Below are 127,036 nucleotides of genomic sequence, written 5' to 3' on the forward strand. Positions count from 1 at the left end.
ATAGGAGCCTTATTCTGATGAAGCCCTTTTAGAGGGAAGTTGATGATTAGACACTCCCCAAAGCTCTCTGAAGGGACCCCACAGCTCCCAGATGGGGAAACTCCAGGGCAGACCGAAGAGAACAAGGTTTCCTGTTTGTTCTGAAAGGCTCCTAGCCAAACTCATTGCCAGTTTGGTTTTAAAGATACACAGGAACATGATGCATTTTGCTTCCCAACCCAACATGCTTGCGAAGGGCAAGATTCTGCTGCTGGGAATTCAGTGCCATTGATTTCCGTGGAACCAGGATTAAGTCAGATTTTAGAGATATGCCACAAGCTCTTTCTTTATCTCTTGGGCCTCTTGAACCCAGTCTGACCAGTCTAGATACTTCTCCAGAGTTGTTTACCTGCCCTGCAGTAATCACCCCCCCCCACCCCACATTTTGGTCCCTGGGAGGTTAGTACAAAGATACACATAACATTGATAGATACAAAAGCAGGAGAGTCTGCTAGGTTCTTCTTAATGTCTTTATTAGTTTTTGACACAGTAATCCTTTCTACATCAACCATTTTTTGTTCCAGTTTACATTTTTGTAGTCATCTGTAAATACCATGGCATCAATGCAACTTTCTGAGCATCAACCATCTTAATGCACAAAAATATAAGGATTCACCTCATACAGAAGTCTGAAATTCAGTAAATTCCACCTTAACCAGGAAAAAAAACAAAACCTTAAAAACAAACCCAGAACAAAATTACAGCCAGAACACCTTAAATGTTAAAACCACACATTTGTTACCAGTTGCTACAAGAACGAAAGAAAGAGGGGGGAAAAATCCAATATATATATTATGTATAGGTATTTATATATATTATCTGAAAGGACACACTAAAAAAATCAAGAAAAATTGCAGCAGTATCTACAGGAAAAAGAATTCCTACTAGCTGTCAAACATTCACATTTAATGTTCAGAAGGAAGCACACAGAAAAACAGAGTCCGGGACAAACTAATACACAACAGAGAGTTTCTAGAATGCTTGTGGTGATGTCCTACCATTTAAATGCACTATGTGTGTGTGGTGTGTGTGTTCTGTATTTATCCATACGGTAAGCAGAGGTCAGAGACGCACACTCTCCTAGATAGCATATGCATGAAAGAGACAGTGTGTCTGGAACATCACGGGATGTTTAATGCTGTCTCTCTTTTTTATCTCTAACAGAATTTCTTCTTGCTGCTAGTATGATCAGCTTTGGATCTGTTCCCTCCAGCTCCTAGTGTGGCAAGCCAGGCAGCTGAGGCGTCCTGTAGGGGCTGTGTGGTCACAAAGGACCAGAATGGAAGTTGGGTGGGTCAAAGGGACTGGAGACCCAGCATCTGAGATGGTGCATGCTCGGTACCTTCTTAACTGGCTCTGCAGCCTTCCAGTGCAGTGAGCTGGCATTCACTGGCTGAAATGGCACAGAATGCCACTAGATGTGTTCCTCATGGGCTTCTGTAGTCCGCTGGATTTCCCCCCTCCTCTGGCCCAGGGGCAATGCTACAGGAAGGGAAGGGTTCTCGTCCTGACATAGAAAATATGGTACTCCCATGCGGGCATGGCGCACGCCTGGGCCCACTGGATTGTGGCCTCCCTTGGCGACTCACTTCTGCCTGGGACCTGGTGGAAGGAGACGGTGGCTGATCCTGGGAATGTGTAAGGTCAGCTCTTGTTTCTCTCCCTGCCCCCCAGGGCTGGTTCTAGAGCCAGGCAGAGGAACTGCACGCGGGCTGATGCTGGGACGGCGTTTTGGCCCCACAGCCAGGTGACCCTGCGGGGCTAACATGAAGTTTAGGCAGCCCTTACATACAAAGTACATGATAACGTAGCTCCCCTTACCCCAGACGCCCGCCCAAGCACTCCTCACCCTCCGCATACAAGCCGCTGACAACCAAGGGAATCCCATCGACAGGTGAGACTAGGGAAATTTCCACTCCCAACACACCAACTAGTAAACCCTGGAACAAACTGGCTAAAAGCCATTTACTGGATGGAATAAAAAATGCTCAGCTGCATGTCATGGGCCCTGTACTGCTAACAGCTCACAGAGATTCTCCTTTAGCTCGAGTGGGTAGGGCTGGGCTTTTGGAACAAGAGGATCTGTGTTCAGTTCCCCACTGTCTCCATGACATTCTGAGCCGCCATACAGCACAGAGACCTGGATTTGTTACAATGCAATTTGCATTCACATCCTGTGCACCAGACCCAAACCACACTCAGCCCCAGCCCCTCGTGACAGATCACAGACACGTAGGAACTTCACCAACTCGGAACGGATCGAGCCACAACACTGAGGGAGAACCAAGCCCTGGACAGCCGCTCAGCGTGGAACGCCGAGCGACAAATGAGTCCGACACAATGAGAATGGGGCGTGTGGGAAGAGGTGTTGGCTCTGGGGGTTTCCAATGGGATTCCCACCAGAATCTGGGGAGCAAAACACTGACTGACGCAGACTCAAATATCCCCGGGAAAGCTGGTACCCACTTGCCCTGAGTCCACTGTGCCAACCACAACAACACTGGCACAACGCCGAGAAACAAGGCGTCACGCCTGCCTAGCAGTGGGCACAGGAGGCCAAGTTCAAAGCCCAATTCACCTAGACTAACAGTAAACAGAACGAGCCGGGACAAATTACTGACTTAATTCAGCTAGTAAAAGACACACGGTCAGCGGGAGAGGCGCATTTCTGGAGGCCATGCCGCCTGCTTGTGGTATGCACACAACACCCAATGAAGTCATGGCCCAGGCACATAAAGATGCATCACCCGTTGGCTAGAACTTAGCCCAGTTGTGGCAGGTGCTGTACAAACACCCTGGAAGATGCTTTTGTCCAGAGCTCAGTTTGTGACGAAAGAGGTTCCAGGGCTCAAGCAATGTTTTCGTAAGTGCCGGGGCTCTGAACTGCCAAAGCTAGAGGTGCCGGGAATCAGCCCTGGCGAGCCCTGGCCCTGCTTTTGTCCCTTGGGCAGGCTGTCCCCAGCACGTGGCCTGTAAATACTACAGTCGCCCACCAACAGAACAATAGCAGCTGCCCCTGAGCCTTTGCACTCTTCCTACAGGTTTCTGGAGCGTCTGCTTCTAACAGCCTTTCTGGAGAGCATGAACAGGCCTCACAAAGCGAGGGAGAAAGGAACCTGCACAGCCACAGCCCTGGCATGGAAATCGCCACCAACCGCCCCCCGCGTTAGTTTCCTCCATTCTCTAGCCCCTGGCAGCACTGCCGGGAGCCGGGCCGGAGCTTTACCCTTCTGAACCTTGGATCGGCATGGGAGGGAGGGGGAGGCGCAGAGACTGCTGAGGAGTTTAGTCTGTTTTTGGTTACGGTCGTTGATTGTCCTTCCTGCAAAAAACAATTGTAAAGGGGACGTGTGTGTGCACGAGTCACAAGCGCACGCACGGGCAGCCCTGGGCTCCGTCCTGCCATGGAGCACCAGGGAGCTTAGTTTATAGCACTGGCCCATGCGCAACTATTCATTGTTTCTAAATGCGTCTGGGGCAAATTTAAGATCCTGTGACTTGCGCCCTTTTTGGGAACCAGAAAGGGCAGAGATCGCTAGGTCTCATTTAGTGCAGGTATTTCTTGGGGCATTGTTATTTTTATTATATGTTTTTACAGATCTCACCCCAGCAGCATTTGGGTGTTGGTGTCTTGTAGGGGAGGGGCTAATGCCCAGTCCTCATGACATGTCACTTCCTGCCTTAAAACAATTCTACTTCCTGTTTTGGATGGACAGGCCAGAGGGCTAGGAAGGAAGGGCCCAGGGAGCCATTCTGCAGAGCAGCTACCTTTCACATTGCTCTTTCCATGGCTTGGCAAATGCTTAGTTTTCAGCATGACCAAGATTAAATCCCCGTGGGCAGCGACATTTTAAAACCAGGATTTCTCAAGCCCTTTTTGTTTCTTCCTCCCCATCTCCCACATTAACCCAATGATGCATGGACCCCACCCTGGGTACCGCTACCCAATGACACTCAGCAACATAGAGTGTTTAACCCCATGTAAATACTGTGTGGGTCTTTGTCCCCCTCTAGTGGCTGAACCATTTATAGCACTTTAGGAGTGTACTATGGCTAATTGAGGCGGTCTTTTTAGCTCAAGTGGTAGGGACTCTTGCTTTTAGCTCTTGGGATCCTAGGTTCAATTCTCCCAGGGGCAGGTCAATCGGAGAAGAAAAAAAAAGACTGTGGTGATCACTGGAAGGGGGGCCATGCTACATTTAACTCTTAGCAGTTTATTTAAACAAACCAACCCAGATTGTTATGAACACCCCACCTCATGCGAAAGAATTGTGATGAGCCTTTCGGTTACTATGGACACGTACGGGATTACGTGCTTGCTTGAGCTTTCCTGCCGTTGGCCAATTCGCTGACACTTCCCATTGGTGACCTTAGGAAACCGAGCCTTTGGCTAACAAGCTACGTAAGCGGCTGGGCGGAGCCAACACCCATTGCCTCTGCCAAGGGCTCCTCTCAGGAGCCGCTCCCAACCAACTGCATGGAAGAACCCTACGGGCCTGACCGGTGGAGAGATTTGTTACTGCTTGACTGACAACAGGACAACGTCACTAATTCAAAGTTGCAGCTACAGCTAGAGGTGGACTGAACCGTCGGTCTTACAATGATGCTTCCCCTCTCCCCTTTTTATGCAATATTAAAAGGGGGGAAAAAAAACCCGACGAGAAAGAAAAAGAAACCCCAACACGGTAACTGTTGGGAGCCGAACAGGATGGCCGTTTGGATGGTGACTCGATGCAGAACGATGCTAAATGTCTCCGGTGGAGGAGGAAGAGGAGGAGGAGGAGACGGCGGAGGGACCAGAGACCTCAGCACGATACCTCCATGGTGTGGTTGATCTGCCCCATGGCCTCGCTGCTTTCCGAGTGGGTGCAGGCCCGGGGGCGGCTGCCATCCACCGAGCTGGCGCTGGTGAGGGAGGCAGTGCGGGAGCGGGCCAGCCGGGTCATGCTGGCCGAGGGCACTGGCGGGGAGGGGAGGGATGGGGAGAGAGGGAGAAAGAGACGGTTAGGGATTTCACCCGGGGCCTGCAAGGACTCGAGCAGACACGACACACAAGCGAAGCCGACGCTGGTGAAGTGACGGGCTCTCCAGCCCATCGAGTGAAGTGCCATTCTCTCAGCCTCCGCGTACTGAGATGCCAGCTTCCAACTGCTCAAGCCTGAAGCATGCGGTGCTACAAGAGATGAGCTGCTACCGGCCTATGATGGAGGGCAGCGGGGGTCCATTAATCCATCTGTCACTGGGATGGTGTTGGGGGGGGCAACTCCTGCTGCTAAGCCCAGATACCTTTGGAGCTGAGCACTCTAGACTGTGTGGGGACAGACTATTAGAGGGGCTGCACCCCAGCCTCCAACAATTCCCGGTAGGAGATTGCACGAGAGGTTTTAACACGTGATATTTTGCCCCTTTGGGCAGCCAGGTGATCTAAAGACTGAGGATCTGGGCCTTAACACCCAGCTGGTACGCTAGCCGGGCTGTGCGCACAGAGCCTCTGAGATGGCCGTGAAAATCCCCACGCACAAGAACACCGGCATGCCACCGTGCAGTCACGATGATCGGGGCTTCGGTGAAACATACCCCTCCTAGTGCAACGCACAAGGGGTGGTGACTTGTCTTGTGCCTTAAATGCAGGGGCAGGGAGGTTTCAGCCTTCTGCACTGCTCCACCCAGCTTTTCAGTCACTGTGCGGTGCAATTATACCCTATAGGGCGTATTATCCACAAAGGAGATCCTGGGGGTTCTGCCTGGCACTGGGGGAGGGGAACACTGACCTGGAGCTGCTCCCTACAGAGAGGGTATAATAGGAGAAACCGTTCTGTGCTAAATGGACATGGGAGATGGGATCCTTCCTGTCCCCATCCTGTCAGACTGGGACCCCCCCAGAGCATATGCCAGGAAGGAGACACCCCCGCAGCAATGAACTAGTCCAGCTACATTTTGTGAATGCGGCTTATTCCCAATGGATGTGGGAGTAAGAGCCAAAGTGGGATGGAAGCCACATTAGCCCACCTGTGCCATTTGTCTACATCCGGGGGGGCATGAAAGCAGGCTGGTCTCTCTCTGGCTCGCATGCACTAGCCCACTGCTGGATTTCAGAGTCACAACCCCCTGGGCAAAGCTGTAAGCCCACCACTCCCCCAACACCCGGCAGACACTCATGCCGTGATGCTGTTCTGAGAGTCCCATTTGCTCAGGTTTGGAAAGACCCTACATGTGCGGCCAAGAAAAGCAGCTAATTATTCTCCTGGTGGTGTTTCCGCAGTCCCCAGCGCACCATCAGGTGGGCTCTGAATGCACTTTACCAGGACAGGACATCCCTAAATCTTCCCTGAAATAGGAGGCATGTTCGCCAGGACCCCCTGCTTCAGCTGAGCTGGCGCCCTGGGCTGCAGAGCAGCCAGGAGGCAGAAGATCCAGTTCGGTGCAGCAGAGCCAGGGGAGGAGATCATCAGAGAACTGATTTGCTGCTCCAGTCCTGGCCTTTAGAGCAGCGAAGGGGTCTCCCCCCTGGTTTGGGGTCCCCGGTTAAGCAGCCTTCTCCTGCCTCCCTTGGAGGGGATGGAGAAGTGGCACAGGAATCACCCCTCCCCTCCCCACTAACACCTCTCCAGCCTTTGCAAGCAGCTCCGGGCGGGCGTCAGGGAGGCAAGCAAGGGGCTCTTGGAAGCGAGGGGCAGTAGCCCTGGGACCCCTCGAGCCAGCCCACCTGCCAGGCTGCTTCTCCAGTGCAGGTGGGGGCAGCAGCCTATACCCAGCCAGGGAAACATGGAGCAGCCCTGAGCTTCCCAGCCGTGCTCCCACCCTTACCACCAACGCACAAGCAAACTCCACAGCGGGCTGCTAGCCCCGGCGAACGGAGCACCCGGCGGCACCAGGTGCCACAGCAGCACCAGCCACTGCCAGCAGCAGGAGGGGAGGGTGCTGCCACGACCAGGTGCCCCTTAGTGCCTATTCCCGGCTGCGGGTAGAGATCCCAAGGGGTCGGATTCCAAGCAGGGAGGCTGCTCCCCACCCTGCCTGCCCCAAGCAGCTATTCCCCCACCCCCAAAGCCTCGTCCCGTCCCCTGAGCCTCTCCCACTCCGGGAAGCCTCTCCCACTCTCTGCCACCGCTCCTCCCCTGGAGAGGGCGGGACTGCAGGGCGGCTGGGGGTGGGCCCGCAGCGATGCACATGGAGTCGGGGGACGGGGGCGCATGCAGCGGATGGGGAGGAGGGTGAGCAGCAGTGACGGGGGTACCTGCTCCTCCACTCAGCCTCCGATCCTTCAAGTACGCAACTAAGGGAGAGACAGAGAGCGGGGGGGGGAGGGGAGACAAGAGACGTTGGGAGAGAAAGAGAGCGTCAGCATTCGACCTGCCCCAAACCCAAACCAACGGGACGGCAACCACAACACGGAGAGAGCGGGAGGGAGAGAGACAGACGGCAAAAGGATTACGCGCACACACACCCCATCTCCACACACACCCCATCTCCACGCATCCACACACCCCATCTTCACACACGCACACACGCACCCCCCCCATCTCTACGCATCCACACACCCCATCTTCACACACGCACACACGCACACCCCCCCATCTCTACGCATCCACACACCCCATCTTCACACACACACACACACACACACACACACACACCCACACACACACACACACACACACACACACACACACACACACACACACACACGGCTGGCTCCAGGCACCAGCTAAAGAGGCAGGTGCTTGGGGCGGCCAATACCAAGGGGCGGCCCTCCGGCCGCTACTGGGGCGGCAGGTCCGGGTCTTCAGCGGCAAGTCTCTCACTCCCTCTGGGAGCGAAGGACCAGCTGCCGAATTGCTGCTGAAGGGTGGAGCGGCGCGATCGTGCGGCCGCAGCTTTTTTTTTTTTTTTTTTGGCGCCGCTTGGAGCCGGCCCTGCACGCGCGCGCGCACCCCCCCCATCTCTACGCATCCACACACCCCATCTACACACACACACACACACACACACCCTATCTCTAGACACCCACCCACACCCCGTCTACACCCACACACCCCATCTACACACACATGGACATACTCACCCTATCTCTATACCCACCCACACACCCCGTCTACACACACACACCCCGTGTACACCCCCCCCACGCACCCTGTCTATACCTCCCCACATACACACCCATCCCCCATCTATACACCCCCCCAGCTATACTCACACCCACTCGCTCTCTCCTGGGGGCTAGCTCAGAGATGTGCACAAGGCAGGGAAAGTCGCAATCTGACTGGACAACGCTCACCCCCACGTCTCTGCCTGTCTCCCAGGACCATCCAAGGCACCGCACGGGTCTCCGCTAGGGGCAGCCAGAATGAAGCGATGCTGGTTCCTGGCCACCCCGAGACCCCAGAGCGCCTGAGAGAGCAGATGGGTCAGGGGAATCTCAGCTCAGTCCCACCCCCGTCCATTCCCCCACTGTGGAATCAGAACTGGCTCTGACACCCCCAGTGCCAGCCCGGGTCCTGCCCTTCCCCTGGGTACAGGCCCCTTTGTCCTGCTCGAAGGTGGCAGCAGTGTTGGTGGCAAGGGGGCTGCTGGGCAGCCGGCAGGGTAGTGCTGGGCCTGGGACGCCCCCTCCCCGCATTCCCCCGCTACGTGAGCTGCTTCGCAAGGAAGTTCTGATGCCCTTTGCTGTAGGGCCGGATCCTGAGGTGCCCACAGCTCCCACCAGTCAGTGGGTGCTCAGCACCCAGGGAGACCAGGCCCCTTGGGCTGGGACTGGCTTTTTAAGGGCTCTCTGCCTGCCTGCCTCCAAGGGGCTGCCTGCCGCCCCTGTCCCCGGAGAGCAGAACAACGCTAATTAATCTGCAAAGAGCAGGGACCAAGCGTGGAGCCCAGAGAGCCCATGGGGAGGCAGCCATGTTGTCTCACTGATCTGTGCTTTTCACCCCCGCCCCCTGAGTGCCGAAAACCAGCTCGGTTCTCCCCTCCTGGGTTCCCTCAGCCCAGGAGCCTAGCAGGGGCTTCCAGCCCAGGGCACACGCTCACACAACGGGCGGTGACTCTATGCAGGCAGGACAGGGGGCAACTTAAATCGAACCACCGTGCGGCCAGCACAGCGCCGTGAGGGCAGAGCGCTGGCGTGCCGGGGGCTCCGGGCACCGCACCGTGCCAGGCTGAGTGTCGCACACGCACAGATCTGGGTACTCCCCCCATACCCCTGCAGGCATGTGCCCATCCACCCGACCGGTGCCCTTACACACACAGTGCAGTGGGAAAGACAACACACACCGGCATGCACAGACGTTTACACACAGCCCCATGGGTAGGGCACATTCCCACCACCCTGCACACACCCATCCCCCCCACACTCACCCCCACACACACCTGGCACCTGCACTTACTGTAACCCATCCCTTGCAGGAAGTACTTAAAGGCTTCGGTCAGTTTTCCAGGCTGTTGGCGGGGGAGAGAAGAAAAACAAGGCTGAAAGGGCGGGAGGAGCCGCTGGGACACAGACTGAAGCCCTCCCTCACCAAGCCCAGGCCAAGAGACCCCCTGCCCCGCAGCCCCTCCCTGGTAACCCCCCTTCCCAGGCCATGGGGAGGCTGGGGGTGGATTTCCCCCTCTCCTGGGCAGCAGGGATGCCCCCGCCCCCCAGGCCGGGCTCAGCCAGGTGGACTCTGCACATGCCCCTCCCCCACTATTAGCCAGGGCCAGGGGCCCCCCCATGGCAGCAGAACAGAGCAGGGACTTGGCAGGGCCTGGGCAGAGCAGCGGGGGCAGGGATCCCCACCCCCCAGACACCTGTGCCTGCTGCTCCAGGAGCGACACAGAGCCAGGGTGGTGTGGGGCTGAGGACCAGGGTGGGGGAAGGGAGGAGAAAGAGCGGGGGCGGGGGGTTGGAGGACTCACCTGTGTGACTTGTGGGAGCCCCCCAGAGTCGGCCATCTGGAGGGGAAAACAGAACTGTTAGCGGAGGGCCCCAGGGACACCTCTACCGGCACCCGGGGTCAGAGTCCAGCCCCCTGCCTCCAGCCCACCCACTGCATGGACCTTTCAGTGGCTGCCGGGGCAGTCTGCAGGGACCCTGGCTGCATGGGGGCACCCAGCGAGGTGGGCAGGGGCGCTCAGGAGTGGCGGGGGGATGGACAAGGTGCCCAGAGAGCCCTGTCCCCGCTAGAACCTCCCAGTCAACCGCGTGCAGGGGACAGGCCGCAGCCATTTGCTGCAGCCCACTCCTGGGAGAGGTCAGCCGTGTCCATGGAGGGACAGCTAGCAAGTCCTGCTAACGGGGGGAGGGGGAAGCTGTAGGGCCGGACTGAGGGGCGTTGGCAGAGCGGGGGGGGGCCAGGCCTGGTGTAGCCGGGGGGACGGCAGGGCGGGATTAAGGGGAGTTGGCAGAGCTGGAGGGGGCCAGGCCTGGTGTAGCAGGGGGGACTGCAGGGCAGGATTAAGGGGAGTTGGCAGAGCTGGGGGTGGGTGCAGGCTGGTGTAGCAGGGAACTCCAGGACATGACTGAGGGGCGTTGGCAGAGCTGGGGGGCCCAGGCCTGGTGTAGCAGGGGGGACGGCAGGGCGGGATTAAGGGGAGTTGGCAGAGCTGGGGGGCCCAGGGGGGACGGCAGGGCGGGATTAAGGGGAGTTGGCAGAGCTGGAGGGAGCCAGGCCTGGTGTAGCAGGGGGGACTGCAGGGCATGACTGAGGGGTGCTGGCAGAGCTGGGGGGAGATTCGGGAGAGGAATACCAAGGCAGGCCAAGAGGCGCCGGCAGAAATCCGGGGGAGAAGTCTGCACCGCTCTCAGCCCCGGCTGATGGCCAGCCCCCCCGCAGTGGGCAGATGGCTGACGGACCCAGATTACCTTCAAGAACGTGGTGTTGATTGGATCCAGCTTGGAGTTACACTCCACCTGTCAAGGAGAAGAGTGGAGCTGAGGAAGGTCAGAGAGCAGAGCGCCGGGGATTCCCGCCACACCTCCATGCCATACGTTTTTAACCATTGGAACTACACCAGGGATCATGATGGATTCTCCAGCACTGGCAACTTTAACTCAAGACTGGCTGGTTTTCTAAAAGATCTGCTCTGGGAATTAGGTTGGGGAAGGTCTCTGGCCTTGGAATCTATGAATCGAAGGCTGCCCCACCCAGTGTCCGAAGGGAAGGACCGACTTACTCTGCGTCTGCCTGGAATGAGGAAACAGCAGGGGGCAGAGAAGGGAAAGTGGCAGGGATGGGGGCATGCAAGGGTGCTGGGGGGAAACCCTGTGGAAAACGGGAATTCGTTCTGCAAAACACCGGGAGAGCGGGGAGAAGAGAAGGAGAGAGATGCTGAGAGAGGGAGAAGAAAGGGACGTACAGCAAAGGAAAAAGAAAATCAAAATGTCAACAAATTTTGTTTTTCAACCCACTCGAGACGAAACGGACTCTCAGGGAGTGAGAGAATGAGAAACCGCTCAGTGGAGAAGAGAGAGCGGGGGTGCAGCAGGGGGAGAGAATCTGGAGCCGGTTTAAATCCCCCTAGCGTGAAGGCTGGTGTATTGGAACAGGATGCCGAGGGTCTGGGCAGGACACGACAGCGCCCTGGGAATGCCCGCTCCTGCCAGGAGGAGGTGGTGTGCTGGTGGCAGGCTGGGGAGGGCTGTCTCTGTCTGTGTCTGGGCATCCGGTGACCCTCCTAGCAGGCAGCACGGGGTTTAGCCCTTTACTCACCACCCCATCTTCGGCAGGCGCGTTGTCCCCCACCACCAGCATGACGGGGCAGCTGGAAACACCAAGAGGAGGAGAGTGGTCAGGGGCTTGGTCTTTAACACCCGGCTGCAATTCAGCCCCACTGGGACCAGCGTGCGACTTACCGAAGCGTTTTCGCATTGGGGACAGTCCCGGGCCGATTAATGTCCAGGTCTCTGCGGCTGAGGGGGAGAGAGGGGGGCCAGAGGTTAATGCCCCAGAGCACAATGGCAGAGCTCCCAGAATACCCATAGACAAAGCACACCACCAGCCTCCCCGGCCTGAAAGCGTCTCTCCGTCCGGACACGGGAGGGTGATGGATGGAGGTGCAGGAGGGCAGCAGAACCCAGCTCAACTCATGGAAACATGGAGCGATGGTCTCCAAACCCCAGCACATGTCATAACAGCAAAGTCTTGGCACAAGCGCTGAGTTCCCAGGGTCAGACTCTTGGCCGTCTTCCTCCTGCCATGGCAACCATGCGTACCCCTCATGGCCCCAGGCCTGCGGCAGGGCCAACCCACTTGCCTGACACCCGCTGCCCAGAATTGGCCCATCACCCCCTGCCCAAAGCAGGGCTGGTTCACATGCCCCACCATTCTCCAGCCCAGAGCATAGAATCACTGACGTGTGGGCCTGGAAGAGACCCAACAGAGCATCTAGTCCAGTCCCCTGCACTCAAGGCAGGACGACATAATAATGAGACCATTCCTGACAGGTGTTTGTGTAACCTGCTCTTAAAAACCTCCAATGATGGAGATTCCTCAACCTCCCTAGACAATTTATTCCAGTGCTTAACTAACCTGACAGTTAGGAAGCTTTTCCTAATGTCCAACCCAAACCTCCCTTGCTGCAATTTAATCCCATTGCTTCTTGTCCCATCCTCAGAGGTTAGAGAGAACAATTTTTCTCCCTCCTTGTAACCTTTTATGTACTTTATCATGTCCCCTCTCAGTCTTCCCTTCTCAAGACTAAACAAATCCAATTCTTTCAACCTTCCCTCATAGGTCATTATTTTCTAGACCTTTAATCATTTTTGTTGCTCCTCTCTGGACTTTCTCCAATTTGTCCACATTGTTCCTGAAATGTGGTGTTCTGAACTGGACACAATACTCCAGCTGAGGCCTTATCAGCACAGAGCAGAGCGGAAGAAATACTTCTCGCGTCTTGCTTACAGCGCTCCTACTAATACATCCCAGAATGATGTTCATTTTTTTCGCAACAGCGTTACACTGTTGACTCATATTTAGCTTGTGATCCACTATGACCCCCCAGATCCCTTTCCGCAGTACTCCTTCCTAGGCAGTCATTTCCCATTTTGAATGTGTGCAACTGATTGTTCCTTCCTAAGCGGAGTACTTTGCATTTGTCCTTGTTGAATTTCATCCTATTTACTTCAGACCCTTTCTCCAGATCATTTGGAATTTTAATCCCATCTTCCAAAGCACTTGCAAGCTCCCATCTTGGTACTGTCCACAAACTTTATAAGTGTTCTCTCAGTGCCGTTATCTAAATCATTGATGAAGCTATTGAACAGAACCTGACCCAGAACTGATCCCTGCAGGACCCCACTCGTTATGCCCTTCCAGCTTGACTGTGAACCACTGATAACTACTCGCTGGGAACGAGTTTCCAACCAGTTCTGCATCCACCTTATAGTAGCTGCATCTAGGCTGCATTTTCCTAGTTTGTTTATGAGAAGGTCATGTGAGACAGTATCAAAAGCCTTACTAACGTCAAGATATATCACATCTACCGCTTCCCTCCATCCACAAGGCTCATTTATCTGTCAAAAACAGCATTTAGGTTGGTTTGACATGATTTGGTCTTGAGAAATCCATGCTGAATGCAACTTATCCCCTTCTAAGTGTTTGCAAATTGATTTCTGGATTATTTGTCCCATTATTTTTCTGGGTACTGAAGTTAAGATGACTGGCCTGTAATTCCCTGCGTTGTCCTTATTCCTTCTTTTTAATAGATGGGCATTAGATTTGCCCTCTTCTAGTCCTCTGGAATCTCTCCCGTCTTCAGGAGTTTTCAGAGATAATCGCTATGGTTCAGATATCGCCTCAATCAGCTTCTGGAGTATTCTGGGATGCATTTCACCAGGCCCTGGTGACTTCAAGACATCTAACTTGTCTAAATAATTTTTAACTTGTTCTTTGCCATTTTTGTTTCAGTTTTCACCAAGGTTAGTAGCGAATGGACGTCTCACATAGTGAACGGTAGTGAAAGCGAAGTAGAATCTGAGGCTAAAATAGGCATTTAGCACTTTCGTCGTTTCCACATTTTCTGTTATTGCTCCTCCCCCCTCCTCATTGAGTAACGGGCCTACCCTGTCCTTGGTCTTCCTCTGGCTGCTAATGTATTTGTAGGATGTTTTCTTGTTACCGTCTAGGTCTCTCTCTAGTTTAATTTCATTTTGTGCTGTGGCCTTTCTAATTTTGTCCCTACACACTTGTGTTATTTGTTTATATTCATCCTTCATAATTTGACATAGTTTCCACGTTTTGTAGGACTCTTTTTTTGAGTTTCAGATCATTGAAGAGCTCCTGGTTAAGCCAGGTTGGTCTCTTGCCAGACTTCCTGTCTTTCCTACGCAGGGGGATAGTTTGCTCTTTTGCCCTCAATTATGTCTCTGAAAAACTGCCAATAATTGATTTTCCCTTTAGACTGGCTTCCCATGGCTCTTACTAACTTACCCCCTGAGTTTGCTGAAGTCGGCCTTCTTGAAATCCATTATCTTTACTGTGCTGTTTTCCCTCCTACCATTCCTTAGAATGATGCACTCTACCATTTCACCATCATTTTCACCCACGCGGCCTTCCACTTTCACATTCCCAACCACTTCCTCCCTATTTGGCGCAATCAAATCTAGCTCAGCCTCTCCCGATGGCTTTCTCAACCTTCTGAAATAAAAAACTGTCTCCAGTGCATTCCTAGAACGTGTTGGATAATCTGTGCCCTGCTGTGTTATTTTCCCAACAGATGTCTGGGTAGTTGAAGTCTCCCATCACCACCAAGTCCTGTGCTTTGGATGTTTTGTTAAGTTGTTTAAAAAAAGCCTCATCCACCACTTCTTCCTGGTAAGATGGTCTATCATAGAGTCCAGCCATAACATCACCCTTGTTTGCACCCTACCCACATGTCCCACTGCCCAGAGAGGGGCCAGCCCACGTGTCCCCCATGGCCTGTGTGCCCCACTGCCCCCTGCCCAGAGAGGGGCCAGCCCACGTGTCCCCCATGGCCTGTGTGCCCCACTGCCCCCTGCCCAGAGAGGGGCCAGCCTACATGTCCCCACCACGCCCCAGCCCAAAGCTGGCCTGGTACGCAAGCCTCCCACCACCCCCCTGCCCAGAGCATGGCTTATCCAGATGTTGCCACTACCCCCCTGCCCAGAGTGGGGCCTAGCCATGTGCCCACTGCTCCCCTGCCCAGAGTGGGGCCAGCCAGCACACTCCTGCCAGAGTGGGGCCTAGACACGTGCCCACTGCTCCCCTACCCAGAGTGGGGCTGGCCCATGCCCCTGCCATCCCACCTGCCCAGAGCAGGGCTGGATCACATGCCCCACTACTCCCCTGCTGGGAGCATGGCCTACCTGGGTGTCCCACTGCCCAGAGCACACGAGCGCAGTGACAACCTCCCCGAAGGACTTCGGGCACCAGGTTCGCCGTTTGTTCCCTTCAAAGCTGGACTTTTGGTGATGCTCGACCCAGCTGCAATTTGATTCCTGCCCCAAGGGCCCCTAAGCAATGGGGGTGCCCAGCTCAGGACCTGCCTCTCACAGGCAAACAGCCCCACTCTGGCCATGGTCCCGTTGGGAGCGGGTGGTGGCCAAGCTAGAAAGGCCAGACATGCTGGGGGCTACTTCCCATGCCTCTGGCTGCTGGTCAACTAAAGGCTTGTATCTGGGAGCGTGCTGGGTGCGAATCCTGCTCTGCGTATCTGGAGTCTGGCTGGGGGCAACACGACACGTACCACCCTGGCTCTCAGGGCGTGGCCTCCTGCACCTCGTCCCTAGGGGGCCAGGAAGCAGCAGGGCTCTGTGGCTACCCCCATGGGGTCTCCTGCTCCTCAACCAATGAGCTGCACACGATGGTCTTGGGCTCTTTGTGGCACCAGTGGAATCCTCCGCTCCACTGCCTGCCATCTCCAAAACTGCCACCCGGGCAGATGGAGCAGAGATCTCCCTCCCATTCCCGCCCTGGTGCCCATCGCCCTGCCCCACCCAGGCCCTGGCGAACAATGGCCATTAGCCACGAGACACAACAGGGGTCACCCCGTGAGGTCCCCACCCTCTGCCTGGTCTGCACGGCAGGAGACGTGTGCCACTGCGGAGAGGTGAGGGGCCGGTTACCTGTTGTACATGTTCCAGAACAGCTGCAAGTTGTATTGGTTCACCACACTCCCGATCTGCTGCCGATAGCTCTGCACCAGCTCCGTGTTGCTCACCAGCTCTTCCTGTGCAGGAGGGGCGAGAGAAACGAGAGATCAGCTGGCCCGCGGCAGGGAGGAAGGGCTCGGCCTGTGTGGTATGGAGAAGGGGCAGGCGAGCGGGACATGGGGACTGATCTGAGTGCCAGAGGGGTAAAAAGACCCAGTTTCCCCCAGGATCACCGGGGGTGGGTGGGAGCCCTAAGTCCTAGGCACTCAGCCCGCAGAGCATTCACACCCTGCAGGGCTGTATTTGCAGGAGGGCGGTGCTAGTAACTAACTCCCGAGACTGGCCTCTGGCCGCCACCAGGAGACGGACTGAAGCTGCAGACCTGGGATCTGGACTCTGAACACCACACAGTGCCTGGGACCAGGACAGGGGTTCAGCCCACGATAAAGGTGAGGCCGCTTGAGACACTGGGAGTCAGATCCGGCTTCAGTTTTCCAAGAGTTGGGGCTGGGGCTGGCTCCAGGGGACTGGTTCTGACCCATCCCAGTAACTAGTTTGTGCTGAAGAGGCTGTAGCTGGGAGAGAGGTGCCGGCCAAGGGAGCAGAGCACGCGTCACCTATGGGCTGTGGGGCGCTCCAGCTCTGCATCCTGGGGGAAGACGCCCCACCTTGTGCCCTACAAATCCAGCTGTCGATGGGCCCCTCCTAGCCATCCCGGGCACAAGCGGGCAAAGCACTCACACCTGTGCTCTCTTCGGGGGCCTGCATCTCATGGCAGCCCTGCAGCTCTCCCGCCCCCATGGCAGGGGCAGCGACACAGCCCAGCTACAGACAGGACCAGAGAGGGAGGCCTCTCTTGGCCTGTTCTTCCCCCATAAGCCACAGCAGCATGGCCAGGAGACAGCAAAGCCGGCCCAGTTGCTGCCCCAGTCCAGCCGTTAGCTGGCTGACTCTGTCTGGACGGTGCACTGGGCCTCTCTCCACCAGAGTCTGATCTGAGCAGGGCAGCTGTGAACGTGTCCAGGGCCCTCCCCCTTACCTGGCTGAACAGGTGAGACAACACGGTGTCAGGCAAAGAGCTGGTCAGGCCAGAAAGCTGCGGACAGAGAACACCAGACGCGTTACGCTAATGCCAGGCACCGCTCACTCCCACCCCTGCACCTTCGCCACGGGATCCCTCCTCGCGATGTTCACTGGAGACGGGCAGGCGTCGCTGGAGCCCAGAACCTGCTGAGCCAGCGGGGAAGAGCAAACAGCTGCTCCGGCTCGGACCAATCGGAGCAGAAAGGGAAGAGGATGCTCTGGAGCCCAGAAAAATCTGCTGCTCAGCAAGCGAAGAGGAAGGGTCAGAGACCATCCCCTGTATCTGGGGAGCCTGCTGATGGTATCTGCTGGGAGGTGATCGCCCATGCCTGGAGCTTCTGCACCCTGGACTCCCAGGTCCATGTCCCCCGAGGGCTGATCTCCTTGGGGATGCTGACTCCTTTAACCCCTAGGGCAATGGTCCCCAAACCTTTTTGTCTGTGCCTCTCTCCCCCACCTTACCTGGTCCATGGCCTCCCGGGCTAGGGGCCATGTTTGGGAGTGGGGCCGGTGCTGCAGCTGGGGCATTGGCCAGGAGCAGGGCAGTAGTCAGGGCTGGGAGCCAGGGGCCGCGTCCGGGAGCAGGCTCGCAATCGGGGTCAGGGGCTGCAGCCACGGCTGGGAGTGGGGCTGGGGCCAGCTGGTAGCTGAGGCCAAGGCCGGACCTGCAGCTGGGGCTGGGCCCAGAGCAGGACTGGGTGGTGCTCCCTCCCTGCCCCAGTCAGGGCTGGCCCGGCCCCGCCGCACTCCCCTCAGGGGGGCATGCCCCAGAGTTTGGGGACCACTGCACTAGGGAAGCAGGCACGGCCCCTGCACACCCCCAGGGCAGCTCTATGGGTGGATCTGCAGGCAGGATTTGGCCACGGGAGACTATTTTAAATCCAATGATCCGCGTTATTCCTTCCCACTCCCAGCTCCCTCCTCTCCGGAGCATGGAGGCCTCAGTCACGGCCATGCCTGAGGAAGACACTGTGTGGTGAGACCAGGCATCATGGGCTGTGATTAGTTTGCAAGCTGGGGAGCCAGACAGAACCACAGGATCTGTGTGTGTCCAGCAGCCTCATTAACCAATTCCCTTTATATTCATTACAGCCGAGTCCCGGCTCTCCTGTGCCCCAGGAGACCCTGCCAGTGCCTACGCCCGCTCCAAGCGATTTCATCCCAGTGCAACCCAGCTGGCGTCTGAGAGGTGGATGCTGCTCACCTTGGTGGCTGCCCAGTCAATCCAGCCTTTGCCGTTGGGGTCGATGTTCATCAGGACCAGCCCTTCCACCAGATCTGGGAAGATCAGCTGCAGCCAAGCAGACACAGGGCTATTGCTCCCGGCAGTGGTGTGATGGGGGAGGCCTATGCTAGGGGGGGCAGTTAGCAGATGTGTGGATTCACCAAACGCGGAGATCCTTTACTGACAGTGACGCACTTCACCAGGGGCAAGGGATGGGTGGGAGACCACGTCCTCGGATGGACCCTCCCACCACCTTACAACACGAAACAGGCCACCCAGTGCCAATGAGGTAAAGGCTTTGCACACCACGGCTCTGCACCTCTGCCCACGGAGAATCTAGAACAAGGCAGGCAGGATCCCTCCCAGCAAGGCCTGGGAGCAGGGCATGGTACTGAGATGGCTCTGGCAGATAACTGCCCCCTGCTGCCAGACAAGGGGAGGGCATCCACACTCTGCCTGCTGCACCTTCCTGCACTCTGACACCAAGGAACTGCAGTGATAGAAGGAACTGCCCTGAAATGGCAGAGGCCCTTCCTGTCGGCCTGAACCCAGCAGGCTGTCACAGGCAGCTCCAGGACCCAGCCCCAGATGGTCTAAGCCTCTCGTCCGTGTGACTCATAAGTACCTACAAGATACCCGCAGCTCTACGAATGGTGTCCCTAGCCTCTGTTCGGCAGAGGATGGAGATGGATGGCAGGAGAGAGATCACTTGATCATTGCCTGTTAGGTTCACTCCCTCTGGGGCACCTGACATTGGCCACTGTCGGCAGACTGATACTGGGCTAGATGGACCTTTGGTCTGACCCGGTAAAGCCGTTCTTATGTTCTTATGTACGGCGCCCGAACACCAAACGTGAACAGCACCCTCTCCCAGCTCTCTCAGTGCTCAGCCAAAATCACCCCCTCGATGACAAGCAGCTGGCTAAAGCCGAGCTCTGGCGAGACAGAGGTGATGCTGGTCGGATGCGGGACGCACTCTGAAGCACTTGTCTCCTCTCTCAGATCCCCCACTCCTAAGAGAATCTGGTACCCCAAGGCTATGGGCTGACACTGCTGGGGGCTCCTCAATGCTCAGATAGATACTCAAATAGCCACAGTGGCAAAATACACCCACTTTGATTGGCCAGGAGGTTGTGTTCCATCCTATCAGAAACAGCCGTGGCTACAGTGATCCACCCACTGATGACCTCCTTTCGGGCTTGATTACTGCAACTCCTTCCATCCCGGAACGAGCCCCATGCCCTGAGAAAGCTCCTGCTGGTGCAAACGGAGCAGCTCTCCCTCTGCCCCGGGATAGCTCAGTGGTTGGAGCATTGGCCTGCTAAACCCAGGGTTGTGAGTTCAATCCTCAAAGAGGCCATTTAGGGATCTGGGACAAAAAACTGTCTGGGGATTGGTCCTGCTTTGAGCAGGGGGTTAGACTAGATGACATCCTGAGGTCCCTTCCACCCCTAGGATTCTATGACCTCCCTCGGAAGTGGGTCACACCTGCCCTGCTCTATCGAATCCTGGGTCACTGCAGAACGCTCCCAACCAGGACTCACTTACAGCAAACTTGGCCAGGACGTAGGCTCCTGCTCCCACGCCGATTCCGATCACGTACTTGAACCTGAGAAACAGAGACAGAAGTGTCCCTGGGCAGCTCCCAACAGTCCTTGCTAGGCCAGTCTGGCTTGTTAAGGGGCCTCTAGGCAGGGCACGCGGCGCAGCAGAGAGAGAGGGAAATGGGGCTGAGGCAAGAGGAGGCCGTACCTGGGAGACATTCCCATAGGGCCCTGGCTGGGTCTCCACATCCTGGGCTCCTTTCCTGGCTCTCAAGCCCTGTGCAAACAGAGTTCCTCGTAGCACATACGAATTGGGTAGCGTCCCTTTAAATAGGTTGTCAGCCCTCTGATAGTGCTCACCAGGTTCTGTGTTTTAGAAAGAGCTACACACTGCATTCCTTCCCTTCTGTTACTAAACCTGCCACCCGTCTCCCCTCTCGCTTTAGTGGCAGCGTCTGAGCAACAGAGCCAGTAAAATCAAGGCCAGACTGGTAGAGAACAGGAGCATCCTGTGACTGTCACCGCAGCGTTGGCCTGAGCCGCGAAATCCAGCCTGAGGGCTGGCACGGCGCCTCAGTGCGAGAAGGCTGCTGCCCACGGAACCGGGCCAACTGCCGTGCTAACCCCCTCGCACACTCTTCAGCCAACGTGCCCCTCACCTGGGGGTGAGACAGGAGTTCAGGCCCCTTGGCGTATTCCCTGACGAGCGGGGCCCTGAAGGACGCCAGCTAGAGCCAGACGTCAGGGTGGCTTCGGTGAGGTGGGAACTGGAGACCTCCCAGTCTGTTCCCCACAGGGCACCGATCAGCTGCTTATTAGTGCCCTGGGCTGGATCCAGACCCATGGGCCAGAGGGGACAGGCCCTGGGGTGCATTTCCAGGCCCCTGAGATGGAGGAAGCAGCCTCCCTTATCCCGTGCCGGGAAGGTGACAGCACAAACCACCGGCAGGGGACAGAGCGTGAGTCTCTTTTGGCTCTGAGGTGACTCCACACGGCTCTCCCAGGGCGGGGAGGGCACTGACCTGTCTCCCCAAGGGGTCGCCGAGCCACGGCCGAAGAGCCGACTGTTCTCAGCTCCAGCCAGGCGGGCAGAGCAGGGAACAGGCTGTGGAGCCTGGAACCCCTCGTGACCGGGTGTTCTTAGGCCAGTGGTGCCGTGCAGCCGTGGGTGCCACGATCCCCGTTTTTCAGCCAGGCCCAACCCAGCATCGCTTGGGCATCCCAAACGCCACATGATGGTTTCTACCCCCCTACCCTCCCCGCCTGCCCCTGGCATTTTTCTTAGCTTCCTTCTCCTCTCTGCTGGCCCCACGCCATGAGGTCACAGGGCCCGGACACTTACCCGAAATGCTGGACCACACTAGGGAGCATGGCAGCCAACTGGTCCATGGATGGAAACTGGTACCTGGGGGCATGACGGACACACAGTGAGAAACGGAGGTTTGGGGCAAGGCCCCAAGGTGCCCATACAGGGGGAGCCCAGGCCTTGGGGCCGGGAGAGCCCAGGCCAGGGCCGGGAGAAGCTCTGGGCACCTACACAGCTTTCCAGGGAGGGACAGCTCCTCCCCTCCCACTCCCCACTGCCTGGCCCCTCCCTCCCTCCCAGAGCAGGGCACAGCCCTTCCCTTCCCCCCTCCGGGACAGACACAGCCATCCCCTTTCCTATTCCTCCTCTCCCAGGATGTGGGCCATGCCCAGGAACCCCACCGATCCCCCTTCCAGCCCCTCGGCCTGGCACAGCCCTCTCCCTATGGCTGTGCTAGGAGCAGTGCTGATGTGCTTGGGAAGAGGAAGCCCCCCATGATCCCGGCCCTTCTAGGAGGTGAGGAACCCGACTCCCCTTCAGAAACAGGATGCTCCGCTGGGCCCAGGACAAGGGAGGCCGAGTCCCAAGGGCGTTGCTCTGCAGCACCTCCTAGCAGCTGGTACAAGCTGGATGTTCCCGGCAGGAGAACCCACCTTATGAACCAGGGAAAGGAGCCGGGAAATCATACAGAGACCCTGAGCATGAAGAGCTGGGCTCCTCCCTGAGCAGCATCCCAGACAGGCTGGGAGAGCTCGGGTACCTACCCCTGTGGGAACTGCGACGCTCCGGCCTGCTGCCCTGGGGCATCCACGTGACACACCACGAAGTGCTTGGTGATCTCCTGCATGTCCTCGAAGTTGAAGAATGTGTTGAAGCACAGCTTGTCTGCACACGGTCAGGAGGAGGAAGGGTCAGAGTCCAAAGGACAAAGGGGAAAAAAGATCAGAGGCAAAACATCAGCATCCATTTAATTAGGCCTGGAATGGTTCAATTTTTAGCAGTAAATGCCGGTGAACTGTCAATTTCACCGTACCTGCGCAAACCAATGGAACTATTCCCATCGATCCTGATAGAAATGTACAGACCGGCAAAGTGAGAAAAATGCTGCCTGCGAACAGGACATTTACACCTGGGATATTTTGACGTGTTCCTGTAATGAATTGTCTGACCCCCATATTGTTCAGCCCATCCATAATTTCCTGCAATGGTGACAATGTGTTTAAAAACGCTGAAGAATAAACATCGACACTATCCCTGGAAATGATAAAAACATAAAAATGGAATTCTGACAAGCCGACATTTAATCAAGGTGAAGACTAAAGAAAACAAATACACGGAGAGACAGATCCTGGCCAGCAGCTGCTGCTCTCAACATCTAGCCTGGCTCCGAGGTGCAGAGCAGATGTGGTATCCCAGGTATCTGACTCCCGGATGGGCCTGACTCGCCTTTCACACCTGCCCCACACTAACACTGCTGACATCAAGGGTGTTTCTCCTGATTCACACTGGGGTAAACGAGATCAGAATCAGGCCTGTTCTCTTCTCAACATCTCATGTTTCTTGGCCACAAACACCAGTCCTTTCTGACAGGCTTTCCCTGCTATGCTTTACTCACCCATCGCTAGGGGAGACAATATGGTCTAGTGGTTAGCACACAGGTCTGAGAGTCAGGATTCCTGGTTTCTACTCGCGGCTCTGCCACTGACTTCCCATGTGGACTTGGGCAAGTCAGCAAGGCCAACATGTTCAAACTTGGGGGCCAAAAATCAGGCACCTCCATAAATGGCTTGGTTTTCAGAGTGGCCGAGCATCTGCAGAGCTGCGTGGCACTGAGAATCAAACCACTCTTTGTGGGGTCTGTCCAGTCATTGGGTGTCTAATTACAGGCACGCACATTTCAAAACTGAGCCCGTGGCGTGGGATTTTCCAAAGCACCTAAGTGACTTAGGTGCACACGTCCCACTAAAATGCTACTGGGCTGAGCTTGTGCTCCTAACACCCCTGGGCTCTTTCAAAACTCTCAGCCCCTAACTGTTGTAAGCCTCACTTACCCGGCCTGGGAATGCCTGGCTCACAGGGGCTGGTTAAGATTGTTCCCCTCCCCCCTCTGCAGTGCTTCCAAGGTGACCTTCCTGCAGCAGCAGCTCGCCTCCAGCCTGCAATCAGGTGACATCAGTCCTCCCCCCCCCCCACACACAGCCACAGCCAGCTCTCCTACCCAGGCAGGCCCTCGGTGAATGCCCCATCCAGAGGGGAAGCCACCGGGCAGGTCCCAAAGCCCCCATCACTTAGGACCTCTTCCCCCGTCTCACTGTGCCCGGGAGAGCCCAGCCTTGGGCTGCTTGTCACAGCTGAGCAAGGAGGACAGGGGAGGACGCCCTTCTCTGGACAGGGCTCCCTTTGGATCCCATCAACGTTCCCCTCTCAGCTCCAGGGTGAGCGATACAAGGTCCCCCCTTTGCTCCCAGCCCTCGCCTGTCTGAGGAGAAAGCCTGATTCAAACCAGAGCTGGCTCGCCGTGCCTGGGCCCACAGCTGCTTAGGGACACCTTGCCGGGGCACAGAACTGAACACAACCCACCAATGCCCCTGAAAACACTCACACCGGGATCCCAGGGGGAAAGAACAAACCTCTGGGGTCCTCCACGCAGCTGGGGCGGTGGGGACGGGACAGGCAGCGAACACCACAGCATCCAGCTCTAGGCCAGTGGTTTGAACATGGCCCAGGCTGCCGCAAACCCAAGGCTATTCCGACCTACTGGCTGTTCCATGGCCTTCGGGAGAGGCCAGTCTCAGGCCAGCGCCGAGGCCACAGCTGTGTGTACTGGGATTGCCATCTCAGCAGCAGGCTCAGCAGCCTGGCCATCATGGAGACTCTCCTGCATTCTCCCCAGAGGGTCAGGACTCCGCTCCCCGACCCAGCACCCTTTGCCGGCACTGAATTCACAGCTGACCAACCGTCCAGCTCCCCTCCGGCCACCCAGCAGCACTGGGTGTTGGGCTGGTTCGCATTTGCTGGCTGCCTGCGTCCCACTGTCCTTGCTGTGCTGGTGCGAGCACCCCGGGCAGGGGATCGCTTTCGGTGCTAGGCTGCTCACAAGACTGGAGTGGGCGGGAAGGAGAAGGGAAAGAGAGTGTGATGCACGCATGGGCCCCACAAGCCAAGACACAGGCTGGCAGGGCTGATCTCCATGGGGTCCCTTTGTCTGCCCTCGAATCCCCCACTGCTTGTGCCTGCGGAGGGGCAAACACTAGCAGGCTGATTCGGCACAGCCTTGTCCTCATGTCTCACGGTCACATCAAACCACGTTATACTGGGCAAAAAAATGAACCAGACATATCAGACCTCCAACCTCTCCTCTAACCCCACCCCTCCTTCTGAGGCTTCAGTACAGTCCCTAAATCAGCCCGGCCACTGCTCGTACTGTTCCTGTTTGGTCTTCCACTGCCGCAGCCTCCTTTAGCTTGGAATCCGCAGCTTGCCTGGAAGAAGGTCTCCTCCCTGTTGTAGTCCGCAGGCTGGAGGGAGGCGTTGCTTTCTGCAAGCTTTGGGACTGTATTAGTATGGGAGAAGTACTACTGATTTACACCCATAGAAGTGGTAGCAGAATCGGAACCGTTTCAGCCTAGCTGGCACATCCCGCCACGGAAGGCAGCATTCACCACACTGCAGCCACCAGCAAGTCTAGCTAGAAAGGGGCATGGTGGAGTTTAATATCAATATTCACTTGCTTCCAATTAACTGCAGTGTGAAATTCCCTTTGTCAAAGCAGAGCTCTCTCAACAGCCTTTTTATTTAGGATGAACAACTGATTTATTATATGGTAAGGAAAATGCCATGTGATTACTCAACAGCTGCATGCTGTGGTTTAAATGACCATTTCTACACCATTCTTAGTTGAATATATTTTGAAGAAGCCATATGGTGATTTGTAAATATACAAGTGTCTCACATAATCCAATGTGAATGTGCTCAGAGATTTTGGATTTTATAATCCTACACAAAACGTTATCTGCCAGTTTGCGATTTGGGATCCTCTGTACTCAGCCTATCGCAATCACCACATACTATTAGATTTTAACAGCAACTTTGGAAGGTCTTCACTGTCTAGGAAGCGATAATTCTATCCTCAGTTAATTCTGAAATAGAGCCAGGCAAGATTTTTCAACCAAAACTTTTTTTTCCCCACAAAAAGATGCAGATTCAGCAGCACCAAAATATTTCACAGATTTGTTTGGATTTGCCGAATGGTTTCAGCTGAAAAAACCCCCCCAAAGTGTGGAAAACCCAAAAAGGCTAGTTTCAACATTTTTAAAAACAAAACGTTTTGATTTTTCAGTTCAAGACTTCTCTTAATTAAAAATTTTTTAAAAAAAAGTCAAAAAATGTTTTTAAAGGGTCAATACCGAAATGAGCAAAACATTTCTTTGGACAAAACCGAAACTCTCTAGCCCCAAACAAATGGCTTTCAACTTTCTGATTTGGCAAGCATTTCAAAAAAGTTTGGTTTTGGTTCAACCTGCAACAAAATCCCCGCAGCTGGTTTTTCGAAAGTGACAGAGAACTGAAAATCTCAGGGTTCCCTACTCAGATATAATTATTGCTGAGTCATTATTATACTCAGCAAGGTTTACCCTCCCCAGAATGGATGCAACTCTTTAGTGTTGCTACTTTGTTTCACAATGGAATTGGATGGGAAGGGCTTGGATTCTCTCAGAAGGTAAAAAACGGCAGCTGTTGTAGGGACAAGAGCTGTGGCAGGCTGTAGGGATTGCAGCGAAGCTAAAGGACAGGCAGGAGGGTCTAATCCTGCAGCCTCTGACCTCACTGACAAAGCTCCCATGGATGTCAGTGTGAGAGGAGAAAATCAATCTGAGCTGAGCTGCCATCCCTGTTGCCAGCTGCAGCTTGGAAGATCTGAGTTACAGCAGCCATCCTGCGTGCTGGGATGATGTTAGCCAATCAGAGTAGAGAGATTTGTATATTCACAGTTTGAGAAACCACTGTATGGTGCTTATGCAAATCCATGTAACCTGACTGATTAATCAACCTGCCCATCAGACTACAGCCATTCACATAGTCAGCGGCTACTGCTTGGTAGCCCTACAGTGATGATGCTGGCCCCACGGTAGTCAATGGCAAAACTCCCATTGACTTCAGTGGAACCTGGATTTCACACACACTCCAGTATGGGGAATGGTGTTAATACAATTTTGCATCAGGAACTGTGTACTGGAGACAATTCCATCTTGGTGTAATCAAAAATAATCAATTCACCAGGAGACAGTGATGGGATAGGAAGGACAGGTTGGTGGATTGGGACCCAAAAGACCATCTCTCAGCCAGACTCTTTGGCTGCGTCTATGCTGCAAACCTCCTACCCGCCACCGTGGCAGAAAATCTCGCAACCCAGATCAACTGAGTCGGGTCCTGAGACTCACACTACGGAGCTAAAAATAGCAGTGTAGACGTTCCCGCTCGGGTGCTGAAACCGGCGAAGGAGGTGGGTCTCAGCGCCCGGGCTCCAGCCCCAGTGGGAAGGGCTACGCCGCTATTTTTAGCTCTGTAGCATGAGTGCGATCCAGTTGATCCAGGCTCAGACTCACTGCCAAGGGTTATTTTTGCAGCGTAGATGTATCCTTTGTGTGATCTTAGGCAAATCACTAGTTCTGATATGGCACTTTTCATCTATAGATCTCAAAGCATTTTACAAAGGAGGTCAGTCTCATTATGCCCATTTCACAGATGGGGAAAGTGAGGCACACACAGGGGAAAGTGACTTGACCAAAGTCACCCAGCAGGCCAGTGGCAGAGTTGGGAACCCAACCCAGGTCTCCCAACTCCCATTCTACTGCTTTAACCCCTAGGCAATAGCACTGTGCCTCAGTCCCTGCTCTGTAAAATGGGGATAAAGCCCTTCCCTAGCTCACAGGAGTGTTGTGAGGGTAAAATCTATTCAGGATTGAGAGGTGCTCAGCTATTTCAGGGCTGAGGACCATATACATACCTAGATAGATAGATAGTAAGTAAAATACATGCTTTCCCTTTCATCCCAGGTGCTTTACTAACATTCACTTGGACTCACAGCTACAGTCTTGGCCCTTTAAAATTCCTCTGTTCAGTTTTTTGAACAGGAACTCAGTGTTATTCAATGGAATTCACCCTTGCACGGCAGGCAGGGCCAGGGTTGAGGGCTGTACAAAATATTCGCAACAAAATCTGAAATCTTCAAAAGTAGACTTGTGTAAAAACAAAACAAAACAAACAGATTTTACAAAACTGTCCCAAATTTTACAAAGCACCTGGGAAAGGTGGGGGTTTGCTATAAATAAATGCAAAGAATTTTCACTCTCAAATTGCTGCTTCCGTTTTAAGGCAAATAGTTAAAGGTTTTTCAAAAGTTACAGTGTCACTTCCTCCAAAATCAGTTTTTCTCATCCAAATATGTGAAATTTTGAAATGTGAAAAACTTCAATTTTGAAAGGGGGGGGGGAACCATTTCAAATAAAAGAAATTTTGGGGCCGTAAAATGATCTAGAATAAAAGTGCAAATAATTTCTTCTCAAACATCAAAATAAAAATAACACCACCCTTGCGAGACAAAAATGGGAACAATAATCTTAATTTAAGAACATAAGAATGGCTGTTCTGGGTCAGACCAAAGGTCCATCCAGCCCAGTAGCCTGTCTTCTGACAGTGGCCAATGCCAGGTGCCCCAGAAGGAGTGAACCTAACAGGTAATGATCAAGTGATCTCTCTCCTGCCATCCATCTCCACCCTCTAGGGACACCATTCCTTACCCATCCTGGCTAATAGCCATTAATGGACTTAACCACCATGAATTTATCCAGTTCTCTTTTAAACGCTGTTATAGTCCTAGCCTTCACAACCTCCTCAGGCAAGGAGTTCCACAAGTTGACTGTGTGCTGTGTGAAGAAGAACTTCCTTTTATTTGTTTTAAACCTGCTGCCCATTAATTTCATTTGGTGACCCCTAGTTCTTATATTATGAGAACGAGTAAATAACTTTTCCTTATTCACTTTCTCCACATCACTCATGATTTTACTTCAGGTGGGAAAACTCAGACAGAGAGAGTTAAATGGGCCTTTCCCAGTGCCACACAGAGTCAGTGGCAGAACTGACCCAGAAGTCCTCACTCCCAATCCCCATCCTCTAACCACTCCATTCTGTTCCGTCCCCATCCTCTAACCACTCCATTTTGTTCCGTCCCAGTGTCGGTCACAGACCCCATCTGTCCTGATTCTCGAACCCTAAGCCAAGAATACAGACTGCAGCTTGATTCCAGAGGTGAAATCCTGGGCCCAGTGAAGTCAATGACAAAACTCCCATTGACTTCACTGATGCTAGGATTTCACCCCGGTGCAGAATTTCTGGAGGACTTCAGTCGGAAGCCAATTGGGACACCAGCGGTGACTGTGTCATCACCCATCATCACTGGCTAATAAAGCCGCTGGCTCCAGTTCATCTGGGTTTGCTCTGAGATCAGGGAGGAGTGGCTGTCTCAGATCCACACAGCCAGCAACCCCAACTCCGAGAGCAACGGGCAAGGAGCCCCTCAGCTACAATCTCCCGTCTCTCCTGGACTAGGATTAGTTCCTCCTGCCCTTCTTTTGTGGGTGGCAGCCTGACTCAGGGATTGCTTCTAATCCCTGCCAGTTTCCGCTTCCACAGAACCTCACTGCTCTCCACTGGGGCTGAGCTCAGAAAACCTACATGGTAGCAGCCTGTGGCCAGGATGGAAGGGTGAAACTTACGGTTGAGTCCAACATCATGGTAGGTCAGGATGGCTGGGCGATTTCCCTTTGGGGACCCCCGAATGACCACATGCAGCAGCCCGTATGGGGTCTCAATATCATGCTCCTGGAAGAGAGAGATAAGAGACAGGGTTACATGTCACCCCTCCCTGGGGTCACCCTATTACCCAGAAAGGAGGAGACCAATAACAAAGTTCTACCAGGCAATGCCTGCCCTCACCAGCAGAGCCATGCAAGCCTGGCCATGAATCATTCTGGGGATGAAAGTAACCAGTGACAGCAATCACTAGAGACACACTGTGCCTGCAACAGATACACACCTCTCACTGACAACATCACATGTCTGTACACACACAGCACACATGTTCACTCTCACGCCCTGACACGCAGCACTCTTCTGGTGCCCACTCTGCCAAACAGGTGTACCCTGACACGTATACCAATGCATGTGCTCACACGCACGCTCCTGTCAACTCTTCCCTCCTACAGACGTTCCCCAAACTGACTCCCATAAACGTTCATAAACGCTGCAACTATTTTCATGGCATTGGAGCCGATCGACTCAACTATCCCCCCCACATCCCTCCCAAAGATAGAAAAGGGGCGATGGATTTTTAAGAGCCACGTCCCAAATCCACAACCTCATCTGCATACATGACTCAAACCCTAATCACCAACTGGAAACACACGTGGTGATTACATGCCCAAATACCCAACTGGCACGAGCAATGGGACAGACAAAGTATCCCAAACCATGCCAGATATCCCCCACTGGCAGGGATTGGCAGGAGGCTCTGGATTATAGCAACACTGATTTACCTTGCCATTTTGCATTTTTAAAAGGCCAGATGTGGATCTAGAGCAGATTAGATAGGGCTGTCTTGCTGTCTTCCAGACCCAGGAAGGTCTTGAAGTATGCCCCAAAGATTAGGAGCCTATGAATTGTCAGACCTGAGGTATCTAGCATAGTGTTCTGTCTCTGACAGCAGACAGAACCCGATACTTCAGAGGAAGGCACAAGAATCTTGCAGTGACGAGATGTGGGATAATCTGCCCCCCCGCCACATTGGTCTCTAATAATTAGAGCCTGAATGAAGCTCTGAAGAACAAGGTTTAATCCATTCCAACATGTGTATCATCATTAATTCTGATAACTAGAATATCCAGAGTTATCTGTACAACTGCTGTTCGATCCCTTTTTGTAATCTTGCTAAATTCTTGGCCTCAATGACATCCAGTGGCAGTGAGTTCCACAGGCTAATTGTGTGTTGTGTGAAAAAGGATTTCCTTTCGTCAGATTTGAATTTGCCACCTTTAATTACACACACACATACACACACACACACACACACGAATTCCACACGGCAATTCCACACAAATCACTGCATTTCACCCGCTCCTCTATTATTTAACTACACGAAGCCATCAGGATACAGGGACCGTCATTCACATTGATTTAAATAGCAGCAGGCCCGTAATATGTATGAAAGAGGCTACCCAAAAATAATCCTTTGCCCTTCTAGGGTCTATTCCATCCAAGGACGTCAAAGCTCTTGAGAAACATTAGGGCGATGTTCGCCCCATGGTGAAGGCTGGCACAAAACCACCTGAACCATTTAAATCCCTACTTAACCCCCCTCTGCACAAGATGCCTTTCCCCCATTTGTGAATTAAGCTTTACAACACCTCAATCATCATGATCTCTTTACAGATGGGGAAACTGAGGCTCGGCAAGGGACAGTGACTTGCCCATGGTCACACAGTGGCAGCTCCTGGCACTCATAAAATGCACAATCCTTCCTGTAAATGTCAACTTCATTAGGCTCTTATTAGCACAGATTTCTCGACACTCCAGAGAGCAGTGGCAGCTTCACATAAATTAATCACCTAACAAACGTTCCCCTCCTTCCTAAACCATCAGAGAGTTAAAGGCATAACAAGGCAGCCTCAGGACACCAATGTTGGTCTCTGTGCTGCAGTTCTGGCATTTACCAGAAGCCCTAATGAAATGGGCAGATCCGAAGTGGGTACACAGGGAAATAACGTCCTGCCCCATTAAGCTTCTTGAATTAGCAGAACAGTTGCAGAGAAACAGGGCCCAAATCCTCAGACGGTGGAAATCACCGTCGGTTAATTTACATCAGCTGAGAATCCGGCGAAGAGGGGGTCATCACAGCAATGACACACCCCAAATTACAGACAAGCAAATCTAGCGCCAATTCACGAGCTTGACAGCAGATACAAGAGATCTGGGAAGATCACAGGGACCGGACTCGGGGTGGTTTTTAGTGACAATAACGGGACAATTGTCCAGACAATTACAGCTGACTCATCAGCATGACATCCATGTACCTGACAAGTTAAAGACCCCAAAGGGTCTGATGTGACCCAGGAACCTCTCAATGCCAACCGGCAAGCAGCACCAAAGGGGTGCAGAGAGGTTGCAGGGATCTCTTGGGCCGGCTATGTACGTCATAGTCCACCAAAAAACGTCACGTGACGTCTCAAATGAAAGCCGATGTCACACGGGTCACCAACATCGCCGCGAAACGCCCATATAGATGCTGTGTAAGGAGTTATGGATGTGTACAGAAAATTGTGTTCTTGGAGTGTGTCCGGGGACCGGTCACCAGCAAAAGTGAAAAGCAGGCTCTCTTTCGGATAAGAAATATTTATCAGGCTGGCTCCTGACGTATATATTAAGTATTGTATGTTTCACAACGGGTCTCCTCTCACCTGTCTGAACCGACCGGTAATGAAGGATGTAAGAATTTCAAGAGAGAAAATTAAAAGTAAACCCTGCTGGGGATGGGAATGGGGGAGAGGGGAGAGAGCTTTTCTTGAGGTACACATCCAAGGTTTGCTCTAGAGTATCTGAGGAACAAAGACGACACCCTGTTCTCCTTCACCTAGCAAGTAAATGGGCAGTGGGTTTTACTTCATGAAAGAGGAGTCTCAACCAGGATGCTGAAGAGAACTTTGGGTCAATAAATAGACAAGGGAGATGGGGCTAGTTAAGTTTAGGTCTCTAGAAAGTGTGTGATGATTTTGTTCTGTACGGAACCACTTGTTCCCAACTTTCTTACTCACTGTCACGTGAATCTCTGTGCTTCGATGAAAAATTTATTCTTGTTTTCGCTATATCTCAGTGCTGTAGGGTTAAGCGGAGTGCTGGTCCTGAGATGTGTTCCTTTGGGAAGAGCAGGCCTGGTAATTCTGTGAGTGTCCAGTGGATAAGGGGCTGGACTATACAGGGAACACGCGAACGACTCACAGGTCGATGTGTGCCTCTTGCCACCTGCACAGAGACAGAGACGCAGGCAGGGTCGTACTTGTGCTGCCAGAGGCTGCTCGTGCCAGGGAGCTGACCCGACCCACACCAGGCACAGACAAGACTTCCTGTTGCTCAGGGCAGGTGGTGGTGAGGTGCCTCCCAACCCTGGGTAACGTCCCAGTCACTCCTTTCCTGCCCCACTGATAGGGAGGTTTCTGGTGCTGAGGAAAGGCTGGGCCGTTGCGCTAGGAAGGTGCTATGGTTCGTGATCATTCTAATCTCCACCACGAGGGAGTCCCACGGTGCTGAGCCGGGGGCTGGGACAGCCCTGTTTCCTGCTCCCACACGTCTCACGCTGGAGGTTGACAGTTCCCTCGTTCCGGTGAGAGGTCACGATGCAGGGTGACGGGGATCCTAAAGTCATGGCGGACATGGAGGCCTCTGAAGACAGGAACCAACACTGGGAGATGAGCTGCTCAGATACTATAGTGATGATGAGCACAGGATTGGGGGGGGGGGGGATTACGGGGCCCTTTATCCCTAGGTCACTGGTTCAAACCAGGCCTAGATCAGCTTTCACGATCACACAGGCTTCTGCTGTGGAATCTCAGTCGAGCTTAGGTGTCCATCTCACAGACTCCCATGACGCCTGGCACACAGTCTGTCTCCACTGAATGGGCTATGGCGTCCGAAATGCCCTTTCGCATGGGGACTGCCAGACCGGGTCACAGCCCTGCTCAGCTCCACCCACTCCACCCTCCATCTCCACAGCCAGCTGCTCCTGAGGAAGGCACAAGAATCCCCACCTGCCCCCAGGGAACACTTCTCCCCATTCGTTACAGGTTGGCTTATGCTCCTGCCTAGAGGTGGTCCCTCTGGGCTGGCATTAAGCCGGTCAGAGCTGCCACTTCCCTTGCCCTTGAAAACTGCCAATCACACCTGCACCAGGATCTCCTTGCCAGCCAATCAAAACACTCCATTCCTGCCTATTGGAGGAGGAGATAATGTAAGCAGCCAATCGCTGACAGGCTCTGTTGTTATTGGCTGGAACAGGCAGGTCTTTCAGCACCTTTGTCCAGCTCCAGCTCCCCTGTCGGTACCCAGTGCTATAACCAGAGAGGCGGCAGCATTGGCAGGACAGATTCAGTGCAGCCGCGCCAAGCCTCTCTGGGTTTTTGGGTCACAGGCACATGTCTGGAAACAACGTCAAGACAGCACGTGCCGGGGCTGCAAACTGGCCCTGGCAGGGGTTTTCCCAGAGCGCCTGTCGGGAGGACTGGAAAGCTGCCAGATTCCAGAGCAGGATGCTGGGCTCAGGACATCAATGTTCCCTTTTAACGAAAACTAGGGCACTTAGTGAACAGGATCTGCAGCCAGAATCAGCAAGAACTTTAGTGTTAGAGAAAATCATTCTCACTGGAGACAATGGAGCCTGCTAGGAAGAAAGACTCAATCCCAGCCCTGGATGGGGGTGAGTGGGTGGGAGGAGGGGCTGGAATAGCACAGCAGGGACTGTGGGGTTAAAACAGGAAGCTACATCCCAATAAGCCACGATGCTAAAAGACGCAGTGAGCCCTGGCCCCGCAATCCCAATCAGCAGGAGCTAGAGACGCTCTAATTCCAGGTCCTCCCTCAGAAAGAGCCCTTGACCCTAATCTGTCTTGCTGTGGAGGGGGAGGAAGAGGAGCCCTTGTCAGACAAAGAGTCACTTGAATGGTTTACAAGCCAGACGGCACCCTGAGCTTTTCATCGCGCACCATCTGCTGCTCCGGCTCCCAGCTCTGCTGCACGGCTGCTGAAATGGCTGAATCCTGCTCCTCCAAACAGAGCTGGCCCTTGTCCTTCCCAGGACCGCGGCAGCGAGGGGTCAGTGGCCCAGTACATGCCGCTCTGTTCTCCTTCTCCAGCCCCTAAGCTGCCCAGCCTCCCTGCTCAGCATTCACTCCAGTTCCTGGCCCAGTCAGATCCAGGGCACGGACCCAGTTGCCTCTGCTTGCCAGCTCCCACTTGCCCTGTTATGAGCCATGTTCCAGCTGCCTGCTCTGATGGGTTTGCTTTCTTGACTGGAGTATTGATTGAGGGCAGGGATTAATGGAGGCTTGGCAGTACTGCAGCATGCACCAAAAGGGAGCGGGAGCTCAGAGCTCTGCAATGCGCTGGAACAAACAAGAGGGAGGCAACCAGCCCCAGGATTTTGATCTACAGCGTTTGCTTCTTTAGTTTAGCCCCCAATAAAGCGCATCAGTGGAGCACACAATCCGAGGGGTAAATGGGGGTGCATAAGGGAGCTTTGTCCACAGCAGTGGAAAGCAAGGACATCTCTGGCCAAACCTTCATCCGCTGTATCAGAGCTATTCTGCTGCTGTGCCGTCAGACCCATCTTTCTGGGGAACCTGATCTTTTCCATGATGCCTGTCCTTTTTGTAGGGGAGAATGGTGTTAATTCACCCCATTGCTGAGAACCATCCCCTTGCACAGCTCCGGTGTCTGATTGGTAAACACCTGGGGGCAGGAATGCCCTATAGCACCAAGCACTCACATATACTAGGATTAAAGAGGGGACCCAAGCCAACACCCACACATCCACACCACACCCAGAGTCGGGGGGAGGGGAGGGGTTTGAAACCTCAGATCAAAGCTAGATCTGGACTTTCCAGTTCTGGTGGGTTGACCTGAAATCTAAGGTCCACTCGGGACTTCGCCGCTGCTGATTTTACAGCTCCGCACTGATGGGCAGCAGTATAAAACCCTAAGATGGATCGATCAGAAGTCCCCAGACTTCAGGGCCCCCTCTTCCATTCTCAGTTAACCCCCCGTACATTCTCACTCCCGTCAGTGAGGGGGTAGGGATGCCACCGTATTAGGCCGAGGGCGTTACATCCCCAGCTGGAGTCCACCCCTGGGCACCTGCCCGTGATCCCAGCAATGGGGGTATCGCCATGCAGAAGATCCCAACTGCACAGTGCGCCTGGCCGTGTGAGGATAATTGGCTGCATTCCAGGGAACGCAGGTCTGGGCTCCGGGACGGCCATGGGGAGCCTTCTTGATGGAGCCAACCCTTCATTGCTACTTCAGGCGTGGCCATGCTGCTCAGACCTGCCCTTTGGGGCTCAGAGAGCAACAGGCTCTGGTGGCTTCCCAGGATTGGTCGAGTCACTCAGTGCATTGGGTGCAAGGGGAGGAGTTTCAACTAATCATTCCACAACCTCTCTCTCTCTGATCCTTGCTTCCACCCCATGCCCAGTGCTACAGGTCTGCCCGCCCCTCTGTCACGAAGCTCTGGGGTGGAGGGGTTTGCTCCTTTTCTTTGTCAACAGAGCCTGAGCCTGCTCTTAATCTCAGCCAAGGGGTCACTCCCCACAGCGAGGAGATTTTAACATCTTCAAAGCCGGGGACTGTGTGCTTGTACAGCACCTAGCACCAGGAGGCCTCAGTCCTGACTTGGACTTCTGGCACTGCCACAATACTTCAGCACCCGTCGACTTCGACTGGGGTGGTGGGTGCTCAGCACCTCGAAACCTAGGCACCAGAGCGGAGGAAAATTGGGCCCCTGGTATTTCTTTGCCCTTGGGTATTTCCCCCCAAAATGTGTATTTTGCCTCACAAGGGAGTCACAAAAGTATCTCCCAAATCAGTGATCTAATATACAGCACCTCATCGCCATTCCTTTAGAAGAACAGGGGCCACAGCTTGCTGGATGTCTCCCCTCCACGGCCCACTCATGGCTGCCATTTTGGATTCACTCTGCCCAAAGTGGCCAAGTTCCCACAGTTACTGGGAAGGGAAGAAAAGCTCCACCAGGCCCAGGGTCTTAAAAGCTTATGAGACATGAGGGTTTCCAGAATGGCAGCTGCAACAGGGCGAGTCACATGTGGGGGGCTGGGAAACGATGCCCTGGGACCCAGGCTCGCTGGTTTAAAGCGGCAGCGGTATGCTTGCAAAAATCCCCCACAAGAAAAACCTGCCGGCCTGATGCTGTCCTCGGAGTGCATGCCCAGCCCCTCAGGAGCAGAGCCACAGACGGTTCCATCCAGCAACTTTCCAAGGTTCCATCTTTCTCAGCCAAATCGCATTTGGCTTCTGGACGGGTTTGCTTTAATTACAATCGGTTAAATACATAAAAACTAGCAGATGGGAACGTTAATGGGAATTTTGCCACTGAGGCTTGGTGGGAACAGGACAGGGCAGGATGCTTGGGCATCAGGACTAAGCATCACCCTTGGCTCGCCACATGGGAGTCTCAGCATCCCAGTGGGTGTGTGGCGTCATACACCAGCGCTACTGTGTGACTTACGGGTCAGAAGGCCTCTCTGGAGACGAGCTTCTGGGCTTTGCTCAGTGTTAGTGAGTGGGGACATGGACACCTCACCCAGAGCTGCTCTCATGCTGTGACCTCGGACTCAGAGCTTAGCTAGGAGGAGGATGAAGAGGAGCAGCAGGAGTACGTGTGCAGCACCCAGAACAATGGGGCCCTGATCAGACTAGGACCTCTAGGTGCCACAAAACTTTGTTTGGGGCACTGAGAACACCCATCCTGCATCCACCTCTTGGCCCCAGTACTTTGCATTGTTTTGAGAGCACGTGTGCAAAAGTGCACTCCCACATGCAGAACACCTGATCTGTACGCGCAAGCCAGGGCCATGCACGCAGACACATCTGCAAGCCAATCCCCTCCTTGCTCAAGCATGCCAGGTGTTTTGCACATGCAGCTTACGTGTCCCCTAGCAATACCGGCCTGGATTGCTAGCGTGCTCTCTGCTTGACCTCTCAGCTTTGTGCATTGGTTTGGCTGGAGAGTCTGCATTTCTCCAACACATTCCACAGTGACCCTGTGCTTTTCTACTGAGCCTTCTGGCAAGAATCTCCAAGGACTTTCTATGCTCTAATAAGCTACACTTCATGGCTTCCCCCGCCCCAGTTAGGTAAAAAGAATCACTCTCTCTAGGGAAACTGAGGTACACAGAAGTTAAGTGATTTGTCCAAGGTGTCCCAAGGGTTCAGTGGCAGGATTGGGAACAGAATCCAGAAGTCCAGACTCCCGGTCCTCTGCTCTAACCCTGTAAAAACACTCCCTCTTCAGCTGTTCCTGACAAAATGTCAGCTGCAACCAAGAAAAAAACCAAACCCTCGAACTGTTCTCTGGCTGTTTTGTTCACGGGCGGCTTTGGGATGCAGGATGCAGTTTCAGCTCCCTGACTGGCTGTCAGTGATGTCATCCCGCTGCCTGTGTTCTCAAGGACGTGCTCAGGTTAGGGACCGTGACTTACTTTTGTCCAGTTTTTAGAGCTGTTCCTTTCAGACAGGTCCCTTCCCAGTGAGTCACAGGCCCTTTGGCTCCTAATCTGGACTCCCGGCTGGTGCAGGCCTGGCCAGATTCACCAGTGCGGTCACTTTGCGGCTTTAGCAGAAATACACCCCGTGGGGAGACTGGCCAGGTGGGCCTTCTGCTTTAATGCAAGGGACCTGATCCTGTCCTCCCTGGTGTCCAGGCACTCACTGCTGTCTTGCTCTCCCCGTGCCAAGGCAGAACGCGTCTCTTCCCAAAGGGGCAGAGGCAGAGGGGAGTTCTGCATTACACGCACAGCCGATCTGGAAGGGACCTTTCAAGGTCATTGTGTCCAGCCCCCTGTCTTCACTAGCAGGACCAAGTACTGATGTTTTTTGCCCCAGAGCCCTAAGCAGCCCCCTCAAGGATTGAACTCACAACCCTGGGTTTAGCAGGCCAAAGCTCAAACCCCTGAGCTATCCCTCCCCCTCCCCAGAATGGGGAATCCCAGCCATCAGCCACAGAGGGCGAGATGCTCAGGATCCCTGCTCCAAGGCTGGCCCATCCTCCAAAGGAGGCTGATCAGCTCCAGCCAGCTGCTCAAGGTCTCAATGGGGCCAGAGGACAGTGCTAAGCCTCCAGCTCATAAGGGCCCCCTGAACACCTCATCCTGAACACCCGCTTGTCTCTGTCCAAGTGTCATTTGTCCTGAGTCTCTAACGAGGCCTCTTGACCCCTCCGGGAGGCAAGTACATATCATCCCCAGGACCATCCCTACTTCCGCTTGGCAATTATATTCCACTTCTCAGCCACAGATCTCACAGGAGGATCATGATCCCCCTTTTACAGACAGGGAAACTGAGGCACAAAGCAGAGAAGGGACTTGTCCAAGGTCACAGAACAGGGCAGAGGAAGGACTCGAACCCCGGTGTCCTGCCACTCAGCCCTGAGACCTACCTGCCAGCCCACCGGTGCCCCGCTATCCCTAGCTCGTCACTAAGAGTTGGCACATATGCTAGTAGCACTCATCCCCCCGAAAATAGGAAGCTACCCAAAGCTGCTGCTGCACCTTCCTCTCCAGCCGCGCGGTTCCCTAGCGCCAAACATTTCTACCCTGGCCTGGCTCCTTCCAGCGCAGAACTTCCCTGCCCTTTCCCCAGCGTCCCCCTGCAGCTTCATGCACGCTCCACCCTGCCACAAACACCGCTGCGTACCTGAGCCCGAAGCCCCAGGTCCCCTGCATCCCCCTGGGCTGAGCAGAAGGGCCCCTTCCCATAGTCCTTCCCTACCTGGTCGGGGTGGGGGAGACCCTAGCTCATCACAAATTAGCCCAACCTAGGTGCTCAGATGCTGTTGCGACGGGGAGAGAGACCGAGCCCGGGTGGGCGATATGGCTGTGCAGGGCAAACATCACGGGCCATGGCTCTCATCATGGGACACCATGTATGTTTGCTGGTCACAGGGATGATCCATCACACTGCGGCGGAGCACGTCAAGCCCAGCCCTGCACATCTCTCCTCTTGCCTCGATGTTCCAGGATCTGCACAAGGTTCTCCACGAAACCCGCTGCAGCGCTGAGCCCCCCTCCCCCACCTGCTGCTCACCCCCTACCCCGCAGCAGCGCCTGTTGTTGTCATTTGCTACTGCAGTCCCTGCAGAGTGCAGAATGTGCTCGGCTTTGATGGCTGCTGATACATGCAACAAGACATGCAATGCCCTCCGTCGCCCCCCAGCCATCCCGCACACCTCTCAATGCCCTCCGTCGCCCCCCAGCCATCCCGCACACCTCTCAATGCCCTCCGTCGCCCCCCAGCCATCCCGCACACCTCTCAGAACACAGGCATGGGGCTCCCTGGGACTCCAGGCATGCTTCCCTACACCTGATCTCTCTTGCCGGAGAAAGACACATGCCCATCCCTGCTGTAGCACCTGCATTCATTTTCCTTCCCTCAGAGCTGCAAGGACCAAGGTGGTTCTCTGCAGCTCCTGAGCCCAGTGGGGACGAATACTCCAGGATAATGCTGGGGAACTGGTCACCCCTGCAATCTGCTTGTGATTCGGGGAAATGCACGGGTTAGAAAGCAGACTAGATTTCTTTGCCCCGTTGCCTACGCTGGCTTGTGAATGGCAGCCCTGGCTGGTGCAAAGATCCTGTGTGGATCGTGGGTGCTCTCGCCTGGGAAAGCCCTGCACGACACCGGGGAGAGGTGGGGGGCTGTACCTACCCCATCCCAGCACTCTGGCATCGTGAGGAGCTTGTCCGGCGCAGATTCCTCAGGGGAGAGAAGGTAGCACTGGAGCCAGTGGCCCCCGTCCTGAGTGCAGAGAGCTGACAGGCTGTGTATGAAGTCAGCCTCTCGGCTTCGATTTATAAATCAGCTCCATCCCCTGTATTAGCCCCTCCCATTGCTCCATTCTCCCTCCACCAGCTCTGGCTTGGGAATTTTTCCTTCTTTTTTATTGCAGGCAGTTGTTGAAATGGAGCCCAGGAGCTTTGCGATTGGCTGCTGAGAAAATTATTCATGCTCCAATTGGCTCAAAATACCCGTTTATGAAGAAAAAAAAATCATTGCAGATCATCACTACGCCCTCCATCTTCCTTGCCATGACAGAGAGAGAGAGACACACAAAAGGACATGTGCTAACATGCATGCACACACAAACACAGAGATGGAAACATGCACAAGCATGTACACAGACCTACATAAATGGAGGTACATTAACAGGCATGCATGCACCAGAATGCCCAGAGAGATGCAGATCCACAAGGTAAGAAACATGCCTACGTGCAAACAGACACACATGCCCACAGAGACATGAAAAATGTGCTTATGCACAAACCCACACAGGCAAGGACACCCATGCACTGCTTCTTTAGCACACGGCGCATTCTCTGTTTGCTGTGACGCGCAGAGTAGTACCTAGTCTCATCTAAAACAAATGGCTCTCAACCTTTCCAGACGACTGTACCCCCTTCCGCAGTCTGATTTGTCTTGTGTACCCCCAGGTTTCACCTCACTTAAAAACTACTCGCTCACAAAATCAAACATCAAAACACAAAAGTTTCACAGCCCACTAATACTGAAAAATGGCCGACTTTCTCACTGTTACCATATAAATTGCAAAATAAATCAATTGGAATATAACCATTGTACTTACATTTCAGTGTATCGTATATAAAGCAATATAAACAAGTCATCATCTGTATGAAAGTGTAGTTTGTACTGACTTTGCTAGTGCTTTTTACGTAGCCTGTTGTAAAACTAGGCAAATCTCTGGATGAGCTGATGTATCCCCTGGAAGACCTCTGCGTACCCTGCTTAAGACCACTGCTCTAGAGGGACTGGCTCAACCTGCTGAAACATCAGGAGGGCAGAGCCGTTAAAATCCAGTGGATTCAAGTACTTTGCAGGAGTGGAGCTGGGAGGGGGTAGATCACCAAAAGAAGGGACCAACGAAAGGATCAACCTGGAAAAGAGGCCACAAAATCTAAGATTCTTAAGAAGAGGCCTTTGCAGACTGGCTTACTGGCACCTCCGCTCCCACTCCCTCAGTGCTCAGCTCAGCATCTCTGTCAGCATCAGACCCTGCTCTTTGCCCAGTTCATTCTCTGCTGAGCTTCCGCTCTTGACTGCAGGGCAAGGATTGCTTAGCCCAACAAGGGGGCTGCTTTGGCCAGGGAGTCAGAGTGCGAGCCCATGACTCAACATCACAGTGGGTGGCCGCAACATTACCCAGGATACAATCTGGAGTGCTGAACAGCTGTGTCCTATCGGTTCTCCAACCCAGGAAGCCTTTCACACTGCTTCACGGTGAGAACCACCACTCCTGGTCTGTTCACACACAGCCTCCAGCGTGCAAAATCACTCCCAGCTGAATGATACAAGTGCTAGCCAGCCACTCCTGAATTATATTACAGAGCGACACCAGCAAATTCGCAGTCCCAGACTTATCCCCAGGAATGTGCATCTTGTACTGCTCAGCTCTTTCCTTCTGGACAATACAAGCTCACAGAAAGTCCGGCATTTCATTAGCAGAGAGTGATGTGCACAAACCCTGTTATCTCCAATGGAGTTTCCCCACACACTTCAATCCGAACACATGCTGGTTCGGATAAAACAATAATACAAGCTGATTAACTACAGAGAGATAAATTGTAAGTGATTACAAGTAATGAGGCATAAAAGTCAGAATTGGTTGCAAAGAAATAAAAGCTAAAATGCAAACTACTACCTAACTTAACCAGCGAACTGAACTTGAAGCACAAAGGTTTTTCTCACCACATGTTCACAGCAGTCTGGCTGGGTCTTTCAGACAGGACCCCTTCCCCAGTTCAATGATGCTTCCTTTGTCTTTCAACCATTGTTGATGCCATGAATATAGATGAGGGAGAGCAGTGATTTGGGGCCTCTGTTCCTCATTTTTATATCTTTTCCTTCTCTTTGAGAATCGTCTCCAACTGGGGTTCAAGGACAGCAAGTCTGTTTACATGGGAACCTCCAGCTGTTCCACTGCCAAAAGTGCACATTTATCACTCCCCACCCCCGCCAAAGAATGGCCACTTAACCAGGTGACAGTCCATTTGATTGTGTTGACACCTGGCTGAGGCGCCAGTTTGCCTTTTGTCTCTGAGGAACTAGCCAATATCTGCTTTTCTAAACATGGAGCATGTCTCAGTAATATCATACAATAGAATTTTATAACTTTGCATACAAATTTGCCACACATCTTGTACCAGGACAATAACGATCAGCCAATTACGAGTTTTCAAATGATATCTCACAAGGCATACTTTGTACAAGATTGATCGTAGTTTTGTAAAAGTGGTGAACGTAAGGCTACAGACTGTCACAGTGGGAGGAAGGGTTGTCAATGAACTCCTTGGGATCTGTCATTTTCATTTTGGACAGCCCACTCCACTCCAGTCTGGAGAGCTCTCTGAAGGGGGTGCTGGCTCTGACATGGACTCCCACTGGGAATTATCCTGAGATCTCCGAACGCTTTGCACATGTGACGCAAGTGAGATTTTATCCCTGGTCTCCACTGGCACAAGGCTAGTGAACTGCACTGGCAGCTCCCCTCCTTTCCTTCACCGACTCCTCTCCTCTGCAATGCACTGGCAAGCGGGTGACCTTAGCGAGGTCAGCGCCAGGTAACTCAGCCAGGAGAAAACTGCAAGCTGGCAGCTTGGAGTGTCTCAGTGGTGCTGATCCTGGCTCAACTCCTGGCCTTCCCCCTTCACTTCCTAGCTAACGTGTGGGAGAAGCAGGGGCGGCTCTAGCTTTTTTGCTGCCTCAAGCATGGCAGGCAGGCTGCCTTCGGCCGCTTGCCCGTGGGAGGTCCGCCGGTCCCGTGGCTTCGGCGTACCCGCCGCTGAATTGCCGCCAAATCTGCGGGACCGGCGGACCTCCTGCAGGCAAGCTGCCAAAGGCTGCCTGACTGCCACCCTCGCAGGGACCGGCAGGCCGTCCCCCGTGGCTTGCTACCCCAGGCACGCGCTTGGTGTGCTGGTGCCTGGAGCCAGGATGTGTGAGGGGGTGGGGGTCAATATCCCTGCCTAAAAACCCATTGGAGACACCAAGTGGGTGAGGGACCCTCTTTTATTGGACTGACTTCTACATATAAAAATCCATCGCACATTCTCCTCCCCCTGACAGAGCTGCAGGGCCTGGGTGAGGATTCTTGCTGTCCTAGGCAGACGCCTGGCCCTCCCAGCCCCGTCATCACACACGCAAGGAGCAGCATCTCCCTTGTTGCCGCCTCGGATGTTTTGCTGCCTGTGTGTTAGAGAGGACCCTGCTGCGCCCGCTTGGGGAAGAGGAGCGGTGCCATTCCTTTGCAGCGCACAGCAACGTGGGAATCATTTTCAGAGGGGCACCCCGCAAACGCTGACCTGCTTTCAGGGACAGAGGCAAGCACAGCTCTGCTAATGTTCCAGACCCGGCTCCCCCAGCCCGGCCAATGCTCCTCCATCCTGACCTGTAACTGCCCCTGCGAGACTAGCCACCAGCCCAAATACAGACCTGCCGACGCACCCAGCCCTCAAGGTGTCAGGGCCCAGATGCCAGGCTCTGGAATGCCAACCCCCCTGTTCCACCACTGCACTGACATGCCAAACCCTGAAGAGAGCCCGCTGGCGTGGGAGAACACCCCTCATTGCACCACCACCTCGGTACAGCTGTAGCCAATAATTTTAGGTTATTGGTCATTTATGGTGTGATGTTATGATTAACTGACATGTCATGCATGTCACATGTGACAGGTTCGGTCACAGAGATCCCCTTGGGACTGTCACCTGATGTGCTGAATTTATCTCTGAGCCCATTTTCCCTGCCAGCTTGGGACTCCAGAACCCTGTCTTGTTGATCCAGAGATGCTAGCCTGCTGCAACACAGACCCAGCGTCTAGACCATGCCCCCAAAGCTGCAGGCTTTAAGTGAAAACAGCTCAGCAAGTACTCCCGTCTCCAGCACCCGGGCTCCCAGTTCCCAATGGGATCCAAACCCCAAATAAATCCATTTTATTCTGTATAAAGCTTATACAGGGTAAACTCATCAATTATCCACCCTCTATAACACTGAGAGAGAGATAGGCACAGCTGTTTTCTCCCCCAGGTATTAATCACTTACTCTGGGTTTATCAATAAACAAAAGTGATTTTATTAAGTATAAAAAGTAGGATTTAAGGGGTTCCAAGTAATAACAGACAGAACAAAGTAAGTTACCAAGCAAAATAAATTAAAACACGCAAGTCTAAGCCTAATACATTAAGAAATTGATTACAGGTAAATCTCACCCTGAGATGTTCCATTAAGCTTCTTTCACAGACTAGACTCCTTCCTAGTCTGGGCCCGATCCTTTCCCCAGTACAGCCCTTGTTAGCTCCAGCAGGCATCTTAGGTGAAAAGCCGGGGTTTTCTCATGGCTAGAACCCCCTTGTCCTGCTCCATCCCCTTTTATAGCTTTGGCCCAAGGCAGGAATCTTGTGTCTCTCGGGGCTCCCATCCCTCCTTCTCAATGGAAAAGCACCAGGTTTAAGATGGATTCCAGTATCAGGTGACATGGTCACATGTCCTGTGAGACCCCCTCCATTCTTCCAGGGCTGGTCCCCACATATACACGGAGGCTTGCAGGTAAATAAACCATTTACAACCAATTGTCCTAGTCAATGGGAGCCATCAAGATTCTAAACCACCACTAATGGCCCCCACACTGCATAATTACAATAGGACCACAGAGTTATCCTTCATATTCCTAGTTTCAGATACAAGAATGATACATTCATACAAATGGGATGAACACGCTCAGCAGATCATAAGCTTTGTAATACTAGAACAGGCTGGTCTCATAATATTCCTGTCTCAGTGGAAGTCAGAAAACCAGCAAGAAATGCCTGTTATTGACATCAGAGACCTGGAGAACGGCCTCTCCGTGGGTTCTTAGACCAACCTCCTGAGCTTCACCCATTATCGGCCAACACACATGGAGAAATAAACAAGGTGGCTGTAACTCAGTTTTGCTCCCTCCCAATAGAGAGGGGGAAGAAAGTGTGTTTTGATCTCACCCCCCTCCTCCCGCCCCATCAGAGACCCAAGGGGAATTTACGGAGGCAAAACAAAATTACTCATCTTTGATTTCTCCAGCCTAGTGCCACGCAATCTGTAATGACCGAAAATGTTCCTGATCTTGATTATGCACCTCATCCAAATGACAAACCACACAGTGGCTTCTAACACTCAGCAAGAAACAACTGGCCCATGAATCCTTGCTGATCTTAAACACAAAAAAGAAGCTTACAAGAAGTGGAAGATTGGACAAGTGACCAGGGAGGAGTGTAAAAATATTGCTCAGGCATGCAGGAGTGAAATCAGGAAGGCCAAATCACACTTGGAGCTGCAGCTAGCAAGAGATGTTAAGAGTAACAAGAAGGGTTTCTTCAGGTATATTAGCAACAAGAAGAAAGTCAAGGAAAGTGTGGGCCCCTTACTGAATGAGGGAGGCAACCTAGTGACAGAGGATGTGAAAAAAGCTAATGTACTCAATGCTTTTTTTGCCTCTGTCTTCATGAACAAGGTCAGCTCCCAGACTATTGCGCTGGGCAGCACAGTATGGGGAGGTGACGACCAGCCCTCTGTGGAGAAAGGAGTGGTTCAGGACTATTTAGAAAAGCTGGACGAGCACAAGTCCATGGGGCCGGATGCGCTGCATCCGAGGGTGCTAAAGGAGTTGGCAGATGTGATTGCAGAGCCATTGGCCATTATCTTTGAAAACTCATGGCAATCGGGGGAGGTCCTGGATGACTGGGAAAAGGCTAATGTAGTGCCCATTTCTAAAAAGGGAAGGAGGAGGATCCAGGGAACTACAGGCCAGTCAGCCTCACCTCAGTCCCTGGAAAAATCATGGAGCAGGTCCTCAAGGAATCAATTCTGAAGCACTTAGAGGAGAGGAAAGTGATCAAGAACAGTCAGCATGGATTCACCAAGGGCAAGTCATGCCTGACTAACCTAATTGCCTTCTATAACAAGATAACTGGGTCTGTGGATGAGGGGAAAGCAGTGGACGTGTTATTCCTTGACTTTAGCAAAGCTTTTGATACGGTCTCCCACAGTATTCTTGCCAGCAAGTTAAAGAAGTATGGGCTGGATGAATGGACTATAAGGTGGATAGAAAGCTGGCTAGATCGTCGGGCTCAATGGGTAGTAATCAATGGCTCCACATCTAGTTGGCAGCCGGTATCAAGTGGAGTGCCCCAAGGGTCGGTCCTGGGGCCAGTTTTGTTCAATATCTTCATTAATGATCTGGAGGATGGGTGGACTGCACCCTCAGCAAGTTTGCAGATGACACTACACTGGGAGGAGTGGTAGATATGCTGGAGGGTAGGGACAGGATACAGAGGGACCTAGACAAATTAGAGGATTGGGCCAAAAGAAATCTGATGAGGTTCAACAAGGACAAGTGCAGAGTCCTGCACTGAGGATGGAAGAATCCCATGCACTGCTACAGACTAGGGACCGAATGGCTGGGCAGCAGTTCTGCAGAAAAAGACTGAGGGGTTACAGTGGGACAAGAAGCTGGATATGAGTCAACAGTGTGCCCTTGTTGCCAAGAAGGCTAATGGCATTTTGGGCTGTATAAGTAGGGGCATTGCCAGCAGATTGAGGGATGTGATCATTCCCCTCTATTCGACATTGGTGAGGCCTCATCTGGAGTATTGTGTTCAGTTTGGGGCCCAACGCTACAAGAAGGATGTGGAAAAATTAGAAAGAGTCCAGCGGAGGGCAACAAAAATGATTAGGGGGCTGGAGCACATGACTTGTGAGGAGAGGCTGAGGGAACTGGGATTGTTTAGTCTGCAGAGGAGAAGAATGAGGGGGGATTTGATAGCTGCTTTCAACTACCTGAAGGGGGGGTCCAAAGAGGATGGATCTAGACTGTTCTCAGTGGTACCTGATGACAGAACAAGGAGTAATGGTCTCAAGTTGTAGTGGGGGAGGTTTAGGTTGGATATTAGGAAAAACTTTTTCACTAGGAGGGTGGTGAAGCACTGGAATGCGTTACCTAGGGAAGTGGTGGAATCTCCTTCCTTAGAGGTTTTTAAGGCCTGGCTTGACAAAGCCCTGGCTGGGATGATTTAGTTGGGGTTGGTCCTGCTTTGAGCAGGGGGTTGGACTAGATACCTCCTGAGGTCCCTTCCAACCCTGATATTCTATGATTTCGACGAATGAGAGGGGAACGTCTTCATACTACATCACCACTTCATGCAGGACCTGCCTTTCCCCTGGAGATCCCACAAGTACTGATGAGTCACAAACTTGCTTAGCTTAGGTAACAAGAACACAGGCCAAGGCAGTACGGCTGCAAGGACATTAGTGCTAGAGCAAGAGGCAGAGAGAGAGAGATGTAGAAACCACAACATAACGCCATGAATAAATGCAACTTCCCTGGCTTGGTGAGGCTTTCAAAGTTCTCTCAACTTTTCCACTCAAATGACTAGAATAGCATGGCAAAGGACAACGTTTGTGGGTGGGGCTAAAAGCAAACAACAGTTTGGGGGAGTGGTGTCAGTAGAAAAGGACTTGTGTGATTGGCCACCGATTGCTTCGAGAACAAATTCTCATTGGGTATCCTTTAGAGGTGTTCCGGCCAAATGATTTATTATTCACGCTACCCCTGTCATGGCTCAGGCTGATCCCAACTCTGGTGCTTCAGAAAACAGGAGTTTTCCAAAACATCTGGGAGGCATTTGCTGCCCTCCGAGTGTGGAGTGTCACTACCTAGCTAGATCTGAAGGGGTAGCGTCCCTGAGTCCCAGCCATCTGGGTAGCAACACACAGTAAAATCACTGCCTGGGAAGGTGGTGGTGGTGGGGATTCCTTGGCTTTGGGGACCCTGGCTCTGTCCCAGTGCTTTGGCATGGGGTCACCTCCGACTCCTGTCAACCCAGCTTCACCTTGAAACGGAAAGAGAAACACAATGGCCTCTCCCCATAAGAGAGACAGAGATCGCCACTGGGGCTACATCCTCCCCCCCACACACCCATGCCAAGATCTGGATCCCTCACTGGGCTGCGTTAGCAGTTTAACTCCCAGCTAAGTCGGATCCCTGGCAACGAGGCATTTACAGCACTAATTTGCCTTTGAATTTGGCATCAACCACCCACTAGTTCAGCAGCATTTCTGAAACTCCCAGAGCTGGGGGCTCAGCGGCAGGGAAATGGGGGAGACAAGCAGGCATGGGACCGCGCCAGAAGAAAGGCGAGTGCACAGGAGGAGGTGCAAGGGTCCAACCAAACAACGCAGGGAATACGGAGGGGGGAGGGAATCAGGAAAATAATCCCAAGGAGTGAGAGACAGAAAAAGCCATGGAGGAAAGGAGTGAAGGGTAAAACAGCAGAAGAGAAGGGAAAGAAAAACCAGGACAAGCTGGAAACGAATGAATGAAAGAAGGCGAGGAAGCGCGGAGGGGAAGCAAGGAGCCAAAAGCACCTGCCCTCTCGCAGCTGGCGGCTGATCCCACTAATGCCGCTGCCTCTCCCCCGTTTGCTCGCGCGAGAGGGGACCTCTAGGCAGATCCCGGTAAAGTTTTCTGCAAGCCGAGGGCTACGGATTTATGCTGCTCCCAGAGAGGGTACGAAGGCAGCGCAGTGGGTGCAGCCTCCCACAGCAGCTCCTGGCGTGCCAGGGCCCCCCACCCCCCTTTGCAGGAAGGCTCAGCAGTGAGACTCCACCCCTGGTTACCATGGAGTATCCCCCACAGGACTCTCAGGAGGTTCAGGCCTCTACTGACCATGGCCCTGAGTGGAACAGTGGCTTCACCGCCAGGCTGCTGTGGGCTGCCTGAGGCAGGGCTGGGGAGGGATTTGGGTTTGATCAGGTTCAGAGCAAAGCCCCACAGCGGCCCAGGGTTCCACCTTCCACTGGGGACCGTGAGCACCGCTGAAATCCTGCCATGGCAGCTGGCGGCAAAGCTCCCCAGCCCTGGGGAAAGCTTTATGGGGCACCTTCAACCCCCCAGAACACCCCTAAGGGCACAAGAGCTGCAAGGGGCCTGACAGAACCCAGCAAACAGTGCTGGCCTGAGAGCTTTCTGCCCAAGGAAGAGCAAAGGCTTCGGCGGGCTCAGAGAATGCACGGGGAAGGTGGAACACTGACGGGAAAGTCCTATAGAACTGAAGGGGAAAATGATCTTTTTCTGTACGAGGAGGATTTATCATTTGTATTGCACTGGCATCTAGGAAGCGCTCATGGGCCAGGGACTCATCGTGCCAGGCGCTGAACACGCCCTGAACAAAGACTGCCCCAAAGCTCTTCCAATCTCGACGTTTCTGGACCATCCTTTAGCATCTAAGCGAATTCTGTCCCTGCTCCAAGGTGCTCAGAAAGCCTAAAGAAAGGGGACCAATTCCCTAATTTGACTCCATAGGTTTTCAGAGGAATCTCTATAGAATCCTACTGCATTTCTATACGGCCCTACTGATTTCATTCCTATTAAATTCTACAGGACTTTTCCACGAGGGAAGGAGCCGGCTGGACTGGGTGGGGAAGGGGTATGATCCTAGTGGACTGAGCACAGGACTGGAGTCAGGAACTCATAGGAGCTGCTCCACTTTGGCCACGGACTTGCTCTGCGACACTCAGCCTCTCTGGGTGTGTCTACACAGCGAAGGAAAACCCGTGGCTGCCCTGTGCCAGCCGACTTGGGCTCACGGGGCTCGGGCTGCGGGGCGGTTTCATTGCTGTGTAGACTTCCAGGCTCAGGCTGCAGCCCGGGCTCTAGGACCCTGTGAGGCGGGTGCACTGCTGGAGCTGGCCTCTCAGTGCAGAAGGATCCACACCCCACAGCACCAGTGCTGGGATTCACACCACCAACTTCCAAGCGCTAGTGCCAAAAATCTGACTCCTGGCCTCCGAGCACAACCCGAGGAGACACGTGTGAGCGAACATCCTACTCCAGCCAGTCTTCAGCTAAAAACATACGGATCTCCCATTCCAGAAGAGAATCAGGATTAAGCAGTTGGTAATGAACACGCAAGTGTTTCGGTGCCAGTGCCCTCTCCTGGATGGTATCGGAATGGCAGTACTTGTGTCACAGCCCCCGTACTACTAACACTCACTGGCGATTCACCTTATCTGAAGCGGTAAAGGCCTATGCTTTTGGAGCAGGAGAGCCTGAGTTCTACCTCTGCTGGCTTAAAGAGGCCATGAGTGGCTGTGCTCTGTAACCTAATGACAACAAGGAAGGCCAAAGGGGTGAGGGGTTGCTTTTTGATTAACCATCCTTTTATTGGCTGCAGCTGTTTCGGGGACAATAGATACCCCCAAAGAATCTCTAACCTGCACATTCCATGGCTCCTAGGTACTGCCCAGGATTTACTGCATATTTTATTTCTTAGCAGGCTCATTTAAATTAATTTTAACTCAAACAATTCACAGATTTGCTTGCAAATGCTCAGAAAATGGATTCTGTCTTCAAAGAGCCACCGCTGGAAGGTTGGAGAGGACCCAGTGTAGCATCCATGCTAACACAGAGGCTGCAAAACTCAACTCAGCTTTAATTATAAATTCATAGAGGTTCAGGACAGAAAGTACCATTGTAATCATCTAGTCTTACCTACTGCAGAAGAAGTGTTTAAGGCCTTTTTTCTTCTGTCTCCACTAAAAAGATCATTTTAACACAATTAATATTAACCAGGGAGAAGGATCTCAGGCCAGAATAGGGAAAGAACAGGTTAAAGAACTTAGGGCAGCTTTGCAGCAGGTGTGCAGGTAACACTGCAGCGCTGCAGCCTCTGCAGCGCTAAAGCGCCAGTGCCATCCTAGTCCCAGCCCAGCGAGGCGCTGGCCTCCGCTGTCAGCTATTCCCCCCCCAGCTGGAGAGGAGACAGCGACTGGAGCTTTTTTCCCAGCCAGCGCGCGCTTTGACTACACTTCCGCGCTCGCAGCGCCAGCGCGCAGCGCCGCGGCGCAGCGCTTGTTTAAGTGTGTAGCCAGCCTTAGATACGTTCGATCTATTCAAGTCGGCAGGGCCTGATGAAATTGACTCTAGAGTACTTAAGAGACTAGCTGAAGCAACCTCTGACTCATTAATCATCTCTGAGAACTCCTGGAGGATGGGGAAGGGCCCAGAGGACTGCGGCAGGACAAACCCAGCACCTATCTTCAAAAAGCAGGGAGAGCGGGACCCCAGGAATGATAGAGCAGGCAGCCCAACTTCAATACCCAGAAAGAGACTGGAACAAAGTATTAACCAATCAGTTTGGTCAAACGTGGAGAATAATGAGGTGATAAGGAACAGCCAGCATGGATTTGTCAAGAACAAACCATTCCAAGCCAACCTAGTGTCCTTCTCTGACGGGGTAACCAGCCTAATGGATAGGGGGAGAAGCAGCAGAGGTGATACAGTGGGAGCTCAGAATAAGCCCTTTGGCACAGCCTCGCGTGATCGTCTCATACGCAAACGAGGGAAAAGGGATGGAGATGAAATTACTAGGAGGTGGATGCACAACTTTACCATGCTCCAAAAGTCACGGTCACACTGGGAGGATGGATCGAGTGGGCCCTGGGATGAGGTTTCCAACCCCTTGCTAAGAGGCTGGAGCAGCACTGGGCCCGGAAAGCTCTGCCCCGCTGGCACTTCCTGGGGGAAGGGGCAGCCTACGGAGAGCTCAGCAGCCCAGGCCGGAGCGGGGAGGAGAGAAACCATTTCCAGGAGCTCTTCCTGAGGAGGCCTGACTGAGTCTTTTCCCCCTCCTTGGAGGCTGCCCCAGAGAACCACGTGCAGGGCACAAGAGGGTCCCTGCGTCAGCACTGAGATATCCTGGGGGTTTGGAGCAAAGAACTATCATCAAACAGCAGCCACGCCTGAAACAGAGACATCAGGTGGGACAGGAAGAGGCCCAGGGGAAGGCGAACAGGAGGTGGGCCAAGCCTGCACAGTCACATCTTCAGAGCCCTGACCTAGTAAGGCCTAGGTCCCCCTACCCATCCCAGAGTCCTCTACACCTAGCCCTGGGATGGGCAGGACTAGAGAGCTACCCGCAAGGAAGCTGATCCAGCTGAACCTCGTCCAGGGATGCCTGACACATTGAACTGACAGACTAGAGCAGCAGGCCCTGACCACTAGGCCTGCTGACCGGACAGCCCACCCCACTACAGGATCCCATAGGAATCTGTCTTGGGACTGGTATTAGTCAAGATTTTTAATTAATGGCTTGGATAATGGAGTGGAGCTAATACTTATAAAATTTGCAGATGACATCAAACTGAGAGGGTTTGCTACCACTTTGGAGGACAGGATTAGAATTCAGAACACTCTTGATAAATTGGGAGAATTGGTCTGAAACCAGCAAGACTAATTTCAATAAAGACAAGTGCAAAGTACTACACTTGGGAAGGAAAAATCAAATGCTCAACTACAAAATGGTGCAACTGGCTAGGCACTAGTACTGATGAAACGCACCCGGAGGTTATAGTGGATCACAGACTGAATACACGTCAACAATGTGATGCAGCAGCGAAAAAGGCGAATATCTTTCTGGGGTGTATTAACAGGAGTGATGTATGTAAGACACAGAAGATAATTGTTCCACTCTACCCAGCACTGGTGAGGTCTCAGCTGGAGTAGTGTGTCCAGTTTTCAGCACCACACTTTAGGAAAGATGTAAACAAACTGGAGAGAGTCCAGGGGAGAGCAACAGAAATAAGAGGTTTGGAAAACGTGATCTACAAGGAAAGATTGAAAGAACTGGGCAGGTTTAGTCTAGAGAAGAGGAGGGTGGGGGGAGACTTGATAACAGTCTTCAAGTATGTACAAGGTGGTTATCAAGAGGACAGTGATGACCTGTTCTCCATCTGCACCGAGGAAAAGACAAGAGGCTGAGTCTGCAACAAGGGAGATTCAGGTTAGATATTAGGAAAAACTTTTTAAACTGTAATGACCGTTAAGCGCCAGAACCGGTTACCTGGAGAGATTGTGGAATCCCAGTTATTGGTGGCTTTTAAGACCAAGTTTGACAAATGCCTGTCTAGGTTTCCCTGGGCCTGCCTTCGCGCATGGGCGGATGGATAAGGTGGCGACGTCCCTTTCAGCTTAGGGATTTCTGGGATTCTGTGACACAAGTCAGAGGCTCTCCCCCAGAAATTCCTGCATTATACCTGGAGCTTCTGTCTGAGCTAGAGCAAGTCTTTTAGGAAGAAATCCGGACTTGATTTAAAGGCTTCAAGTGATGGAGAATCCACCACATCCCTGAGTAGTGTTCCAATGGCTAATTACCCTCACTGGGGGGCATGGATCAGTGTTCACGTTGCATGCCCCGTCAGTCCCAGGCCTGGGCAGCTAATGATCCAACCAGCAGACCCAACTGGGTGAGGAATCCTGGTTACGTGCCATCTGAGGCGTGTTGCTCATATGCTAAGATCACCCTCACTAGTACAAATATGCACCTTCTTTCTGGTCTGAATTTGTCTAGCTTCAGCTTCCAACCATTGGATCTTGTTCCATCTTTTATTGGTAGATTAAAAGACCCCTCTCTGCTGTCAGAAACCTTCTCCACGTGAAGGTACCTGCAGACTGTGATCTAATCACCTCCTCCCCTTCTCTTTGTTAAAAGCAGCTCAGTGAATTCAGTTTAAGTCTCTCACTGTAAGACTGGTTTTCCAAACTGGCATTGGAACTCTTTCCCAATCGGTCAGTATCGCTTTCAAAGCGTGGACCCCAGACCCGGATACTTTATTCTGCTAACGGCCTCACTGATGCCATACACAGTGGCAATACCCCTTTCTATCCTTCTACTTGATATTCCCCTATTTATATATCCAAAGATTGGAATTGCTCTTTTAGCCATCACATTTTGCTGTGGGTCCACGTTCAGTTGGTGATCAACCCTGACTCCCAAGTCCTATTCAGAGTCACCACTTTCCAAAATCCAGCCCCTCCTCTTACAAGTGGGACCTGCAACAGCTATTGCAACTGCACGCAATCTATTTGGGGTCCATGGTGCATTAGCTCTATGAACGGGTTATGTAGGATTATGTTCTACTCCATGGGGGAAGCGGGTTATGACAGCTCTTCCAGGCACTAAAAACAGTAGGGAGTGATGAAGGTGAATCACTGAGGCTGAATGAACCCTAGAGAGGTACCGCTCCCTGGAGTGGTTTGCAGAGACTGGTTCAAGCTGGTTTTCCAGAGATAAGGAGACAAAGAAAGGGCTTTTTGGTATAAAAGGACGAGCATGTACTGAGACAGGGCCTGGTACATGGCAATGCTGATCCAGCAAATGGACAGATCTTCTGTTCAAAGGGGGCCCCCAACCCTGGCAGAAGAGTTGGAAAGACTTTGGTTGATGAGGGTCCCATAAGAGTGACCTCCAGTGAGCTTTAAGCATACTTATATAATCAATATATGTCCCTATAGGTTTTCTCTGTAATGCTTTTACCCTAAGAATAAAGGTGCTTGCTTAGAAGGAGCTGTGTGGTAACTGTCATTGCTGGCAATTCACTGCCTGTGGAGAGAGAAAAAGCACAGGCGCTGGCCTTTAGGCAAACTAGCTGGCTGAGGCTATCACAGTTTCATAGTAACAGCATCCATATTCCCCCTCCAATTAAGGTTTCTGCCTCCCAGCTATTCCCTCTCCTGAGTGGAGACCCTCATCTCCTTCCCTCCTGACTGGGGGTTTTAAGACTGCTCAGCTCCCTGCCTTACACTGCTGATATTCCCAGAATGCCAGTCTGCCTAAAGGAGAGGCCTCGTGCTTTGCTTTTTCTCCAAGAGCTGTGACCAGCATACTGCCAGCAGTTACAACCGCAAACTTTACCGTCAATGATTTTATGTTTTCCTACACATCATGGATCAAGATATTGAATAGCACTGGGCAAGGAACAGATCCCTGTGGGACGCCATTAGCAATGTCCGCACTGGATGAGGATTCTCCATTTACCGTTACTCTCAGTTCTAGCAGGTAGCCAGGTTTTAATCCATTTAATACGTGCTGCACTGATTTTGTATACTGCTAATTTTTCATTCAGAATGTCACGTGGTACAAAGTCAAATGCCTTACGGAAGTCTAAGCAGATTACACCACAGTTACCTCTGTCAACCAAACCTGTATTTTCATCAAAACATATCAAGTTTGTTTAATAAGACCTATTTCCCATATGACCATGTTGACTGATATTAATTATGCTGCCATCTTTTAATTCTTTACTGATTGCATCCCATATCAGAGTTCCCATGATTTTCCTAGGGATCGAAGTCAAGCTAACCAACTTATTATACTTAACTAGGTTATCCCAATTGCCTTTTTCATATATTGGAACACACCTAGGTTTTTGTTTTTTTCTTCAGTTCTCTGGGATAGTCCCTGCACTCCAAGCACTGCTAAATATCAATATCAATGTCAGAGAGAGCTCCTCGGCCAAGTCTTTTAAAACTCTTGTGCGCCAGTTATCCAGCCCTGCAGATGTGAAAAAGTTTAGTTTTAGCATTTGCTGTGTAATATCCTCCCCAGTTACTGCCAGAATAGAAAGTGCTACAATCAGTTTCTCTATGCGCATGCACAAGTAAAATCCCTGGAGCTTATCCTGGTGCTGAAGAGGCACTCAGAGTACCATACTGTGCCACAAGAAGGTCCCACCAGTTCCTTGTCTCAGGCTGCAAGAACTCTTGCTCATGCATTCTAGCTGGTCACTGCCTTTGTGCTATGTTATGGCCAACACCTGGTCCGTCCACTACTGGAGGGCAGGAGAACGGGCTCAGAATTGGGACTCGTTTGGTCATGTCAGGCTGATTGCTGAGCACGTGAAACTCTTCCTCTTTAACCACTATCGTACACGTGAGGACAGAGGGACAGCTGCTGGTGAACTGATCTAGAGTCCAATATATTAGCCAGATCCCGGGACAGGAGAGTGCTAATTGCAGCAGGCTGCTGCTGCATTGCACCCAGCAATCACAGGCAGAGCAATCATTGTCAGTTTCACAGCTCTCCGGAGTGACACAGCCACTCCTTCCCATTTGTGCTAATTCTCAGAGAAAGCAGCAGAAACCCTCCCCCCAGGAGCAGCAGCTCACGTCGAGGAACCTCACGCTGGAGCACAGATGTCAGTGCAATGGCAGCAGGTGCCAGACTGACTCACCCTCGAGACCTATGGGAGAGGATACTCCTGCACGCAGAGCCATGCCACTCCTGGAGGAAGAACTTGTTCCCTCCGTTCCTGGGGCACAGGGAGCTGCTGTCCCCGAAAGCCTCCGAGGTCACTGCCTTGTTATTCAGTCACTCTCCCGAGGATGATGTGATGCAGCTGATTAATGCTCCATGCACCGTATCTCATTCCCTGCAGCGCCCGATTCCCCAGACAGCAGGGCCTACACTCAGGGAATCTGGACTACAGCTCCCTGCTCGAGGGCAAAGCGAGACAGGGGTAGATTCTCCTCTCACCCTGGTGAAACTAGTGCCTTAGTGAACTTGCTCCTGATTTACACTAGCATCAGTGAGAGGCTAATCAGGCCCAGAGAGCGCTTACCCGCATGGAAGGGACCTTAACAAGGAGCCCAGGATGGGAGGACAGCACTGCTGAGTAATGGACATGCTGATTCCGTCTCTCCTCGTCCGGCCTCAGCCCATCACCCTAGTCCACTTTCCTCCACCAGTGTCCCCACTTCATCCCACACAGGCCCCAGGATCAGAGTGTTTGAGTGCCCCCTGCTGGTTACCTGCCATTAGTGATCGTTCACAGCATCCCAGACGGGGAAAGCACTATACAGCACAAGGAGACAGACCCATTCTCTGCCTCAAGGCACTTGCGTGATGGCCACCATGTTGGCCAACGCACCAAGGACTGACCTGGGGACCTCCAGAGCTTAACGCATGAGCTGCCACAGCCTGAACTCCAGAGCCAGCTCTCCATAAGGGGGCTGTAGCAGACTCACCCCCCCCTGCGGATCAGGCGCAGAGGGTGACCTGACACGCACACACCAGCGGGTTACACCGGCAGCCCGACTCTAAAGAGGTGTTACAAGTGTGGACAGCAAATGAGCACACAGAGCAACACTGTCAACTCCTGACATCAGCCCCCCTGCGATGCTTCCCAACTCACGGTCATGCTGCAGCAGCCAGCCCCCTACCCAGAGACAGTTCAGCAACCCAGCTGTTGGGTGTTCTAAGCAGCAGGGGGGGATGCCCCAAGCTATGGAGAAGGGGCGGTCATCTGGGTGTGGGGAGGGGCCGGTGGTATGTGAAGAGGGTTCTAAAGAGCCGGTGAAGAAAACGCAAATGCTAATTTGAGGGACAGGGATGGCGACAGAAGAAGTCACCTCTGTGGTTTTCCAACGTGTTTCAGCTTTAGACGTGCTGCTAAAAAGAACAAACAGGTGGGGAGAATCTAAGCTAGTTGCTGTTGGATGCCTGCTGCATCCTGCCGCTTTATGCCATGGTCTGGCTGTGCTGGCATGTTCTAGATCTACACACAAGCTGCGCAGCAACTTGAGGCAGACCAGAGGGAAAAGCAGCTTTTCACAAGGATGCTGAATTCGGGGCTAGGCTGCATTAGTCCGGAATAAGCAACGCTCTGAACCGAAAGTGCTGCAGGCATTCAGGATAACTCCACGGACGGACACTCTTATTCCAGAATAGTGTGGTTCAGCTTAATCTACTTCCAAAGTGTTTATAAGAGTGTCTATACAGGGAGCTACTTCAGAACAGCTGTTTGGGTCAATTTCCCCATGTAGACAAGCACTTCGGTGTGGTCCAAACTGAAAGAATGGCTCACAGGGTTGAAATCAAGTTTTAACCGGGTTTAACCCTGAAAACACCAGAGCCAGCCCGGTCTCTGTTAAAGCCAACAGAAGCTGTGTCACTAGCTTCATTGGGAGCTGGGACTACAGTCCTCTAGGACATTGTTTCCTCAACCTTGTGGATACCAGGGACCGGATTGCTGCCTTCCTAAACTGTGCCAGGGAGATCTCAGGGACCGGCACCAGTCCACGGGCAGCTTATTGAGAAACGCTGCTCTGGGATCAGGGATTGGCACTGCTGTGATGGATTCATGGGAACTGGATTTGGAAAGACAACACCAGCAGCTACATTTTCTAACTGTGTGTGTCAGGGGCAAGGAGCACCCAGTTCTCTAGGTCAGAAGAGTGGTAGGATTTTTTGCTTCTAGAGGACCAGAGGGGCTTATTTTTAAACCATGTCCCGGGCTGAGTTCATGCAGAGGACAGGAGCCTTTGAGGAGTAGAAACAAAGCTGGTTTAGAAATCAAGTTATAATCACATCCTGCTTCCCTAGCATCGCCTAGCAAGGCCAATCCCACTCCTGCGGAGTTCAGTGCGAGCAGGGTCAGGCCCCAGGAGTCAGCTTTAGATCTGACAGACACAGGTGAGAGTCACCCCTGAAGTCACAATTTCACAGGTGTACAACTGGTGAGAGCAAAATTTGGCCTTAAGTTCTAACAAGATAGTGCAGTGCAGAGATCCTGCTGCATGCATGCTCAATACGTGCGCATACACCCACCCACCCACCACCAGGCTACATTCACAGTTCTTTGCAGAATGCCAAAAACGTGACATCTCAGGACTTTAAACTCTGCAGCATCAAATAACCCAGTTAGCCCCTTGCCCTTGTATTGAGAAGCTCTGATCTCTTTACCACCCTCAGAACATCGCTGTGGGGCAGGCAAGAATCATCCCCATCTTACAAATCGAGAAACTGAGGCAAGTTGGCCAAGGTCACCCAGCGAGGCAGTGACAGAGCTAGGAACGGACGCCAAGAGTTCTGTGCATCAACCACAGGCCTGTTCTTCCCCTTTATATAGTAAATAAACACATTTTAAAATGGTTGCCCCCTGCAGCAGGGTTTGAAGCCAGGACCCACAGCCAGTCAGCACTAAATGCATCCCCAAGTCTACTCTGTGCCTGTTAACTTGGTATCACTGCACTCTGCAGCCATCATGGTATTGCTCGTTAGTGTCTTGCTGGGCGGGTGGAAACTGTCAGTCACCCAACAGTCACAATCCATGGATTTGGACCTCACTCTAAACACACAAGGTTCAGAATGGGGATCAGGAGTCCTGGGTTCTTTCCCTAGCTCCGGCACCCATGTGCTGTGTGACCTTGGGCTAATTAAGCAGCACAGAGTGGCGGGGGGCGGGGGGGATGTGAGAAGTAATTCATTGCTATGTTTGTACAACTTTGGCATTGTCAGATGAGAGGTGACAGAGGTAGAAAGTATTGTAATGAACTGGGATTGGGGCAGGAGGAGGAGTGAGACACGCTGCTGCCAGAATCCGATGTGTGTGTCATAGCCCTGATACTGTCTCTTTCTCCTTCAGAAAGTTCCGAGTTCCCTGAGCACAGTCAGCATGTAATTCCAAGTGACTCCATTGATAATACATTGGTCTTCTACACAGCCAGTCTCATCAGTAGATCTCAAAGCACTTTCAGAAAGACGTCAATATCATTATCCTCGTTTTACATATGGGGAAATTGAGGCACAGAAGCGACTTGGGCAGGTCCTACAGAGATCACAGAGTTGTTAGCCTATGTATTATAACGAGACTCACACATACGCCACCCTACAGTCATTCCTTTGCATGCTCCAGTTCTGTTTAGCTGCGGGGAGAGCTGCTCTTCAGCATGCCAGACTCAGCAGGACCCAGACAGCCTAACGCAATTTGATAATAGCTCTCCACGCAGCACCCTGCTGAGACACGGGCTGGAGGAAACGGGCTTGTTCTTTGTGCTCTCTGTAAGGGAGATGCACGGAAATCTCTCTGCAGCACAAGGAGGGGTACCTGGATCTCTGAGCGAAAGCAAAGCAGCAGCTTCCTAGGGCCGAAAGCCCTCAAAGGAGGAGGGGGATTGGCAGGCTTTGCACAAAACCCAGGGTGGAGTTGCCCAGGCGACTGTCACCATGGAAACAGCAGCTATTTCTGAAACTCAGCTTGGTTTTTATTGGAGGAAACCGCTAGTTTTAACAGCCTCCCGCAAGTCCCCTTCAGCCGATCAACACCTGCCCCACAGCGACTCCTGGTGGGAGTTCCTGGGAGTGCCCCACAGCCAGGGCTCCTGCCGCACGCAGTGGTTCTCAAACTTTTGCACTGGTGACCCCTTTCGCACAGCAAGCCTCCGAGTGCGACCCCCCCTTTATAAATTAAAAACACTTTTTTGTATATTTAACACCATTATAAATGCTGGCGGCAAAGTAGGGTTTGGGGTGGAGGTTGACAGCTCACAACCCCCCATGTAATAACCCCACGACCCCCTGAGGGGTCCCGACCCCCAGTTTGAGAACCCCTGGCCTACAGCAAGTCCTGAGAGATACGGGTGGGCAGGGGGGGGGGGGCTCTCACTGAAGAAGGGAGAGACTGGGCCAGCCTGTGAGCCTCCGAGAGGCAGAGACCCCCCAAGCAGTTGCGTGTGTGGCTCACACTTCAGTCCAACGCTGGCACCGCCCCAGCCAGTGCTCCAGAGACTAGGAAAAGGGAGCTGGCTTGGGTGACCAGGTGTCCGGTTCTCGTCAGGAACACCCGGTCGAAAGGGGACCCTGGCAGCTCCGATCAGCACTGCCAACCGGGCCGTTAACAGTGGTGCTGCAGCCTGTCCTGGGGCCAGCAGGTCCGGCTCCTAGGCGGGGGGGAAGGAGGGCAGGAGGCTCTGCAGCATGTGCTGCCCTCACCCCAAGCACCGGCTCTGCACTCCCATTGGCCAGGAACCAGCCAATGGGATCTGGGGGGGCGGTGCCTGTGGGTGAGAGCAGCATGTGCCATGGAGCCTCCTGCCCTGTCCCCCCGGCAGGAGCCAGACCTGCTGGATGCTTCCGGGGCGCAGTGCGGTGCCCCAGGACAGGCAGGCAGCCTGCCTTAGCCCCCCCACTGCGCCGCTGACCGGGAGCTGCCCAAGGTAAGTCCACGCCCCAACCCCGAGCCCCAGCCTCCTCCCCCAGCCCTGAGCCCCCCAAACCCAGAGCCCACACCCCCAGCATCTCAGCCCCCTGTCCCAGCCCAGAGCCCCCCCAAACCCAGAGCCCTCTCCTGCACCCCAGAGCCCACACCCCGAGCACCTCAACCCCCTGCCCCAGCCCAGAACCCCCCCAAACCCAGAGCCCTCTCCTGCACCCCAGAGCCCACACCCCGAGCACCTCAACCCCATGCCCCAGCCCAGAACCCCCGCAAACCCAGAGCCCTCTCCTGCACCCCAGAGCCCACACCCCCAGCCCAGAGCCCCCTCCCACATCCTGAACCCCTCATCCCCGGCCCCACCTGCCAGCCTGGAGCCCGCTCCTGCACCCCAAACCCCACATCCCCAGCCCCTCCCCAGAGCCAGTATCCCCCAGGCCAGAGCCCTCATCCCTCCCACCCCCACCCCCCTGCTTCAACCTGCAGCCCCTCCCAAATTCAAAATCCCTCGGCCCCACCTGCCAGCCTGGAGCCCCCTCCTCCACCCCAAAGCCCTCATCCCCGGCCCCTCCCCAGAGCCAGCATCCCCCAGGCCAGAGCCCTCTCCCCCTCCCCACGCCAACTATCTGCCTCAGCCTCGAGCCCCCTCCCACACCCTGAACCCCTCATCCTGGAGCCCTCACCCCCTCCCACACCCAGGCCAGTGAAAGTGAGTGAGGGTGAGGGAGAGCGAGCCACCGAGGGGGGGGGGGGGGAAATGTAGTGAGCAGGGGTGGGGCCTCGTGGAAGGGGCGGGGCTAGGGTGTTCGGTTTTGTGCCAATAGAAAGTTGACAACCCTAGAGCTTGCAGCTACACCGTTCCCCAGAGCGCCCCCTTCTGGGAGACGCGAGGGATTGCAGTAACGCTCCCCCACCAGACCCAGCGTTCCTGCATAATTCCACAGCACCTCCTGCTGGAGGAGGCAGAGACTGAAGTAGCTGTGAAATCCACAGCCTGAGCTCCTGTTCCACCCCTACTCCTGGGAGGAGTCGGTTTTCCAGAAGGCCAGCCTGCTGATTCCACCTCTCCCACCACGAGGGAGCATATGTGCCAGGAGAAGCCGGGGGACTGGGGAGGCATAGGCATGAGGAGAGATTTCCTTGATTTGTTTTGGTATAAAGGAAAATGATATTTAATAAGATTCAGCCTCCCACGCTGCCTCATGAAAGAGGAAAGGAGACAGGGAAGATGTGGCAATGTGTCCCCTACAGGGCCCATAAACCCCACAGATGCCACTCTCCATAGCAGTGCGACCATCAGGGGCAACGCTGACAGCAGCAGTTATGCTCTTACACCAGGGCTGAATTTGGCCCCCGGCACTTAATTGCATTGGGGCGGGGGATTTTATTGCGGGTCTGGATATTCTGTACTCCAATAGCGTATTCTCTTTCAACTTCCAGCCCCCAACCGTAGCAGTGCCATTAACCAGCTGCCAGGATACACCACAGAGGTGGCTGCACTTCAGTGGTGGGTGTAGTAACTAGAATATCAAGATGGGCGATTTCAAAGCTGAACTATTTTAATAAATCCAAAGCCAGCCACAACATCATGGCTGTCACTATACCACATGCTACTGCCCCTTGCAATGTCACTGTGACAGTGGGGCTAAACCTGCTCAGTCTCCACCACTTGAGCTAATGGAGGATCTCCATTAGAGGTTAGCAATATAGGGCCAATGTCACACAGTGTAGCAGTTCCAATTCCCTCCACCAGAAGACAGCAATGCGAACACACACACATTTGCACCGTAATACTGTAATGTGCCAACCAGCTGCCACTCTGAAGCTCATTGCTTCAGTCCCGTTGATTGTTAGGTGCACAGAGACCTTTAGCATTGGAGAGACGCAGACCCTCAGGCTGGGAACCAGGCTGACTCCCCCACATCGGTCACCCACACTCAGGGGATGTGTCCACAAGCCATTCTGTCCCCCTCACCCCTGCATGCCTGATCTTCAGAGTGGGTGACTAGCCACAGAACCCAAGTGCACCAGTAAGGGAGGACCGAATGGCAGCTGCTCGGCAGCATTCCCTCCTCTCCCTCGAGCTGAGGAGAGCCCAGTAGCACTGGTCAGGGAGCAGGGGAGTTCATTGCTGGAACCGCGGGGCCAATCGGCAGAATGTGACCATCCCACCCAGGTCGCAGAGAACGGGCAGAGGAGCCGGACAGTCAGAGGAGGGGCCTTACCTTCCAGTCCGTGTCCACCGCAGAAAGGAACGTATCCGAATGCTCCTGGAGGGGAAACAGACCAGAAAGAACCATCAGAGCTCATACAGGCGCCACCGCGAAGCAGTAACACAGACTCATGCCTACCCCCTCGCCGTCACCACCTGCCCTCCAGTCACCTGCTGAGAGCTCTGATGAAAGAGGAAAGGAGACGGAAGATGTGCCAATGTGTCCCCTACAGCCTCCTCCTCCACTAACACCCCAGGAGGGAATTCATGCTCATTCTAAGCTGGGAAGGATCTCGGGGACCTCAGCAAAGAGGCCAGTCGCTGCTGGCCCGAAGGCCATTGAGATCAGAGAGGCAGTGGGATGCCAGTCCCAGTGGACAACTGACCCGAGAAGCGTTAAGAGAGCAAAGCCCTGTGCTGTGCGGCTCATCCCCTGCCGCTGCCGCAGGCCTCAGGGTGTGATCTCTGCCACAAGCAGCTCCAGAAATGCTGTCAGAGGGGTTTACGGAACTGAAGCCCCGGCAGCTGTGCCTGCCAGGGCTTGTGAGCCCACTCCTCTGTACATGCCCAGCTGCCACCATCTTGGCCAACACACAGGGGACCGAACTGGGGACCTTCGGAGCTAAAAGCATAATCTGCACTAGCCTGAGCTAAAGCTCCCTAGTTGTAACACTCCCATTGCCGACGGATCAGGCCCAGAGCGAGACGCACTCACCAGGGGTTACACCAGCATCCCACAGCAGCACCTGGGCTTGTGTCCGTTCAGCAGCGGCTGGGCCGCCCTCTGTGGGCAGGTGAGCCCTTGTCTGGGTGCGGACACGTGCCATGGATCAGCATCCGCACATGGGCATTAGAGATGCCGCCTGGGCTGTGTTTCGGCTGTAGGACTGTGCGTCCTCACGACGCACTGGCAGTCGGTACAGACGCACGGCTCAGCGCGTAACGGGGGCTCCAGGCGGCCCACCCGTCATGCCTGAGGGATGCAGGACAGGCCTGGCTGGGAACATCAGGACAGGCAGCCCGCCTCAGGGGCCCTCTGAAAGTCACCCGGACAAACGGCAGGACAGAGAGGAGACAGCTACCATCTAGCTCCACAAAGGGCTCAGTCAGGGAACACTCAGGAGCACAAGGAGGGGGACAGGCTGCAGCGAGATTCCTCCCACCGGCGTCTCAAGTGGTTCCTGGCTTTTTGAGTGGCTGGGGAAGCCTCCTGTTGGATGCTTTGCTAGGTGGAGGGAGATTCTCCCCATGGAAAACAAAGCAGAGCTCTGCTCAGTGTCAGAAGTTGGCTCCCATCCCTCAGGGCCTCCAGCAGCTGGGAGCCGGGTCACAGCTTTGTCCATCAGCTGGTGGCACCAACTTGGGAGGAGGCATGACGAGACGGGAGGCAGCAGCCTCTAGAGGCCTGAGCCTGGCAGAAGCCTCAGAGCATCCGTCCCTGGACATGGCATGAGTCCCCCAGACCCATGCAAGCGCTTAAAGCTCCCGTCCGTTCTTTCCCCAGCACCACAACTAGGAATGGTGGGGGGGAGGGGGGCACTATTTGGACTCCTGGAGCCTTGAGATCTCAGTATTAGGGAGCCCAGGATGGAACAAAAACTCAGCATGAATGTGCCTCTCCCCCATCCAGACTTCAGGGTGTGTTTGTAGAGACCCAAAGGCTGGAGTCACCTGAGACCCAGATGCTCCAGATAGCTGGGCCCAGCCTTCCTGCTCTGATCTCTGCAGCGATTATCTCCCCTGCACAGTTCCAGGGCCCCAGCCTGCCATTGCTGCCCCCTGCACCCTCCCCTATTACCAGGGAGGAGCTCGTGTTCTTCCCCTCCCCTCCGTGCCAGGGTGAACTGATGGAGCCACCCCTGGCTGGGTTGGCAGAGGGCCTCTGTCTTCACTGGCCACCTGCCCAGCTGCAGCAGCCTGGCACCTGCGGCTGATTGAGCCAGGCCTCGCCATTTCCCACCCCCGCTGCCTTCTTTTCCCCAGCCTGTCATTCAATAAAGCTCTCTTAATGCTCTCGCTCTCCTAGACGTTTCGGCCTCTTGGCATCAGGGACATGGCCGTAGCTTTACCACTCCTCTGCGGGACCGGGCACAGAGACGGGATCCTGGGCAGGGCAGCACTGGTGGGGGTGGAAGACAAGGAAGAGTCCCAGTTTTGAGAGAGGAACACTAGCACCCCCAGGCTGGAGGACCCAGCGCCCAATCCTTGGCTGTACAGAAGCAGACACCCAGACACCAAGGTTAGAACATGCTGAGCACACAACTCCTGTTAGCTTGGAAATCGGGGGGGGGGGCACACCAGATAATTATGTGGGGGCTTAGTATAGCAGGGTGAAAAGCGTATGAGGCAACAGTCTAGCAGAAAAATGCTGTTTTGCTGAAATAAAAATGTTTTACAGGAACACGCCGATTTCAACAGCAACGTTTCCAGGCAATTTGTTTGGACTTTCTGGCTTTGTTTCCTTTAAAATTAAATACAATTACAATAAAAGTCTGTAGAAGAATGTTTTGACATTATCAAATTGAGAAGGTCGGTTCCGTGTTTCTGAATTTAAATATTTGGGGATTTCTGTTCCGAGATCATGTCAGCTCTGTCCCAATTCGAAAGGAAACGAAGTTTCAAGATGTCGGGATTTCCTGCAGGACAGAAATCCCATTCTCCAAGCAGCTCTAGTGCCCGGTTGTAGGCACCCGCATTGGAAAATCTAGCAAAATGCATCTCTGCCGTAGCACCTTTCGCTGGAGACAGAACAGCAGATCCAACTCCCCCTGCCCCTGGCGGGAGTTCTGATCCCGATCTGACTTGTGTCACTCAGGCCTGCCTGTAACAGGCTGGACCAGAACGCTGCCTTCCCCCTTGTGCAACTGGTTTTTACCAGTGCAATTAGCACCAATCAGAATGGCAGCAGTCAAGCCCCATGTTGCTAGGGTGACCAGATGTCCCGATTTTATAGGGACAGTCCTGATTTTTGGGTTTATTTCTTAGATAGGCTCCTATTACCCCCCACCCCCTGTCCTGATTTTTCACACTTGCTGTCTGGTCACCCTACATGTTGCACAGGTGTAAGTAATTCCACAAGGGGAAAGGCAGAGGAGAATCCGGCTCATATGTCCAGACTCTGCGGGAGTTTGGGATCAGATCAGATTCCAGTTCCAAACCTCAGGCTGAAAGGATAGTCCCGAGTTGCAAAGGGTCCCAGAGCACTTTACAAGACACACACAGAGGCCCTGAAATGCAGCCAGCTCTGGGGTGGGGGGCAGCCGCCAGCACAACAGCACTAGGAGTGGAAGATTTTGACCGTGGACGCGTGGGCAAAACCCCTTCCCTTATGAGATTTCCAATGCCCACCCACAGCGAGCAGGATGTGACCTCCTCTGCAGCATCCCCCCAGGGCGAATGGCCACCTCCGAAAGGTGGGAGGGGCCAAGTCAAACCTCTTCAGACGCCAGAGTCCTGGCATCAGAGAGGATGCTGGGACACGAAGACCGGCCCCAAAGGAGCAATGCTGGAGGACAGGGCTTCAAGGGCACGTCCAGAGATGAAGTCTCCGGTTCAAAGCCACGTCTAGTTCTCTGGGAGCCCTTTATCACCCCTGACCCGGCCACACGCCATGCCCGGGCACCACTGCAGAGCCCAGCGGCACGTCCCAGTGCAGCTCCAAAGCAAATGAACGTTTGCAGGCTCCAAGGACGGGCGGCCCTGCCCACCCCATACCCAGCCCTCCGGCTCCCGTTCTCGGATTTACGAGGCCAGCGAGATGAGCACAGACACGTGGGTGGTGACACACTCAGCTTGGCAGGTCTGTGCTCACACGCTGGCTTTGCAAAGCAGCCTTTCAACTCCTGGGATCAGGTAGGATGCTGGAGACCGGCTCAGTGAGAGGGGGCCCACCCCCCCTCACCGCTGGGGATCGCCTTTCGACCAGAGAGAGCCAACCCACCGTTCAGCAGGCTGGACAGCGTCTGATGTGCCTGCAGTAGCAGGGAGTGCTGCAGGCCAGGCCAGGCTGGAGGTGCACTGCCATAGCTGGGGACAGCAAGGTAGGATGGTGCAATGATGGAGGCACCATCTCAGTGAATGCTGCAGTCTGCTGGCTCCTTGCAGTTCTCATCTGGAATCTGCTCCCCCATGAGCGTGGCTTGGGGAACCCAGGAAACCGGCAGAGACCAAGCTGGTCACCATTCAGACAGGGAGGAGGGCGTGCTGGAGCTCTCGTCCTCGTGGTGGATTAGGGAAGGGACATTAGAAGGCCACAGGAGATAGTGGGAGGGGAGGAACAAGCCCACCCAAACCCAGCTAGGGAGAGTCATTCCAACCCCCCTCCACCTCCCAACCCAGCTCCACCAGGCCGGTCTCTTGCACCCGCCCGCCCCTGAGAGGCCTCGGGAAGGTGTCCGTGGGTTCTCCCCTCCCCCTAGGCCTCAGAGACTGTCCTGGGGGCACTGCTCTTTGGGCTGGCTGGCTCCCCCACACTTTCTAGCCTGCAGGGAGAAGTCAGCTCGTTGATGTTCATCAACTCCTCCCCGCTTGCTTTCCAGACGAAGCCTCCCTCCCACTCCTCTCTCACACGACAGGCGCCAAATGGGAGCTTTGCCAGAGATGGAGACCTACTAAAGGTCTGATCGGGGGCGGGGGATAGTCCCTGTGAGTCGTCCTTTGCTCCCAGGCCTGGCAGGGGCAGGTGAGTGATCTTGCAGCATTCGGTCAGATAACCCCCTGCAGCTGAGCTAGGTGCAAGGCTCCAGATGGGACATGGGCTGCCATGAAAGGAGCCTTTGAGGAACAGGCCAAGCCAAGGGGAGCAGTGGAGACATTGGGAACAGACAAGTGCTTGATTCTTGGCCGCCATCTCCGCAGGGGCCCAGCTGCTACCAGACACGGTGCAAGCTGCCATTCTTCAGCTGGGCCACGTGGTGGCACCCTCGCTGCTCACAAAGCCACCTTAGCGGAAATCCAGCTGAACGAGTCCAGCCTACAGTGGTTTCTCTTCAGCGTGGACAAAAGCTGCAGCTACTTTCAGCTCAGCCGCTCCTCCCAGCTGCATCCCAATGTGGAAGTTATCCAAAAGTCGGTGCTCCTAGTAACGCCTCTTTGGGACAGATGCATGTCCCAGAATGCACTGGCAGAGTCACAGTTATAGGACAATGAGTGTGTGGAGGATAATCACACACACACACACACACACACACACACACACACACACACACACACACACACACACACACACACACACACACACACACACACACACAGAGTCAGGACTAGATCCCTTGCATTTGAGCTATAGGAGAGCTCCCCTAGCTGGTGACAATGCTAGGTCCCTTATCCACCCTGTCAGCTGAGCCACTAGAGGGCAACATCACTCTCACACACACACGCAAACCCAGTACATTACAGACCCCCGGTGCTGCCGGGTGAACAGCTCCAATGAGGCCAGGGCAAAGCAGGGCAGGCAGCCATTCCGTACAGTCAGCACCTCCTCGCGTGTTGGGAATGAAGGCGGCTGACAGGTGGGATGTACGGTGGGGAAGGAAGGCAACTCACGAGCTCGGTATCCTGGCCTCGCAGCAGTGGCTTCTCCTCGGTGAATCGCAGCTCGTGCAGCCCTGCCATGGTCACTTCCTGCAGCAGCAGCCCTGCAGGGGGGAAAATAAAATCCAGCACACGGGTCAGCTGCCTGGCAGCCAGCCTCCTGCCCACAGACCTTCAGCCTGAGCTCTGGGCTGGAGCTGGCGAGGGCCAGCCACAGAGGGGAGCAGCCAGATCTCTGCTGCGTGCGCCCCAAGGATCAGCTCTCCAACAGGTCCATCTGGGGTGGCATCAGGATGGGACAGATGTGCCCAGCACATGGTGGCTATCAGAGCGGGCAGTAGCTGGTCCCCCTGTGGGCAGCCATGGCAGAGGGGCCAGGGGTTTAAGCTCTGTGCCTTCGCCCTAACGCACCCCACTGAGCTGGCTGGCCCGGGGGAGCCTTTGGGCTGAAGCCCACAAGCACTGACAAATTTGTGGCCAGCATCCGCGCGAGCCAGCTCAGCAGGGCTGGATCCTCCAAGCGGTCACCGAGGGCAAGGAGCCAGCCTGGGACGTGGAAGAGCTGGGTTCAAATCTGTGCTCTGCCACAGACATCCTGGGTGACCTTGGCCAAGTCACTTAGGCCCGGATTTTTTAAAGTATTTAGGTGGTGCACCACTCCTGTCCTAAGTCACTTCAGCCCTGTAAAGCTAAATCTCACTGAAAGGGGCCCAGGCTCCTTCGTCACTCAGGCCAAGCTCTGCAAAGGGATTTCGGTTCCTATTTCCATTGAAGTAAGAACCTTTGGGAGCTGGGTCTTAGGCCTTGCAACACTGAGCAGAGCGGTGCCTAAAGACATTTTCGGCCTTGGTCTCTCTGTGCCTCCACTCCTGCTCTGTACCACGGGGAGAACAGCCCAGCCCAGCCCTGCCCACCAGGGGTGTTGGGAGGAGAAATGCCTTCACACTTGTGAGGGGTGCGCAGGTGATGGGGGTCAGGTGAATACCCCAGACAGCTCAATCTAGAATCAGGGCCATCAGCTCTGCAGGCTTTGGAGCTGTCGCCCCCCAGTAGCCAGGAGTTTGAGACGTCCAAGCCCCTGGAATAAATCGAGATTATCTAGGGAACTGCAGGGTACAGTGTCACAGCTGCATAAACCTCAGGCATTTCAGATCAGACTATGGGGAGTGTCACAAAAATCCTTCCTCCTGCTCTGTGTCCGCATGGAAAGCCGCACCAGTTTCAACGAAAGGTGCAACTGAAAGTGGAGTCAGTTGAACTGATGCAAAAAAGCAGTGCGGATGTGCTTAAATCCACAGAAACCTGGCTGATTCGGTTTAGCTCCCGCGGATTGGGAATAGGGCTAAGCTAAATTGAAAGAAGCTGCTCTTAACTAAGCGTCCATGAAGGAGTTTGCACGATTAACCAGATCAGTGCCCGCAAGTGCATGGACAAAGCCACAGCCTGTCTAAGTTTCAGGGGGCAGGGAAAAGCTCAGCTGGAAAGGCCCAGGTTTGCTGGTTTGCAATCTGAGCCATGGGGACCGGTTGACTCTTAACAGATACACGTGGAAGCCAAGCAGGCTGGCGCTCAGCTGGCCCGAACGATTTGGGACCTCAAGAAACTGGGCCCAAGCCCCTGGCTGGCAACAAGACAAGAGTTTCACATCCTTTGCTCAGCTCCACCAAGTTTGTGCTTAACTCCATCCTGGGAGCAGATCGCTGGTGCTGAGCAGTGGTTACCTTCCGACCCATAGCTGAGTAATCCGCGAGAGCATTATCCTGAGGGCCCTACCAAATTCGCCATCCATCCATTCTGGTCAATTTCACGGTCATGGGATTTAAAAAATCGTAAATGTCATGAATTCAGCCATTTAAATCTGAAATTTCTCAGTGTTGTAATTGTAGCGATCCCAACCCAAAAAGGAGTTGGGGGGGGTGATCGCAAGGTTATTGTAGGGAGTACCCGTATTTCTGTGCTGCTGCTGGTGGTGGTGCTGCCTTCAGAGCTGGGCAGCTGGAGAGCGGCAGCTGCAAACCAGGAGCCCAGGTCTGAAGGCAGAGCCACCGCCAGCAGCAGCAGCACAGAAGGGTGGCATGGCATGGCATGGCATTGCATCCCTTACTTCTGCGCTGCTGCCTGCGGAGCTGGGCCCTCGGTCAGCAGCCGCCTCTCTCCGGCCGCCCAGCTCCAAAGGCACCAGTGCCAAAGTAAGGGTGGCAATATCACCCCCCCTAAAATAACCTTGTGGCCCCCCTGCTAATCCCTTTTGGGTCAGGACCCCCAATTTGAGAAACACTGGTCTCCCCCGTGAAATCTGTATAGCATAAGGTAAAATCACACAAAAGACTAGATTTCACCGGGGAAGACCAGATTTCACAGTCCGTGAGGAGTTTTTCATGGCCGTGAATTTGGTAGGGCCCTAATTCTCATTGATTATTTGTATTACCACAGCACTTAGGAGTCCTAGATGTGACCCAGGACCCCGGCGTGCTAGGGGCTGTACAATCACAGACCTAAAAGACCATCCCTGCCCCCAGAGAGCTTCCAATCTAAGCTGAATGGCTTTCAACAGAGATTTCAACTGTGCAAAAGATCTTGGAAGGGGGGAAAAGAGCCTCCCATGTAAACCCTGGAGGTGAGGGAGACAGCAGGGAGATGCTGCCGGTAAGTTTAATCTCTCAGCTGCACATAGCACTTCTCTTCCCAAAGCAGCTTATACACCAATCGTTTCACCCACCACAGCCACCCCTGGGTGCAATATTCCACTGCACAACAGTTTACAATGGACTTCAAGGAGACTGCATCAAACTGACCGAGCAGCGGGGCATTCAGCATGTAGAGTCCATGCTGGAATTTCAGGCTAACTCTCCTGCATCTGTAGAGCCAGGGACTGTGACCACACGTGGCCAACGTACTGTGAAACGTGGCCCCAGCCCAGCAGCAGCACCCCTCCCCCCCAGCTAAGGGCCAGCCCCGCTCGGCTTGGGACATGCGGCAGGATTGCCACAGCACAAGGAGGCTGCACACGCAGGGATACGACTCGGGGCCGGAACACAAGCCTGCCCTCAAGGGGTGCGCCCACACCTGAATGCTGCAAAGAATACGGAGGGCAGCGCTTGGTGCGGGGCCCCCAAGAGAGGACGGAGCCCCTCCAGCCACACCACAGCTAGCTCCGCAAGGGAGCAATGAGAGCCACTGCCATGGAGAGCGCAAGGTCGGGGTCCTAAGTAAGGGCTTGTCTACCAGGAAAGTGTTCCCAGTAACACCAGTGGAACTAGCATAACTATCGGGGGTTAGGGTGACTACCCACACGCACCCTCTTTTCCAGCACAGCAGGAGCATTAGGCAGTTTAACTTACTCTGCTTTGGAAGGGGTTGAGTTAAACCAAAACAACGCTGCTTTTGGACTGGCGGAAGCATCCACATGGGGAGCTCTGCCAGTAGTCACAGCTCCTTGGCGTAAAACAGGACGGCGTTCCCATGGAGACAAGCCCCAAGAGGGTTTGGAGACTTCGGCAGGGCTACCGAGTCTTATCCTGCCCCTAAGACAGCTGTGCATACCCACAGGCCACACCACCGGGCAGGACTGGGGAATTCTGCTCAAGGGAGGCCCATGGGTATGACAGGAGAGGAGTCATGGCCCATGGGCCAAAATTCAGAGTTTAAGTAAGTGCAACTACACTGACTTTGGCAGAGTCACTTTTTGAGCCACAATTAGAAGCCCGAGTCTCTTTAGACAGACGCGTGTATGTCACCCTGCGGAATTCAGGAGACCCCTAAGCTGGCACCCCAGGAGATGCCCCGTGCAAAGCGTGGGAGCAGGGGAGGGAACTGCAGCCTGTTGCTGCATGTGCCCCGAGGGACAGAGGGTACTGACATGAGGGCACATGCTGATTACAGAGAGAGGGGCAGATCCTCTGCTCGTGTCAATGGCCACGGCTCCACTGACAGCCAGCCCCAGAACAGGAAACGCCTGCAAACAGCAACGTGCGGGGTCAGGAGATGAGCTGAATCATTCAGAGTGGGGTCTGTGTTCATGTCCCCACCCGCTGCTGCTCATTACCAGTCTCATTGTCGCTTTCCCCATGACCCTCAGATCGCTTGTCAGCCGCTTGCCGTTCATCGTTCCTTTTTAGCAGGACGCTCATGGAGCATGCCATCGTTTCTGCTCCCTGATTGGGCAACCGAGACTTACCAACAGGAGGCCTAACCAAGATCTCCAAGATGGGCAGACAGACGTACCAGGGGAAAGCTCAGGGAGGAACACGTTCACCTGGAGTATTCAGTTGCACAACGTGAAAGCCAAAAAATGAAAGCATCAGGCACAGGAGCGTTGGGGTGGGGGGTCACACAGGCTGTGAATACCACCAAAGCAAACACCTGGTGTTTCCTCTAAAGAAGACGTGCAAACTGTCTTGTGCTATTTGCCCATCTTTAAGCCCATACCAGGCTTCTCGTGGTAGAGTTATTTCATTATCCTGTAAAAGCAGCAAAGAGTCCTGTGGCACCTTATAGACTAACAGACGTATTGGAGCAGGAGCTTTCGTGGCATCCGACGAAGTGGGGATTCACCCACGAAAGCTCCTGCTCCAATACGTCTGTTAGTCTATAAGGGGCCACAGGACTCTTTGCTGCTTTTACAGATCCAGACTAACACGGCTCCCCCTCTGATACTTCATTATCCTGGTTATCTTAAAAGTGACGGGACCGAGGCTCCAGTCTGAGCAGAGCTAAAGATGAAATCCCAACTCTCAGTACCTCTGAAACAGAATTAAGTGAAGGGAGAATCTCTATGTTCCTTCCTCCTGTTCTGGGGCAGCCATCTGAGGGTAAGAGGAAGCCCGATTCGCCTCTCCCATGCCCTGCTGTATGTCAGGAGTGACCCCGGAGTCACATCAGCGCAGAACTGGTGTAAGTCAGAGGACAGTCAAGCCCTTTGAATTGCGGGACAAAACTGTAAGACCAAGGGCCAAATTCTGCCCTACGCTACATCCATGCAACCCCACTGAGGTTATGGGTGCTCCAGAGGAGTAACCGAGGGCCAAATTTTCTCACCTGCAGTGCAACAGAATTTCAATATCCCTGTACCAAGGAGGGGTCGATCTCAGGGGAGAAGTACTAGCCCCACTGAAGACAATGGCAGTTCCACCACGGACTTCTGTGGGGCCAGGATTTGCCCCTGTTCTGAAGCCAGCCTAGAAGCCAAGAGGACGGGAGGGCTAGAAGCCTCGGCCAGTGGAGAAGCGCAGGCCCAACCTGCCAAAAGCCTGACCGGGAAGTTTCCCCAGGTGGGGATGTGTTGAGCGGAGACAGAGCAAGGAAGCACCAGGCAAGAGAGCCAGCCCCGGGGACCCTGGTGAGCTTGGTATGATCGGAGTGGCTCTGAACGTGGAAAAGTAGCGTGGGCCCCTTTCCCAGGACTTGTCCAGGAGCCTGGCACGACAGCTGTACGTCACAGGCGTAGTCGCTTGTGCCTGACAGAATCAGAGATTTGAGGAGAATAATACTTAGGCCCATGTTATGCACCCGCAGGGGAAGGAGGACTCAGGAAATTGTGCCAGGTTGCAGAGGAAGCAGGGAGATGGTACTTGCATCCCAAGGTGACAGACACCTTAGAACCCCCCTGGCTTAGAGTCCGTTCTGATCTCACTGATGCCAGCGTCAATCAGCTGTAACCAACATTGTAACCTATGGGGATTCAGTGCTGCAAAATGGGTGTATCTCCATAGACCTCAGTGGATTCATTATTCACCCAGCCACGAGATGAGAGTCAGGCGCAGAGCCCTCAAGACCCACACATCCCAGAAGCATGTTTTGCCCCATGGATCTGGTGCACTAGGTAGCAATGAAGTGGTTGATGGATACCTCTGGCTTAGGCCTCATTTCCTCTTCCCAGTGGAAATCTTTTCTATTTCGATTTCTTTTGACAACCCTGGGCTCCCAGAGAAGCACTGGTAGGTCTCTACTGATTCCCACACCATCCCCTCCTGGGTCCGTGCAGGAGGCTAACGGGGGTACCGGAGAGTCACACTGATTGCTAGCCAGTGCCAGCTGGTTTCCTGGGTGTTCCCGGCTCAGTAACCCCACGTCATTTATAGGGACAAGCACCTGGCTTCATCAGTGCACCTGGACTGCACTGGGGACAGATCGTTCCTGTCCCATCCAAGCCCCTGACCCCACACAGTCTGTGGCTCAGCTGTATCCATGGAAATGGGATGACCCAATGCAGGCGGGATGTATTTTTAGATGCCCAATCTCTCCCCAGCTGTTCTGACGCGGGGCTTCACGTGCAGCCATTGCGCACCGCACACAGCAGAGGAAACTGTCAACAAAACCAATTTTTCTTCATTTTCGTTGAAATTTTCCACAGAAAAATCCTAATTTTTCAGGTGAGCTCTAGTTCCAGCACTGGCAACTCAGAGCAGAAAGTCCCCAGCTGCTAGGAGCTTTGGGCATGACTGCAATGGTCACCCTTTACAGAAATGTCCTGGGGAATTTAATAGAGAAGACGACATTACCAGGGTTCTATAGGAGATACTCTATCAACCTCTGGAGTTTGACAGGGAATGAGCCCCCTGCCACCGAATTCCATGGGCTGTCCAGGAGACAGAGTTCTCTGTTCAGTTCTGCAGACCTTTTCCATAAGGGCGACCCCCATAATGAGGTGGTTAATGCCTCAATAAAGCAAGAAGAAGCCAATGCTGTACAGTGTGATGAACAAACTGTGCCACAAACGGAGCCGCAGGCCCAGTAAACTCAGCCCTACCAACAAGGTCAGGGGCTGCATCTCCCAAGCAGCGCATGCAGCCATCTGTCAATGAGATTTCTGTGCAGAGCCCCTGTGACGTTGCACTCCAGAATGTTTTGTGAAAATATGCTCATGAGCATACATATGATGTAACTGAAATATGCTTTATGCAAAAGGTCTCTTGTAAGGTATCATTACAAAGCTTATGATCTACTAAGCGTGTTCATCCCATTTATTTGCATGTATTATTTCTGGAGTTAGGAGAATAAGATATAAACTTGTATATCTGATGTAAACATGTTAAGTAGAAGCCATTAAGGGTGCTTCAGAATCAATCACCGATAAATGGTTCTGTTTACTTGCAAGCCTTCCTGGTTCCTGAGAGTCAGGCTGGGAAGAATGGAGGCTTGGGGTCTCACAGGACATGTGAACATGTCACATGATACTGGAATCCATCTTAAACCTGGAGGGGAGGGGAGGGGAACCAGAGAGAGAGAAGAGATTCTCGCCTTGTGCCAAAGCTATAAAAGGTGGTGGAACAGAACAAAGGGTGCTGCCAGTCATGAGAAATCCCCTAGTTACCACCTGAGCTGGAACTAACAAGGATTGTACTGGGGGAAAGAATTGAGCCTAGACTAGGAAGGAGTCTAGTCTGTGAAAGAAGCTTATTGGAACATCTCTGAGGGTGAGATTTACCTGTATTCAGTTTCTTAATGTATGAAGCTTAGACTTGCGTGTTTTGTTTTATTTTGCTTGCTAACTTACTTTGTTCCATTTGTTATTACTTGGAACCACTTAAATCCTACTTTTTATACTTCATAAAATCACTTTTGTTTATTGATAAACCCAGAGTAAGTGATTAATACCTGGGGGAGCAACCAGCTGTGCCTATCTCTCTCTCAGTGTTATAGAGGGTGGATAATTGATGAGTTTACCCTGTATAAGCTTTATACAGAATAAAATGGATTTATTTGGGGTTTGGATCCCATTGGGAACTGGGCGCCCGGGTGCTGGAGACGGGAGTACTTGCTGAGCTGTTTTCACTTAAAGCCTGCAGCTTTGGGGGCATGGTCTAGACGCTGGGTCTGTGTCGCAGCAGGCTGGCATGTCTGGCTCAACAAGACAGGGTTCTGGAGTCCCAAGCTGGCAAGGAAAATGGGCTCAGAGGAAAATTCAGCACGTCAGTGACAGTCCCAAGGGGATCTCTGTGACCAAACCATGTGTCAGCCCTCGTGAAGACCCACACATGCCCAGCACAGATCCAGGGGTTTTCTATTCTAGTCTAAGTAATTCTAATCTAAGGAATTATCCTAAGTGAGGGCGCATCCAGGAGGCATGCAACGCACAGATGGCTGGTTAACCCAAAGAGTGGTGATGCAGACCTTTCTCTGATCGCTATCTCCCATCACCATCACTGGGCACAAGCATGGCTTTAACCGCTTTCACTTGAGCATGCAGCACAGGCAGCAGCAGCAGCATGGGAAGCAGACCACAGCAGCAATGACAGCGCCATGTCCATGGAAGGGTTAAAAAAAAAAAAGTCTCCCCGACAGCTCAATATGGAAGAAACCTGGCACCTTCGACCCAGCTGGGGAATTTTCATCCAGCCCCAGTTCATGTCGGCATCATTAATGACATCACAGAAGCAGCTGATCTATCATACAGCAGCAGGGCAAGGTCGGGCTGGCTGGGCAAGCAGTTAACGCCTAGTTAATGAGCAAACCTCGACTCCAGGATCTCATAGTATCTCCGCACATTGCGAATGCAGCCAGCCAGCACCCCCAGGAAGTAAGGAATGATCATCCCCATTTCACAGCTGGGGAAACTGAGGCACACAGCAGCAAAGCAGCTTGCCCAGATTCATGCAGCGAGTCAGTGGCAGATCTAGGAACCAAGCCCAGGAGTCCCAGCTCCAGTACATTAAGGCTTGTGAAAGCCATATTCTCGCCCTGCCTAGGTCCCAAGTCCACAACAAGTGCAAGAGCCCCAACCCATACAGCCTGATGGCATAATACATGGAGCCTCCCTCCTCGTGAGAGCTCACCTACGTCTCCATGCAAACAGCAGAGTGCATGCACTGTGGAACAGCCCAGGCCAGGCTCCAGCCTGGGTCAGCTGCTTGCTGGGTCTCCTCCTCTCTAGCAGTGCATAGCAAAAATAATGTAAGTGCATCAGAAGCAGGAAGTCTGCCAAACAATCCGTGGGGCCACTGAAGGATCAAGGTGCTAAAGGAGCACTCAAGGAAGACAAGGCCGTTGCGAAGAAGCTAAATGAATTCTTTGCATCAGTCTTCACTGCAGAGGAAGTGAGGGAGATTCTTTTTTAGGTGGCTAATCTGAAGAACGGTCCTAGAATGAGGTGTCCGAGGTGGTTTTGGAACAAACTGATAAATTAAACCATAATAAATCACCAGGACCAGGCAGTATTCACCAAAGAGTTCTGAAGGAACTCAAATATGAAATTGCAGAACTACTAAAAGCGGCATGAAACCTATCACTTAAATCAGTTTCTGTATCAGATGACTGGAGGATAGCTAGTGTAACACCAATTTTTTAAAAAGGCTCCAGAGGCGATCCTGGCAGTTACAGGCTGGTAAGCCTAACTTTGGTACCAGGCAAATTGGGTGAAACTATAGTAAAGAATAGAATTATCAGACACATAGATGAGCATGATTTGTTGGAGGAAGTGTTAACATGGGTTTTGTAAAGGAAAATCATGCCTCACTAATCTATTAGAATTCTTTGAGGAGGCCAATAAATGTGGACAAGGGGGATTCAGTGGATATCGTGTACTTGGACTTTCAGAAAGCCTTTGACAAGGTCCCTCACCAAAGGCTCTTAGACAAAGTAAGCAATTATGGGATAAGAGGGAAGGTGCTCTCATGGATCAGAAACTGGTTAAAAGACAGGAAACAAAAAGATAGGACTAAATGGTCAGTTATCAGAATGGAGAGAAGAAAATAGTGGTCTCCCCCAGGGATCTGTACTGGGATCACTGCTGTTCAACATATTCATAAATGATCTGGAAAAAGGCATAAACAGTGAGGTGGCAAAGTTTGCAGATGATACAAAATTACTCAAGATAGTTAAGTCCAAAGCAGACTGTGAAGAGTTACAAAGGGATCTCACAAAACTGGGTTACTGGGCAACAAAATGAATTGTTCATAAATTCAATGTTCGTAAATGCAAAATAGTGCAGATTGGAAAACATAATCCCAACTATACATACAAAATGATGGGGTATAAATTAGCTGTTACCACTCAAGAAAGATCTTGGTGTCATTGTAGATAGTTCTCTGAAATCATCTGTTCAATGTGCAGCGGCAGTCAAAAAAGCAAACAGAATGTTGGGAACCATTAGGAATGCAATAGATAAGAAGACAGTAAATATCATAATGCAGCTACATAAATCCATGGTACACCCACACCTTGCATGCTGGCTATCATTTTATGGAAGACAATCATCCTCAAACGCCAATGGATTGATGACAATGATGATGCACAGTTCTGGTCGCCCCATCTCAAAGAAAGATATATTTTAAAATTATTACGGGGATGCAACAGCTTCCACATGAGGAGAGATTAAAAAGACTGGTGTTTAGTCTGGAAAAGAGACAAGTAAGGGGGGATATGCTCGAGGTCTATAACTCATGAATGGTGTGAAGAAACAAGTGTTATTTACCCATTCACATAACACAAGAACCAGGGCTCACCCAATGAAATTAATAGGCAGCAGGTTTAAAACAAACACAAGGAAGTACTTCTTCAGGCAATGCACAGTCAGCCTGTGAAACTCATTGCCAGGGGACGTTGTGAAGGCCAAAAGAATAAACGGGTTCAAAAAAGAATTAGATAAGTGCATGGAGGATAGGTCCACCAATGGCTATTCGCCAAGATGGTCAGAGATGCAACCCCATGGCCTGGGTGTCCCTAAGCTGCGAGATGTGGGGTCTGGACCACATGGGATGAATCACTTGATAACTGTCCTGTTCATTCCCTTTGAAGCATCTCACATTGGCCACTGTCAGAAGACAAGATCCTGGGCTAGATGGACCGTTAGTCTGACCCACTACAACCATTCTTTTTTTTATGGGGTCACTAGACCCGCTCCCCATCAATAGCTCTCAAGACGCCCTTCCGCAGCTCTCTGTACATAGCACGGGCCAGATAGGGTCTTCAGGTTTCTCCCCATACCAATACACATCCAACTGCTCCATGAACCCACACAGACAGTGGAGTCACAAAAAGCTTGAAGTATTTGCAGCTTGCTTACTGGGCAGGGCACCTGACTGGGAATCAGGAGATCTGGATTCTATTCCTGGCTCTGCCATGGATTAGCTATGTAGCCTTGGGCAAATAACTTGGCCCTTCCATGCCTCAGTTTCCCCATCTGTAAAACAGAAATAGTTACACTGGCCCTCCTTTGTAAACCCCTGAGATCTAGGGATAACGGTGTCTGGTATGGCTGTGTACTGGAGGTAGAGCTGACTCATTGCAAGGTGTTTCTGAAGTCCGGGCGCTGCATCAATCACTGTGGAGTACACACCACGGCAACATGCTTAATTCAAATGGCAGCCACTTAACTAGCTCTCTCCCTGCCTGATTGGGACAATGGCTGGGGGCAGAGATTCAGTGCAATATCTTTCAATGGCTCTGAACAATGGATTATTGGCGTTCCTTGATTGTTTAATTGGCACAGGAGGTGGTGCATGCAGCCAGTTTATGTAGCTAACAGGAGCAAATCACAGTTTGCTAGCACGTGTTTCCCACTCCACCGTCCTCATCACGCTGCTCCCCTGCTCTGTTAGGGCTGCTAAATAAGCCCCTCTTACCTTCATGTGGTTTTCTCTAGCCTTTTCATGCTTTTCTTACCGCAAGCTATGCAATTCAAACAAATCTCGCCCTGTGAACCTCTGAGGACCAGGGCATCGCTTAACAGGTGCTTTTTTCCCCTTCCGTCAGGATCTGTGCCAACCAAGAGGCTTCTACCATACTAAATAATAAAGCCACCCAAAACTGCACTGATCACGGAGATGTTACGGGTGAGACTTCAAGCCACAGATGCGAAGATGTTCAGAGCTGAAAGGGGATCTGCGCATCTGCACACTGGAAGATCAAACAGCATTACTGCAGCATGTGAATGGCCCAGACACCAGGGTAAGAATGGAGGGCAGCACATTCGATAGCTTTTCTGCAGGTCTGCAAAGTCCACGCATTCAACACTCAATGGGATGGCCCTAGCGTGGGCTCTGCTTGGGACATCTCACCTACCACTGAACCCCTGAAATGGCCTCCAAGATCCCATCTGTGGTGGGATACAATCCTGCCCCAGTATTTAAACCCAGCTGTGAACCATGGCTGTGGGCTAACCGTGTTCTGATATGGCTCCTTCCTGCCTGTGTAAATAGAAAGTAGTGACCCATGTTCTCCCCCGGCTGACAGACACACTAGGAGTAAGACTCTGCTGCGACAGCCGCCTTGCTGGGGGATCATCCAGTTATAACCAAGTTCTCCCCTGAGATGGTTTTATCTTGGATTGACTGACACCTGAGGGGACCCATCTGTTTAACCCACGTTACTGCCTTGGACCGAGCAGGGCTGTAGCCCAATTTAAGCAGTTAGTTCTCAAAATAAAAACATGATTTAAACAGTGTCAAAGGACACTCACGGTGTCAACAGGACGCCCTGGCAGAGCTACCCTCGCAGAGACGCGATCCAGGACATGGTTCCTTCGCTTGACAATGAGAAGCCTGTTATAACGCAGCTGGGCCTTGACCACGTTTCATAGCAGTGATTAGATCATTATTCTGATAGAGTGGGCAGGGCTTTAAGAAGAGATGGGTTCAGTGTTAGCTGTGAGTTCCCAGCACACAGCATCCCGGAGGCGCTAGAATACGCACAGGACAACAATCTACCTGCCTGAAAACTTGCTGACTGGCCCCCCTCCCTAGTGACTGGTGGGCACTCAAAGCGGAATCCCAGTGCTGACACATTGTATTCACGGAGGGGGCTGTCCTTTAGCGCCTAGCCTTGTGCTGTAATCGCATGGCCAGGCCGAGGTGTCGCGGGGGCTGAGAACGGTGATGACTGTGTGTAACACACAGTACGTACACCAGGACCAGTGCAAGTGAAGAACAGTGCTACACAATCAATTTCATCTTGACTCTCAATTGTCAGGCTTTTTGGAAGTTTGAGGCAGACAAAAGGACTTGAAGGAGGATGGAAAAGCATTGTCCCCTTTAGCTGCTTAAGATCCCAGACCAGAAATAAAACAGCTTTATATTGAAAGTTGCAAACCAACAATCGGAAGGTCCATTCCCCCTGTGCAGGGCTCTGGGGTTCCCGGCAATGGCAGGTAACTTCCCCAACTCCTAAAGCAAAGCAGCTTTCTGGGTTTCTGGCATTTCTCCGGGCACTCAGCCAGCCACACAGCAGCTGGGGGAACACGCAGTCCTGCCAGGAGATTAAGCGGAGGAGAAACTCTTGGGTGGCTCAGTGTATTGGGGCTGACGAGTACGTTCTGCCAGCAGTTTGGATTCTCAGAAGATGGAGTAGTTGACGTGGCTTGGACCATACTCAGCACTGACATAAGGAGGTGCATCTCTCTACCCCATTCCTCAACAACTAGACAGAGGAGCAACACCATTCCACCAAGAACAGAGTCCCTGCCAATCTCTGTCGTCAGCCCCTCACAACTCAGGATTCAGACCTGGCCCCAGCACAGAAGCTGTTTGAGCAGCATTTGTGGTCAGACTTCTGTGCTCTTTCTATCAACAGCCTACAACACACCAGATCACACAGTGCTACAGACCTGCCCTCATGAGCAGGCAGGATGGGCAGCCTAGCGCTAACCTGGGTCATCACATCTCCCCAGCAGATCTCCCAGCTCCTCCTAGGTGAAATCCTGCAGAGGCCAAGCCTGCCCCCTCTTCTGTTCAACAGATACACGAGACTCCTGGGGAATTCAGCAGGTACCGCAGGCTCCTCTGCCACCGGTGTGCTGATGCCATCCTGCCTTCTGCGTCTATCTCAGCAAACCGCCCTGCTGTGTGCTCACGCACATCAGTGCTGGCCACAGACGGACGCCTGGATGAAACCAGCTGACTGAAGCTCTGCCCAGAGGGGCGCTGGAAAGGGAAACCATCTGAGGAGCCAGCGACCTTCCCCTCAACTCCCTGATGCCGTCCTATTGCCGAGCCTCGTGGCAGTATTGGATTTATCCCTGCTCTTGGATAACCAGGTAGAGACCGACCAGGAAAAATGTCTCTCCAGTTTACAAGGAGGCCACTCCCTGTCCTCCAAGGCCTGGCAGCCGTAACCCACCATGTATCACTGAGACTTACCAACTGCAACTCCCTCGACATAGGGCTAGCAGCCAAGGCCACCCCGATTCCGCCTTGCCCAACGCTTCTCTGCCCACCTCCTGAGAAGGCCTGGTCATGGGAAGAACATCACACCCGGACTCTGACTCAAGGCCTGCGTGCTAATCGTAGTGGGTTAGGACCAACCTGTGTTATAACCTGATCAGGGCACTGAGATCCCCTGGCACAGCAGACCTGCTTCTGTAGATGGGGGCCCCCCGCACATGTGTCACCATCTTTCCATCCACAGCCCCCCAATCCAGCATCACTGGTCCGAGACACAAACGAGGAATGGCTGTGGTAGGACTACAGGGAGCGGGAGACAGGATGTTTTCTGTGTGAGGTCGGAGGTTGTGGAACACTCCTATGGAAAGTATAACACTGTGCTGTCACCTGGCCACGTTCAGAGCCCAGGGCAAATCCCACCGAGTGCAAGAGCCTCACCACACTACCCGGGGAGGACACAAAGCAAAAGCCAAGTGACTGAACCCCAGGGGAGCCCAAGCAGAACCCAGGTGTGTGCTTGCCGCTTATCCCTCTGATTTTGCTGTACTTCAGTCCTTCGAATCTGCAATGACTGGCTCACTCTTACCACAACAAAGGGAACCTGCACTGAAGCAGAGAGGAGACCCACTTGTGCCAGGGCTCAATTTAACTCCATGTAACACAGCCGGAGAGTCTGCTTCCAGAGGCTAGCTCTCCCCTCCGCCCCCCCACTGCGGAAAGAAAAGCCTCCTCGAATCTCCCTCTGTGTGCGTCAGGCAGAGAGTGCTGATGAATGGGCTGGCGACTGTTTGCATTCTCATAGCACTTACAGGCTGCAGCCATGATCAGGCCCCATTGCGCCAGGCACTGTACGAACAAAGTGAGAGCCAGCCCCGGCTCCAAGGAGCTAGCAGAATAAAGGCGCACACCCTGCCTCTGCGCCCAGAGAGACCCTCTCCTGCAGACACCAGAGCACAGGCAGCCATGTTGGGCTTTCGCTGCACCGGCGAACCACAGCCAAACATAACGCCTGCCTACCGGAGAAGGAATAAACTGTACGTCGGGGGAGACTATTTATTACGAAGCTTTGGGAAGGGCTCTAAGACCGGCAGAGCGAAAGAGCAGGGAAGGCTATAAAGAGCAGTGTCCCTGTAAGGGCCGCGCACACAGATCACGCAGTGCCCGCCGCTGCGACGCTGCGCTGGGGATCTGTGAGCTCGCAGAACGGCTTGTCGGCTCTCCGGCGGTGCCGCCTGCCACACACGCAGGCACTGCCTGCCGGCACGGCGGCTAATCTATCTGCGCACCTCCTTGGCGCCGGCCCCCTCTCCTTAGGAGTCCCATCACGGAGTCTTTGGGCTAATAGAGCAATCCTGGATCGACGGGGAGAAACGAAAGCAGCTCCCGGAGAAGCCAGGCCTGGCCCGGCGCCAGATGGAGGCGCGAAGGAGAGTTGGAGCAATGGGAGGAGGAGGGAGGCATTCAGGAGGAGACCCCAAATCAAGAGAGTCTAGAACAAGGCCACAGCGAAATAGGAGGCAAGGGAGTTTTGCCTCCATCCATTGCCAGTTGGGGATGAGGAGGCTGGGGGGAGAAATCTTACATCAGAGCTTCACAGTCTAACCGGGCGTCCCCGAGGAGGGGAGGGAGGGGGGCACCACTGGTTTAACGTCAATACCAAGGGAAAGCATCCTCATACGATTCATCTTGGGCCCTTGCAGAGCAACTTTTCCCCAATAGGGTCTGCTCCGCTCCCCTCCCCACCCTAGGAAAGACCAATGACCCCCCCCCCCCCACACACACACACACTGCACCCCCGTTTGGGCAGATCACAGGGCAAGAGACTCGGCATCATTCTCCAGCCTCTCTCCAGTCTCTACCCCAAGAAGCCCAGACCTGAAGGCCACCCAGCTGGCGCCAACATTCTCGCTGCGTTCACAGAGCCTTAGAAACCAGAGGCGGGAGAGCCCCAGGCCAAGGGAGGATCGCTCCCTACTGCTCAACAAGAGAGCAGCACGCTCCATGCGGGGCACGGGCCCAGACATGAGGGCACGTGTGCACTTTCACGTCCAGTCCGTCATGTGGAAGGCTGAGGTTCGTCTAGTCTGTGTCGACGGAACCATGTTCCGGATTCCTGTTACAGCCCTGATCTTTCCCAATACTGTGGCACAGTTTGGTCCCCAAAGACGAAACATCACACAGCTGGGTAGGTGCTATTGTGAGCTAATGAGATCCCGAAGCACAGCAGCCTTGACTGTGAAGATGGGCCCTTTATTTACTGATTGTCTAGATGAGCTGCAGCTATAGGGGAGTGTAACCTATTCTCCACCCCCAATCCCCAGAGCTCAGAGCAGGAAAGCAAAAAGAAAAAAAGGCAGCCAGACAGCGCAGGAGGGTTTGGAGCAAGAAAGAAAATAGCCAGTACCCAGGCCTATTCCAGCACCTTCCCTGCAGCAGCTCCTCTATCCTGCCATGAGAGGGACCCTGGCTTCAGCCATGTCTCCTTACTCCCTTGGTGACACTCCAACCAGGTGGGTGCTCATAAAATCAGCAGATTATGCCGCCCAGGTCAGCTTCCATATATCCTGTCTGGGTCCGCCCCCAGCTACTCATGGCTTCCCTGGTAACAGGCTGGGCTGCCTCCTCCCCCAGCTCCAGCCTTTACTGGGGTGCAGGGAATCAGCCTCTGGAGGAGACCAAGGCTCTCTTCAAGTCTGAGATGCAGGAGTGCTGGATTCTACTGACCTGGGCAAGTCCTGTTCCCACTCCGTGCCTCAGTTTCCCTATCTGTAAAGTGCAGATAATGACCCTGCCCTCCTTTGTAAAGTGCATTGGGACTTACTGATCAAAAGTGCTACAGAAGAGCTAGGGATTATTATAGCAAAAAGATCCTACCGGAATAGCTCCATATCCTCCCGTTGGGGGCCATTACTGCAGAGTACTGCAGTAAAACCAAGAGTTAGAGTTGGTCTTCAGATATACTCCATGCGGTTGTGAATCCTGCCCCTCAAACATGGTGAGGCGCTGCCGGCTGACTCAGAGCCCTAAACATATTTGGGGCTAAAACCAGGCCCTTTTCTTTGCCACCTCACAGCCCTATCACAGTTCTGGCGCCCCAAACACACAGTGCCCCCATCACAGGAACCCACTGCCATAGCATTCCCTGAATTGCCCAGTCACAGCATCTTGGCAGATGCGTGGGCTGTCAGCAACCAGAAGCAACACAGGGGAAAAGCCAAGCGAGATCCCCAGGTACTGTGGGCAGGCAGTGGTGCCCTTATGCAGCAGGGGAAATCATGACTCTCCAGTGCCTCTTCCTCTCCTGTCCTGTCTGAGGAGCCCCGATGCAGTATGGGGTTGCTGACCCACACGCCTACACTAGGGTTTGGGATCAACGACTGGTCCTGTGGAGGAGGAGGCAGAAAGCATCCTGCGTCACAGAGGGCATAACTGGAATCTCTTTCATGGAGAAATGGCCCCCTTCTCCATTCCTTAACCACCCCCCTCCCCACAGCAACAGGCAGATACCAGCAGGATGGAGGTCAATCCCCCAGAAAAAGCTGCTGCCAGCTGACTGGCTGCAGGGAATTTGCTTGTCACTGAGGAAAAACAAACTAGACTTACATGGCACTTTACCTTTCCAAGCGCTGCACAAACATTAACTAGCTAAGGAGAGAGAAGGATCAAGGAAGGAGGAAAACTGCCCAAAAAAGTGAAAGATACCCAGGCTCTGAATTAGTCTGGACTCCTGCAGCCAGCCGACCCATCTTACTGCCCCCTATTCAGGATTTAATACATAAGAACTCTCCACTACTGCTATGTTCTTGCATAAAGCAATATCCCACCCTCTCCTCTAGACAGGCAGCTGACTGAGGGCTCGAGCCAGCGTCTGATGATGTCTGCGACTGGGGGTTTCCCCGACTCGCAGGATTTTGCCCCAAGTCATTATGCCATCGCAGTGCCACTGAAACTAGCTGCATCGATTTAAGAATCTTTGCTTGGGCTAGAAACAGGAAAACCCATTTGATTCTCACTTGGAAAGTAACTCGGCCATCAGCACAGCGGACGGAACAGTGCCTGGTGTGAAAGAAATATATAGAATTTACCTGTGAATAATTCTATCTTATGTCCCAGAACCTTCATTGTGACTCGTATTCTCCCAACAGGTGAAAATGGCAAGAGAGGGGGGAAAAGCTCTTGGAGACAGTCAGGAAGGAAAATCCACTAGCGAGGGATGATCGGAGTCCTCTGAGCTCAAAGCAGCTTGGATCAGGAGTGAGACAGGGCGGCTGGATGGAGTGGGTAGTGCAACATGGAGCATATGTGTGTGTGTGAGAGAGAGAGAGAGACTGGCTGTTCAATGCAGGTAGGTAGGAGCTTCACCCATTTCACAAAACAAGAAACAGAAGAAAGAAAAACCTCACGTACACTGCAAAAATGCCAGGCACTAAAAAAGTCGATAGCCTGGCACTGCAAGGCTGGGTGAATCCAGGCACAGCTGAGCCGCCAACTCAGGCTGTGGGCTCCGAGACTAAACACCAGCCGCCCCCCCCCACTTCTCGAACAAAAGAGCAAAGCTTTCTCTCGCTACACAATAGTTGTCATGTCTGCAAAGCGGGGCGGGGGGGGGGGGGTCTGCTGGCAAACACGCAGCAACAAGGAGCGCCGGGAAAGCAGGGCTGCTTCCCAGCACCAAAGATGGACACCTCCCCTTACAGCCTGGGCTCTCGGGGTGATGAAATGCTGCCAGATTTTACCTTGGAGCGATAGAAAAAACGAGGCCCCGTTTTTAGGGCCACACCTGGGACGCTCCTGCCTGGAGCGACCAGGGGCGGAAGAGCCAAGAACCGACCCCCTCCCCCTTTGCGTTTCCACCTCCCTAGGTCCGATCTGCGCAGAAAGGCTTTACTGGGGGAGGGGGCATTCTCGTGGGGGTGGGCGCCTCGGGGGGGGGGGGACTTCCAGGAGGTGGGGAATGGGCACCGGGGGGGGGGGCACAGAGGGGGCCGCCCCGCAAGACTCACCGGATCAGTGCGATGCAGGGCGGGGGTCTCCGGCTCCCCTCTGCAGCCTCCTGCTCCCCAGGCTGTGAGCCCCCAGCGCGGGCAGGTAGCGACCCCAGCCCCAAGCCCCCGAGAAGGAGGCGCAGCAGCACCGCGTCGGCCCCAGTCTCCTGCCCGGGGCGTGGGTGGGCTGCGCGGGGCGGCGGGGGGGGGGGCAGGCAGCTGGCCGGAGCAGGGTGTAAATCAACCCACGTGCGTGGGCTCGTCTGGCTCGGATCGGCGGGCGGCTGTGGCTGCTGGCGGCGCCGGGTTTGCAGCCAGGGGGAGGGAGCGGCCGGGCTCCCCCGGTTTAAATGGGAGCTGCACCACTGCGTCAGGGAGGGGAGGGGGCGAGGAGGGCTCCCGACGAGGCGCGCGCAGCAAGCGGGCACCCTGCGCGCAGAGGGGGTGGGCACTGCCAGCTCCCCCCACCCCAGGGAGGGGGCTCGGCGGCGCGGGCAGGGCCTGGCTTCGGGCCATGCCGCCCAACACGCTCTCTCGTGGCCGAGGAGGAGGCCGCGTGGGTGGGAGCCCAGCGCCCTCCCCATCCCTGCTGCGCCCTGGCTGCTGGAGACTAGGGATGCAGCTGGAGCCTGGAGCGGGCAATGCAGTGGGCACTGCCTGGGCACGGAGGGGAGCAGCCTGGGGACATCTGGACCCACACCGGCACCTCGCCTCTCTTACCCCCTAGGGATGATGGGGAGCCCCGGGCTAGGGCACAGCCCCTCTGCTCCGAGCGAGCCCAGGCGCCGGAGCTGGCCCTGCTCAGGTGCTAGTCAGTGGCAGGGGCCGGGGCTTTCGGAGCAGGGGGATCTGTGTTCTGTCCTGGCGGGAGCTGTGCAGTGACACCCATTACACAAGTATCAGAGGGGGAGCCGTGTTAGTCTGGAGCTGTAAAAGCAGCAAAGAGTCCTGCGGCACCTTATAGACTAACAGATGTTTTGGAACATGAGCTTTCGTGGGTGAATACCCAAGACTTGCATCCGACGAAGTGGGTATTCACCCACGAAAGCTCATGCTCTAAAACGTCTGTTAGTCTATAAGGTGCCACAGGATTCTTTGCTGCTTTTACCCATTACACAGCCACCCAATCAACCCCCTGTTCCACCTCAGCACTCACTGGAACCAGCTGAACATTTTCAACAGGAATTCCCAGCAGGGATGAAAACGTTTCCACTTTACACAATAGTTGCAAAAGCCACCAACTGATACTGATTTGTACATGATTTTTAAGCATCTCATTTATTTCCCAGCACACATAAACCAGGGTTTTGGCCTAAGATCTGTCGGGTGGGCTGCCTTTGAGCAACAAGGAAGTTCTAGGCCCAAAGCTAGCGGTATGTTAAGTGCAGTGTTTAGGCTGAGATTGTAAAGGGCAAATGCTGCCCTCCGAGCGTGCACATAGCAGTAGTGGTGCAGTTACGCTGCACATGGAGGCAGGATTTAGAGATCCTGTGCAGGGGATCTGCAACTCTAGCATACCACAAAGCTCCATGAAGGCGCTCTGTGTGCTATCGATATCTCCTGCTCACACTGGAGCCAATGGGAGCTCAAGGTTCACATTACCTCTGAAGGAATCAAATTAACCACTCTCAGAGTAACAAAGGCATAATGAAGCTGAGATGCAGGTGTTATGGAGCCCTGATGATCACGATTTTATAAATGTTAAGGTTAGAAGGGACCTTTATGATCATCTAGTCCAACCTCCTCCACGCCACAGGCCAGAGAACTTCACCCAGAAATTTTTGCATGAAGCCCATAACTTCTGTTGGAGCTATAGCATAATTTAGAAAGAGATCCAGACTTGACTGCAAGCAAAGGGGATTCCTTTGCTAAGTTCTTGCTTACAGCTGTTACATTAAAGTCTCAACCTTAACAGCTTTTTGCTTAGAATGTGTTTCCATATATTTAGGATTCGTCATGTGACCTCAGGTCATTTGGCTGTAGTGAGCTGGTGGTTCAAAAAATTACTAATGAACTAGTTCACTTTCCTTGCACCAGATTCTGATCTCATTCACACGGGTGTAACTCTGCATTGACTCGACTAGAGTGGCCCTGAATTTACCTGGCCTCTTGTCATAAAAATCCCAGGACTCAAAGACCTTTTAAGACAAAGTTCGATAGAGATGTACCGAGACAGAAGCCACAAGCTTCACCCTGTTCTCTCTTTAGTTGACCAACAAGGTTGCTCTAATACCAATTTATTGTGCAATGTCTTAAAAGGACAAACATACATCTCTGCAATGGGGAAACCTGTAGGCTGCTGAGTATATTCATTCAAGGGTGGTTCATAACTTCTGATAGCTCCTATTATTCTCACCCCTCTAGTGAAATAAATGGATGATGAGACACAAACTGTTGATACAAACATTTAATTCCATACTTGGTGCATCATCACTCCTCTATTTTAATACTGTGTGTGTCACCTGGCAGCCCTTCTGCCGTTTGAACAGTACATCTAATAGCTAAGTATCGGGTATTGCATTAATCTTCACTTATCAGTGAGAACTCCTGAGACAACATGAAAACACAGAGTGCATTTAACCCCCCAGCTTACTGCCAGACAAGTTGCCAGCAGTCACATGGCCTTAAAGTCTGCACTCTATGGTCAGTCATCTCACCATGGCTGGGTCTGGATGTCCTGGTGCTTCCTGAAGTCACCGGGGAAAGATGAGCAAGGAGAGAAAACACAGAACTCAGTGGTTTATGTGTATTTCTGCTATGGGAATAAAATGGACCAGACTTCAGTCTCATTTACACTAGTGTAAACCTGGACTAACTCAACTGACTTCCAGGGACTTATACCTGTGTAAATAAAATCAGAATCTGGCCATCATCTCTGCACCAACTCGAGCCTTATTGAATAATAGAATAAAGGCTTTTAGATGGATACCCATTAAGAAGAACAGCCTGTGTGCCAGAAATAAATTACAATATTAATTAGACCTCCAGAAGCACAGGCTTTCTGTACAGTAAGCCAGAGAATGTAGAACAACACAGTTTGACAGCTACTTCAGAAACAGAGCTTGTGAAAAGAATACATCTGTTGGAAGGACAAATGTGTTGTGCACAGACGTTGTGTGTTTAAAGAGGGAGAAGACAGGGTTCTGCAGTATGGATTTTTCCAGAGTGCTTTTCAGTTCAGGTCAACAGAGCATTTTCCACATTGCTTTTCATTGTGCTTTTAGTTCACCCAAGCAAAGCTAAGAGGGTTGAATATTGGTTGGGCTCTAGAAGGAAGATCAGGAAGGCCAAGGTTCTAAAATGTGGATCCTAAGAAGACCTAGGCCTGAGGAGACAGATGAAGTCCCCCATCTTGCAGGATTGGTTTCTAGATGCCCAAGAAGTTTGAGTTCCAAAAGACAATGCTCCAGCTCCCAAAGAAAAGCCTTGGCTTGATTTGTCCAAGTCAATTCCTAGGAAGTTTGAGTTCTAGAAGTTAAGACCACCCAGAAGCTTTTCATTACAGGATTAGGACCTCCCAGAAGGCCCACCCACTAGAAATTAATGCCTGCTACTGATGGCTTGAGTTTTAGAAGTTTGAACCCATCTCAAGAAGTTCTGAGTTCCAGAAAGCTTGAGCTCCAGAGTCCCTGGAAAAGGTTTTAAGTTCTAGTATTTATACCCACAGGGACGTGGTTTCTAAACACCTTGAAGGGCTGGCGTCTAGTGACTGATCCCTAGAAGCAGTAACCGTTTTGTGCCATGCGCTAAGCCACTGTACACTGAGCAACTCTATTAGCCACAGAAAGCCCCTTGCCAGGAACCTGAAATCAATGGCAATTTTAGACCGGACTGAGTGCATCTTAAGAGAAAGGACTTCAATGAGGCTGTGGAAACAAAGCCGAGCGGTGTTGTGGATGTGAAAATGGGGGGGGGGGTGTCTGCAGCCAGTCTTGGGAGCAACATTCACGCGTTCCACAACAACACTCACCAGTGTTCCAGGCTAATGGATGGGTTTGACTGCAAGGCGCTGAGGAGACGGTGGCCTCCTAGGATCAGTGTTAAACCTATTGGGCTTCTTGGAACCTCCTCTGATTTGACCTGGACCTCAGTGGCATAGGCACCAGGGGCCCTATTCTGATCTCATTTACAGCAGGGTAAATCTGGATTTACCCTGGTGTATCTGAGAGTAGAATCTGGAGCAAAAACTGTCTATAAGGTGCCACAGGACTCTTTGTCGCTTTTTACAGATCCAGACTAATCCTCTGATACTATCCAGCCTTTGGCATTCAGGGACTTCCTGCAGGAATACAGGGCCTGATTCCCACCCCCACCCCCTGAGTACGTACCCAGAGGGCCAGGTGGGATTGTACTTGGGCAGAGGGTCCGAGCTGCTGCCCATGTCACCATGGCCACACTGCTGGTTTTGGTGCACGAGCCCAAACAGAGCGAGTATGTGTAGATACTGAGCTGGGAGTCGCACGTCTCAGTTACTGTTTAGACAGTCCGTCTTTACTGTAGGTGAGATCAGAATTAGACCCACTGGCTTGGCTATACCATAACCCACCTATGAGCCAGCCAGTCTGATATCCTGTTGCCCATGGGGTCGAAAGCAAATGCTTTGGAAGAAGGGGCAAAACCCCTAAAAAGAACATAATTGTGCCTGCTTTTTGAACCGTAGAACAGGGTGAAATTGCTCCTTGATCCCAGCTGGCGACCAGTTTTGTGTCTTGAAGCCTGACAACTGACGGGTCTTGTCATTTTATCTGTGCTAGAGGTTTCTTTGCAGAAACAATCAATCAAGAGATGTTCCTCCTTGGCAGAACGCTGGCATGGTGCCCAAAAGCTGCATTCCAGCCCTTTCCAATACTCCCAGCTGCTCCTTAATTCTTCTCCAAAACAGTGCAATGGGGTTGACCAGTCTGGGGGCGTCACAGAAGTCAGGTGCAGGGAACAAGCCATCCGGGGGCTCCCACTTGATTCACACACACACTTTAGATGGAGAGATGTCGGCTCAGCCACACTAAGAAACTGACACCTGCACAGATGCTCCAAAACAATGCTCATCGCCTCCACAGCAGCTGAGCAAAACCTACAGCCCCGCTCCCATTCCACTGAGATCCTCACACCGGGGCTGGCCCGGTTTCAGATGAACCCTGCAAAGTCACACACAGATCAGATCCAGTTTGGTTCCATTGTCAGCAGGAAATTGTCCGTCACCGGTTTGTCTGGTTGTTCTCCCACCTTGCCGTGAAAGCTGGAGGGGGAGGAGGAAGGGAAAGCAGCCAGGTGAGTCAGCCTATTGCCTGGCAAAGGTTTAAAGATGGCTTTGGCAGATGACACTGCAATTATGACAGGAGCCCAGACTTCCCTGCACTGCTGAGCCAATGGAAGGAAGTCTGGGCTCCTGTCATAATTGCAGTGTCATCTGCCAAAGCCATCTTTAAACCTTTGCCAGGCAATAGGTTGAATGTATTAGACTCAAGGAGCTGCATGACAGAAATAAAAGGCAGCATCATTAACCCCATCATTCCCAAATGCACATCACTAATTCTCCCCACCACACCCCTGCAAACAATCACGACAGCAATGGCCCACGCAGCTGCAGAGATGCTATCTTCAGCCATAGTGTTGGGGAACTAGGCCCCGGCCTGTAGAATACTGCTGTGGTTTGTTTTACAATGATATAACCCAGGGCTACATCATTTACCAGGCCTTCAACATGCATCATTCACCACCTCCACAGACAGGCCCCTTTAATTTTCCAGGGTACTCCGAGTGCCAACACCCACACACAGATACAACAGGGAGTCCTGGAATGGTCTTTCATTAATGAGAAAGCAGCAGCAGGCTCTGTCCATCCCATGAATGACTTTTGTAATAGCTCTGTATCGGGCAGATGCTGCTGTGTCCAGGGATGTGCAAAGAGTGAGTTAGCTGCACACCAGCGAGTGCATGGACCAAATCCAGCCCTGGTGCAAGCTGGTGAGATTTAGTTGAAGCCTAGGGAGTTGCAATCACTTACACTAGGCCTGCATGTTACAGAACTAACATTACCGTCAGCTGTAGTAGTTTGCACTTACGTCCAAGGATCTCAAAGCACTTTACGAAGATCAGTTAATTTTCCCAACATTCCCGCAAGCTAAGTTTTATTAGCCCCATTTCATAAACTGAGGCCCAGAGAGGCTGAGTCCACGTTGCCGATTAGGAGGAATGAGCTCAGGTCAGGTCTCGGGGCCTTAACCAAAGGACCATCCTGCGTCCCTCAAAGTGGCCACTGTTCCTATCTGTGTGGGGTACCGGGGAGTTGGAGTCTGATCGGGACAGAGAATCTGACAGAGAAATTAGAATCTCCTGACTTCTGAGTACTTAATTCCTCAACCCTGACATGCATCAATGTTCACGTTTAGTTTCTCCTTTATTTAAGAAAAACAAAGGCAAGAAAACATAAGAAGAGCAAAACAAAGTCCATCAATCCCTAGCTAATAGGTGTTGATTGGCTTTTGTCATTAGGCCACTGCCCCCTCTGCTATGCCAGGGTCAACCCACTCCCCAAGTCCAATGCATTTAGGGGCCCAGTTTGGAGGCTTGCTCCCCAGAATCTCCAGGGGTATCCAGCCTGCCCTCTCCCCTGACCAGTGCTATCCCCCCCCCACCTCCTCTAGGCCTCGTTTACACTCCATGCAGTATTCGCCTCAGTATTTTCATTACTATGCCATTTCTTAATGATCAGACTCTCTCTCAAGGCGAGAGGCCTCCTTCCTGCACATTCATTTTCCTTCCTCTCGGCTGTCTGCTTCTGTGACGGTTGCATGGTGGTTGCCGGAGAAACCAAGACAGGCGCAAAGGTGATTGACGGTACCCTTGGTGCCCTGGGCAGAGTTTTTCCAGCGAGGTCCGCGTCTGACGTAGAAAGCCAGGGAGCTCTTTCAAAAGGAATGGACCATCCCGCAGTGAGACGGAGAAAATTACCTTAAACACAGGGAGAGGAGAGGACATAGTGCGTTGCTCTGGGACAGAGATTGCTAGCCCAGAAGGGGACAGAGACCAGTTCTCATAGACATTAAGGTCAGAAAGGACCATCATGATCATCTAGTCTGACCTCCTGCACAACGCAGGCCACAGAATCTCACCCACTCCTGTAATAGACTCCTAATCACTGGCTGAGTTACTGAAATCCTCCCATCATGATTTACAGACTTTAAGTTACAAAGAATCCACCATTTACACTAGCTTAAACCTGCAAATGACCCGTGCCCCATGCTGCAGAGGAAGGCGAAATAACCCCAGGGTCTCTGCCAATCTGATCCAGTGGAAAATTGCTTCCTGACCCCAAATGTGGCGATCAGTTAGACCCTGAGCATGTGGGCAAGACTCACAGGCAGATACCCGGGAAAGAATTCTCTGCAGTAACTCAGAGCCCTGAGCAGGCATTTTCAAATCTGCTGTGGGGGGTTTCCAGTGAGGCAGATGATACAGAAAACATTCCAAGCTGCCCAGTAGTGGGCAATTATCAACGGCATCCCCCTCCGTTCATCCATCTTGAGAGAGTTTGCAAAGGCGGCTAGACTGATGACTAGGGCTCTCAGCTGCCTGGGGAGAGGAAAGTCCGTATCGCGCTGGAGCTAGATTGTAGTCATGCATGAGCAACCAAGGGAGGGGAGAGAGGGGGCTCAAGAAGCTACTTGATCACTGGTGGCCGACCAACAGCCAACAGCACTAGCGCGAGACCTCCCAAAGGGGGCAGGTGCTTTTCTATGGATAACAAGAATAGCCAGCGTTACTAACTTTCCTTATGGGCGGGTTATTCCATAACTGCCGGGTTTCTTACAGCTTCTCCTCTGAAGCCGGTACTGGTCACTGCTAGAGACAAGACCACTGGCCTGACCCAGCCTGGCAATTCCTATATTCTACATAGGCAGCCCGGGCAGACCCCGGGGCACTGGTGTCGTGCTGCCAGCAAGGTGCAAGGCTCAATCAGAGGGCTGCCCTGTTCTGCGATAGCTTCGGATACCAAGTTGTTTCAAGGTGTAGCCCCCCCACCTCCCCGGGGAGTAGTACATTGCAGGGATCTGATCCTGAGGGGACAGTCACAGTCCTGAGGCAACTGCACCTAACCCCTATATGGCTTCTTTAAGGGCTCCCACTTTGATCTCGGGCCTCCAGCCATCACCTTTCTCAGGACAGGATCTCGCAATCTGCTCCTTCTAGGCTGCAGGCTCCTGCGAGTCACTGGGATTATCTCAGCAGGTCTGATTCCTTTCAGCATCGGCAGTTCTGTTCTCTCAGGGGCAATGACAAGGAGAATCAGTGACCAGCCAGCTCTCCTAAAGCAAAGGACAGATGATGATTTATTCAGAACAAAGGCATTTCAGAGGAAACCTACCTCAAGAACAGCAAAGAGTTTGCTACAGCTAGCTTACCGGGCCGTCCCCATCTTCCCTATGGAGAGCCCGGTAGGAACAAAGTAATTCAAACTTCTCACGGGATCTGTCTCTCTTGGTCCCAGTCTCATGTCAGTTCTGGGACTGAGTGTGAAGGTATGTCTATACTACCTGTCGGATTGGCGGGTAGTGTTCGATGTATCGGGGATCGATTTAGCGCGTCTCATCTAGATGCGCTAAATCAATCCCTGAATCGACGCCCGTACTCCACCTCAGCAGGAGGAGTAAGTGGAGTCGACGGGGGAGCCGCAGCAGTCGACTCGCCACCGTGAGGACGGCCAGGTAAGTCGAACTAAGATACTTCGACTTCAGCATTGGGGACCTGCAATAATTATCCCCCAGGGACTTTAGTTCCTGCCAGAAGAATTCATTGGCTCATCACTGAGCCAGGAATACAATCGCTAGCCAGTCCACAACGGTACATACAACAGTATAACATTAGTACAATACTCTGAACGGTCCACGTTTCCAACGCATCCATCACATCTCAGTATAATAGCCTGAATTTTCCCAGGTTTCCCAGTTTCCAAAGCATCATGTCTGTCCCAGTGACGTAGACATGGACTATCGCAGCAAGACACCCATCTTGCAATGATGGCAATCTCCAGTCCAGACACAGATGAGAAACGCCATCCGGCTGCTGCCACAGGGTTGTACAACAACAGGCGGAGAGACAACAACTCTAGGCTGCAAACTCTCGAAACAAATGGTGCGTGTGTGCACACAACACACTCACAGCTAAAGGGATGGATACAATTCTCACAACATCTTCCAGTTGCTTCCCTGACCCTCCGCTCAGCATACCTGGATTGAACTTCTGCCAGTTCATTTTCCTCCATGCTCCAGTCATCACCTAGCCACGCATTCAATCTGCTGGGCTGGATGGGACAGCAGAACAGAGGCGAATGTTATCAGCGCACTGAAAACACTGTAGCACGTGCCTCCTCCCTAAGGCATTGACCCAGTGCCTACTGGACTCAGTGGGAATCTTTCCTAACAGTGCCATGTGCACAGTGAAAGGGCACAGAGAGCTCTAGGGCCTGAAAAGCAATTGCTCCAAACTACTCTCACAGGGATCTTTCCACTGAGAAAAATGAAGCTACTGCAGGGAAGCCCCGTCTACTCCTGCTTCAGTTGGCAAGTGAGTCAGCAGCACCTCATGGCCAGTTGTATCGAAGGGAGACAGTAGCTGGTCAGGCCAGAGAGAAAGAGACCCCAGAACAGGGCTGGCTCCAGGGTTTTTGCCACCCCAAGCAGCCAAAAAAAAATAATCCGTGATCGCGATCCACGGCACTTCCGCCGCTACTCTACCACCGCCGCTTCTTTGGCGGCATTTCGGCGGCCGGTCCTTCCCGCCGAGAGGAAGTGAGGGACTCGCCACCAAATTGCCACCAAAGAGCCGGCCCGGCCCCAGAACAGCCAATTGCTCGCTCGCTCTCATTTTTCATGAAAAAAATGTTGGGAGGTCTCCGGTTTTGTCCCAATTCAGAACAGGAAAAAGTTTTGAAATCTTAAATTTTTTTCTCAGGACGGGAAAACCATTTCCTGCCCAGCTTAATTAACACCTGCCTGGATCCCTGATCTCCATCCAACTCTAGGAGTCAATCCCCTACTAATGCAACCAATGCTTGGCTCTGTACCCAGATTGGCTAGGCTCAAGGCGGTTAAAAGCAGTCAGAGCCTCAGACTCGTCTCACTGCAACCTTCTTCCCAGTCAGCTTAGCCAGGAATGGAAGATTAAATACGGGGGAGGGGTACTCCTTCCTGCCCTCTGCTCTGCTCAGTTTATGTCCTGAAGCATGAGGCTGGATTCAGGCTGTACAGCTACAAATGTTATTACTGGCCATGGGAAGATGCAGAACAGCTTGCAGTTCTGAAAAACATCCATGTGAGAACAGATCTGACATCCATTCTCTTGCATTTATTTGTATCTACAGATAGAAGCATTTTCCAATATATCAGCCTATGAGAGCCCTGCAAACAGTACATTACTCTGCTCCCACATATTGGTCTATGGTATATAAATAGAGATCAACATAGATACAGAGCAATGAGGGGGTGTCTGTAAAAGAGGAAAAGGGGCGCATGGAGACAGATGACAATCCACCAACTCCGTGTGAAGGTCATTCTATATAAGGTGCAGCTGGTTTTCAGTGAAGCTGATCTGTCTATATTGAAGTGCTTCGGAAACATATGTCACACTGGTATGTTCCTTCCTGCTATAAAGCACATTAGAGAAGAAGAAATAATCTGATCATCAGTGACTAGCTGGCCTGTGCATCCCTACCTTGAATGTCTGATGGTCTGTTTTGGTTCGGATTTAAGGGATTAGCAATTTTGGAAGCCTTGTCTCTTGGGTTCCCAACCCAAGACACCTTAAAGGAGGCAGATTTTCAAAAAATGCCCAGCCCCTACACACTAAAAATCAGGGCTGGTCTCCCTAGAAAGTTGTATCACTATAATGGTCTATTTAAAGCTGTACACCTGGACTAGTGCGGCTGCAATTACATAGGCAGCTCTTCTCTTCAGTAGTTCTCAAAGCACTTTACAGAGGAGCTCAGTGATGGTGAAGTTGTCCCTGTGGGGAAGGAGAATATGGATATGAGACACTTTTATACCAGTATAACTGCAGGCATAGTCGGGCTTATACTGGGATAGCAGTAAATAAACCATAGCCCTTAACTGAAATAGTTATGCCACGACAAAACCTGTGTGTCCAGCAGGCCTCGGGGTCCTTTAAGGCATCTCAAGCCGGACATCCGAAAGAAGTATCAGAGGGGTAGCCGTGTTAGTCTGGATCTGTAAAAGCAGCAAAGAATCCTGTGGCACCTTATAGACTAACAGATGTTTTGGAGCATGAGCTTTCGTGGGTGAATCCTCACTTCGTCGGAAAGAAGGAGGCACCCAAAATCACTATCACTTCTGAAAACCTTGTCCAGATGCCTCTATAGAGACCATTTGTGTCAACGTTGGGTACGTCTACACTGGAAAAAAAAACAACCAGCAGCTAGTGTCAAACCCCAGTTCAGCTGACTCGGGCTGCGGCTGTGGGGCTATAAAATAGCAGTGTAGATGTTCAGGCATGGGCTGGAGCCCAGGCTCGGAGCCCCTCACCGGGGCTGCAGCCCGAGCCTGAACGTCTACACTGCGGTTTTTAGCCCTGCAGCTCCAGCTCCATGAGGTCCAAGTTAGTTGACACGGGCTCTGAGGGTTGCTGCCGTGGGTCTGGGTTTGCAGTGTAGATGTACCCTTAAAAGCCAGAAATTCCCATTGTGGTCATCTAGCCTGACCTCTTCATAACATAGCCCATAGGACTTCTCTGAATTCATTCCTGCTTCAAACCCAAGAGCTGTAGTTGGGCATATCAGTCAGAAAACAAGAAACGAAAACCACCATCCAATCTTGATTTCAAGATTTCCAGCGATGGAGGATCCACCATATCCCTGGGTAAGTTGTTCCAATGGTTAATTACCTTCTCTGCTAAATGCCTGCACTGTATTTGCACCTTTCCTCGTGCTGTAACTTAGTAATGGTTGGTTCCCGTGTTTCCATGAGATCGTCTGTGTTATTCTCCATATTGAATATTACATTGCCCATAAGCCATGACTCCGTTGGACCCCAGGACTGTCTCCTTTGGGCCCTGACTCAGCAGTTCATCCCTATCAAACCCCAGAGAAGGCAAATCAGCTCCAGGATTCCAAACAAGGCAGGTGGGTATAACAGGACCGGGGGGGGGAGAGGGTGGAATCTCTCTTTCCAGCACCCTATGATACGGGTAATATATAAGGCCTGATCCTGCAAGGAATTCAGCATCCTCTACCCTCATTGAGATCAATGGGTGGAGGGGGTGCTTAGCTCCTTCCAGGATCAGGCCCACAGCCTTGTCTCTGAAAGCCAGCACAGCATGCGTCCTTGTAGCACAGTGATGCTGTGAGAGAGTCGCTGCTGCTCCTCTCCCCCTGCCTCAGTGTGTAACATGTGCCCTGGCTGGAAGGACGCCAGCTTCCCCATGCCATTTCCTCCCTCAATCAGCACAGGGCTGCCAGTAATTTTCCACCCTGGCAGCCAGTGCCTCCCAAACCAGAGTCCCTGCAGGAGAGATTATTCTTTAAGTATCTTTCATAGGGCTGGGTCCAGTTTCAGATTTTCTTTTCATGAAGCCCCCAATCTGTGTAGTGCACATGTATTTTGTTATTCATGTTTCAAGTCAATTAAAGTCACGATTCAAAGGGACAGCGGGTCTCCTTGTAAACACAAGCTCCCCCCTCCCCACACTTGATCTTGTGCAAACATGAAGGATTTTTTTAAACCTGACTGTAAAAATTCCCATGGGCCACCTGCATCCATGTGGTAACTCCACTGGCTTCAATAGGGTTGCGCCCATGAGGCTGCATCTGGTCTCCCTGTGCCACTCAGCATTTCTATCTGGATTCTTTTGCTAGCCAGACACAAAATACTACAGTAAGCGTCACTCTAAGGCCTGATCCTCCAGTGGTGTAATTAAAGCACAGCTCCACTGGCTCCAGTGACTTCGCTTGGCTTCCAAGAGTTGGGCTGACGTGTACAGGTTCTTACAGATCTATAGCGATCTCAGGGAGCACTTATTCCTCTGAGGTGCACCCCTTATTTCACCGCCTCAGAACTGGCCAGTTATGACATGTTCCAGTTTTGGTCTCAGCCCAAAGGTGACTTTATTTGTTTTAAGGGTGAGGACAATTGGTCCAATGATTTGAGTTATTTATATATGAACCCACTTCAGCGGCACCTGCCGGCGATCCAGCTGCTCTCCAAGTCAATGGCAAAGTTTCCACGGACTTCAACGGGAATGGCCCTGTGGCCACGTTCCCCCTTCTGCCCCGGCTCTGCATCTGGTTCCCTGATCCTGCTGCCCTGCCCAGCCTCTAACACCTTGCGGGTGGAGGTGGCTCATCCCTCCAGCTATGTCACATGACAGTTCCAACCTTCCCATGGCACCCAGAGTCCACAATCATCACAAAGAAACAACCCTTCCTTTTCCTAAGCAGCAGCCTTCCTTAGCTCCCGGTCCAGCCTCCCCCCCACCCCGAGAGCTCAAAGTCTGCCTCCCCGCCCCAGCCAGGCAGCGACTGAGCTGGGCTGTTCCTTTTCAGCTCCTCTTTCGGTGCCTGACGCCTGCTTCTGGTGTCACAAGGCCGGGCGCACTGCACCCCCAGCAACCTGTTAACCCTTTCCTGACTCGGGTGGGAACACCCCATCACCATCTCCTATCACTAACCCTGGCCCAGAAAGCCTGATCCAAAGCCCACAGAAATCAATCATAGTCTTTCCATTGACTCCAAACCCTTACGTCTGTGGAAAGTGCATGCAAGACACTACCGTTCTGATCACATTTGACATCCTCCCTGCACAGGTCCAGTCGGTTACCCAAGGTGCCAGGGGGAAAGCAGGCCTTAAAGGTGCAATGCAGAGAAAAGCAGAATCATCCTCCCTATGTTTCCCTAGCTACCTATGCCACAGTAAAGAGGCCCCTTTGGATGAAAGCCCAATCAAGCCCCAAACCAGGAACTTTGAGTTTCTCTAATGGAGAAGCACAAGAGACAACTGAACTGTTGGAAGGTTGGATCTGTTGCATGAGCAGGTTGTCTTCACAATTCTATGAGATACAACAGCACTGGAGACCAACCTCAGACTGAATAAGATAGGAAAATGTGGTTATGTACATAACCAAACATATTGCATCAAATAACGGAACATGTGTGTTCTCACTCTGACAAGTGCCTGTAAAAATGATGTCTTCTAACTTAACAGATCTGACCCCCTATTGCACATTCAGAATCCTATCTTTTGACTGCTTTTTACTCACTAGCTAGGCAGGAGCCAAGACAGGTACAAGAAAACGAGCTGAAGGGAAAAATCCTGGCTCCATTGAAATCAACAGCAAAACTCCCATTGACTTCGGTAGGGCCGGAATTTCACCTCCATCTCATGAACATCAACAATACGTTGTGCTGAGGTCCAACCTGTGCAACCCCGTCAGGTTTGCAGCAGCGTCAACAGCACTCAGCAGCAGCCCCTTGGTGACATGCTGAGAAGCAAGATCCCAACTCAACGTTTGGATCCAAGCACGAGTCTGCAGGGCCGGCAGTTCCCCCAAACCGTTTTTCCTTGCAAACGGAGCACATCTGACCTGGAGCCAGCGAGAGGTGACAGACATGGAGCTCCGTGGTAACAGTACTGACATACGCACTTTTCAGAGCACAGCTACACTTTAAACCAGGGGTAGGCAACCTATGGCACATGCATGGCGAAGGCAGCACGCAAGCTGATTTTCAGTGGCACTCACACTGCCCAGGTCCTGGCCACTGGTCCAGGGGGCTCTGCATTTTAAATTAAGTTTAAATGAAGTTTCTTAAACACTTTAAAAACCTTATTTACTTTACATACAACACTAGTTTAGTTATATATTATAGACTTATAGAAAGAGACCTTCTGAAAACGTTAAAATGTGTGACTGGCACGCGAAACCTTAAATTAGAGTGACTAAATGAAGACTCGGCACAGCACTTCTGAAAGGTTGCTGACCCCTGCTTTAAATGAATACCTGTCAAAGGAACGGAGAGGGGCTGTTAAGGGGGTGATTGTATGTGTGCAAATGTGTTTAACAAGTTGACACAGCAGAGAGAGGCCAGGTCTCTGCTATTAAGCGCCAAGGAATCGGCATGTTATCAGAGGGAGTGTTAATAAGCGTTTTCAATAAAGCAGCCACTTATGAAGAGGGAGGACGCCGCCCACTTCCTTACTTTACCTCCAGGGAGTAGCACAATGCACCTGTTCCAAGTCGCTGCTGATCTGTGGCTTTTATGGGGGTCGGAGTGGAAAGAATCATTTTTCTAAAAGTTTCCACACATTCAAAAATTCCATGACAACCAGAGCCTGGTTTGGGAAATCAAAGGGCAGGGTTTGGAATCCAACTCCTACTGTCCCAGGGAACGTGGTTCTCAACCGCAGAGCACGTCAATCCAGCCGCTTGTCAGAAGCTCAGCTACCAGAACAGGAGTGGGCGTGGGGCGGTCCATGGCCTTTCAGACCGAGGTTCCACTCTGAGAAGGAGCCAGCCTCCTTCCCCAGGTACTGGGCTCATTTCTGGCCCCAATTACAGCTCAGGCCACAGTATGTCATGAACAAGCTGTTCCCGTGTGGCACGCCTGCCGCAGAACCGCCGGATAACACAGAGCACAAAGCTGTGTTCGCCTCTGAAATGGGCTGCTTGGATCCACTTGAGATCCTGCGCCTCAGAGGTGCGGAGCACCCACATTGTGGGCGCCCAGGGTGACAACTCAAGATGGGCTGTTTTTCTAGATCTGCTCTAGGAGTTATTTGGGGGAAGTTCCATGGCTTGTGTCATACAGGAGGTCAGACTGGTCCCTTCTGGCCTTGGAATCTATGAAAATCAGGGGAGATTTCAGCTGAAGCCCTCAGCTTGTGGCGGGAGGGGCTTCATTTGAGTTCCCATATATTACCGAGTGGATCCAGCAAACTGTGCTCTGCTCTCAGTTCTCCCTGGACTATAACAAGGTCAATAAACATCAATCCATCCCCGCATGACACTAATAACCCTCTCTGCCCAGGATATGGTGTGTTTCCCAACAGCCAAGATGCCCATGGTTCTGCCCCATTGTTTTGTGTGTGGAGAGGGTCCCTGGAAGAAAATGGTATAACAGTATCTCTTGTAGAGCAGAAGCCATTTCTTAAGGTCCAAGTCTTTCCCTTCCAGCTTCCTGATCCCGCAACATTCCCATAGCCTAGCACTGTAGCTGCCACAGGAAAAAGTTATATTAGAACAGCACTAAGGAGACTTTACCTAGGGACATGGTGGGTTCCCCATCACTCGCAATCTATCAATCAAGCCTTTCTAAACGTCCTGCTCTAGCGCAAACAGCAGTCGTGGGCTTGCTGCAGGAATTGCTGAGTAAGGTTCTGCAGCCTGGGTTCTGCGGCAGGTCAGACTAGATGAACAGGTTGGTCCCTTCTAGCTTTAAAAACGGAGAGTCCTGTGTGATGAGAATCTGCCCCTGCCGTCCGCGGGAGTGGAGGCACTCAGCATCTTTCAGGGTTGGGCTCTGCAAGCAGGTACTTGGCTACATCCCCTTAATCGGTGCCTGTGCTGTTTGTTTCCTTTCCCTGGGCATAGGCCTTCTCTTCCATTAGATGGGAGTCTCTCCACACCACCAGCCTCCTTTGATGCAATCTCTCCAGGTCACTGGTATCTCCTCTGACTTTGGTGGAGTCCACAAACTTGATCACGGTTGCAGTCGTACCAATGAAATGTCCAGCAAAGAAAGACGCACAGAAGCTGTGCAGGCTGATGAGAGAGGAGTGGGTTTTAATTTAGGTGGTCAAAAGCGCCTCTGGGAATCCTAGAAGATGAGCTCCAAGAAGCAGGAAACCTCACTGCTTCTCCACTGTGAGGGAAGCAGCTCTAAGGACCATCCAGAAATACCTCAGTGATCTGCCCAGAGCACAGCTTGAGCACTGTAGACACAGTGTCTAGGTGTACGACACCTATTAGGGATGTGTAGTCTTCAGACCCTCTCCTTGCCTTCAGTGATCTCATTTGACTTACCTAATTTTGGTTAGAGGCTTGAGTGTTCCCAAGTCAGTGGCTGACTTTCAGTGACAGAGTTGCAGCAGGAGAGAAAGGGCTCAATGCATTGGGTTCACTGTTATTTCCTGGCTCCAGACCGGCAGAAGGAACAGACAATGAGCAGGGAAGGAAAGAGAATAAATAATAAAAATATCCAGCTTTTATACAGCACTTTTCTCCTGTAGGTCTCAAAGCAGTTTGCAAAGGAGGGCAGTATCATTATCCCCATTATATAGATGGAGAAACTGAGGCACAAGGCAAGGAAGTGACTTGCCAAAGGTCACCCAGTGGCCAAGCCGGGAATAGATCCCCACTGCCTCCCATCAAAATGGAGACCTGCTTCCTTGCACTGGGTTCACTCAGAGGTGGTCTCTCGGGGGCACAGTTAAATGGGGGTGTCAGCCCAGCTATTGATTTGCAGACGAGTTCTAAACATGTGCAAAGCTCTCAGGGCCGGTCTCTATTTCAACATCACTTAGTAGGATTAACCCCTTTGTTACCAGTGCTCTCCTGCCCCGGCTGCACGGCTTCCTTCCACTGAAAGCGACGGACAATTTGGAGACACCTGGCGCTGTCACAGCAGGTGCATTCTGCATGGGCGCACCAGGCAGTTAATTGCTAGCAGGATCTCCTGATATTAGATACAGGGTTTTCTATTTAAAACCTGCTGGTTTTCCTGCTTGTCTCATAATTCCTATTAACGTAGTCAGCACGGGCCAAATTCTGCCTTTGGCTGCGCATACATGCGGCTCCCCCAGACGTCAAGGAGAGCCAGACAATGAATTTAAAGACAAAAGCCATGCCTGAAACAGGGAGAGTCACATTCTGCCTTTCATCTACAGCTGGGAATGGCTTAGCCAGTAGGTGCAAGGCCTGGGGTAACTGAGGACAAATTCTGGCCCTGTGTATACAACCTCTTTGTCCAATAAAGTATTCCAAAGCTTAGAAAACCCTGGACCACCCATTCTGATAAAGCCACCAATTACCCACGTTTCTTTCCATGGGTCTAACAGGCTTCTCATCTCCTTATTCAAGCTCCCATCTGCCTGGGTTGTACATCTTCTAGTGCTGAAAGACCCTAACGTTCCTGTTCTGTTTACACCACTCGGCAACGACAGATCCACAGCATCTGTCACTAGCGTCCACACCTTTAGTAACAAGAATGTAACATCACATAAACTAGACTCCCAGAGGGTGGTGCGTAATGATCTGCCGGTAACATGTCGGCAGCTCTGAGACCTGGGAAAGCTGAGCTGGGGAAGGGGCATGCTCAGATTCAGGAAGGGGGTTAGAGGCAGAAGACAGGGAAATAGACACCTGGCTGCTGTGTGAGTGGCTCGCCCTGGCTGATTCCCGGAGATGTGTCAGTGTCAACTTTCGGGAAGGCTGACCGGAGCACCCATCAGAAAGGTGGTGCGTGGAAAAGACAAAGGGAGGTTCTTCAGGATGAAGCTTGGGGTGGTGGGCCATCACTTGGCTCTGTCCCTAGGATCACAGTAGTGAGAGAAACAACTGTCAGCCCACCGAGTCCACATCCTCACAAGGGCAGGCAGCCCCCATAGAGGACACAGCAAGTATCGAATGGAGCCTACATGCTTTTACTAAGAGCTTTCAGAAAAGCTGGCACTGAAAAGGCGAAGCTGCCTGCTCATTGGCAGTTCAGAAACAGCACAGGGTGCCCTGCATCCACTCCAGCCCGGCTGCTGCTGCTGCCCTTCTCCCTGACCCAGAGCCAATCAATCCCTCTTGCTCTGGGGATGGATCCATTGTTCGTAATGATCCATTGCTCTGGGGATGGATCCATTGTTCGTCCTGGCTCTCGCTGATGCACTAACATGCCACTCGGGTTTTAGGTTGTGCATATTTGTCAGCTGGGAACAGGGATGGAGATTTCCAAGTACTGTGTCTCCCAGGTCCCAAAAGAGGCTGGACAGAGGCCCTAGAGAACCACAGGGATTGCATGATCAAACAGGCTAGCACAATACAGGCTAAGGACACAGGACAATGGGCTAACCCTTAACAATGCAGCCATTACAGAACTTCTCCAGCACGCTAACGAGAGTGTCCCCCAGCTCCCAGCCCACAGCAATCTAGCTGGGAACTGTCATTGATCATCGGGTTCAATCTACACCACCCTTCACTCCCCTTGGCTTCCGTGGGAGCTGCTGGGTGCTCAGCACTTTTGCAAATCAGCCCATTGATTTAGGAGCCTCCATCAGGTTTTGGAGCCCAACTTCAGGTTCCAGTTTTTGAAAATCTTGACCCAAGTCACCTTTCCGAACAAAACTGCACTGTCAGGACGAAGCACAAGGTTCATTTCTCCAGGCTAGTTTGGAGAGGCAAGCTGATGGGGAGGGGTCTCCATTCACATGGGCAGGGGAAAACATTACCTGGGGATCTGGTCTGAGACACTGAACTGCTCGTGGGCACAGTTAGATGATACAGCAGCACAATGCACAAGCTGAAATAATAAACGGGTGGAATGAAATGTCTATGCTGGGTCCTGCCTTCCTCCCTTTTGTCTTTGATACAGTCCGTTTCCTGGATTCTGCCCGTCAGAAGCAGGCACACATCCTACAATCCCTCCACCACTGCAAACGCCCCGCTCCCGCACGGCACCGGGGCTCAGCGGACACAGTCTCTCGCTGCAAAGCTTCCACACAAACATCTGCCTTGCTCCAAGGTGGAGCCAGCCCTGGCTCTCTGGCACACCAAGCTTTTCCAGCAGTAAGTCCACAGTTAACATCCGAGGACAATATGTTTACACTTGGCTACCTAAAAGCTCCAGCCTCCCTTGCAGGAAAGAGAAGCAGCCTGCTAGTCTGAGCACCTCCAGGCCCTGTTGATTTCAGCGGGAAATCACACCTCTCCACACCAAGCCATTTTTATGTACTGTCGTGCTCAGATATGGATTTAGGTAACTAACGTTAGATTCCCCAGTTTGAAAATTTTGGCCTAAATCCCTTTTTCTTCTGTATTCTCACTAGGTTCCCAGCCCCTGCAGCCCCCTTTTCAGAGCAGCAGAGCCCTCCAGCTGCTATCTCCCTTGAAGAGTCAGACTGCCACAGGCAAATCTCCTTGCAGAACCCCAGCTGGGATATCCTTGACCCAAGCCCGCTCCCTTCTCTCAGGCCCTCGACCTCTCTGCATTCTGCTCTCAGCACAGTATCTGTTCCTCTGTCCTCCCACCAGGGAAACTTTTTGAGTCAATGTCACCATCCCTGGGCCACACAGAATTCAGTTCTCAGGACTGTGCACCACCTCGTTCCGGTGGGCCTGGGCACGCACTCACCTCTTGCTCTGCAGCACAAAAGGATCTCAGTTTACCCAGCATCCACTGGCGCGGCAGCTAACTCCCCTCCAGGAGCAGTTACTTCACCAGCCCTTGAGAAGTCCCTTGGAAAAGGGCCCTCGCTGCTTGTCCCTTCTGTGGAGCATTTCAAATCATGCACATACCAGGGCAGGCATTTGGGAGGCAGTGTGGTCTAGTGAATAGGGCACTGCACTCAGAGTCAGGAGACCCAAGTTTTCCTCCTGGCTTTGTGAGGGTCATGGGTGCACAGGCTCGGTACTCTGGAGCCGCTCTGCATGACCTTCAGACAGGCCCCTCTTGCAGTGTGACATTCCTCAGGGCACACTCCCACTAGGGCAGGCCTCCCTGGCTTCAACAGCTCCTGGGCCTGACCTCGGGGTGTTCAGTACCCCTGTTTCACGCCATGAGCTCCCCGCAGTGAGTCCACCTGAATAGGAAACCGGGGGAAGCCTTACACGCCCCCTGAAGAGGCCCTGCACCCCAACTTTGCAGTCAGCAGTGACTCTCAGCCAGTGTTGTGAAACAGAAGGGTTTGTTGGTTGACTGAGACACAGCGTAGAACTGTTCTTAGCTAGCACAGAAAGCAGGAAGACTCATCAGAGTCCATCTTGGGGGCAGGGATGCGGGGGATCCAGAGCCCTGGACTCACCCCCTGAACCACAAACCAGGAGACTGTCCAGTTTCCAGCAGCCCACCCTCAGTCATGCCCAGCTGCCCTTTCTCCGTCCTTTGTGCTGTTTTCCGGGCAAATCGGTCACCTGGCCTCCACCTCTCTCTTTGTTCTCCAACTCCTCCGGCTGGCTTCTTGCAGAGGATGGGCCCAAGCCATCAGTTACCAGGATACAGAGTGTCCGGCCATTGTGTGAGCCCAGGGAGCTGGTGGCAGTCACATCCGCCCCTCTAGGGGTCTCTGCAATGACCACACATCCTTGTCCCACTACCTAGATACTAGTGCAACACATAGGGGAAACTGAGGCACACACAGTATTCATACAAAACAATGAAAATTCCCATTTTGTCACAGTCACTAACCCTCTGTCTGTGCTTGAGCAAGTCTCTGCCCCACCCTGTCTTCCCTGTTTAGATTGACAGCTGTCCGGGGTAGGAACTGTCTCTCACTAGGCGTTTGTACAGCGCCTGGCACAAGGTTAGAGCCTCAAGACACTTTGGTACGTCAACCAATAATACTGCATTTCATTATCACCGGGCCCTTAAAATACTATTCCTCTCTGAAAACCACCTATGGTCGCTCCCACGTCCTTACTCAATAGATCTGTTCCTTTCAGAGTCACAGCCGCTTATTTCACTGCCTAAATAAGGCGATCTCCCCTGTTAGTGCTGCAGTGCCACCGTGCCTCTGGAAGAGGGAGCTGGCTATTCTGGGTCATGCACCATCAGAATCATGTCAGCCAGGCTCCAGCTGCCAAATCTTTATTGGTGCTGGTGTAGGAGCCCGGAAGGACCCCGAGTGACCTTCGCACCTAGAAGAAGTTTGCAGGGCTGGCGGTTAGGGTACATCTACATTTGAGCTGGGAGGTGTAAAGGAGAGTGAAGCAGTGTTTCCACAAGCGGTGGGCTGGGCTAGCCACCCTGAGGATGCACCTAGGGCCTCGGACAGGATCATTCTTAGGGCAGGTAAACCCTCCCGCCGCTTGCACTGCCATGGCTACGCTGCTATTTTTAGCACGCTGGCTTGATCAGAGCTAGCACCGGTATGTCTCCCTGAGATGGAAATTATACCTCCCAGCTCTGTGCAGTCTGGAAAGAGCCACCTCTGCCCTTGTAAACTGAGCAGCTGTTAACTGGGAAACCCGAGAGACAATAAACAGAGTCCCATGGTGCCAAAGTCACTTTCAGCCACACTCTTTTAGAAGGACATTGCAGCTGCTTGAGGGTTGTTTACAAGTCACATGCTCCTGACTCTGTCTAGTGGGTTCGACCCAAGACCACCACCAGTAGAGATAACACGCAGGAAGCGCATCATGAGAGCTGAGTCTCAGCACCTCTCTGAGAGCTCCTTCACTCAGTCACCTCCCTCTGGTGCTGCATGGACTCCCTGAGAAGAACCTTTCAGAGTCCTTCCCACGGGAGAGCCGATCACCTCTCCGATCGTCGGCCTCACCTTGATTTGATCGGTCTTTGATACAATGATGCCTGGCCACAGTGAATTCCATCAAATGATATTGCATGCCGGTAAACAAAAGGCCATTTAAAATTGAAATAAACAACCCATTCTCTGCCTGCACAAGGGATGGGATTGTAAAGCCACTAAACAACTGTAACATCACGCAGCCAAAGAACCAACCTACCTCAATGCAGTTTGCCGACAACAGTTGTATATTTCAGTGGGTCCTGGTCCAGGACAAGGGCTCCCAGGTGCTAGGGTAATGCAAAAAAGAAAAAATATAACAATGTTCCCTTTCCTCTGTTTCAATCCTGTAAGTGAAACCATTAGACAGGTGGATTCTTGCATCCAGCAGCAGCACTGGCAAAAATGAGATCAATAAAGGTAACTTTGGTGTACCTGGAAAACAGCGTAGTAGTGTCATAGCTTGAAAATGTGAATGAATCCTTCTTGCAACTCCAAAGAACAGCTCTTCTCCCTTAGGGAATGAGATCATTTTGTGAGGCGTCCTGACCTCACTGCCCCTCCCACACACAATGCACCCGGGCCATCAGATTTAGTTTGTGCAGACACAATAAAAGACAGGCGAGCAGTTGCGTTAACGTTGTTGCTGTGCTGGTACTGGCCATGTTTTTGGTTTCTTTGTTTGTTTTTAAAGGGAGGCAGTATTGTCTAGCAGTCAGAGTGAGGGCCTGGGAACTGTGAGACCTTGATCCTATTCTAAGCTCTGCCACTGATTTGCTGTGGGATGACAGGCCAGTCACTTAAACCAACATTTTCAAAGTTGGGCATCTCAGTAACAGTCCTGATTATTTTGCACCCGGAGATGCTGAGATTCAGAACACCCGCTGGGGATAGTGGGGGTTGTGGGTGCTCATCACCTATGAAAATAAGGCTAAACATGAACTACTGTGCCCACCTTTGAAAACATTGATCTTATCCTCTGTGTCAGTTTCTCCATCTTTAAGAAAAGGTCCGTGTTATTTTCCTATTACACAGTGGGTTATGGGGTTCATTCAATGTTTGTAAATTGCTTTGTAATCCTCAGGGTACAGAGGCTATAGACGTATAAAATGTTCGTACTATTAACAGGCTTGTTGGTTTTTATTACTAATATTATCAGTATCCTTATTTCTAAGACAGCTCGACTCTCTGCCAGAGCCACAACATCCACACGGCTCTGTTTAGCACATTAGCTCACGCCTCACTAGGGCAAGTCTACCTGAGCTGGGAGGCTTGTTCCCAGCTGCAGCATAGATACCCCCTAAGTTACCGGCGCTGGTGACTTTCTCGGGCTGCACTGAAGACACCGTACTCCTGGTGGAAAAACTCTGGCAATAGAAATGCTGCAGAATCTGGATTCTCCTCACTCCAGTGTAAATCAGGAGTAGTCAAGAGAAAATTAAACCGCTGTAAGTGAGGGGAGAATCAGGCTGCCTGTGTCTACTACAAGGTCAGTACCAGACTTGCAGCATCAGCGACTGATCCCGTCGCCCTACAAACAAGCTTTGCTTTTTGTGAATGCAGCAGCATATCAATCCAGGACAGGCAGGGCAGGCATGCGAGTTTCACAGGCAGCATTCTTCAATGCAGCCCAGGATGATCGCATTTCACCTGCTGTGCAGGGCACCTTGGGCCCAGCTCTCTGCAGCCTGGAACCTGGTGTCGCCATTTGCACCTGGCCACTGTGAATGTAAGACGCTGCTACTGCTGCAAGGGGAGAATTCTGGTCTGGTAGTATTTTTCACTCCCTTTGCCCAGGTGGCTACATGAGTCGTGCTCCCACTGTCCATCTGTTGTGCCCACCTGTTGTCCCTGCAGTTGTACGCGGATCGGAAGCTCTTCGGTTCTGGGGCCGTCTTTTTGCTGGGTGGGTGTTTGTACAGCACCTAGTGCAAGGGGCTTCCATAGTACAAGTAATACAGAGCAGAGGAGAATCTGGCCCCTGGAATCTGCCACTAAGTGGGCCAATAGAACCACAAAGGAGAACCAAGTTTATTTGGTGGGGACAGAGGCGGTTTCAGTGGGAGAATGAAACTCAGGCCTTGCACTAGGGCTTTGTTCCAGTGTAGCTGCACTAGTGCAAATCCTTCGTGAAAACAGGGCACGCCACTATAAGCCGTGCTTTCAAGTAAGGAGGCACTCCGCTCCCTGGTGACGATAGTGCCTTTGCCTGATTACCCCAGGGGTTTGCACTGGCTGCTGGTCACTGGTGGCTGAAATCAGGGCAAATCTGTGCAGACAAGGCCTCACTTCTCTCCTTGGAATGCTGCTGCGTGGCTCCATCTAGGACAAATTGACTCTACAGACCAAGTGCCTTCCTCTGTGAGTGCCTCTGCATTATTAATAGCTGACACGCTGGGGCTTGCTATACCAAAGGCTCTCTCCTTTGTAAAAGCGGGTTCGAGTAACAGACTCATCAATTTGGGCATTTTGCCCCTCCCTGCTCTGTAAACCTTTCATCTATCTTCCATGACCTTATTCACAGGCTCCTAACAGGGCTCTCAGAACCAGCATGGACTGGCTTGCATTCCCCTCTGGGCCGTCCTCCTCATTTTCTGAACATGTGGTGCTCAGCGCCTGCCTTAGGCGAATTTCTAGAGCACACAGTAAAGTGAAGCGGTCAAAACATGGCATGTGAGAATCAGGAGCCCTGGGATTCATTCCCAGCTCCAGCACTAACTCACTGAATGACCCTGGGTAAGTCACTTCACCTCTGTGGCCCGCAGCTTCCTCGTTTGTAAAATGCTCATAATAACTCAGAGGGGTGATGCGAGACTCAGTGCCTGACTGTTTGCAAAGTGCTTGGAGATCCCCTCATGAGAAGATCTGTGGACGTTCTGGGCTTCACTACAACGTCATAGGCAGTGGAGGAAAATAGATCACGCACATTCAGCCAAGAGAGAAAAATGCTGTTGCCCTGTATCCGAGCACCACAGCAATCCAGCCCATGTCACCATATCCGGCCGTGTGAATGCACTGCATCCAGTGTCCGACAAATTCTCCAGCATCTGCATCCACGTTTTTAAAAAGGAATTACTGGCTCTCCTGGGCCAGGGAGAGAAGTGGCAGGCAGGGGGATGGTGGAAGGGGTCATCCTTGCTGCTGCTGCCCATATACAGCATGCATTCAAGTGAGGGAGCAGACGGGCATGACTCAACGTCTCTTCTGCATACAGTTTAACCAGAGCTTCTTGAGCAGAATTTCTGCAGCCAGCCTCTCTCAGTGACCCAAGTGTCCGCACTGAAGTGTGGGCCAACACTGGAAAGGGACCAGGGCAAAATGGCACCTTCGGACTCAAAGAGACCTCCTCGTCCTCCGCCTGTATCCAGGGATGCATCTGCTCTGATTTCAGAAAATAGAACTGCTTATAACTTCTACCCAACTATGGAAGCAGGACCCTGTTCTTTCAGTGGTGTCTGTTACACAGCACCTTGCAGCCCTGTTGTATTAGGTGCTAGAAACACACACAGCGTGAGACTCAAAATAGAGAAAAAGTTGGAGGGGAAGAGAAGAGGTGATTTGCCTAAGGTCACACAGCAGCTCTGTGACAGCGCTAGGACAAGTATCCAGGTCATCTCACTCCCAACCAGTGCCCTACGCACAAGACCATGCCATAGCTCCTGGGTATTATCGCTAGAACTGATTATTAAGTTGCATTCGCACCAAAACCAGTGTGACTCCAGACAGGTCCCACAGGGCATAACTTAAAACCACTGGTGTTATAAAGGTCTAAATGAGGACAAAGTTATTCAGGGCAAATTATATTACAGCTGATGAGGCTCAAGAAGGAAAGAACCAAGCTTGAGTCTCAGATCCCAAGGGGAACTTGCAGACCTGGCAGTTAGAAAATAAAACCGTATCTTAGTCTTAGTAAATGGCAAACATTTGAGATGGAAATTATCAGTCCAACGAACAAGGAACCTCACAGAGTCACTCTTCAGAGAAGGATTAACGGCCACAACCTGGTATTTCAGTCCAGACCAGACATCACTCGTGTGTGGGGCTGGAAGCTGGTTCTCAGTCACTTCCCAAGGGATGTAGAACACAGAGGTTCATGTCCGAGCTGCTGCCCCTTTAACAGAGCAAACTGCACCCTAGGGGCTGGAGGGGAACGCTTGTGCCTCCCCTATTTAGGGGCTGCCAGGGGACAACTCAGCCCCCAGCATGGGTTAGGCAGCCCTAGCAACTGCTCCAACGTGGACTCCTCTTGGAATAGCCCCATGGGCCATTGCAGATGTGCAGAATCAGCAAGCATAAGAACACCCCGTCCATGCCTCTGACACTCCTTCTCCTTCCTGTGGTCCGCTCCTGCTCTGCCCTGAACAGCCCCTATTGCAGGGGCAGCACCCAGCTGACTCTGCACCTGGTGCAGAGGGCCCCTGCCCCTGGGCTATCCCCTGGGGTGGCTGCCTGCCTGCCCCAGTGGCCCCTTTGCCCCAGGCCAGCTAGCAGACAGCCACTGCCGGGCAACAACAAACAGAGCCCTGGCACGTCTCCTTTCCCTGTTCTCACTGCCCAGTCCCCAAGAGTCAGCCTGGTATGTCAAGCAGCAGCCACATCCCAGCCCGGCATTCTTCCCCGCTAGCACATCAGCGTCAGACGGGCACTGGATCACTGATTGATGAGACCCGGCGTGAGTGTCTGATCAGGTTTTCAACACTGCCTGCACACACACATCCCCCCTGCCCCCCGCCCCCGTGGTAAGTACGGGCTCTCCGCCTCCCTGCAGACACCAAGCCGGGGTGCTGTGCAGCACAGCGCTCCACTCAGAGCTCTGTTCACCTCCTCCTCCCCGAACTGTTCCTGGTCTTGCTACTCTGCTTTCGGAACTTGCTGCGGCGTTCTGCAAGAGCGAGAGGAGCTCAGGGGCCAAACTGGACCCGGATTGCAAAGCAACTCAGCCCAGCAATTTGCCAGGGAACAGTTTACTCAGGGGGATGGTGAATTCTCCATCTCTGGCAGTTTTTAAATCGAGATTAGATGTTTTCCTAAAAGATCTGCTGTAGGAATCATTTTGAGGAAATTCTGGCCTGCGTTATACAGGAGGTCAGCTTAGATGATCGTAACGGTCCCTCCTAGCCTTGGAATCTATGAAACAGCCAATGTGCAGAGATGCCCAGTAATAACACTCAGCAAATCCCCCCCTAAGGAGATCAAAGCACTTTCTAAACCACCACTAACCCCTTTTTACAGATGGGGAAACTGAGGCACAGGGCAGGGAAGTGACTTGCATCAGGTCACGCTGCAGGTCAATAGCTGGGCCAGGAATAAAACCAAGGTTCCAGTCTGGAATCCTCCCCACTTGGCTACACTGCTCCCTGGGATTGGGGTACTGGGGGTTGGGTTCACTCCTCGTTGCCTTGTACTCTGTATCTCTTTGGGGCAGGGACAGTCGTTTTGTTCGGTGACTGTACAGCACCTGGCACCAGGGGGTCCTGGCCCATAACTAGGGCTCCTGGGTGCTACCAAAACACAAATAAATAATTAATAATCATATCAAGACAAGAGCCACTTGTCAAGTGCAGCTCTGGACTGGAGTTTGGATTTCAAGCACCTCCACATTAAAGGGCAGTATCTAGGCTTTGCTGTCACAACCGTAGGCTGCTGGCCTGTCTCCCCAGCCGATGAAGGATTCGCTGCCACATACAGGGTCTTTCAGCCCCTTCCTCCAAACCACCATTTTTTTTCTTCAAATAAAACCTCCCCAAGTAACAGAAAGCTCCCAGCCAACGCAGAACCCAGAACCTTTCACTCTGCACCCCAGGGCTAATCACAGGAGCCAGTCTCCCTCCTGCAGCCCCATCTTCACCCCGCGGTGTCTCAGCCCTTTACAGGAAACACTTAACCTCTTCCCAGCTGGGTGTGCTAATCAAACAGGACTGGGGCCACACTCCCTGTTCCATAGCCCCCTCTCTGGTTCAACCCACTGTTAAAACTTCCCTGGAGTACTCGGATATCGCTGCAGTCCTTTGGCCCAGGCCCTACTGCCGGACGTTGGGGGAGTCGTGCACAGGTTTGGATTTTCCACCTCATGCAGGGAAGTGCCAGTGAGGGGAACTGCCCTTACAACCCCCTGCCCTTTGCCTCCAGGGTGGGTAGGAAGGGTTATCAGACAGCGCTCTTGGGGCTGCATCCTATCTGCCTTGCTGTCCCTGTACAATCTGCACTGCTGGGGGAACCTCTGAAACGCCCATTCAAGGGGAAAGTGATCACAGCAGCTCCCCACCCCTCATAGAGCCATTACGTCCCTGGGGCAGCTGAGCAGAGATCTTCCCAGCAACAGCTTGCTGAGCTGCAAAATAAGAAAACCCAGGTGCAAGGAAAGATGCCAAATCCCCAGGGCCTGGGCTAGCTCGGTGCATGCCGGTAGTGACGCAGGAGACGTAGCAATTGGTTCTGCAGTAACCTCTGCCAGCCGATCTCCGCAGCACATGCCAGATGCTGCTGCCGCTGACAGCTAGCATGCGGTGGAGGGGCGTGGAGAGGGAAGGACCGTCCCCACACCAGGGAGAGGTCTGATCTCTGCCTCCTACCCAAGTCTTGCTACCCGACAGACCATGAAAAGGCACCTGCCTCGCAGCAGTATCTTACTTCCTCTGGTTCTCCAGCTCTGTTAATATTTCACTTGCCGGGGGACCCAATCTGGACCCTCTTCATTCCCATTGTAATGGTGCTGAGTCACCCAAGTGCTTCAGTACTTGCTCCAGGGGGCAGAGAATTCCAGGAACGGCCAACCCCCGCCCAGGCCAAGTGCTCCGAACTTGTGCAGGGAGCTTCCAGGCCGGGTTCTCCGGAATCGGCCTCTGAGGGTTGAGGGGAGGACAGCAGTGGGCGCCACGTTTTCGAAAAGAGAGACAGCTATTGAAAGAGTGAGGAGGGGTGGGACAAAGAGCCACCCCCCTCTTGCTGCAGCCCTACCCACTTAGGCGGTAATCTTGTGTATTAAGCAGGCTCAGTCCTGCTCCAGAACTGGGTGGGGAAGCTCATCCTCAAACCTAGGAAGCAGTGTTAACGATTCAATAGGGGGCGCTCTTCCCTCCTGCCCCCTGCAGAGCCAGTACTGGAAAGACGCCCCAGCCTGGTGCTAAAGGGGCACAGGGCTGCTGACAGGGGTGTCTTGCCGCTGAGGTGCCCCTTGTCGTGGGCCTTAAAGATCCATTGACACTGTTCAATAGCAGGGGTATGTGCTCCAGGATCTTAGCCAAACTTCAGCTCTGCCTCCTTACACTTCCCAAAGGGGTTTTGGTGCAAAGAGATGTTCTGCCTTCCCCCTCCTGAAAGCTGTTGCTAGAGTAAAACAGGTGCTGCACCCCTGAGGGAGCTGCATTTCAGTGGTTGGTGAAGGATCTCTACAGACCCAGCATGTAAGGCAACTGGGGATCCTTCACGGAGAGTGGCCTGACACACCTGCCCACACAGTAGGTTGCTTTGCTTCTGATATCGAAGCCTCAGCCTCATGTTTTTAAATATGTTCAAAGTTTAAAGAACGGGTTAAGGACTATTTAGAAAAGCTGGACGTGCACAAGTCCATGGGGACGGATGCGCTGCATCCAAGGGTGCTGAGGGAGTTGGCTGATGTGATTGCAGAGCCACTGGCCATTATCTCTGAAAACTCGTGGTGATTGGGAGAGATCCCAGATGATTGGAAAAAGACAAATGTAGTGCCCATCTTTAAAAAAAGGAAGAAGGAGAACCCAGGGAACTACGGACTGGTCAGCCTCACCTCAGTCGCCAAAAGAATCATGGAGCAGGTCCTCAAGGAATCCATTTTGAAGCACTTGGAGGAGAGGAAGGTGATCAGGAACAGTCAACATGGATTCACCAACAGCAAGTCATGCCTGACCAACCTGATTGCCTTCTTTGATGAGATAACTGGCTCTGTGGATAAAGGGGAAAGTGGTGGATGTGATACATCTTGACTTTAGTAAAGCTTTTGATACGGTCTCCCACAGTATTCTTGCCAGCAAGTTAAAGAAGTATGGATTAGATGAATGGACTATATGGTGGATAGGAAGCTGGCTAGATTGTCGGGCTCAGCCGGTAGTGATTAATGGCTCGATGTCTAGTTGGCAGCCGGTATCTTCACTAATGATCTGGATGATGGGATGGATTGCACCCTCAGCAAGTTTGCAGATGACACTAAGCTCTGGGGAGAGGTAGATACATTGAGGGTAGGAATAGGGTCCAAAGTGACCTAGACAAATTGGAGGATTGGGCCAAAAGAAATCTGATGAGGTTCAACAAGGACAAGTGGAGAGCCCTGCACTTAGGATGGAAGAATCCCATGCACTAGCTAAGCAGCAGTTCTGCAGAAAAGGACCTGAGGATCATAGTGGACGAGAAGCTGGATACAAGTCAGCAGTGTGCCCTTGTTGCCAAGAAGGCTAACGATATATTGGGCTGCATTAGTAGGAGCATTGCCAGCAGATCGAGGGAAGTGATTATTCCCCTCTATTCGGCACTGGTGAGACCACATCTAGAGTATTGCGTCCAGTTTTGGGCCCCCCACTACAGAAAGGATGTGGACAAGTTGGAGAGAGTCCAATGGAGGGCAAAGAAAATTATTAGGGGGCTGGGGCACATGACTTACGAGGAGAGGCTGAGGGAACTGGGATTGTTTAGTCTCCAGAAGAGAAGACTGAGGGGGGATTTGATAGCAGCCTTCAACTACCAGAATGGGGGTTCCAAAGAAGATGGCGCTCGGCTGGTCTCAGTGGTGGCAGATGACAGAACAAGGAGCAATGGTCTTAAATTGCATTGGGGGAGGTTTAGGTTGGATATTAGGAAACACTATTTCACTAGGAGGGTGGTGAAGCACTGGAATGGGTTCCCTAGGGAGGTGGTGAAAACTCCATCCTTAGAGGTTTTTAAGGTCAGGCTTGACAAAGCCCTGGCTGGGATGATTTAGTTGGGGTTTGTCCTGCTTTGAGCAAGGGGTTGGACAAGATACCTCCTGAGGTCTCTTCCAACTCTGATCTTCTATGGTTCTAAGTGAAGGCCCCATTGCAGAGGGCTGAGTCAGCTCGTCTTAAGGCAACGCTCTGCTCACGGACAGAAGGCTCCTCCTTCCAGAAGTGCAGCCGTAGCCGGGCAGATGGATGAACAGCTGGAGGGGCAGCTGCAGGAGTCCAGGAGAGCAGACTTTGTAGTGTGCATCCCATGAGCATCAGCAAGCTGGAGAGAGGTTGAGTTCCCTGCCTCTGCTTCTGGCCAAGAAGCCATCACATCATATCCCATCACAGATGTGGGGTTATTTTTTGTACCTGCAGCTTACTGCGGATGCAAATCCAGCCACGTGGAGGGCTCAGGCCCTTGCAGTTCAGATGGGTGCCTGCCGTTCATTGCAGTGCAAAACAAATATGTGGGCACACGATCTGCCAGGGCAAACTGCATCCAAGGAAAGAGAGGCTGCTCTTTAAAAATAATATATGCACAGGCCAGCTTGGAAGCTGAGAGGGTTTAGTTCCCCTCCACCCCCGGAGCCATATACCTGTGTACTTCTGTGCCATGTTGACCTCAGTGGGTGTGAGCCCAGACTGGGAGCCAGGCGTGCCTGATGTGTGATGCTGGCTCTGACACTCATTTTCTCTTGGCCTCTCCTCTCTGTGCCTCACCTTCCCCACCTCTCATCACTGAGTCCGTCTCTGCTCTGCCTGCTCACTTCCAGTTCCACCGCCCACGGCAGGAGTGTGCCCCACCCTCTGCTACCACTGGTTTTTCCCTAGCACTGCACCATAGCGTGCCGGGCGGACAGAGCAGACTGCTGGGCAGTGACTTCTAAAGGAGGGTTTAAAGGAGCAGAATGGGTGGACTCCAAAGAGAGACCTTTGGAGGGTGTGATGGGCGAGGGCTGGGTACCTGGATGAGCCCGCCAGGAGGGGCCCATCCAGCAGCAGAGGCATTAAGCTACAGCTTCCAAACCAAGCAGCTTCCCTCCTGTCCCAGAGCCTGGCCTGCCTCCAGCCCAGTCCCAGATTAGAGGCTGCCAGGGCCGACCCTGGACTTGCCGCTCTCCGAGCCCTGCTGGAACGGGAGGCTGGTGGGCTGGCTCTGACCTTCACTGTGCACCCGGTCACGCACACCAGGTCAATAACTAGGCGGGCGATAACAAAATGAGCTGTCACAGCCAATTAACACGCTGGGCTTAATCGGCTTGTTGAGGGTTAGGGGCCAGCTCTCAGGCGAGGGAGCCGCAGGTCTGGGAGCATCCCCTCCCCCCATCTCTCTTGCTCTCCTGGGGAAGCAAGGGTTAATGTCACACAATGCACTAGAGGCTGGGGGGGGCTCTGGGTCAGCAAGGTCATGCCCCCCAGGAGAGCTCTGCTGCAGAGCGGGAGGCAGGCAGGCTATGGAAGGCTGAAAGCGGCCTGAAAGCTATTCTTTGCTCAACTAGGGGAGCAGGGTGAATCTCATTACTTGTGCATTAGTGAGGTTCTTTGCCAGGCACTACCATAGCACCCCCACCCCCATCTCCTCTGGAGGCACAGCCCCTCTTCTAGACCGCACCTGCCAACAGTCACTGCTTCCTCTTGATCCAAGAGAAGGGCTGCTAGGATCAAGAGGTAGCATCACGGGCAGGACTCTGCAGTGGCTATGGGCTCAGGGCCGGCCGGGGTAGGGGGGGCAAGTGGGGCAATTTGCCCCAGGCCCCACAGGAGCCCCGCAAGCCCTGGCCTGGCAGCGGTCCAGGTCTTCGGTGGTGGGAGGCCCTTCAGTGCTGCCGAAGACGCGGAGCGACTGAAGGACCCCCCGCCGCTAAAATGCCGCCAAAGACCCGGACCGCCGCTGGGTGAGTACAAGTGCCGCAGCTCCCCCGCTTTGTCCCAGGCCCCCTGAATCCTCTGGGTGGCCGTGCGTGGGCTTAAGGACCAACCCTAGTTCAGAAGTTCTGTCTGTGCAGCCACATCCTCTGTGCTGGGTAAACCCCCAAAGGATTATTTACATAAGCACCCAGTTGTTGGAGGTCGAAATGATTTGTAACCCCAAGCTCCCGCTGGATCCCTTCCCATGCAGGAAAGGGCCACAAGCCACTTGCTACATCGCCTGCAGCAGGCCAATAGACTGCAACTCCTCTCTCTGGGTTCTCAAGCGATGCATCAGCGATATTTCTGCCCCCTCCAGGATGGACCCATGCAATGCACTCTGCTCGCAGCCACCTGTGGTGTGCACCCGGTGCAGAATATAGCTCCACGCCCAGAGTGGCACGAGGTGCTGAGAGCACCTAACACCTGCCCACTGGGCTCTGCACTGGCTTTCTGGTCATTTACAGGGGGAACAGCTTCCCTGCCTGACGTGCTTTTGTGGGTGCTGTTATCACACCGTTCTCAAGAGGCGGCCGTGGTGCGAGTCAGTCTTGCATTGCCAGACACCACTGGTCTCTCTAGGAGATGATACCCAAGAAGAAGGCCCCATGTTCTGGGACCCCCAATCTTCTACACACTGATCACTCTGCTAAGAGGAGGTGCCCCAGTGTAACCTACCTAGGTATTTATTCGGCTCCTCTCACTGCAGTGCCAGGATTCCTTCTCCCGTCACGCAGAGGGAGATTCAGCATCAGGCCTCCGGAAATCCTGTCTGCAGGCTTGTGCGTTTGTTTACTAGGCTGCAAATCCCTTTTATTGTCCCAATGCAGCTGATTTTGGAGCTGGCTCCCAAATGAGATGATTGCTGTTTACTGTGCTCAGCGGCATCAGTTGGGCTTGTCTCCATCTCCTGCCACCTGGGGTTGCTTTGCAGAGACGCTCCTGCCCACGTGCAGAGTAACAGCCACTCTCTGCTCACAGCCGGCAGAGGGCATGAAACAGTGGTCACAGTGCAGCGGAAATCCACCCATCCTGAGTCATCACCCGCATTCCAGAGGGTGTCAACCAAAGGCATCCGATCCATTCATTATGGCAGCGATCAGCTATTATGGTTAAAAACCAAACGGATTCAACAGATTTGCTCAAAGCCGGGTGAGATCAGAGCTCTCCCAGGCAGATGGTTCCCAAGTAATTAGCTCCCTGCTTGTTTTTATGATAGAAGCAATTGTAAATGAGATGGTCTTTCTTTGCTCGTGCATTGAAGGTAGTTCCCAATAGCCATGTAAAGCAGTTACCTCTTCCTATGTCATCCAGAGGTATCACTGTGCTTTTGATTCAGGCCAAGCCCTGGGCCTACATAGACTCATTTGCGATCGCTTTGTAACCCCAGATTTATGGGTAGCCCTAGCCGCCCGCAGTGAGGCAACTGCTCCCTAGAAATGTTGTTTGGTCACTAAACGCCATCAGTACATTCGGTGCTGTATAAAGCAATGGAGACATGGGCCAGATTCTGAGCTCCCAGGCATTGGTGTAAATCTGGAGAGGCCCCTCCAGTCGATGGCGTTACACTGATGTAACAGAGATCAGCATCTAGCCGATGATCTTTGCCCTGGGGAGTACATGGGCCAAGTTCTATCCTTGGAGGCAAGTGTTGGATTCACAGTGCTGTTAATGGGAGCAGTGCCTGTGCAGCTGAGAGTAGGATTTAGCACTGAATAAATACCAGAAATGCAGGCGAGATCTTCAGAAACCTGATCAGAGACCAGGACAGGATTCATCCATACAGGTGTAAATCTGGAGTAACTGCACTGATTTCACTGGAATTACTCCAGATTGACACCACTGTAAGAGTGACCACTCTTGCTTGGAGTGGTACAGTTGGGACCCAATTCTGATCTCCATTCCTCCAGCGTACACCTGATTTACACCAGTTTGAGATGAGAAGCTGGCCCTTGGCTTGCTTTTATCCTCTGTTGGATTTTCCTTTGAAAGCCTGTGAGGAGGCAGCGTGTGTTGAGGAGGGCTCAGGAACAGATGCCATCGCTCCACTGATTTATGTAGTGTAGCCTGGCCTCCAAATCAATTATTGAACAGTCATTAACAAACTGCATTTTCTAGATGGCCGAGGAAGGCTGGGAGCATGCATGTCATTAATTCTGAACAGGGCCCCTGAGTTATTTCTCCCTGCTGGTTCCTGATCACTGGGAGTTTAATTCACAACCCACACTACCGTGAATTACACCTATGATCGGATTACTCCTCCCGCAGTAATCACGCCCATTCAGAGTTTACATTCGGGGTCACATCTCCACTGCCTGGGCCATGTAGAATGGAACAGGAAAAGGCACTGCACAATGCTGGATGGGCCACAGCATGGTGCAGTGGAGACAGCACTGGGCTGGGAGTCAGGAGAGTCGGATTTGATTCCTTGCCTGCCACTGACACACTACGTCACCTTGGCCATATCACTCAATGTTGCCAATCCCCCAAAGCCATGCGACGGACCCCCAAATCAGGAGAGTTTAGCAGAAGAGTTATGTGGTGGGTTTTGGCCTGTCTTCTGATGTTTGAATGCCTCCTGCCCCCAGTGTGTGTGTGTGTGTCCGTTACCACGGCCCTTCTCCCAACTATATAGTGTAAGGGGCTTTTAGGCCTGGCTGCAGGAGCTCAGCACCCTTGTAGGTGGCTGCATGTTTCAAGCAACAGGAAAGAGGAGGCCCCCAGGGCTGTGGGGGTTATTTCATTCCAGTGATTTTAGGTAAAGAGTCTGTTAAAGACAGATATACTCATTTAAATTCATTTTAACCCAAGCTGTAACCTGCCGCGTAGCACAGGAGCCAAGTACCCCTGACATGCTGGATCGAACATTGATTTTCAATAGTGAAAGCTTCAGAACCTAGCTGGACAGCCCAAAACAGATACAGATGCCGCTGCTAGCCCAGAGCGGCATTCATGGCTCAAATGACAGCGGCCACTGAAGTCCTTACTCAGCACCAGGAAGCTTCATGACATTTGACTTGTGGGGTTTCCTCCCCATTTTTCCTTCCGAAGCGGGGCTGCCCCTGGCAGACTCCCCCTCCAGCTGGGCATGACAGCCACAAAGGAAATCCCACCATCTGAGGGAGGGAGGGAAGAAGGGGATCATTATTAATCCTGGTCTACATCTAGGGACACCGAGGCACAGAACAATTATGTAACTCGCCCAAGATCCTCCAGCGAGTAAGTGGCAGCACCAGGGTCAAAACAAAGCTACTACCAGAAGCATCTGGCACTGGCCACGGTAAGAGACAGGATACTGGGCTCGAGGGCCCATCGGTCTGACCCAGTGTGGCCGTTCTTATGAGGCCCTGGCCTTGGGTCCCATACTTAAACCATTAGACTGGAGGCCAAATCCTCAGCTGGTGTAAATTTGGCATAGCTCCATCAACCCCTCTGGTGCTACAATGATTTGCAGCCACCAAGGAGCTGGCTTTGGGTTTGTTTTCCCATGGTAATTTTGCACAGTCCTTTTGCAATTTCTTGGTGTGACCCTGGGGCAGGGCTTTATTTGATTTTTTTCTCTTGTAATTCTCCTTATGCTTCTACTGCAACCAGGGAACAAGCCCAGAGCCCTCCTGTGCCTAGCAGAACATCTGCCTCTGCTTTTATGGGCCTCAAAAACTGAGAGCTCAGATCGTATGGGGGTTGGCTTTTTAGTAACATTTCTATTTGCTTTTTCACACTGATGCCTTTATTACAAAGTCACAGCAGAATTGTAACAGTGAAGTCATGGTCCAGGAGGAGATTTTCATTACAAGTCCCTGGTTTCAGGCAGTTATTACTTTTTGGGGGTGGGGTAGATTACCTTTAGGTTGAAATTGCTCATGTTTATTCTTAGGCCAAATGGCAGAGATTTAATATAGGAAGCCTCTTCTCTTCTGATCCCAGGGTGAACAGAAGAGGGTTTCCAGGCGATAAAGCATTTCCCTGGGTTTGGGGGGGGGGGATAATTCAATTTTTAATGCTTCAAATGTGCTTAGGACTCCGTGAGGATATGGACTCCAAAGCACAAGGGCAAAGAAGATTTAGAAGTAATGTTCTGTTTGAATCTTGTTTATTGCCCAGCACTCACATACGGCAGCATCAGGCACTACAGAAATACCTGCAAGAGAAACACCCAGGCAGTACAGACCTGATCCTGAGAGGTGCTTTACTCCCTCTGCTTCCAGCTGCAGTCTGGCAGGATCTGGCCTGTGTTTTCAAGAAGGCTCAGCTACCATGGAGAACAATGGACATTCACACTCCGCCTCCAATGCTGAGAGCATTGGTTGCTGTTTAGTGCCGAACATTTTTTTGTTTTAATCCAGCCAGACACTTTCATGAGGCACCAAGGTACAGAGCTCGGGTTCCACCCAAGTTTGCGAGTGGGTGTGCATCCGCACCTCCATGCATTGAGTCTGATGCAGCCCTGCACTTATTCTCGCTTCTCATCCATCCAAGGGCTTGGCCAGGCTTCCTCTGAGAGGCTGAGTCCTACGTGATGCGTTTGAATGTGCGATCAGCTGTCTGCTTACAATAGCAACACACACTGCACTCTGTGACTCACCTCTAGGCAAGGGGCCCCTCCCAAGATCCATAATATTTTAGGAAGAGTCTCACCATGCCCAGAATTCTGCCCAGCCGGGGCAATAAACTCATGCTGATCATGCCCAAAGACTGGTGCTTGCAGCTCTCGGCCCTGGCACAGAATCTGCTTCCACCTTCCTGCAGGGCTAATAACAAAACGTGACTACACATTTTTTCAAGGCACGTGGGAGCAGCAGGGAAGAGCTGAAGCTACAAGAATTCACAGAGGCTAATGCAAGGTGAAAAACCACAGTGTGTCCTGCCAATCCAGATAGAAAGATTTCTGAGGCTGCTGGCCCTGCTTGGCAGGCCGCCGTTAGAAAGAACTCTTCAAAAATAGAAGTGTGCTAATCTCAGGAACCTGCTGGAATTCTCAATGACATTAATGAAGTGTTTTAAAAGCAGAGCGAGCGCCTTGGCTTCGTGGGTTGTGCCATTCCTTGTAATTTTCCACAACAATCTAAAGGCAGCACTGGGAGGCCCAGGGCACAGCTCTCTGGAATGGAGTTCTGCTCTACAAGGGAACAGCACAGACTAATGCCAGGCGGGCTCTTCACCTGCACAGGAAGCACAGCATGCAGCACTGCGCCCTGGAAATGGGAGGGGGAGGAAGGAAAGTGAATGTGCCACATGGGGGTGGGAGTGGCAGTGTAGTCTAGCAGATAGGGGGACCTGTGTTTTCAAGAGACCTGGCCTGCTGGGTGACCATGGGCAACTCACATCCCTCCCCGTGCCTCAGTTTCCCCATCTGTACAGTGGGGTTAAAGATACTGGCCTTTGTATAAGAACTAGGTATTACTAATCCAAAGATGTCCCTTTCACCTCCTCTTAGCACTGGATGACCTCTTGGATGGAGAGGGAATATATTCATAACCAAACTACTGGTGGGAATTGCTGTTCTCCTAATCTCAGACAATTGGATATTTATGCAGCTGTTTTAAAGCAGTTAGAGAACTGTACAGGGAGTCAGGTCACCTAGGTTCCATTCCTTGACTCATTGTAACATCTACCAGCCCTCCAGGTAACTGATAGTTACTCATGCCTTGATGGGGTTAGTTTTATGCCAACACGGATGCACAATCTGTTAACACAAGCAAGGCTGTTGTTAACAGGACACAGATAAGGAATTGTCTTTACCACTGTTTTACTTCAACAGAGTTGTACTAGCTTTTGTTTGTAGCTCAGAGTCACAGCTTCATTCTCGCCAGTTTGGTCTTTTTCTATTTGGCAAACGGTGATATATTTTCTTGTCCCTGGTGGAGTTTGAAATTAACATTTTGGTTTTTGTTCGCAGCTATAAAGGCTCAGGACGGGTCTCATTTGATGTCTGTTCTA

General features: G+C 52.5%; 1 protein-coding gene across 4 annotated transcripts; it reads right to left on the bottom strand.

The window, feature by feature from the left end:
• Nucleotides 1-497: 497 nt before the first annotated feature.
• NDRG4 (NDRG family member 4) lies at nt 498-88,002 on the bottom strand. Of its 4 annotated transcripts, none has more exons than XM_039503269.1 (17): nt 87,826-88,002; nt 68,739-68,830; nt 63,208-63,252; nt 29,057-29,162; nt 22,046-22,166; nt 21,318-21,380; nt 19,980-20,040; nt 18,411-18,497; nt 17,163-17,219; nt 16,097-16,200; nt 11,867-11,923; nt 11,724-11,775; nt 10,877-10,924; nt 9,931-9,966; nt 9,420-9,471; nt 7,277-7,315; nt 498-4,999 (listed from the first exon to the last, which is right to left on the bottom strand). In XM_039503269.1, the coding sequence occupies exons 2-17, from the start codon at nt 68,805-68,807 to the stop codon at nt 4,845-4,847; spliced, it is 1,152 nt and encodes a 383-aa protein (XP_039359203.1). In that variant the 5' UTR covers nt 68,808-68,830; nt 87,826-88,002; the 3' UTR covers nt 498-4,844. The 4 variants fall into 4 exon arrangements, with proteins under 4 accessions (XP_039359203.1, XP_039359200.1, XP_039359202.1 ...); XM_039503266.1 differs by lacking the exon at nt 87,826-88,002 and adding an exon at nt 86,908-87,019; XM_039503268.1 differs by lacking the exons at nt 7,277-7,315; nt 87,826-88,002 and adding an exon at nt 86,908-87,008.
• Nucleotides 88,003-127,036: the final 39,034 nt, after the last annotated feature.

This window comes from Mauremys reevesii, linkage group 16 (genome assembly GCF_016161935.1).
Source record: "Mauremys reevesii isolate NIE-2019 linkage group 16, ASM1616193v1, whole genome shotgun sequence".
Lineage (NCBI taxonomy): Eukaryota > Metazoa > Chordata > Testudines > Geoemydidae > Mauremys > Mauremys reevesii.

What these genes read in the sequence shown, in the direction of transcription:
- NDRG4 (XM_039503266.1), bottom strand. Translation starts at nt 86,944, where the DNA reads ATGAAGGTTCTGGGACATAAGATAGAATTATTCACAG. An exon ending in CCATGATGTTGGACTCAACC is followed by an intron (nt 22,167 to 29,056) that starts GTAAGTTTCACC and finishes GACCGTGTGCAG; the next exon opens with ACAAGCTGTGCTTCAACACA. An exon ending in CGCCTGCCGAAGATGGGGTG is followed by an intron (nt 10,925 to 11,723) that starts GTGAGTAAAGGG and finishes TCTCCTTGACAG; the next exon opens with GTGGAGTGTAACTCCAAGCT.